At 38.7% G+C, this 107,606-nt stretch overlaps 4 protein-coding genes across 5 annotated transcripts; 1 reads left to right on the plus strand and 3 right to left on the minus strand.

Moving 5' to 3' along the window:
• Positions 1 to 5,539: 5,539 nt before the first annotated feature.
• On the minus strand, positions 5,540 to 19,414 carry LOC129456096 (uncharacterized). The gene is made up of 8 exons (XM_073858736.1): positions 19,222 to 19,414; positions 18,879 to 18,930; positions 18,674 to 18,792; positions 18,358 to 18,590; positions 17,742 to 17,901; positions 6,321 to 6,399; positions 5,642 to 5,718; positions 5,540 to 5,565 (listed from the first exon to the last, which is right to left on the minus strand). The coding sequence occupies exons 1-8, from the start codon at positions 19,382 to 19,384 to the stop codon at positions 5,540 to 5,542; spliced, it is 909 nt and encodes a 302-aa protein (XP_073714837.1). The 5' UTR covers positions 19,385 to 19,414.
• A 14,851-nt stretch (positions 19,415 to 34,265) lies between these two features.
• LOC129456033 (nuclear GTPase SLIP-GC-like) lies at positions 34,266 to 68,728 on the minus strand. 2 transcript variants are annotated; one of them, XM_055220833.2, is made up of 24 exons: positions 68,696 to 68,728; positions 53,086 to 53,294; positions 52,949 to 53,006; positions 52,468 to 52,670; positions 52,126 to 52,180; positions 47,625 to 47,695; positions 46,025 to 46,057; positions 45,885 to 45,944; positions 45,542 to 45,650; positions 45,233 to 45,461; positions 44,925 to 45,125; positions 44,077 to 44,271; positions 43,749 to 43,927; positions 43,619 to 43,658; positions 43,287 to 43,364; positions 40,941 to 41,028; positions 40,730 to 40,857; positions 40,484 to 40,645; positions 39,100 to 39,263; positions 38,747 to 38,861; positions 36,964 to 37,072; positions 35,905 to 36,038; positions 35,743 to 35,821; positions 34,266 to 34,730 (listed from the first exon to the last, which is right to left on the minus strand). In XM_055220833.2, exons 2-24 carry the CDS (start codon positions 53,285 to 53,287, stop codon positions 34,675 to 34,677), a joined length of 2,748 nt encoding a protein of 915 aa, XP_055076808.2. In that variant the 5' UTR covers positions 53,288 to 53,294; positions 68,696 to 68,728; the 3' UTR covers positions 34,266 to 34,674. The 2 variants fall into 2 exon arrangements, with proteins under 2 accessions (XP_055076808.2, XP_073714611.1); XM_073858510.1 differs by lacking the exon at positions 68,696 to 68,728 and adding an exon at positions 53,443 to 55,120.
• On the plus strand, positions 58,826 to 64,396 carry LOC129438965 (uncharacterized). The gene has a single exon (XM_055197863.2). It carries the CDS (start codon positions 58,852 to 58,854, stop codon positions 63,718 to 63,720), a length of 4,869 nt encoding a protein of 1,622 aa, XP_055053838.2. The 5' UTR covers positions 58,826 to 58,851; the 3' UTR covers positions 63,721 to 64,396.
• Positions 68,729 to 90,827: 22,099 nt separating the features above from the next.
• LOC129455964 (nuclear GTPase SLIP-GC-like) lies at positions 90,828 to 102,814 on the minus strand. Its single transcript, XM_073858737.1, has 11 exons — positions 102,499 to 102,814; positions 102,175 to 102,390; positions 101,869 to 102,063; positions 101,467 to 101,645; positions 100,075 to 100,114; positions 99,139 to 99,142; positions 98,528 to 98,695; positions 97,989 to 98,389; positions 97,753 to 97,910; positions 91,636 to 91,762; positions 90,828 to 90,986 (listed from the first exon to the last, which is right to left on the minus strand). Exons 1-11 carry the CDS (start codon positions 102,805 to 102,807, stop codon positions 90,828 to 90,830), a joined length of 1,956 nt encoding a protein of 651 aa, XP_073714838.1. The 5' UTR covers positions 102,808 to 102,814.
• Positions 102,815 to 107,606: the final 4,792 nt, after the last annotated feature.

Consider the following 107,606-nt stretch of genomic DNA (forward strand, 5'->3'; position numbering starts at 1 on the left):
CACTTAAGGTAGGATGAAACGTTTTTTTTTCTTGTTTGAAAGGGTCTGTTCTTTCATTTGGTATATTGTATGTTTATATATTTAAAGAAGAACATTTTCTGGAAGGCATTAAACTTTGGTGAAAATCATGAAAAACGCTGGCGCTGGCTGGCAACTTTTTTTAAAAACGCTGGCGGTGAAAGAGTTAAGCGTTGGCTGCTGACAGCACAAACTCATCTGCATCTTTGCATTCAAAACTATGACAGCATCTTTAGCACACAACTCTTGACATAGTTGACAAATTTTGCGTTATTCCTTCACCGTTTTGCGGGTCTAGGCCCAGAAAGCTGTTTTCAACCATGATAAGTAAATTCCTAAAACGGTTATTTTTTCTTATAACGTGTTGTTTTTCTTGTTTCATGTGTTACAATCTACAGCAGGGGTTCTCAAAGTCCGGACTCTGGTCCGAACCCGGACCCGAAGGGAATTTGATCCGGATCCGCGTCCACTTCATATTGCAAGTGCATTAATTTCTATGTGATTGATTAAATGTGTACATTTGCTACTCTAAAAATCAATATTAAACTTGTAATTAAATCATTTGTTTTTTTTCTTATTAGATTTAAGAGTATTCCTGGTCCAAAAGTAAAACGAGTTATTAAAAAATTTCTTCTGTGACGCTGTAGCCATCACACCCAGATATTATGCACAGCTATTTAATGTACTACAGCTTTTGATCAGTAACTCTTTACATTCATTTGAAAAAGCAACACTCGTCACACATAATGATCAAACATATTCTTTATTATTATGAAAATACCTGAAAAGGTTTGAAGAACAGCAATATTTAAGCAATATCGCTCGAGTAGGAGTGTGATATAGCTCTATATCATCACGGCTGTGATTAGGCCAGAGGCACGAGGCCGCAGGCCGAGTGCCGGAGGCAATCACAGCCGTGATGATATAGAGCTATATCACACGACTCTGAGAGCGATATTGCTTTTATACAACAGTTCGACGGCACACGTTTGAAAAACGAAAACTAGAAAACAACAACGGAGTTATTTTGAAAGCCTTTTTGTTTGGGAACTACTTCTTCCGCCACGGATTTGAGGGCGGCCAGAATGACAGGTAAAACTTTCGGCTGCTTTGAAGCTCATAACAACTCAATGGACGGAAAAGCCGTTACTTTATATTACCGTTTCTTGGTCACAAAGTGTAGTTTTAAGATTAGTTCAGTCGAGAATGTATATGTATTATATTTAAATCTGCAGTCGATTAGTAAAGATAGCGCCTGTTTGAACGTTTGCTTAGTGAGATTCGGTACGAATGAGAACCAAAGCATGAGCGGACATCAGTGTTCACTCGCCCCGCTGACCACCGCCCTCTCTGGGCTACATCTCTGAAGGAGATACCCTGGCTCTCATGTTGGCCTTGTTTGTTTATGATCGTCAAAATGAGATCAAATCAGCAGTATTTGGTGTCATGATCAAACTATTACTTGTTTTTTTTTAATTCATATTTAGTGTCTTTTGTGTTGTTATTGTTTTGGCGCGAGGTAAAAGTTAATAAAACTACTTGTATAACGTTACTATTGCTTTCTCATTTATTCTTAACGTGATACGAGCACTCAATTATTATTATTAAACTTTGTTCTTGTCAGTACTATATAAAACGTTTTTTATAAGTGTCAGAGAGATGTTTTTGCATGCTGCTTATAAATATATCAGTGGCGATCTCTCATAACATGTTTTAATAGTCACGTCATGATAAAGTAAATGATCAATGTCCACATTTAAAAGCTGCGGTGCTTACCTGCAGTTCCACGGTGTTTTCGCGTTCTGATAAGAAATATAGCTCCAGAAAAAAAACTAGTGTTTATATTCCTCTTTCCAAGTGTTAATCGTCCACAAGATGTGACAAGACATTTCTCCCATTAACTGTAACGTAACATCCAAGAGCGCTGATCTTTGACGGAATAATAACTTCTGATTGGGGATTCAGACTGATTTATGAGCTAGTAAACTAATGAGACACACACACGGAGAGTGATTCAAAACAGCGCGTCTGTGTTTTTCCATTCAGAGATGAGCCTGCTTAGGACCTCCATTCACTAGGTGGCGGAGTGATACGAAAGGTGAAGCGGTTACAGTGCCGATATCAGCACAATATCGCATAGGTCTTAGCCAATCAGATTCGAGAACCAGAAAGAACTGTTGTATAAAAATATATATCCAGGGCTTGACTTTTTGAGGAACTTGTCCTTCGGACAAATAAATTTATGTTTCACTTGTCCATGAACAAAAGTCACTTGTCCGGGTAAAGATTTATAATATAATTTATTTTTTGTGTTTTGCTAATAAGTGGCAGAGCCAGGGATTTTTCATAGGGGTGGCCAGGCAGGGGCCAGCAGTTACTCTGGGGTGGCACATAAAATCTCTATCATCCAACCTTAAAACACTATTAAGTATTATAAGTGTGTTAATCACAATGATGTAGAACATACAATTGCTACAATACTTTAATTTTAATTAAAATGAATTGAAATTAACATACAATTTATATTCATAATTCAACGTCATGTTTTTTTAAACTATTTAATCAAATAAAACTTTTGAAATTTACCTTGAAACCAGAATGTATATCTCCCATTGCTGATAAAACTATAGAGACCAGAAAATCACTTGAATTTTGTAGGCCACTGAAATGTATTTTACTAAGATTCATTTGGCTGCTTCTTAGTACCCTTTCTGAAGAAGGATGCTATATCTTCTGCCTTTCTCTTCATTTTTCTCACATTTCAATGATTGTCTGACATTAAAACACTAAAGCAAAACATTGCAACATTACCATGTTTTAAAAAACGTATTAGGGTAAATGTATCTAGATTATCTTATATGTATATAAAATCAATCTTAAACCTAGCATTTACGCTGTAATGTTTGTGTGGAATTTTTGAATATACAGTGACGAACTCTGTCAGATTCAAATTGGCTGTTGCGCTGCGCACATGTCACGGAGTGACCTTGAGGGCGGAACCAAAAATGGTGAAGAGAGGTTCCGCCCAGACCGTGATTTTCAAACACAACTATTCCTGGATTTCCATGACAAACAAAATGGGGCTTTATTAGAAGCAGGTGATATCATTTAGCGTGGCGATTCGCGATTGGGCGATGCAGTAAGGAAGAGACACATAAATAGGACATCCAAAAACACAGACAGGGCGGTTGATTTCCGGGGAAAACTCTTTTCCGCCAAAGGCGCAGCAACACGATCCTTTTTAAGAGTCCGTAGGCCCCGTTGATCCGGCGAACGCTTGGAGTGAGCGGAACGAGTGCGGGGCTGAAAATGATGAAAGGAAGGAGTAGTCGTTGTCTGGGAAGTGTTGCAATCATTACAAGTGAACTGGGTGCATGTGCATGGTTGGAAAGAAACACTGCGGGCGAGGCTGTGTGTGTGTTTTTGCGGAGATGGGGCAAACAGGCAGAGGCAACTGAGAGGATTCGTTAAATCGGACAAAGTATTTGGAGATTAACCTTCGAAACAGGTTTGAAGAAAACTACGTTTGAAGAATGGAATACTTACCTGTGTGTGTATGTTATATTGAAGGCTGAATAGAGAGACGATCTCTGGGCGGAAATACTACAGTATTGTTGGCTTTCTGAAGAGCCGTTGGAGGAGAAAGAGCGGCAAGGAGACAGGAAGACAAACGTTACGGAGACTGTGAGTACAGTGGTTTGTTTACTTTCATTGAGACAACAGAGAACGGAGACTAATTCCTTGTGTGGAGTGTTGTCATTGTTTAGTGGCCCCACCGTAGAGAACGAAGCGGGTGGGCGAGCCAGAGGATCGAGGGGCAACACATACCACTGCGTGGGGACTCGAAACACCAATACCATTGCCTGTGGCAGCGATCTCAATGTTTCCCTCAGGGTGGGTCTTGGCTTAGCGCGGAGTATTGGCCTTACTGGTCACTAAAGTGTGTGGATTGCAGTGGGTGAGTGTGCTTTTGACGTGTGTGTACCTGAAGTATTGCAGTGCTGTGCCGTGTCTCCTGTTGCCTGTACCCGCTTCTAGGTCAAGCAAATCACTGTGGGTGTTACGCGAGCTGCCGTGGCGGCGACCACCATCTTGTATCTATCCATCTACAACTCCCGCCCTTGTGTCCAGTTTTGAAGTAAGTTGAGTGAGTACAGCGACTGAGGTATTGTGGGAAAGACCATATTGTAAATAGGGGAGTGGTGAAACTGTTACCAGTGTTAATTTCTTGACGAAGACGATGACGAAAAATATTCGTCAACAAACCTTTTTCACGGACGAAAACTAAATAAAAACTAAATAAAATCATATATGATGACGGAGACTGTAACAAAATATAACTGACACTTAAGTCAACGAATAAAAATAAGACGAAAATGTAAGGGAGGGACGAATGGAGAAGAGATCCAATCAGAGCTACTCATTTTGTGGGACATTTGGGAAGAAATCCAATCAGAGCGAATCTTTGAGGGTAGGTTGATCTATGCAGCAGCAGGCAGCAGAGGCATTTTAAAAATCCGCGGCAAAGTTCGTTTTCACAACAGGTTGTTTACATTATATTTAGTTGTACAGTCTTAGTTACCCAGCTTTGGCTGATTTCAGTTGACTTCGCTCGTTAGCAACATGCTAACGTTCTGCGGTGCACCCGGTCCGAAGACATGTCTCATTAACAACAAAAATGTCAGAGCTAGCGTCTAATATGGTCACACTTCAAATATGACAAGACGACAGCCTGTAAAGACGACTCATCCAGAAATACATGCGAAGGTAAGCATACACGCTAAGGTTATTTTATCAGATAAACCACTGTGTTTTCGCTAAACTTGGTATAACATAGGAACGAAAGGAATACACATCTGAACTGTATTAATTGTATTGGTTTGTCTGAATTATTCGCGGCTGACCGCACAGACTCAGTGTTGCGGTTCCATCTACGCCCCTCTCCCGGGACGTCATCGGCCGTGCTCGGCCCAACGAGTAGCAGATGGAAGTTGGTAAAGACCGCCCTCCCTAGCCCTTAAACGAAGCCAAGGTGACGTATGGTTTTTCTTGTCCATGTTTGCAATACCTGGCTGTAAAATCTTAGAGTGTTACCCAAACCAAGCTAAAAACTATACTTACCTTGAAAGCCCTGTAAGCCCAGAACAGCACGCCCCAGCGAGATACAGAGTGTTACCTAAACCGAGCTAAAAGCTATACTTACCTTGAAAGCCCTGTGAGCCCAGAACAGTACGCCCCAGCGAGATAAAGAGTGTTACCTAAACCGAGCTAAAAGCTATACTTACCTTGAAAGCCCTGTAAGCCCAGAACAATACGCCCCAGCGAAATACAGAGTGTTGCCTGAACCGAGCTAAGAGCTATACTTCCCTTGGAAGTCCTGTAAGCCCAGAATAGTACGCCCCAGTGAGATACAGAGGGTTATCTGAATCGAGTTAAAAGTTATACTTACTTTACAACCCCGTAAGTCCAGCCCAGCGTGACCCAGCAACGGTCCGGGGCATACTGAAACGACACAAAAGTCCTACTCATTCTGTAAGCCCTGCAAACCTAGGACAGAACGCCCAGTACTGGTGAAGAGCATTATCAGCCCAAGTTACAAGCCTACGTTTATTTTGTCCTTTACCTGTGATTGTAGGGGCCTCCGTGTCGAGCTGTGAGGACCTCGGGTCCACGGACAGAGAGAGACGTCGTTCAAGTATCCTGTGGAAAGAGGAAAATGAAGGAACAAGTTACTCCCAAGTCAGGTCCAACAGTAATGGTAAATGGTAAATGGACTGCATTTATATAGTGCTTTTTACAGACCTATGGCCATCCAAAGTGCTTTACAAGTTTGCCTCACATTCACCCATTCACGCACACATTCATACACCGACGGCGGTGTCAGCCATGCAAGGCGCCATCCAGCTCGTCGGGAGCAGCTGGGGTTAGGTGTCTTGCTCAGGGACACCTCGACACTTGATGAGGTGGAGCTGGAGATTGAACCACCAACCTTCCGGTTTGTAGACAATACTTACCTAGCCACTTACTTGTGTTCTCAGGAGCCCCGCGCAGTGTGTGGTGTTCACCTCCAGCCTACGGGGAAGGAGACATCAACTAAGGGCCCTGTAGAGAGGAGTGGAGAGACAAGTTACACTCAACTCAGATCCAAGGAACATACCCCTTGCCAGGGTAAAGGTAGTCGCTCTCGGCCTTCCATCCATTTATTGTGTGTTTCATTTCTGCCTCCAGAAGAAGAGGAGGGGGCCACGTGTCAACAAAACACAAGGAGGAGGATCAAGGGTCCCCCAGGAGGAACTGCTTACCGGCTATAGGAACAAAGGAGCTCCGTTCCCCTCTCCCCCTGTGGGTGCTCTTGCCCCTGGTGCCTGGCACCTTCCTCTCCTGCAAGAGAAGAAACGAGAGAGAAGACTTAGATTTGTTATACAAGCAAATTATTTACATAAAGTTATTACCATGCTTGACAATTTTTGTAATAACCAGTTTTTCTAGACCTTTTAAAATGATGAGAATTCAGATTTTGACCTTTGAATGTAAACTTTGAGAACCCCTGATCTACAGGTTATTTAGTGCTCTAACACAACCTGAAGTTTGCTTTCTCAGAGTTTTTCAAAATAAAAGTAAATTGGGTTTAAATGTTAGGAGTTCCTGTCCTGACGAAACACTTGTTACTTTTGTCCCGCAGCTATACTCTTACATTATGTTGAACATTTAGATTTTTCTAATTTAATTAAATTTTCAGTGTTCATACTGTTGAAAAATATATATTTTCAAAATGTTTAAGTTTGTACTGTCGGGTTGCTTTTAAAACTGAAATTTAAAATAAAAATGTCATTTCATAATTTTTTGCAAAGATGAATGACAAAATATGTTTGCAGTTATATATTAACAAGGTTATAGTCATGTATATTTATTAAAAACAAGTGTAACACAAAAATAAATCTTGTTCTATTGTGCTACTTTTTCCCCACCTGTGTGTTACTTTCATCCCAGCTGACAGGGTCAAAAGTAACAATACGCTACTTATGTTTAAAGGGAAATTATACTAAAGTCGTTTTACATTTGCCACTTCAATTGTTTAAATGACATTGTGCTGCGTTGCGTTTTGAAGCATGGTAAATATATTTATGCTAAAGACATTTGTTGTTTTGTATATGCTAATAACTACACTTATTTTTTATTTGAATTAACAAAACTTGCTTAACTGAAAGCTTGAGTGGTAATCAATCAAACACATGTATTATTGAGAACGTAACTGTAAAAAAATGCTGTAATTATGCAGCTGGTTGCCAGTAACTTACTGTAGAAGATAAAGATTGAAAATGCTTCATGTTCATTTAACTTTGAACAAGCTGTTGCCAGTAAATAACAGAATTTTTTACAGTGTACCAACTTTTGCACTGTAAAAAATTGCTGTTAAAAAACAGCCAAATTTAACAGTATGATTCTGTTTTTTAACAAAAACAGAAGTATCACTGTAAAAAATTGCTGTTAAAAAACAGCCAAATTTAACAGTATGATTCTGTTTTTTAACAAAAACAGAAGTATACTGTTAAATTCTGCATTCTGTAAAAAAACAGTTTTCAGAATAATGTGAATTTACGGCCTCGAGAGTCCACCGTTTAAGACTGCGTCCCAAATCACACCCTACACCCTCATTTACTATTCCCTACATTAGTTTCCTAATGATCCACCTGAAATCAAGTCAATAAGTTCAGATACTGAAGCATTAATGATGGACACCTGCTGCTAATAAACAGAATCACTAAAGAAAAGATAAATAAAAAGATAAGACGTGAGCAGAAATACTTACAGACACAAAGACTTAGATGAACATCAACTGAAAATAACAGAACACATTAAATCTCTCCATATATCACCAGATGAGAATTAAACATTTACACAAACACCATCTTCACTTATAAACCACTTTGACTTTATTTCTGTTATACATTTACACAAGTTCTTACTGAGAACAAACAGGTGTTTACTAGACTTTACAAGCATTTTCTTTAAAGTCACCATTATGGTGATCACTGTTTCCATTAGTTGGGCTCTTGACTTGGTGTTCAGTCTGGTTGCTGTAATTGTGTCTTCATGATGCATGGTTATTATGGCAAAGAAAACCAAGAGATGATAGACTCTTGTGAGGTTGGATGTCTGATTATTGATCAGTAGTTTGTCTTACCAGCCTTATGAAGCTGAATCATAACAATTAGTAGTATGTAGGGTTATTCATGACTAAGTATTAACATGTTTGAATGAGAATCATTACAACAATTATTATTATTACAGTAATCTGATATCTTGATAGAGTTGCATACATATGGACTTTTGCAAACATGAAACCAATCCTCAGATGACACTCACAGACATCAAGAATCAGCCTATGATTCTCAACTAGGGTGACAAAAGAAAATGGGAAAACAGTTCATCGGCCTATGAGTTTTGTACTATGCTAATACCCAGCATGCATTGCAGCATGAAGCTTTTCATTTGATAGTCACCATTGTTGAGATTCATAGACTGATTCTTGATGTCTGTGTATGTATTTAGCTTCTGTTTTTTATTTCATTTATTCCCAATGTTTTTAAGATTTCTCTGGCTATATCAACCCTGTCACATTATTAGACTTCTATAAGGGATTGCCTACCATCTAATCACTTATGAGCTTCTGTATGAAGTCAATAAATTACTTTTAACTCATGACACTAGCACCATAATAATCATAAGTCAGTGACCAGAAATTATTTACACTTTTTTGCCATATTCAATGTCTTTCAAATCACATTGAAAAGCATGAATAAATATAACACCAAAAGGCAAGCCCAAGGATCAAGAGACCTACTAAAGCAACCGCTGATCACGAGAATGGTAACTATTATTTAGGGATTAGACTATTAAACTATAGACTAGAGCTGTCCAAACTCAAAACAACTTGCACTGACATATCTTAAAAAACATCAGTGTCCTTCGATTTGCCTGAAAATGCACAAGTAATGTTTTTAGTTAGGCATTTTTGTTAAAACTGGTTATATTTCCTAATTAAACTATTCCTTTAAGATAATCCCTGTTCAGGAAACCACACCTTATGATTTACTTCTGAGCTAATGTACATATAATATAAAATCATACTGGTTTGTAATAAGTGAAGATGGTAATGCTGTTTGTGGAGTTGTTTGATGATCTTCTTGTGAGATCTTAGAAAATCTGAGTAAGTCTTGAGTCTCATCTAAGTCTGTAAATTGAGTTTCTGCTTGTTTTCTCTTTAATTCGGTTTGTGTTCATCTTTCATTCAGTGATTGTGTTTGTTAACAGCAGCTGTTCATCATTAACTCAATCATCACTTCATTATCTCATTAACTTCAACATTGGCTCTGTTTCTTTTACTATTTGTAGTGTGGACACATTAAGCAGTGTTCTTTTGACACCAAGAATTTTGCAATGGGGTTTAAAGGGTTAAATGTGTAAGATATAAAAACACAGAATGCTAATGTTTTTTAACAGTCCGAAGGAGACCGTAAAAAAACAGTATCTTACTGGGAACCAAGCTGCCAGTTGATTACTGTTATTTAACAGAATGTGCTGTTAAAAAACAGAAAACCTAACAGTCAAATTTGCATACAGAAATATTGTTAATTTCACACAGACATTAGAGAAAAGTCCTTGTATTTTGTTTTTTTAAATCATGTTAACTTAAAAACTGTTCAGGGGATTTACACAAGATGATAATGTGAGAGATCTCTTAGTGTTTAATGTTTTGTTTTGTTATTATTTGACTCAGTTTTTGGGTTACCATTGTGCTGAAGAGTAGTGTGGTTGTTTAGGTCAAGGATGGGCAGTAAATCATTGATGTTATGCTGCCTGTTATTTTTTTTTGCAGTAACTGTGTAGTTTGCACGTGATGAACTACATGAGATTTGTGTGAAAGTTTAAATGTTTGGAGTTCAATTTTAAAAGTAATATTTGTTTTCAGTGGACTCAAATGAATTACGTTCACAATACTAACACCACCATATAAATATATATATTTATAAACTTGAATGGATCCTGCAATTGGTTTCCTAAATTAAGTGAGTTGCTTTCAGGGCATTATAACATTAACATACTGTTAAAATAGGAGAGCTGTAAATTAACGGAAGTAGAACTGTATTTTAACAGAGGCAGAACCGTAAATTAACATTATCTGGCAACCAAGCTGGCAGTCGATTACTGTTATTTAACGGCACAATTTAGAATACGGTAATTAAACCGTAAAATTACGGTTCACTGCTGGAACCCCAGCTGCCAGTACTTTACCGTAAAATTACGGCGAAATTTTTTACAGTGTGCTTTTGTTAAAAGACATCTACTGTTCTCTTAAAGCTGACTTTTAAAGCTTAAAGCCCTGATTATAAATACTCATATATATATACAGTAATACACAATAAATAGTATGTAGCCTATATACAATATAAGAGTGTGTCACGTTAAAAGAACATTACGATTAAGGAATGTTTAATTAAATGTTTAATTAAACTCGTGACATTCATCAGTCTGGTCAAACAGGTTTGTCATAAGACAAGAACTGAATTACAGCAGACTTCATTGATCACTCTGCTGAATGTGGGAGCTTGAGATGTCACGGTAAGCATTTACAATTAACTGTCTAATTGTGCATTAATTCCATTTACTTAACATTGTAACTAACTTTATGTTGTTTTGGTTACTATAATAAAGGCAATTGGCAATTTTATACGCAATTTTTATTGGATGGAAGTGCTAATCTAAACATCCTGAAAAACTTTTACTTTGTACATTCTTAGATCATTATACAGTATATCACATGATTACCATACAATACATAATTATCAATGTTTTATTTGGCAGTACTTCAAGTCTGTCTCAAGTAAAACAAAGCAATGGTCAAGTGTATTTAATAAATGGTTAAAAAAAATAATCTTGACTCTTTGTAATCTAGATTTTAATTATATTTGTGGACATCTGTCACTATGATCATGAATTCTGCGAGGATGCTGCGTTTTAAGTCGTGGAATTCAAATGGGCTTAAACAAGACAGAGAAAATAGAAAGAGTGAAGTAGAGAAACAAAACTGTGATGTTGTTTTCCTTCAAGAGACACATTCAAATGAAAGTGAAGTTATAAAGGTGCTGGATGGTTATAAATCATTCTACACCACACAAACATCAAGCAGTTCAGGAGTGGCTATCTTTATAAAGACAAACATTATTGAAGAAACTGGATGCACAGTAGAGAAGGATCCTGCTGGCTGCTACATTTTGGTTAAATGTACTCTAAATGGAAAACTATTCACTCTTATGAATGTTTACAATTGTCCATCTGATATAAAACCATTACTAAAACTCAGAAGTGTACTTCAGAAACATGCAGAAGGCATCTTGCTGATTGGAGGAGATTTTAATGTTCCTCTAAATCCATATCTGGACAGAACATCTACTACGGACAATAAAAGTCACACATATTTCAAAGCAGTTATGGAGGAATTAGTGACATCTTTTCATCTTGTTGATGTGTGGAGAAGACTTAATCCTGAAAAAAAATGCAATATTCTTATCAGAAAAAGGATGTTAAATCAAGACTGGACTATTTTTTTGTGACTGAGGAGTCAATGCAATACATAAGTAAGTGTGATATTCCTGAAGACAAAGACTGTTCTGATCATTATCCAGTTGTGCTTGAAATTGGCATGTTCGTGGAAACCAAGAATCCAAAATTTTGTCTGGAAATCAACAAAGAAAGCAACATGCTTATCTCAATGTTCCAGGAATCAGCAGTGGATAAATGGTTGAGCTGTAAAGAAATGTGTGGGGTAGCTATTGATTTTACTGTGAATCCCCACAGACCTCTGATGATCAGTGTTGGTGATGTTGAATGGGCAATTCAAACTTTGATAGTGAATGATGTGAAACGTCCAGATGGTTTACCAGTATCTTTCTATAAGAATTATTCATATGTTCTTATTCCATATTTGTGTACTTTTTATAACAACATACTTATGCAACCAACAAACATCCCAAAAGGTTTCAATGACAGGATTGAGGTAGCCAAGAACAACTGCATATTTAATGTTGACTATCTGATTTTGGCCACCATCATGGCCAGGTGGCTTTATGAGGACTTGCAGTCTCATTCAAAACACTGCACTGATGATGATGATGATGAACAACAAACAGATGGAATGAAAAGAGTATTGATTACCTTTAAAAAACATCCAAAAAATGTGAAAGTTGCGTGGTCCCTCTTAAAAAATATTTTAGAAAAGACAAACCCACCTTTGCCAGAAAAGTTTATGGTTAATGTTAATGGTTTATGGTTTATGGTTAATAAGATCCTGAAAAATTGCCCCAAAGATAAATACAAACTGCTCCAATGGGGTTGCCCTCTGACTCCAGTGCTGATAACTCTGTGTCTTAAGCATATTGCTAATGAAAATGTTCATTCAGGCATCCATATTTCTCGAGAGAATGTAATTGTTTTATTCTCTAAAATAAATGACATACATTTATTAAAAAACTTGACAGAAAAATATTTAGTTAAGTGTAAAATTCTGAAATAAATTAACATTTGTATAAGCATCTTTGGCATACATACATACATACATACATACATACATACATACATACATACATACAGAAGAGAAATATTTTCTTTGTAAACACAAAACAGAATTTGTAGGTTTTAATTTGTTTTATTTCACTGAGCAAAAGAAATGTTCAGATTTACACCATTAACTAATTTGCTAAGTTTTTAAATCATGGGACTTTAATTGTGAAATTATTTTAATAGTTTTAGGATTTTGTGCTCACTGTGACAATAATTTTGAATTATTTTGTGTTTTTTGAATGTGTTTTAAACTCCCAAAACATTTCTGAGGTTGAATTAAAAGGTATAGAATGCTTTTATCTAATCATTGTTTAAATATGTATTTACTCAATCACAGTACAAATGCACTGGCTTCACAGTGTTTGTGTCACTTTGTGTGCACAGGTGTTTTCTACACACATACATACACACACACACGTATTAATACTCGACTTGTACAATGGTTCTACTGTTTAATTCTAGGTTAATGTCAATCATTATATGTCTCTTTTGCATTCTAGTCTTTTTATATAGTAGTTTTTATGTAATAGTTTTGGCTGAATACATGTAAGTAACAATTCTTATAGTATTCTTATTATTCTTATATTTTTTAACTCTCAGCTCTGTTTACTGTGAGCAATAGTTATGTCACTCACATGGCTATAAAGTCTTTAAAAAAATGTTTGCATATATCTTGAATATCACTTTTGCATCTTACGTTTGTGTTTGCATTTAGATTAAATGAGTGAAATCAAAAAATTCAAACTACTTTCATTCTGATATCACCCTATCATATGAGTAAGCACATGAGTGTGTATAAGGTTTGTATCTGTTTCTTTATATTTTTTGAGAGCTTTTTGTAGCACAATTGCGGTGTAATTTTGGTAGTCCAGCACTCCTGGGAAATTAAATTATCATAAAAACAACATTTTGTGTTTATTATTTCTGTGTAATGTTAAAATAAGTCTGATGATCTTTTAATATTGACAAATATGTACACAAATAAAAAAAACCAGGAAGGGGAAAATTCTTTTTACAGCACTGTATACAGTGAGGAAAATTAGTATTTGAACACTCTGCTATTCTCCTACTTAGAAATCACAGAGGGGTCTGAAATTGTTATCGTACACTGTCAAAAATAAAGGTACAAAGCTGTCACTGGGGCAGTACCCTTTAAAAAGGTCCTAATACATGTATGTACCATTTAGGTACAAATATGTACCTTTAAAGGTACATTTTGGCAGTTCAAAGCACTAATATGCACTCTTCAACCACCGAGTCAGCTGTCTTATCAATTAAATATTGAAGTGTGAGCGCTCTTTTGCTGTTAACTGTCATATTAGCAGAAACTTTAAAAAGAGGGCGCTTGCTCTGACCTTGTTTGAGGATGAGAGGTGCACAAACACGCAGGAGAGAGTGAGTGACTGCAGTCCGGTTCTTCAAAGCAACTGTAAACTTCCCTCATTACAACTTAAGGTCCACCTCTCCCCTCATTCGATTGGACAATGGAAAGACGAGAATGACGTCGGGCGCTTCTCCGGTCTCAGCGCTCCTTCAAAAGCGTGTGTTGCGGCCAGCGACATAAACCGCAAGGCGCTCGGCGCGCATAAACAGCACGCAAACGCTCCCTGCCCATAGAATATCATTCAAAAAAGACGCCTGCAACTGCCATAAACACTTTTGGTGTTTTTAGCCCCTTTGTCTGCCTTTACAATGTCCACCACCACTCCATTTATTATCCTACATTAGATGCATCTGTTTGAGGTCGTTAGCTGCATAAAGACACCTGTCCACCCCATACAATCAGTAATCCAACTAACATGGCCAAGGTAAATTCCTAAAGTAGTCATTTTGTTCTTATAACGCGTTGTGTTTCTAGTTTCATGTGTTAAAGTACTAATCAATCTACAGGTTATTTAGTGCTGTAACACATCCTGAAGTTTGACCTCTCTGAGTTTTTCAAAATAAAAGTAAATGTGTGTTTAATGTGTTTAAATGTGAGGAGATCCTTTCGGGTCCAAAGTAACACTTAAATAATTCTCCCCAAACAAAAATATACATTGTGGTAATTACAACTTAAGGCACGTGGGGTAAAACAAAAATATATATTCACAGTAGTACATATTAAACTCTGCTCAGTCAATTTATCGTGTCAAATGAAAAATCTGAGTTGATTGAACATAGTTTGTAGCCAGAAAAGCGTATAGGCATGCATCTGAAAATAATTGGCTTTAGTGGTGGGTGCACGGAAGTTGATGATCAACATTTTCTACAATAAAGTTATGGTAAGTACTTAAATATTTACATTTAAATCATTTTTAAGTATTTGTTAAGTCATTTTCAAGTTAAACTGAGTGAAATCGGAATAATTACAGCATACAAACAAAAATCATATTGCCGAGCCAGAGGAACTTTAAGCAAGACAGATTTTCCGATTGTGTAATGTTTTAAAAGATTGTTTAACTTTATTGTGATTGTATTTATTGTTTTAGACACTAGGTACAATTTGTGTTATAAAGCTGATATGTTTTCTCCTCAGTGTAATGTTAACGCACCGAGCTAACAATGCTTCAATTAGTGAAAAAATGGCCAGGCCACTACAACTTTTACAGTGAGTATATTATATTTACATTTCTTATATAACATATTTGTGTGAAAACTGTTAGCTTTTTCGAGATTTATGAGTGGTTGTTTGATTGAGAGCCGCTGTGCCATATGGGGCCCACACACGTGCACACAAAGGCATGAAAGGGTGCTTGGGCTTGCGAACCTGCACATTTCTAGAGAGAAAGTACCGTGTTTTTAAAAAAAATGAATATTACAAGTGTAGGGACATCTGTGTTCGGCCTGGATGTCACTAAACGGGTGCATTGTTTACATATATTTGACTGCATGCAGCACTGCGCAGACAAATCAACCTATGACATCAAAGTTTCACGAGACTACATTGATCTCATGTGCCAATCGATCTGCGCCGTGCATGCTGCCGTCATCTTGCAGCAGGAAATCCACGAGGGGTAGATATGAAAAGGACGCACTCTCGTCTGGTGTTTATACACCTTGACTCAACAGCGCGAGTCTCAAATAAGTGCACGGACACCGCCCAAACAGACAAGATGTATTATTAATCAGCGCGTAGACTGTAAGTAATCGAGTATCCACACTATTCCTATGCCCCATGACGCTTTGCGCGAATTATGGGTGCGACTTCCGCCGCGTACTGTCACTGAACCAGAGCCGGCGATTTCCATGATGATTACGGTCATAATTTCATGTATGAACCAGTGTGAGGATGAAATTAAGAAGTGTCCTGATAAATCAAGATATATTCAATCGTTTCATGTTGTTCCTCGGGGGTGACGGGTCTTCAATGTGCAAATATAAAAGCACAGAGACATGCCGTATCTCTACAGTGGGACAGTCAGTCGACTGTTTAATACATGGAATATACAGAGACTTCTTGTTTTAAAATGTTTTAAAATGTCACAACTGTCCCTGGTGTGAGGTTTTTTAATACGGCAATTTTTAATCGACTTATCGAGTTTTTATGGCTACACATCAAGCTTCACGCGATCCGACAGCAGCCGTAACTTATGCTTCTCATTCAACACAATGTAAGTTATTTAAACAAACCATAATAAACATATTAAACTCCTATTACATGTTTTCAGTATTGTTTTCGTTTTATGAAAATATTATACAGTAAAAAAGACATGACCTTATGAAATTATTTGCTTAAAAAATCATTTAAAACATAACAAAAGTAACGGTATGCGTAAACACATCACAAACTATTATAAACATTAACTAATAAGCAGTTAATGTCGTAGGCTATATATTATATACTGTAATCTCATTTTTGTAATAATATATGGTAGCAGAATAAATAAATCAGCATATTTTTATCAGCATAATATGTTGTTTTTGAATAATTATTGTATTTATTGTTCACTGTCAGTTTCTATGAAAGGTTTTACTGGATGGATGTGTGGTGGATACAGTTAATAGATGCACGGGCCGGGCGCCACATAAACATTCAGTTCTTGTGCGTGTATTATAGTTAAAACAACCGTTTTGTAAAGATTTACTGCGTTTGTATCATCTATTATGTTAACCCCTAACTGCACAAATATGCCGTTCTTCCTGGATTTCATAATAAGCATTAAAATGCCAGTCAAAACGGCAGACTCGTATCCGTCATAGGACAACTATTAGCTCACCGGAAGTTTTACCCATCTGAGCTCAAGATGGCGTCGCCCGCATTTACGTCAGGAATAGTGTGGATAAAACCAACACAAAGTACAGCTTAATAAGTTTGCTTGAACAACACCCATCCTTTAGAAAACTAACCATAGTTTTAATATTGTTTGTGTTGGATAACCATATAACCACACATTTACCATAGTCTCACTACAGGAAACATAGATAAACCAAGATATTTTCAGTGATTGAGCCATCTCTACTATTTGGTTAAGCTTTGTTTTGCCAAAAAATTCACTAGATGTCAATTTGTCAATCAGCAGCACTTGTCACAACACAACTTCTTAACTTCTGCGAGAGCTGCCACCGGACAAAAATGTCATCGTCGGAGAAAACTTAAATAATGTGTTTGTTAAGGGCTTCTGCAGAAAAATGGTGGCACAAAATGGCGACTTCCATGTAAGGGGACCCTCTGTGTATGTAGATAAAAAGGTCTCGTTCTAAGGTAATAAACATAACGGTTCATTATGAAAGGTCTTTATACACCCCTGATAATAGTTTTGTATATTATTTTGCATTTCTGTCAAGAGATCATTCTAAAAATTACACACTGCACCTTTAAGTATATACATTTACATTTAAGATACATTTAAAAGATGCTTTTATCCAAAGCGACTTACAAAGATAAGGAAACAGTCAAGCAATTTGTCATAGGGAGGCAATAATACAAATATGTAAAAAATTGCAGCATTTTTTTCAAATCAACACATATTTTTATGTTACTTATACGTAAAAAAAATAAGTTAAACATTTTCAACTTGAATTTATAATAAACTTTTTTTTAATTATGTCAACTTTTTTTAGCCAAAACTTAAAGTAGGTTGAATTGACTTTTTTACAGTGTAGTGTTTCTGTAGTGTTACCTTTTATTATATCTGCTAAAGCAAGACGAGAGAAGGGTCTTTTTTCACCTCTCCCCTGCCAGTTGAACTCTTTGGCCAAATCATCTGTTAGGACGCGCTGCATTATATTCTTAGTCACATCCTTCGGCCCAAACCCTCCAAGCATTGACAAATATTTAATCTGTGAAGAAATTGAAATGAAAGTGTTATTTATTATTACTTCACATCTCTATCGAGTAATACTTTATTCAGATGCAGTGTTGCTTAGGCCAATTGTTTTCTACATTTTAATCGACCATTTTGAATTTTTACCCAAATGAAAATTATATGCTTTACTAGTATTATTTTGTTCTAAAATATGTATGATATTCAATGCAAGAGAAAACTGCTGACACTGCTTTCTATTAGGGAATGAGCTTGTCAACCACTATTGTGTTCTTTGGAAGAAGTTAAATCATACAATCTTGGACCAGCATGAAGTTATATGATGTAAATAATGACCATTATTATTTATTTTATATGTAGTAAGGACATTGTACAGTCAGCTGATACAATATAAACCTGTTTATGGTGATATAGGTCACCAGCACTTTATACTTCACTAGATACCTTTTCTTTAAATGTTGTGTGGACTCACATATTTTTTGCGCATTTTTGCCTTTTTCAGCTCTTGTTCAGTTCTCTCCACATCTTCAAATGTTTTAAGGGGTAGATTTAGGTTTAATGTAGTGTCTTTAGAGGGCGTGCTTGTGCTGCTGGGTGCTGGATCAGAAACCGGTTTCTCTTTTTTTACTAGTTTCTTTAACATGGTAGAGTTTTCCTGAACCTTGCTCTTGATTTCTCTCAGCATATGGAGGATTTCTTCCTTGTCTGTGACATAACAATTGAAATGACAAATAAGAGCAAATAAAATTACAATTCTTATTTCATTATGCTAAAATAAGTGGACTGACCATCAGCTGGCATTGTAGATGTAGATGTAGATGTGAATGGTACTGATGGTGGATGAAATAGATTTTTGTACATTTCTTGAGGATGTTCAAGTCTTGTTTTTTTTAGGATCCCAGTGATGCTAGGAAGAACCAATAAAATAATAATAATGTTAAAATGCTGAATAGGTAAGAAATTATTTATTTGATGTGTACATTTAAAGCATACCAGTGTGTTTGTTTAATTACATCTGTTGCCTTCTGAGCCTGTTCCAATGTGACTAATAACAGAAATACTTCATTATTTGAGCACTTAAAAACAATAAAATATATATATGATAAGATGATGAATTCAAATATTTTATGTAACATGTAATTTTAAATATACTTAAACATCAGTGATAGCAAAAAGTTGTATTATTTCTGTTAAATATTTTTTGAACATGAATATAGAAATAGCATAAAATTACATAATCAGATTTCCACCTCTCTCTATTCAGAAATATGATGTCACTCTGAATATATTATATACATTATTTGTAAGATTTAAATGTTAGAATTGTAACTGTTACCATGTTCTCCATTAAATTGAACGTTTAGCATCTCCCATGGTTTTCCTGCTGTTAAAGGCTGAATTCTGTTCATAAGAGCATCTGTACATTTATCTGGTGATTTGAATGGTGGCCAATAACATCGGGTCTTGTCTGGGGACAACCAGTTTGATGCTGCCACCATCACTTCATTTAAATCTTGCAAGATAACAACGGCATATTGCCTGCATGAAAAGAAATTAATTGCATTTAGTGAAAACTTTCATGAACTATGTAATATATTAAAGCAATATTGTTCAAATATGATATAGCTTTATATTATGATATAAAAAGGTAAAAAAAATTGTGTTTATTTACACCAAGTGCAAATAGCATCCCTTGTTAGCAACAATATTTACACTAGTTCCGCCCACCGATGTCTACAAAAGACGCACAAAACTCAATGTCTTCATTGGTGTCTGAAGTATAGTGATAAGTACTTGTAGAACACATCTTAAAATCTGCCTTTTATAGTGGAAGTAAGTGTATAATGAGTGTTTATTAAGTAAAATGAACCGCCCCAGTGATAGGGACCATTTATTCAGACAGCTGTGAGAGCCATAGCACACGACTATTGCACTTATACTATTGCACAATACAACAGTTCCACAGCACACGTGTGTAAAAAATCACTCTTTTGTGTGGATCTAATTCCTTCCGCCATGGATTCAAACCCCAGGAAGACATGAAACCCTTTCAGACGCTTGTTTTTAACTGAATAAACTCACAATTTGATTAAAAGAGCGTTTGTAAGTGTGTGACCGTCTTTTATAATTTATATGTGACCGTACAGCTCAAGGCTCCCGCCCAAATAGAGGCATTTTGGACATGCTATAACAAATAATCTGTGGGGTATTTTGAACTTAAACTTCATAGACCCATTCTAGTATGCACATGAGACTTATATTGTATTACATCTTGTAAAATGGCCATAATACAATGCATTTTACTACAGACACTGTGTTTTTTAAAAGAAAAGAAGTAGTACACTCTAAAAACCGTTGGGTTATTTGTTTTACCCAATAGGTGGGTTAAACATATTGGGTTGTTCTGTTGGGTTATTCCTAGCTTTTATTGGGTTACTTCCATAACAACCCAGAGAGTTGGGTTAAAATCGGGCTCACGTCACACATTTTGAATTTCAATGGTCAACAGGTGCTACTGCTGAGTGCGGACAGACACGAGAGGTACGTTTTAAAATATATATCTCTGTGTAATGTTTTATTTTGCTACAAAGTGTGTTTAAGCTGTAACACACAGTAAGTCACGTTTAAATAAGTGTACAAAAACGCTGTTTTCTAGTTTTTGTCCGTTACACCTGTTCCATTCATTAACTGTTACCGATGCCAACACGCGTTTTTAAGCCATCATAAACGTAGAGAGACATCGCAATTTATGTTAATACTAAACAGCACCAACAGCATGATCCCTTACGAAAATGAATAATTTCTTCTTTTAGTAGTATAACGTTAGTTTCATGACGTATTGATTGCCATATTGCTTTAACCATGGTTTCTGTAACAGACAATGTTTTTTGGTTTAAAGTGTAGTAAAAACCGTTTTTTAACTTTTGTAAGGGATTCAACCGGCTGTTTTTTGCTCCAAATATTTTTTTAGCCGGTCTGTGTTATAGACACAGAGCTGTAATATAAATGTCATTCTGAATGTAAATGTCTTAAGAAATGACTCTATGGCATTTTATTGTCGTCTTACTTCAGTATAATCCCTGATAGCGCTGTTTAATCATGCACGTCTGTTTACTGTAACCCCGGTAACGGTTGAATTTGCAATTCATCGCCATCTACTGTCAAAGTAGAGTATTTATTCAGCGTGCCAGACATGTTTGCTTTGAGATTTAATTAATTATTCTTTTCTTTAAATGTAGACATTCTTGGAGATGTTGCATTGAAAACCTTACAAAATGGCCAGCAAGATGATTCAGTATACAGTACCAAGAGGCAAAGCAAACATTTATTAATTTGCAACCTGTAAGTATCATTTGACACTTAGTTTTTTTATCCTGTTTATGTGTGCATATTTACATTGTGAAAATTCTGTCTTCAGGTCAGAAAACAAACATAATTCAGCATTTGGAGGAGGAGGTATGACGAAGACCTGTCCTGCTATGGGATGAATTCGACTAATCACAAGCCTTTGTTATCGTGGGGAGGCATGGCCCAGGAGCAAGACCAGCAGTTGACATGTGCTTTAATATTTTTTTTTTACATTTTATACAGAGTATTCCAAGCCTTTCACTACTGTTAAGTAGTTTCTGTAACACAATACATTTTGTACCATGTGATGTTTCCTGAACACACTGTCACCTGCTTGAAGGGACAGTTCCCCCAAAAATGAAAATTGTCCAAGTTTTCTTCCTCTCCTGTCGTTGCGGACCTGTACACATTTTTTTTGTTCTGATGACCACAAGGGAAGATATTTTGAGTAATGTTTGAAACCAAACAGATCATGAGCCCCATTGACTGTCATAGTAGGAAAAAAGAATACTATGAAAATGAATGGGGCTCATAATCGGTTTGATTTTCAAACATTCTTTGAAATATACCTTTGTGGTTATCAAAGTAAAGACTTATATACAGGTTTATAACAACATGATAGGGAGAAAATGATGACAAAATGTGTGAACTATGCTTTTAAGCAGTTTTTAGTTGGATAAGATTGAGTAGATTTGGTTTGTTCTTATGTTTTTGTTTATTTATGTATGTATATATTTATGTATGTGTGTATGTATTTATGCTTCTATACATGTATGTATTTATACATTTAAATGCAGGTGCAAATGACTAAATGTAAATAAAGCATTATAAATGTATTTGTAAGTTTTGTATTATTTATTTATAAAGCAAATAATAGTAATACTAATAATAATAATAATAATAATGGGGTTAAAACAGCATTGCAAAAATAACCCAACAAATTGGTTATTTCATAACCCAACTAATTGGGTAAAACTTTCTACCCAATGCATTGGGTTAAAATAACCCAACAATGGGTCGGTGCTATAGTAACCCACCATTGGGTTATTTATTGGGTTATTTTTAACCCAACTGTTTTTAGTGAGTACATTTTAATACAACATCAACTCACTTTTAATTTAACTACAAGCACAATAATAATTTGATGAAATAGTAACCTTGTCTGTGTTCTAGTAATGTCTGTGGGAAAATTTTTGCTATTGATTCAACTGTTAAGCTAACAGTGCTATGTAAAAGTAAAAAGCTACACCAGGAAGCTTTGTCTGCAGGGGCGTGACATGAAGAACAGGTGAAAGCTGGTGAAAAAGAATCTGCCAATCCCTATCCATATTAGATGATAGATAGATAGATAGATAGATAGATAGATAGATAGATAGATAGATAGATAGATAGATAGATAGATAGATAGATAGATAGATAGATAGATAGATAGATAGATAGATAGATAGATAGATAGATAGATAGATAGATAGATAGATAGATAGATAATTCACACAGACACATGGATGTTTGACACGTCTCCTTTAAGAAATGTTTTTCATGAGGGTAGGGCTTTTGACGCAAAGAGTGATTTGAAAAGTGTTGTTGTTCTGAAAAGTCAAAAGCTACAGCTTGAAAAAAGTTTCTCTAGTTTTGACTTTCCTAAAATGTAAGTGTAGATGTTGGTATTTTTCACAACATGGATATATGTAAAGATGAATGTAAATGATGCCCACACAATATACAATAGGCCTACTAGAAATTTGCACATAGATTTTTTTTTTATTGAAATATGTTTACTAATCAATATGTTTATACATTAATTCAGTAGATATATTTACTTCATCAAATCATCTCTCTGTTTATTGTCAGTATGTTAATCTTCAGGTAAAAAAAGGAAGTGTTTGCATATATTTTGGATATATTCTGTATTTGCATTTTACCTTTAAAAGCTTTGTGTTTGCTTTCAGGTTTAGATTACATGCATGAAAGTCAAGTCACAACACAAATGCTTTCAGTTTGACGCATCCATTCTTTAAATATTTTTTTTTTGGTTAATTTGTTTTTGTCTTATTTCGTATCATGACTTATTTTTAGCCTTCATGTTTTTCACAGTTCCATTTATTACCTTATATTGTTCATAGTTTCAATGGCTGTATTCAGTTGTAAGAAAGCCTTAAAGGTGCAATTTTTAAGATATTTGCAGTATAATGTCCAAAAACCACTAAGCCAGTGTTATATATTTTGTCCAGCTGATTACTATCAATATCTGTAATGTTTTCAACTACTTGTAAATCGTGAGAAAATTTCCATTCAAAACATTGACACGGGGCAGTGCAGTCTCCTGTCAATGACGTTAATATCCATGTGACCCTTTGTCACCGCCTTTACTGACGTAAACCACATGACCACACTGGTCGAGCTCGAAAAAATAAAATGCCGGCCAAGGAAGCGGCTGGAGCACAAATTTAGTGTAAATAAACGTATATTTTCACTTTTTACACATTTTAATTGGATTGCTAGCGAGAAATTAGTATTGTAGTTTTCAAATATGTGATTAGTTATAACGAAGGCACTCTCTGTTCATATTTCAAACACGCTGCCTTTGAAGTGCGTCGGAAAGCCTTTCTCTGAGCTGCCTTCAGGCCTCCGAGTCCGAAGTCATGTCCTCATGAGGCAGCGAGGCAACAAGTCCTCACAGCCTTGAGTTTTCGGACGCAGCCAGTGTCGTGGACAAATGCGGAACTATACGCTTGCTTATGGACTTATGGATAACTCTTTACCGTCTGCCGCTGGTTGTGCCAGCTCCTGTTAGCGTACGGGCCAACCAAACGACCCAAGAAGAGTTTGGAACAAAACGTCTCGGTTACGGATGTAACCCTCGTTCCCTGAAGGAGGGAACGGAGACGTCACGTCGTGACCGACGAATTGGGAGCTCGCTTAGAGAGACCAATCTGCTTCGAATACTACTAAAACGCCAATGAACTTGGCATTGAGATATTTGCATAATGCTGGCGCCGCCCCGCCAGGTGCGTATATAAGGTGCACGTGCAAATAGGGAAATCAGCTTCTGTTCGCTGAGAAAGCCGGAAGGTGACCGGCCTAAACAGCAGGTGGCAGCACCTGTGGCGACGGGACGTGACGTCTCCGTTCCCTCCTTCAGGGAACGAGGGTTACATCCGTAACCGAGACGTTCCCTTTCAGTCGGTCACTACGACGTCACGTCGTGACCGACGAATTGGGAAACCCTACTAAAACGCCACTAGGGGCTGACCTCTTCCAGTGTCTGCTTAAAGCCCTCCGGTTCCACTTAAGGATAGGAGAATTAGGTTTCAAGGCAGAAGGCCGGGCACTAGATGTTCCTTTAACCCCACAGTAGTGCCAGCGACTGGGAAGCGCCCTAACTGAGCGGTATAGGGACGCTGCGGAAGCCACCGCCCCGTTAAGGGCTAATGGTGGACGAAAGTCAACCGTAGTTGAGGTATAAATGACAGCCGTGGCTGTGTAAGCAAAGCAGTGCTCTGCTAAGGGAAACGTGGGCTGGTAGGATTAACCCCACGGAATAATACTCACAAAGGAACCCGTTGGGACACAATGTGGGGCCCTGGCCAAACACGTAGGTTCGTAAGAATACAACTAGTGAAAGGCTGACAGCCAATGCTCCGCAACAAAGGCTGTCAAGGCAGTGGAGAGAGCAAATCAAACCATTACGCATTTTTGCTCTGTTAGCCTTCCATACTGAAAACTCAATTTGGAGCCTCAGTCGGAGGCTGCAAGCCGACTTGCGAGTCTGCTCTCCGTGTCCTCCCTGGTGAGGACAGAACACGAGAGGATACAGGCTCGATACGAACATTGTAGAATCTAATGAACGTATTAGGTGTCGCCCAACCAGCAGCTCTACAGATGTCTGTTAGTGAGGAACCCCGAGCTAATGCCCAAGATGAGGCAACACTCCGAGTGGAGTGCGCTCTCAAATTAAGGGGCAAGGAATGCCCTGCAAATTATAAACCAGGGCGATAGTATCAACTATCCAATGAGACATCCTCTGCTTAGTGACAGCTTTCCCTTTCTGCTGGCCACCATAACAAACAAAGAGCTGGTCTGAGGTCCTGAAGCTTTGCGTGCGGACCACGTAGAATCGCAGTGCGCGTACGGGGCACAACAAAGCCTCGGTTGGGTTTGCCTGCTCCAAAGGCAACGCTTGCAAGCTCACCACCTTATCTCTGAAGGGAGTGGTGGGAACTTTGGGCACGTAGCCTGGTCTGGGTCTTCAGTGAGACAGCAGGACCAAACTAAAAGCACGAATCGTCAACAGAGAATGCATGTAAATCTCCTACTCTCTTCATGGAGGCCAATGCTAGCAGGGTCAGAGCTTTCATTGATAAAAACTTCAGACTCGCAAACTGCAAAGGCTAAATCGGAGACCTGAGGGCTTCAGCACCATGGACAGGTCTCAGGAAAAAAGAGGGAGGGCGCGAGGGTTTTAGCCTGCGAGCGCCTCTTTAAAATGTAATAATTAAATCATGCTGGCCAACTGATCTGCCGTAGATAAGTGAGTGATGAGCAGAAATAGCGGCGATATCAATTTTAATGGCGGAGGGACAGCCTACCATCTAACCCATGTTAAAGATATAAAGCATAATGTTAAAGGGCATTCTCTGGGTCCTCGCGTTGCGAAGAGCACCGGGTGACGAAAAGGTTTCATTAAGCGCGTAAGCCCGTCCTATGGACGGTGCTCGAACCGCGTCGATGGTGTTAGATACCGCTTGCGATAAATCACCTAAACCTTGCGCGCGCTCAACGACCGTACATGGATATCCACAGGTCGGGGCGCGAGTGCCAAATGTGCCCCTTCCTAAGAAAGAAAGTCCTTCCTCAGGGGAATCGGCCAGGGAGGGCTGTCGCGAGGAGCATTAACTATGAAACCAATTCTTGGTCGTCCAGTACGGACGATTAATAAAAGGCTCTCCTCGTCCTGCCTGACTTTGCACAGTGTCTGCGCAATAAAGCTCACTGGAAGGAATGCGTATTTACGCACCCCCCGCGGTCAGCTGTGTGCCAACACATCCACGCCGAGGCTGCCCTCGGTTAGTGAATAAAATAGGCGACAGTGGGTATCGTCCGGCGACGCAAACAGATCTATCTACGCACAACCGAGCTTCTTCCAAATTAGCTGGACCGTCTGGGGGTGGAGTCGCCATTCGCCGGGGGCGCAGCTTGGAAGCGCGTACCGCTGTATTGAGCGATCCCGGGATGTAAATGGCACGAAGGGACCTCAGATGCTTCTGACTCCAAAGGAGGAGATGACGAGCGAGATGCGACAGGTGACGAGAGCGCAAAACCGCCTTAACGGTAAATAACGCAACAGTCGCAAAGTTATCGGTGTCGACAAATACATCCTTCCCTCGCATCTCCATAGCGGAGCGTACAAGTCCCAGATATACAGCGCACCGCTCGCGGCAGTTGGGGTGCTATGCACACCCCAGACTGCAGGCCCGTCATACGTGGCTGAACATCCCGTGCTTAGGGCATCGCATGCTACAGAATGCCAGGAGACCCCTCAGAGGCATATCTTACTATCAGAAATGCTGGGTCTACTACGGGGAAATTTAAATGACACGCAGGTGTAGTGTTTACACAATGTATGCCGGTGCGCCACGCTCTCCTCGAGACTCGATCGTAAAGTCAACGCTGAAGCGGTCTCATATGACGCAGCTCGCAGTGTCACGGCTGCAGCATGCTGTCATATGTCCAGGAGCTTCTGAAATTGTATCAGAGGGACCGCGTACTTCCCTCGAATTAAACCGAGGCAAGTCAGAACTGACTAGTTGCGCGCTCTTGTAAAACACGCCAATTAGTTGATCGAGTCTAATTCCATACTGAGAAAAAGGATCCTCTGCACGGGGCAAAGTTGCTCTTTCCCAGTCGACCTGATGACTTAAACGAGCGAGATGCCGAAGCATTAACTCTCTGTGTTCGCGCACGTCTGCCAAGAACGGGCTATTATAAGTCAACGTAAATAAAGCAGAATGCGAACAACGCTCTCTCTCTGATATTTTAATGCCGTGACTAACACTTTCATGGAGACACGGAGAGAGAGAGACAGCTCGAATGGTGTACTTAATATTAATATGCCCACCCCACGACTCAGAGCGAAAAAACGGTCTAAGGCGAGGGGAGATGGACACAAAAAGTACACGTCTTACAGGTCTAAAGCTGCAACCGATCTGAATATTGAAATACGAGCCTCGGCGTTATCATCCAAAAAAGACCACCTCCGTAGAGCCGGGCGTAAATCAAATCGATCGTAACCCACCGCGTATTTCGGGTACTATGAGATAAAGGCTGGAAAAACCCTATCATCATATCATCATCTCGGTAAGAGGGACCGGCTCGATAATCCTTCGCCAGCAGGACATCGACTTATGCACGCAGTACATGTGCATCGGATACTTTCACTATAGTGAAACGAAAGCCCGAGAATTTCGGGGTTGTGCCGGTAATTGTATTTCGTAACCGAGGCGGATCGTGCGTAAAACCCAACGAAACGGGCTGGGAACTGAAGCCAAGCACCCAGGCACCGTACGAGGAGAATTAACGACACTACCAAAGTACCCGCGGTGAGGCAGCGAAGCGAGACAGGTGAGACTGCCGGTGCGTCTGCCGTGACAGCATAAGCATCACAGTATGTGTGTGTGTGACACTGACCTGAGCCCGCTGAGGGAAACGGTCGTCCGGTCTCCTCAGCTGAGGACGCAGACACCGAAGGGGTTGCTGGTGGTCCGGTCTCCTGAGTGGAGGGCTCGGACTCCTCAGAACACCCGCTGGCGATAGAGGAGAGGTAGGGTGAGCTGGTGTGTGCCCGCTCACGGCTCTCTCGATCCTCTGGAGACCTGGAGAGGGAAGAGGAATGCACTCTGTGTGTGGTTAGTGGGCACCGGCTAAACAGCCGGTGGAACATATGTAAACCAAGAATTTTCCACCCGACCCTCTATCGGGGGAAGGAGCGAATACCGTCTCCTGAAGAGTGATCCTCTGCCAATCCAGGTCGCCCGCTTACTGGCCACTTAAACTCCCGATCCACGGGAAGCGGCTAAGCGGGCGGGGCGAGCTGCTGACGACCGGTTCCCCCGCGCTGCCGAGATGGAGTCCGAGGAGGGGAACGGAGGTGGTCGCCGCAGGACGCCGACGGCGAGAGGCAGACTGAGGAACCGGCGTGGTGGTTTTTACCAAGGGCAGCTCTCCTTCGCCGGGGCGTGACCACAGAGATCGCCTCAGTCTGCGCAGCGGAGCTGTACGACTCCACGGCCTCGCCGAAGAGGCCGGTCTGTGAGACAGGAGCATTCAAGAAGTTGTTCTCGCCTGCGTCCGTCAGCCAGACACAGCCAAAGGTGGCGATCTTGAACCACTGTCGTGAACATCGCACGACTGAAGGTCGCGGCCTCCCTCGTAAATCCTTGGTGAACCCGTAGCAACGTTATTGCGTGCAGGGCTGAAGCCGCCTCTCCGCATGCCTGACGGACAGCGCCCGTAACCGGACGACTATCTACAAACACGGGAGGGAAGGGTTGGGTGGTCCCTCCAGGAACGCAGCTGCATCGCAACCCCGCGCTCCACTGAAGGGTCCCTGCCCTTAGCAGCTCCATTGGTGAGGGAGGTGAGGGGTGAAAGCTGAAGCTGAACGGCCGGATGGCCGCAAACCACGTCAGCTCTTCGTGCCGTCGGGAAGAAAGGCACAGGAGCAGAGGACCGAGAGGCCCGAGCAGCTCCGAAATACCAATCACGTGGGCGGTACGGTTCGGGCGGAGAGGGGTTAACCCCTCCAACTCTACCGTTACCGCCGCTCGAGCGGGCACGGCCGCCAACTCCGGAACGACTCCACTCCGGAGGAAATTTGGACACCCCTCTGATGCTGCAGAAGTGAACGGGACCAGAATGAGGTCCAATGGATTCGGCAGACATCGTAGAACACGACTCTGCCGTCTCCACCGGAACCTCAACCGGCTGAGGATGAAAGGCCGGTAGGTGGAGGACGCGCCCTCCGTCCTCCTCAGCGTAGTGATGCGAAGAGCGTAATGCGAGCGCTTGACAGCCGCACCATGGCGGTGTCAGCACTGCAAAGACGCGGACAGCATTCCCGTAGAAACGTCAGTCGTCTCCGCAATCCAAGAGGGTTATGCTCTCACAGAGAGAACAAAAACTCTCCACGAGCGCAGCCTCAGAGTGCTTGATGCCCAAGCATGAAGACAGCGCTCGTGACCGTAACTGGAACCCTTATACCTCTCACATCCAAGATCGCACGGACGAAAAGCAATCCTGAAAAGGACGCTGATCTCCGAATATACGAGAGAGTGGCTGTCTTTAAAAAGACACAGAGCTCTCACGTATCACTCTTTCAGGGAAATCACTCTTTAGGTGCTCAGCTGATGATGCGCACAGGGAAAGGCAACGCACACACTAAACTCAAAACAAAAAATATGCAGAGCAGTGGAATACTGCGAGCGTCCGCTGTGTTAGTACTGCTTGTCAATCAACTTCAGCAACCGTTCCCCGAAGAGCAGATAGTAGCTTCTCAGTCAGATAAAGCCGGCTTTCGAAGCGAAAAAAGCTGATTTCCCTATTTGCACGTGCGCCTTATATACGCACCTGGCGGGGCGGCGCCAGCATTATGCAAATATCTCAATGCCAAGTTCATTGGCGTTTTAGTAGTATTCGAAGCAGATTGGTCTCTCTAAGCGAGCTCCCAATTCGTCGGTCACGACGTGACGTCGTAGTGACCGACTGAAAGGGAACGAGAGAGGATCAATTTGTTGTTGCATTATCTGGATGGAGAGAGCTTCACGACAACATTTAACTAGACCGAGATTCTGATCCTGCTTGTGTTTTACGCGATGGGTGAGTTGTTTTGATTCGTAACCCTTCAAAAAACATATGCTATTATATTGATGACAACATTACTGTAATCAGCGTGTCTTCCCGCGGACGATATGCACATCAAAGGTATTGTGAGATTCTGATCCTGCTTGTGTTTTACGCGATGGGTTAGTTGTTTTGATTCGTAACCCTTTAAAAAAACGTATGCTTTTATATTGATCACAACATTAGTGTGTCGATTGTAATCAGCGCGTCTTCCCGCGGACGATATGCACATCAAAGGTATTGTACAGCAATATAAATGGTCATTTTAAGACACTTCACAATAAGATTTGTACTGTCAATACATTATGTTAAAAATCATTGTAGATTGTAAGTTGAAAACTTAATTCTGTGCTGTGTTAACCATCGAATTTGGACTAATACGGTAATATCTATGACTGAAAATTTCGTTTTGAACATCACATATAAACTTACATAATGAAATAAACGATGTCATCAAACGCAACATTTATAAGACTTGATTACCTTATTCATCAACGTGATTTCTCGTTCTTGTCTGATTGATGGCCATCAGCGGTTGAGTTAAAGACAACAAATCCCATAATTCCACGCTGCTTCAGAGCGTCAGTAAACAACATCATTGTTGTTGTTTGATCTGGCGCCATCCAGCTGCGCAAATAATACAAACTGCATCTTTAAGGCATGAATCATTTGAACAGTCTGTCAGGTCTAAAAGTATGGTGATATTTTGAACAGGTCTCGCATTGTTTAACAATAATTTCACATGAATTTAAGACATAAAACTGTGAAGTGCATAGCCTAGTAACTGGTGTTAAGTAGTGGCAAAAAGTTTTAGCTTGAATCTTCATAAGAAAAACTCAGAGGCAAAGGTTCCAGGTGCCAAACAAAGGTGCCAAACCCCTTTTTTATAGTTAAGTACAGCTGAACCCCTAATCTGAAAAGACGAACTCTGCTTCTTGGTCTGCTTTTATTCACAATAATCATATTGAGAAAAATCGTGGCATAGTGACAAGATTGCAATGAAGCCGGGCTCTTTTAATTACGAAACGAAAGTTAACTGAGGAAATGAAAGTTTACTAAGAAACCAAAAGATTGGCTGAGAAAACGAAAGTTAACTGAATGTCATCATGATCTTATATAGAGACAATAATCCAGTGTAATACTAATACAGTATATGATCAGAAATATACCTATAAAAACTACTAAAATGTTTGTAATAGGTGTTTTTTCCTGAACTCACATTTTGCATGAGTGCTGTAAAACATCTGATGCCTGCCATACCATGTTTCTAATGATATTTCTTGTTTATTTTGTAAAAAAAAAATGTGAGCAAGTAGATATTATCTAATCTATCTATTTAACATAATAAAATAGTATGATTGTTGTGCAATCTTAATATTCCAAGGAAACTAAAAGAAATATGATGAATTTGATTTTATCCCAAAATCTAAATAAAATGAATGCTGTAATGCAGGGCTATACTGTAAAACTTTTGGGTAGCACTTTATTTTACAGTACGTGTACTTACCTTGTACATATATGGTAAATAAGTTGTACTTACAGACAAATGTGTGGTACTTACTTTTAGGTATCTACATGGTAATTAACTGGTATCTTTTCTGTACTTACCAGTGGTACATTCTTGGTAGTTATTATGTAATTCTAGACCAGTGGTTCTCAAACTTTTTCAGCGTGCGGCCCCCCATTTGTATGGCGCATTTCTTCGCGCCCCCCCCCAAAGAAAATTTAGGACAAGAAACTGTTTTAAAACTCAACTTTTGATTAAACAAAACATATTAAATGAGACTAAGTAGTGCTGTTGGTTAGTAGTCTTATTTTTTTAGGTTTAATTGCACAGAATGCATGATAAATTAATTTATTTTATAAAATGTCATAAAACTGGGGCCCCCCTGGCACCATCTCGCGCCCCCCCTGGGGGCCCCGGCCCCCAGTTTGAGAACCACTGTTCTAGACAGTTACATACTTATAGTGTAGGTATACTGTAACTAATGAGAAACATTACTGTACTGTACTGTACTGTACTGTACTGTAAATGTACAATATAAGTATTTAGTATTTACAGGCAAGTTAGGGTAGATGACAGGTATTTATAGTGTACATATATAATAACTAATATCAAACACTACTGTACTTACAAATTGTACATACACAATAAGTGTGTACTAGTGAATGTACCCAGCCCTGATTCCATGCAGTTACCATGGACGTACTAGTGAATGTACCCAGTAATTATTCATATGATAGTCAATGGTTGGGTTTGCCTCACAGTGACATGTATATGATGCTATATCTTAAGTGGTAGGTCCTATGTAATAACTGTGTAGAAACCAAGACTTTATTTTACAGTCCTGTTTCCATGCAGTTACAATGGACGTACTGATGAATGTACCCAGTAGTTAATGCATACGGTTACTTAATGCTTGGTTTAAAGGACAAATACTAAGTACCAAAATGGCACATCAGTAATGTTTGTAGTACCATACATTTATCATGTATATACAATTTGTAAGTACAGTAGTGTTTGATATAAGTTATCATATATGTACACTATAAATTGCCACTATAAATAAGTCATTTACCCTAACTTGCCTGTAAATACTAAATACTTATATTGTACATTTATTTGTAAGTACAGTAATGTTTCTCGTTAGTTACAGTATACCTTCACTATAAGTATGTATCTGCTATTACCCAGTACTTATCTAGAGCTACATAATAACTACCAAGTATGTACCACTAGTAAGTACAGTAATGATACCAATTAATTACCATGTAGATACCTAAAAGTAAGTACCACACATTTGTCGGTAAGTACAACTTATTTACCATATATGTACAAGGTAAGTATGCGTGCTGTAAAATAAGGTGCTATCAACTTTTGTTTTGGAACAGCGCTGTCGGTTAGATGGTTCAGGTGTGTACACCCAAAACTGATAGATAGTTGTACGAAGTACAATCACATAAGCCCAATTCTAGTAACACTGCACTAGCTACAGTATCACATTCATATGACAATAGTCTGCATTAATCTGTCTTCATGTGTTTATTATAGAAAATGGTTTCAGATACATAGTTTCATGAGTTTAGTTCAATTCAGATTTTTACATGTTTGTTTATAGTTTAATCCCAATTTAATTTTGTGATTTGATTTATTCATAAACACATTTGAACTTATGCTCGTCTTAAAGAAATATTCCATTTTCCTAAAAGAAAAATCCAGATAATCTACTCACCACCATGTCCACCAAGAAATTATGTTTTTTGAGGAAAACACTGCAGGATTTTTCTCATTTTAATGGACTTTAATAGAGCCCAACATTTAATACTAAACTTAACACTTAACAGTTTTTTTCAACAGAGTTTCAAAGGACTATAAACGATCCCAAAGAGGCACAAGGGTCCCATCTAGCGAAACGACCGTCATTCTCGACAAGAAAAACAAAAAACATCCACGTCTAAACCACAACTTCTCGTCTAAATCCGGTCGTGATGCGCCAGCATGACCTCACGCAATACGTCATGACATCAAGAGGTCACAGAGGACGAACGCGAAACTACGCCCCAGTGTTTATGAGTGTGGAGAAAGTGGACCGCTCTGACGTTGTTGTATGTCAAATGATACTAATTAATGTCTTTGTGGCAGTTTATTGTTTACAATGGTCCGCAAATGTGCGTTTTATATATGTAACACATGACCTCTCTACGTCACTACGCATTTACGTTAGGTTGCGCTGGACCGGACCTAGACGAAAAGTTGTGGTTTAAAAGAGCATATTTTTTATTTTTCTTGTCAAAAATGACAATCGTTTCGCTAGATAAGACCCTTATGCCTCATTTGGGATCGTTTATAAACCTTTGAAACTCCGTTGAAAAAAACTGTTAAGTGTTGAGTTAAGTATTAAATGTTGGGCTCTATTAAAGTCCATTAAAATGAGAAAAATCCTGGAATGTTTTCCTCAAAAAACATAATTTCTTCTCGACTGAACAAAGAAAGACATCAACATTTTGGATGACATGGTGGTGAGTAAATTATCTGGATTTTTCTTTTAAGAAAATGGAACATTTCTTTAAGTTCATGATTAGAAACGAAAATGTGAACAAAACAATTATTATCATTAAAACATGAAATGACGGATAATATTTTGACGGATAATTTGCAAAATCACAGCTTTTAAAAGTATATTGTAAAACAACAGACCGACTGTACATTCATATGCATTTATCATGACTGTATGCCTTTATTCTGCAACTCAAATGGAAGCAAGAAATCCTAAACATCAGTGTTGCACACTGTACACATGGTTTTCACTAGTAAAGCTGAATAACAAACTACTGTATACTTATAACAAACCGTATCATTGCTGTGTTAAGAAAAAGCTAAAATGGAAAGCAGAATTTTTAATATGGACACATAATAAACTTCCACTGCTATACCTTTAAGTTAACAGGCTATCAATTAAATAAACACAAAATAAAAAAACTGAAACATGCAAAACAATAATGAGAAATAGTAAAAAAGTGCACAAAATCAGCATCAAACACCTCAGACAGACAGGTCCTGTGACAGTGTGTCCAACTCTTGAATCTCTCTGGAGACATCTAGAGAAAACACATAAAATAATGCTCTAGGTCAGTTTTAGATTAACTTAATAAATTCAGCTGGAACACATAGAAATATGTTTGATTATTATAGCAGTAAAAAAACTTGTGGGTTAAATTCCCAGGGCACACATACTGATAAAAATGTATATATTAAATGTTTAATATGGGCTCTTTAAAGACAATATTTAAATGTTTGCAATTGATGCTTTTATCCAAAATCACTTTTATGATTTTACATGTCTTTTGGTGTGTACAGGAAGTGTGTGTTAGTACATGTTAACGACCTGCAAAGTTATGAAATCTCTTTTTTTGTACTACAATGAACACAAGGATTGTAGGCAACAGTTTAGTTTTGGAGCTGGTTGACGTGGACTCAATGCACATTATAATATTTCCTCCCACTTTTTACTCACAGTCTGTAAGCCTATGGTTTCATATTTAAAATTTTCTTACTAATGATTCAAACGCGAATTTTGAGCAGTGTAAAGTAGCGCTTGTTGTTTGTCATTTTTACGATCACATATGCAGACATGGTTTTATGTTTAAGTATTCTTACCTTATCAATATGCTCAAGCCACGCTGGCAAAATTGATTGATTAGATTGGTCATCTGCATTTTTTCTACATCCGATTCAGACTTGTACTGATAAAGTATTAAACTCCTTTCAGTACTGCAATGGGAGCGGGTATTTCAATTTCCAAATATGGTAAGGAGGGCCACATTTCGGTCACACGCTTGAGATATTCGGCCAATCACAACGCAATGGACAGCTGGCGAATCAGAGCACACCTCGCTTTCTCAGAACGTTGAGCTTTGTACAAATGTATGCGTTTTAGAAAGGCGGGGCTTGGGTGCAACAATAGGATATATGGAAAATGTGTTTTTTGAACCATAAACCACGTGAACACATTGAATTACACCAAATACACCAAATAACGTTATTTTAGCAACATCATAAGGGCTCTTTAAATTAACAGAAAAATGTGATATTAATTAATTGATTTCTTACCCAACAGGGTGATTTTGGCTGAAAGCGAGAGCTCCAGTGATCTCTTGAGCTCAGATTCAAGGGTTTTCTTTATATGCAGCTGTGTGTGCAAACATTTATTTTAAATATTATGTACAAAAAATGTAGATATTAATTAAAACATTGAGTCTGGCAATAAAATACCTTCAAGTCATTGAACATCTGAAGTACTTTCACTTTAGCCTCATTAAACATTTGATGTTTTAACTGCTCGGTTGTTTCTGATATGATGTCCTCCATCATCTGTAAGGCTCCTTTACCTTTCACCTCTGCAGCTTCTGTAACACACAACATTTAATATTCATTCCATCTTCGTGAAAATGTAATTGTCTTGCACAAGTAATATTAAATGTGCACATTAGAAAATGACATGGGGGTAAAATATAGGGAAGATAATTTTTAACTAAAAATAATGAACAGGGGTGCGTTTCCCAAAAGTATCGCTAGCCAACGAACATCGTAAGTTACTAACATCGTTCAACGATTTGGTGTTTCCCAAAACCATCGTTCAAACGAACATTCGCAAACTGCATCGCTACAGTAACTTGTGTCGTTGGAACCACAGCTCTTCACCTGTCGTTAGAAGCATCATTCCTTGTTATTATCATATGTAGACTTACATTGATCATGCTTTTGAACAAAATAAGCAAAAAACATGTAGCACAGTCTATATCCATCATTCTAAATACATTACAATTTTATTTTACGTCTTTAAATTTGTAAACAGAATGAAAGGGCTGCATTTGAAAACTGCGTATGTGCACAGCCTATGAGCTTTAAGACCCTGGGGAATCCATGGGAGGAGTGACGTAAGAGGGAACTTGGGCGTGAATTAAATATCTTTAAAAATAAACAACAGATAACTAAATCACAGTCTTCCGATACAATATATGTTATTTACAGCAATAATCTGACATTAAATCGATTTGCACAGATTAATTAGCACTTTACCTCCCACGTGACATCATCAACTATGTTGTTAAACCAACATTGTTGCACATTCGTCGTTTGAACCAAGTTACTATGCTTTCGGGAAACAGTCTTGACAAGGTAGTTCGTTTCTCCAACGATGCATCGTACTATGGTCTTTCAGCAACCAGTTACGTCGTTGTTTGAGAAACGCACCCCTAATTGTTAATTTGTGCAACCATGTTCAGACAATTAAAAAACAGCTTGCTTCTGTGCATATTAACAATATCTTACTTTTGTAGCCAGGAGCCATTTTGCTGGAAATGGTTGCATAGATTGATGAGTAGATGTCCTTCTTTTTCTCAACAATATATCTGCTGAGTGATGCCTTCAGTTTGTTTTCCTATTCAGAGTGTTGAATTAGAGAGATAAACAAATTACATATAGTAATGTTTGCAAATATAAAATATTTCTGCTTTTTCGTTTCTGTGACAAACACTTGTATTGTGTTTAAAAAAAGGTTATCTCTAATTTTTTACATGTCAAGAGAGTGAGTGAGTCTAAACTCAACCTAAACCTAAACACAACCAAATATGTTATCATGGTAAAACAATTTTTTTTTTAAATTATCTCCTAACATTTTTCCTTGTGCTATTCACACTTCTACATCCCTTTTTACATTACCAGGTAATTGTTTCATTATTTATTTAAAGAGAAACCCACAACTTTTTTATAATTCCCATAAATAGTTTTTCCTGTGATCATCACATGGTCTTTATTTTTAATTAAGCTGAACTGTAATATTTGAAGAGTTTCGTTGCAAAACGAGATAAATCCGTTTTTTTTTTCAGAAATCTCGTTTTTTGGTTGTGCATTCCAATTAATATCAATTCAACTGCAATTGGTTTGTTTTGATTTAAACCTTTATAACTTAAAAAATACAGCTAATTAGCACCATAAAACAAAACAATAACATAATAATAAACATGTTTTGACAAAAATGTAAAAAAATGGATTTATCTCGTTTTGGAATGAAACTCTTCATTTATAAATCAGCATAAAGAGAGAGAAAATATATAAAATGTTTGACTCATTTCTAATATTTTTAAACAAGAAAGAGACAAAACACATCTTTCTTATATACTTTCCAAATCATTTATCATTCCTAAAGTTACATCATTTATGGCCAACCGTTTACTGTCATTTTTTCACTGAAAAATTTGTTCAGCAGTTTATGTATGAGTAACCCTATAAATCAAATTCAGCTTCAGTACATGATCTAAATGTTTAAGTAACCTAAATGCCTCAATAACTTTAAGTCAATAACATTACCCATTTTCTGTGTAACCCATTTTTGTAGTGTATTAGCTCTGTTTAAAGTTTTCTTTGTTGTAAAGCTTTGCTGCATTACCCTGTTTTGGATTTGGATCCTACCTCTCTCCTTTGTCTTATTATATTGAAATGTGACAGTAATAGTGCCCAAGTCTGTTCTAATGCATCTGGGCTGCTTTTTGAAACAAGTTGTTGCATGCTGTTTCCGCATGGCGTCAATATTTGACGACACTTGACCATGCGTCAATATGTTGACGCGGAGGGTATACCTTTCGCGTCATTTTTTGACGAACTGGTGACTTCAATACTATTAAGTCCGTTGCATTCTCTCTCCTATTTTCTTACCATTTCCGCGTCGGTTTAGGGTTAGATTTACATAATGACATCCCTACCCAAACCTAACTCTAACCCCAACGCCAGGTGACAACGGTTTACTTTCGTGTACCTAATAGTATTGAAGTCCCCAGTTCGTCAAAAAATGACGCGAAAGGTATACCCTCCGCGTCAACATATTGACGCATGGTCAAGTGTCGTCAAATATTGACGCCATGGGGTGAGACTGTGTTGGTTTCCTCTGTCACAGAGGTCACACATATCATTATCCAGGATTGGTCTTAAACTTTTATTTTCAAAATTAAGCTTTTGTCTCTTGAATATCAGTGTATTTAAGAGTAACATGCACAAGTACAGTAGATGTTGTTGATAAATAAATAAATTAAAAAAAACATTGGACATCTGAACTCACCTGTGTTTTAAAGATGTGTTGTTGCCATGGTGGTATTTGGGAGACATCATAGATGATGGTGAACTTATCAAGCTGAGCTTGTATTGATTTGTTCGTCTTGTTCGTGTCCTCAACTCTGGAACCATGAAATTAAAACAACAGCAGACTGGATTAAAAACAAAATAAATTTCAATCAAGTGCTGTTGATTCTTTTTTTCCAACATCTTTCTGTATCATGACCTTATTCAGCCATTCTGTTAAAATATGTAGTTTATTGAATATAGATTCTAATTAGAATTCTGCTGTACTTAGAAATGTTTATTGTCATAGTTCAAATTTAAAATAATAAAAGCAGATTTTAAATAGTAACTCACGGAAAAATCAAATTAAACTCCTCATCGATGTTGTCATACATGTGTTTTGTCAAACACTTGTTCAAATCTATAGGTTTGTCAAAGTGTTTTGGCCAGTAGAATCCTCCTTTCACACACAAAGCTTTATAAATTTTATGAAATCCTCTGTTATCGTTTGGTCGAACCTGAAAGAAAAAACACTTTCAAATCATACAGAATTTTCAACCAATTCTAGCTCTATTTTATTTCAATGATTTTTTTTTTTTTGAAATCCAGAATTTTATAAAGGAACAAAAAATACTGTAGATTTACAAATCTAACAAAAATAACAGGAAATACATGTAACTGTGAATATTCATGAAATTTCCAGTTTTAAAGAATTTTTTTACACTATATACATTCTCAAGAGTGTTCTTGATCTATTAAACCGTTGGAAAGGGTTTTTCTTCACCATTCCAGCTGTGTCATTTACTACACCAGTCGCTTGAAGACTACAGAGGCTATTAGCAAATAAATAAAAACAATTAAAAATTGGGCATAACTTTAAAGTTAATGATCTGTAAAATATGATTTAGTATTAATTTATTAAAGATTTTTTGGTCATAAAATTATATGTACACCCAATTAATAATGATACTTTTCTGCACTTTCAATGCAAATTATTTGTATTATAGCAGTCCTTTTCCATACCTGTATTTATAAGTAATTTCACAGTTTTATTCAAGAAAACATTTTTTGCTAAACATAAAAAATACACAAGATTTTATGTAAAATTAAAGGTATAAACTGTCAATTACAATATTAACTATAAAAAATATTAAAGTTTTATTTTGTAATTTCACAGATTTTTGCACTCTAAAGGGGATCGCACACCGGCCGCGCCGCTCAGCGCCGCGCAGCTCCGCGTCGCGCCTAGGAGAACTCGGAGGTATTGTAAACCGGAAGTGCACATTAAATAGCGCGAGCTTCGTCAGATAGCGTCTACTTCAAAATGCAAAATATACGTTAGCAGCCAATGTTACTTGTTAATGATTTGGGACACATATGATGTTATGTAACGTTAAACTATGTGAGTGGCGCTGTGTGGCGCGACAGGGATTTGAACAACTTCCTGAGTCACAGCTGGGCGGCGCGGACAGGCGCCACCTGGCGGCGCCGGTGTGCGTACACTCATAGAAAACAATGTGTTACATTTGTTTTAGAACGGCACGGCGCTGAGCGGCGCTGAGCTGCGCGGCCGGTGTGCGATCCCCTTAAAAAATGTTCTGTCCAATAGTGACCCAGCCCTGGGTTAAAAACAACCCAGCATTTTTTAGAGTGTGGGCACCCCAGCTACTGTATTATTTTTTACAGTGTGCAGTTAACAATCATTTAGAAACGTTCGAAACAACCTAATCCCACTTACTTTTGATATCATGTCATGTGTAGTCTGAACACATAATCTCACTGATTCTTCTTCACCCTTTGAGAGACATTGTTCCAGCTTCTTATAGTCAATACTACAGTCCAACTCCTTCAGTGCCTTCTCTAGGTTCTTCTGCAGATCATTGTGGATTTTTGCCCTTGTCTTATGAAAGCACAGTAATTACAATAGTGTAAATGATAGATTTTATGGGGAGTTTGTAAAAATGTTTGCAATTGTGATTCATACCATATTTTTATTTGCATCCTGCTGGATCAAATACAAAACCCTTTTGACTTCATTGATATAATCCCTAGTCAGTCTTTGGTTGCTGTTTTTGTTAAGACTCCTGAGGACATTCTGCAGCTTTGGGATCTCTATTGTATATTCAAATGTATTCAAGTATTTAATTGTTAAAGCGATTTCAGATTAATGACAACTCACATAAAAATCATGATACCTGTTTCTGTTGCATCCAGAACTGATTCATTAAGGAATGCCTTAGAACTTACAGTAAAAACATCAGTGATGAATCTCTTTTTTGAATCCTGAAAAATATTCATAATAACAATCATTATGCTATTAAACTATAATAAAATCTTAAAAATAAACAATGTTTTGTACAAGTGCCCATTTTATGGTATTTCAGTGAAAAGTGAAACTTTGTCATATGGAACCCAAACTTGGGGAAAAACTGTTACTCGCTTAAGGCCAGCATATTGGTCTTGAGAATTGAAGCAGCATGCATTGAATTATAGGCATGCATCAAGCAAATGTGTTATGTAGCAACGTAGATCTGTAGCATACAGCAGGGAAAATAAGTATTTGACACATCGGCATTTTTATCAGTAAAAGGATTTCTAGGTGGAGTATTGACACAAAATTTCCACCGGATGTAGCTATCAAACCAAATATTGAATTAATACAAAGAAATCAGAACATTTAAGTACAAAAGTTGAGTCATAATAAATAAAGTTAAAATGATACAGGGAATAAGCTTTGAACACATGAAGAGAACAAGGTGCAAAATGGCATAGAAAGCCAGGTGATCACCTGAAATTTGTCAGTATTGAGAGAGAAACCCTGCCCTCTATCAGTACTAATTGATATCAGCTGCTTGAGTCCTAACTGATGGCCTTTAAAGGCTTCTCATTACCCAGGAGGCACACAGGAAAGACTTTATGATGGGTAAAAGCAAATAACTCTCTTAAGATCTTCATAATCTTATTGTTGAACAGCATTTTGATGGGAATGGTTATATTCTGGATAAAAATCTGCTGCCATCTACCAGAAAGCTGAAAATGAAAAGAGGGTGGACATTTCAGCAATACAATGATCCCAAACACAAGGCCAAGGAAACAATTAAGTGGTTTCTGTCTCTCAAGTTGTTGAAGAAAATCTGAGAAAAAATGGAAAGAACTGAAGATAAAGTTCATAAAAGAGGCCCAAGGAACCTTCAACATTTAAAGATCATTTGTGTGGAAGAATGGGCCAGAAAAACTCCTGAGCAATGCAGACGACTGGTCTCTCCAAACAATAGGGGTATATAAGCTGTAATAACCAACAAATGCTTTTCTAAAAAGTATTAAATAAAGTGTGTTCAATACTTTTTCCCTGTGTCATTTCACTTTATTTATTATGACTCAACTTGTATACTTAAATGTTCTGATTTCTTTGTATGAAATATTTGGCTTGATGGCTACATCTGGTGGATTTTGTGTCAATAGCCCACTTAGAAATCCCCTTACTGATAAAAATGCTGATGTGTCAAATACTTATTTTCCCCGCTGTATTTAAGGTTTGAATAAAAGAAGAGTTGTTAAAGCGGTTCAGAGTCAACTCCTTCTTTTGAAAGACAATAACTTTATTTATTGTGCACTTTCAGCTGAACCACTTTATGGACAACTACATTACAATAAAGGTGATTTTAAAAAATCCATCTGAGGGGCACTTTAAACTGCTGAAACAAATCCGAAAACATCAATACATTTTTCGATCAAAATACATGGTGTAATTTTATATTTTATTTCAAGCATAAACCTATAAACAAAGTATTTTATGCATGCGTTTGCTTAATAATAAGTATATTCTAAATATGCATTTACAAGAAAACAAGTTAGAAATTACTAAGTAAGTATGTACAATGTGCTGCAGGCAATTCCACTGCAAAATCACAAAAATTAGTATGATTGTCACCAAAAAAATCTGCATGTCTGTAACATTTTGGGGTTTATAAAAACACTAAAAAGACATAAAATTGTACATTTATAGGTACAACTGGCTATCAATGTGGATGGTACCCTAATGTTGCATTCACACCAGCCGCGGAAGAGTGATTTACAGTTCCGAATAGGCATCCTGCGGCACAGTACGCACAAATGACGCGCAATGCGTGGAGGCAAGGATGGCGGCGTTCTGCGCGAATTGAGCGTTGCTGCGGGAAACACACGGGTTAAAAAATATGAACTTTGGCGGGGAATGGCGCCGCGTTAACCAATCAGGAGCTTGCTCTACTATTGACGTGAGTGGAGTCGCAGAAGCCCTTCCCATGACGCGTGAATGTCTCGAATGTCTAGAATTTCACGCCCGAATGAAGCGAGTAAACTCAAAATGTTCAAGCGTCCAACCACGCACGAATAGCACGTTTTTGCCACCTCTTCCGCGTCTGGTGTGAACGTGACATTAGGGTACAGTTTTTATACCTCTATAGTATTTTTATCATTTTGACCTATTGTGTTACTTTACAGTTAAATGTTTTGTTTCTCCTAGTACATTTTCTGACAGTGTATCTGTTTTAATGTCATACCTTGTTTTTAGCTTCAGTTAATTTTCCATGAAGTTTCTCCTTTGCATAGTTGTTTCTTAAAATTATGCATTTTTTCTTCTGAAAAATAATCACCATATGAGAGACTGCAGAAAATATTATCTAATATGACAAATAAATATAAGAGCAGTATTGACTTTGTCCTTTGCTGTTATGCTAAGTAGTTCAGTAACTTATATGGTGAAATTAAACAAATATTTAAAACATTTAGCCTGATATTAAATATCAGACATTTTAAATAACACGTTGGTAATTTCTTGAAAATAGAGTACTTTCTTCGGTAAATTTAACCTGATAATATAAAGAAAGCAAACCTTTGATCCAATTATTTGTTCACTGGTACCCCAATCATCTCTAAAAAATACACATAAAACAAATATATTACCTGTCCAATTATTTATTTGTTTTATTTTAAAGATATTTATATTGTAGAAATGTTCTAACTCATTATATTCATCTGGATTAATATCATCAGTTTTGGTACAGATGAAGTTTATACGCTTGCACTCTCCTCCTCCTTGTAAGTCTTGAATGCAGTGCTCTATTATCTCCCATGGGTCTTTATCTGAGACTGCTCGGTTGATGTTACTTACAATCCACATAGATGAGCAGTCTTTTAGTTTCTATAATTAAGTACAAGTATAAAAATAGAGTAAAATATACTTTTTATAAGCTGAAATTGCCTGTTGTTTAATAGTAGAGCACAGTATGTGTTTAATTAAAACAGACATTTACAAATAGTTAAAGAAAAGTGTTTAAAATAATTATTTACAGATTTCCAGAGGTCATCTCGGATCTTGTTGGAGTCTCCAGTCCCAGGGATATCAATAAGGACAATATGCTCCAAAAGTTCACGACAGTTTGGGATCTTGATTGTCACGCTCTTCACAAGTGGCCAGTACCAGCCACCAGGTTTTGCTTCATTATTTTTTATGTATTGAGCAACCTCGTGGCTAAAATTTAACAACTATTGGAAAAAGTCAGTATGGAAGATTGAAAATTGAAATTATATTATCCTCTAAAAAAAAAAGTTAAATAGGCTACTGTAGATCTAAAAGTGGGTCACTGCATAGGGGAACCATTTTTAGTGCTGAAGCACATATGCAGCACCTGTATAAAACCATATGATGCTATATCACCACTTATAATTCTTCATAGGTGCTGTGTAGCACTAAAAATGGTTCCACTACGAGCTTTTAGTGCTGATTAACAAAAAAAATTTAGCAGACGAGTCCAGGCCAGTTCCGGCCCGGAATCGTCTGCGGTCTGGGTTACATCTGTGTGGGTGTCTCCATTTTGTTTTTCTCTCTTCTCTTTCTCTTTACTATCCCTCCCCATGTTTATCCCGGACAAGCCCCCAATTTTGTTACATCCCCTCTATACCCCTTCACGGCTACTGGGGACGTACCAAATTTTGTATTCAAAATTACATTACAGAAACATTATTTACACTATAAAATGCAGTGTGAAGTTAAAACAACTTAAGTTTTGGTTTTAACTTATAAAAATCAAGTTGAAATAAATTTTTAAGTTAAAGAAACATAAAATATATATTGATTTGACAAAAATCCTGCTTATTTTTTTACAGTGATAAGTTTTACAAAAACATTCACTACTTACATTTTGATTTGAGATTGTCTTCTTCCTAATAGACAAAACCTGATCAATTTGAGTATATTTGTCATCTCTCTTAAGCTCTTCTGATGTTTTTCCTTTTGCATCGGCTCCATACAGCGCAGTGATTTTATCTTTAATAGTTTCTGTCATTTGATTTTCCCCATCCTCATTTTCATCTGATAAAGCAACCTCATTTTCCCATTCCTACAAAAACACACAGCATACAAGAAAGCACATGTTATACATCCATTATTTTAGTCTGTGTTGTTTAATTTATTGAGTCAAAGTCTTTGAGAAAAAAATTAGCAAACCTCTTCAGAAATGAATTCAATCTCTGCTATGTAGTTTGAGTCATTCAGGTTTGCTTCCACCTGAGTTATAACAGAGGTACATGCACCAAAACCACCAGCTGGCAGTAACATATTTACATCTAGTACTGCATTTAATAAGGAGCTTTTTCCTTCTCCTGTTCTTCCAAATATTCCTATAGTTTCCTTCCTTATGTTTTTATCCATCCTCTTTATCTTTGAAATGTCATCCCTGTATTCAGAGTGGACGTCATTGAACATAGCCTTCAAAATGAAATGCAAATGAAACGTAAAATAATTTCAAACACTTACAAAATGTCGATTTTTAATGTAGTCATGGTGTGGTCTGTGCTCTTTATGGCTTGAATTTTCATGTTAACTCTCTCAATGATCTGCTCTGCTTTCTTCTTTATGTCCATATCTGTGTTCCATGAATAAAATACAGTTCATAATAGCAAGTATGTAAAACAGTCTTTAGTATACTGTGGTAATTCAAAATGAATTTAAGTTCTTATCGTATCATGACACACACAAAAATTTGGCATTTTAAGGTATAAACCCTGTGAATCCTGAAAGCACTTAAAGGGATTTTCATTGTCTGAGAAACGCATTAATACTCACTGAACTCTTTTTGTCTGATTCAGAATAAACTTGCCTGTGATCAGTTGTGACGGAGCTCTGTCATCTGATGACTCATCACGTTTTCTTTTAATACCTGACAGAGAACTCAATAATCAATCATTGTCTTATATTATAAGCTGTACAGATGAAACACATATTTATGTGATTTAATACCATAACTCGTGACTGTGGTGTTGGTGGAAAAGCCTGGAAAAGCAAAACAGTACAGACTGATTTTAATAATTGTATGTTTATAAAAGGATTTAATCTTTTTCACATACAGTATGCCCCACACAATGTATGCACACTTTTATGTATATAGTCAGAAGAGAACTGAACTCCCTATGAACTGATTTTTGGTTTTAAGCATTTAGTAGTACTGCAATAGTTTTATGAAAAGCTACAACATGTGTAAATCACAATGTAAATGAAACTGACTATTGCAAATAACACAAAAATCATATCATCTGTACTCTAGTAAATATTCTTTGTTTTATACTTGAAACATCCCTTAAAGGGACATCACACTTTTTTGAAAATATACTCATTTTCCAGCTCCCCTAGAGTTAAACATTTGAATGAATGAATGAATGAATGAAGCTTTATTTGTCACATGGTCACAAGAACCAGTGAAATGAAACCATCAACCTGTCCATACATACAATACATAAAAACAATGGGGTAGACAGAACAGGTCGACAGAGCATTTAGAAGAAATACAGCATTACATGAGGAAGGGTAGGTTAAAAAAAAAAAAAAAAAAAAAAAAACCAGACTATGCTCCAAAAGGAGTACAGTTTGGGAACAAGGAAAAAAATTTTGATTCTTAGCGGTTTGGAATTCATTCAGCCGATCTCCGGGTCTTGCGCTAACGCTTTTAGAATAGCTTAGCACAATCCATTGAATCTGATTTGACCATTAGCATCGCGCTCAAAAATAACCAAAGAGTTTCAATATTTTTTCTATTTAAAACTTGACTCTATACCAAGACTGCAGGAGGAGCATGATTTTACGCAGTGCCCAAAAATAGTCCCTTGCTATTAAACATCCCTATTAAAAGTTACTAAGGGGACTATTTTTGGCTGCTTCGTAATGTCGTTGCGCCTTCTGCAGCCATGTTACAGCAGCAAAGTCCTTGATTATTACGCCAGAAAATCACAACTTTTAATTTTCTGTCGGTCTTAGTACACAATGAAACTACAGAAGAGTCAATTGTTAAATAGAAAAATTATCAAAACTCTTTGGTTATTTTTTAGCGTGATGCTAATGGTCTAATCAGATTCAATGCATGATGCTTACACTCTAAAAAATTTGCTGTAATTTTGCAGCTGGTTGCCAGTAACTTACTGTAGAAGATAAAGTCAAAAAATGTTTCATGTTCATTTAACTTTGAACAAAATGTTGCCAGTAAATAACATAAATGTAAAATCTACAGTAAGTTACTTGCAGCTAGTTACCAGTAATACCCATTAATACTGTAATTTCTACAGACATTTTTTACAGTGTAGCTATGCTAAAAGTAGCGCCATACCCGGAGATCAGTGTCCCTTTAAGGAAAATATAACATAACATATATTCTACATACATATTTAATCATTCTCATGTCCTGTGGTTTTGTTTATTCTTCTTTGATGCTTCGTGTAACATTGTAAAATGAGCTGTATAAATAAGCATATTTTGACTTTTAGTCTTAAACAATCTGAGCTCAAAAAGATTCTGGGCCTATTTTTCAATTTTTTTGATTATTATAAAATTTAACAATCAGATGGCATACCTGATAAACTGGGCCATGACTGTGGGATTGGAGACATTTGGTTTTCAAGAGATTGAAAAGATGTAGAGGGTCTAAAGAAATCAATATAATTACAGTTTTTACAACAATTAAATTTTGAATAGTATGAAATCTCAATGCTAAATAAAAATATGTAATTCACAAAAACAGTATACTTTATCAATTCAATTCAATTCAATTTCATTTATATAGCGCTTTCACAATTGTTAATCGTTTCAAAACAGCTTTACATTATAAGATGTAGGAAAAGCATAGAAAAGCGAGCGTAGTAATAATGTAACGTATACAGTAAAGTAGTAAGCTAAGCCAGAGGTGGCAGACTCTCCAGGGGATGAAAAAACCCCTAGGAGAAAAACCCTCCTGCACTGTAAGCCAGGCCCGGTACTAGGCTTGCTGGACTGGGGGGGCAGTCAGGATTTTTGGGTGGGCAGCCATTTCTCGACTAAAATGATTCATACACTAAAATTATGGATGTTTCAATCCAATATTATTTTGCATATGTCTTATAATAAAAGGCCATTTATATGTCATTTCAACACAGTCTCACCCCATGGCGTCAATATTTGACGACACTTGACCATGCGTCAATATGTTTTGACGAACTGGGGACTTCAATACTATTGGGTACGCGAAATTAAACAGTTGTCCCCTGGCGTTGGGGTTAGAGTTAGGTTTGGGTAGGGATGTCATTATGTAAATCTAACCCTAAACCGACGCGAAAATGGTAAGAAAATAGGAAAGAGAATGAAACGGACTTAATAGTATTGAAGTCCCCAGTTCGTCAAAAAATGGTATACACTCCGCGTCAACATATTGACGCATGGTCAAGTGTCGTCAAATATTGACGCCATGGGGTGAGACTGGGTTGGTCATTTTGCACGTTCAAATTTTAAAAGTAGATGCAATTAGATTAATGATTTATAATGTTATAATGATTACAATTAATGTAGTTTTACACATTAAGTCACAGTTAATGAAATCAGGCAAGCAGGTGATATGAATACAAAGCTGTACATATAGCTATATTTTATTAATGTTTACACTGCATTTAATCTATTATTTCACTTATAGATAAATTAAAGCCATTCTAATACCTACCCAACATATGCCTTTATTCTAAATAAACACTTGTTAGGAACTTTATTTCCACTTCTCAAACATTTTCTTCATTTAAAATAATGTATTTTCAATGTGATGTGATAAGCTGTGTTGTCATTAATTCCTGACCCTATCATTCTTCTGCAGCAACCTCAAATATCACAACAAAGCACAACGCTTTAAATAATATATTTTGAATCATGTAAGCAATTTGACATGCATGACAAATTCGTCAAAGGTTATCCTGTTTGCCTATAACAGCACCAGACAAAAGCACAAGCCTTAAAATTTGGGACGAGACTAAAGATAAATCACACTGCTTTGTTCATAACACAGCAAATCAGATATTATAATACAACGCAACATTATAAAATAACGTTTTACCTTACGATGACCTTACGGAGTGAAAGCTCCTCTTGAACTTAAAAGTCTGTAAATTTTTGCGTGTGAAGTTTTTCTCAAACGCGAGCTGAATGAGCTGATGAATGATGATGACAAAACCGCTAAAATTTGATTTTAAAACTGCACGCGATGCTCAGCTGTTACAATACTGTATATTTACTGCATAACCATCTTATATCATTTATATCTACTATATAGTATGCCACAACCAAACTGCATATTCTAATTTTAATAAACAGAACTACGTCTAAAAGAAACACATTAAATGATGCTGGAGACTTGCCATTGGCTGTTGTATTTGAATGAATAAATAATGAGGTGAGTCTAAGCAGTGCTTTAAGTGGCCCAAAAGAGGTGCCGGTACTCAATTTTTTTTTTTTTTTTGCTGACTCGACTCCTATATTGAAGGGGTTTTATTCAGCAGTCAACAGACGACCTTGTAAAAATAATAAATCCTTTTATAAGTTTGTGGATTTGCTTGAGCTAGAAATAGCTACTGAACATAAATAAAATGTGCAAAAGGATTTTGAAAAAAAAATCATTAGAAAGAGCTACTGTAGAAAGAGCTTTTAAATAAAATGTGCAAAAGGTAGATATGCAAGTAAAATTTTCAGCATGGTTAAATGCTAAAACTAGTTGTTCAGATAGGAAGAGCCTGAAAAAAAAAACTTTAAAATGACACCAAGACCATGTCATGGGTTCAAGAATAACAAAATACTGGCCATTTGAAACTCGAAAGTCATTTATTTTGTCCCATTGTTTTCCATTTTGCGGATGGTAAAACTACTGTGTACGTCGTTCAAATTCATTGAAATTTCGTTCACTTGTAGTTTAGCAATTAAACTAAATGTATATTACAATTTCAAGAATGCTTTTTTGCACATCGCCTGAGGAAATCCGATGTTGCCTCGAGGGGAACCAAACTGACAGCCGTGACAGCGGAGATCATCACGTACCTACAAGGCTTGCATCTGACCTGCAGCTATCATGCTGGCTTGGTGGGATGTCAGCGAGCGATCCTCTGATTCTGACCTTGTTCTTTTACTACTCAGAGTCTAAAACAAGGAAGGCATATTAAGTGTTCATTGTATTTTCATTTTAACCGAGCAGCTATGGTTGAGCGTTTCACACACAAACACACACCTCTCCAGAGCACGTTGACACTATGACTGGCCGACGCATGCGCTTTTAACTTGTAAACGCAAGGGTGTATGGGTAATGTAGTCTCTGCTCTCGGTGGGACGAATTAGGAAGCGTACATCATCAAGGGTGCTCTGAAAAGCCGCAGCGCAGCCAAAGGATTAAATTAAACCTCTGATTTTTAAACAGATGTGCAAATGAGCGTTCCGGTACGCTAAAAGCACGTTCTGGGTGCACGGAGAGGTGGTGGTACGCTCAAGAGCTATTTTTGGAAGTGGCGGTACTGAGTACCGGGGCGTTCCGGCCCACTTAAAGCACTGAGTCTAAGGATAAGGGGCTATTTTGGGCATGTTTTACTATAAAAAAGTTTTAATTTAATATGTGTTGGGTTATTACGTTTATGTTATACTAAATTGCATTGTTTCTGATATATATTTTAAAGATGCGGTTTTTTTTGTTACCGTCATAGAGAACAGTAGTAGTTTTCCTGTGACTTATATACTGCTGATAAAACATGCAATGCTTGAATAAGCTAAACAGACTATAGTGGGCGGGTGCTGTAAACGCTAGCGCTAGCCTAAAGAAGCTATTTTTTGTTTAATGAGACTCCGTTATTTTAAGGATGGCTGGACATTTTTGGGGGGGCAGAAGGAAAATCTGGGGGGGCAATGCCCCCCCGGCCCCCCCGTAGACCCGGCCCTGCTGTAAGCCCATACAGGTTTATTGAACTTAAAAAAAATTATGGAAACTCGTTGCCCTAAAAAAGTTGATTTTGCCTCGTTGAAATAACAATTAATTTTAAGTTTAATATACTTAATGTTTTCATTTCTTCCAATATACATTATTGCTGAGGGTGCAAAGTTACGAGCTTAATTTAACAACACTTCACAAAACGGAGCTATTGTTTGCTGTTATGGTATTTGCAGTTATCGGGTTCGTTATAACCATACTGATGCAGCGGCGGCGAAGCACGTCTAACACCCGGCATTAAAGCTCTAAACACTTAAATGAGTCTGCAATCTGAATTACCAAAACAATCAGAAATACATACATATTAATTTTCATGTATATTTTATATTAAAGTCTGTAAAAAAACGTACATGTGAAGTGAAAAAGGATTAAATGAGCAGTAGCCGTAATGCTGCGGTGGCGGATTAAAAACATTTGAATATAATTTTTCCCCATTCTAATTATTATTGCAGATCGAATATTTGACCATTCGTGCACATCCCTAATTTTAAAAGCAATCATGTTAAATGTCTGTTATTCTGGATGTTAATCTGAACGAATGTTTAGTCGGAGCTTGTGAAAACTGTACACAAATGCCCAGAGAAAATCCGTGGGTTTGGACACAAACATTACGGACGTGGGCGGGAGTGAAACTCACAGGTTGCGGAGATCCTGGTCAGAAATTCGGCGGACGCGGGTTTGAGAGAAATCTAGTCCACACCGCAGATATGTTACTTCAGACAAGCACGTGCAGGTCGCGGTTTCTGTTTGCGTCATCACATTATTTCGGCCGTATTTTTCGATAAAAGTCTTTCGGCCGAAAACCGAAAATCCACTTTTGGGCCATTTTCGGCCGAAAATTTCGGTGGCCGAATATTCGGTGCATCCCTAATATATATATATATATAAATACTATCGGGGTATGTGAACAGGTAAGCGAATTAAACTGGTTCCGCCGGTGGTCACTGGTCAGGCATCGGCTGGGCATCTCTCATATAATTTAGTATGAACCATTTATTATTTTATTTGAAACATTTTCAGTTTTATGCATAAATAAAATGAATAAAAGAATAAAATGTTGATTATAAATCAAAATGACTATTAGACTACTTACTGTTCAGATTGACCTCTAAGTGCTTCCTCTCTCTCTTTAGCCTTCTCATAGGTGCCTATAACAAGATATGCATTTATATAGAAGTACTTCTTTTTCAAAATTTGAGTAGATATAGAAGTCATGAATGTTTTAATTTCCCCCATTTAAATCTTGAAACCATGTTTACCAAGGTTTCCTTGAGATAAGTTTCTATTGTTATGATTAAATGCTTTCTCTTGTCAATGTGTGATGGACATCTGTCTTAAGAATTACCTTTGCAATGAAAAGATATCTATATTTATTGACTTGCCACTGAAACAATATACTGTGCATGATAAACAAGGTGTAATTTTTAATCTTTACCGTGTACTTCATGAAAGTCAATATTTAGCATCTCCCATGGGTTTTCTCCTCTGGCAGGTTCAAGTCTGTTCTTTACGGCTTCTGTGCACATCTTAGGTGACTTGAATGGAGGCCAGTAACATTGTGTCTTTTGTTCATTAAGCCAGTTTGTTGGTATTACAGTCAGCTCATCTGATTCTTTCAGGGTAATGACGGCATAAATACTGTGTGTGACACAGACAGAATATTTTATTTGGAAAGATTTCTAGATTTGCATCCGTACACATTTCATTATTACGAAAGCATATAATTATACATATAAAATGTGCTAAACAAGGCCATTGAAGAACATGCATAGAAGCTTTCTGCTGACTAAGAAATGTTTTTTTAAGAACTTTTGACAAAAAAAAATCAAGTATGTTTTTTTCAATGGCATTGCTTTAACATTTTGTAGCACATTTTTTCTTTATTTATTTTTTGTCAAATCAGTGTCAATGCTTACCCATCTGCCTGGGCTTTTTCAAGCTCCTTTTGTTGCTTTTTAGCCTCATCATAAGTGTCTGCAGAAAGATTTTATAATATTTTGTTACAGAAAACATGAAAGCTCTCTCTATATAACGTTTAAGCAGACATTGTTACCATATTCTGCATGAAAGCGAATATTTAACATCTCCCACGGTCGTCCGGCTGTTGAAGGCTCAATTCTGTTTCTAACAGCTTGCAGTAACTTCTCTGATGATTTGAATGGAGGCCAGTGACATTGTGTCTTGTCTGTGTTCAACCAATTTGATGCTGTTACCATCATTTCATCTGTATCAAGGAAGGTTACGACGGCATACATGGTTGACCTAGTGGAAAATGTAGAGAGCTTTATGATCTAATGACAAAGTCTAATGATCTAATGACAGTGTGCACACTAAAAGGACAATAATAACATAGAAGTGAAACCTTTCAAACTGCTCTATACAGTAGAGTATAAATGATTACAATAATTACATTTTGCATGTAGGTGGTGACAAAGGATGGTAACAAAGAACTTGACACTCTTCATCACTTTTTTCTCTTATCGGGCGGTTTTCTTCTGCTTTATCCCAATCCTCAACCTCAAACTCACTGTCCTGGTCCAGTCCATTTTCTCTAGGTAATATCAAAATGTCATATTCTTCATCAGGACTGTTTTGTACAGTAGCACGTACTTCATTCAGGTTCTCAGGTAGAATGCAAGCAATCACACTTTGTTTAAAAACATACAATGCATGCTTTTCTACATCCTTTAAGAGCCTTGAGGCGTAGCATTTTAGTGCTAAAGTTATGAGTACTGGAGTCAAAGGACAGCCTTGACGTGGCACATTGGCATGTGCTCCTTTAACAAGGCTTTTAGCCACAAAGAAGTATTGAGACAAGTTTGGGTTTGATTTTGTATTCTTCTGCAACTCTTTCTCCAGACAAGACAGTATTGTTTGTGCTGTGAGTGTTTTGGGAGTGATCAGGACTGTATTTGACTCTTTTGGTATCCGTCCCCTTGAATGAGACTCGAGGAAGTCCTCTAGACGTCTTGCTAGAATCGTTGCAATGATGAGATAGTCAACATTGAAAAAGTGTTGACTGTTGTCATGTGGACTTCTCACAGATTTATAAACGTGAGTCTCAGAGAGGTTAAATGTACCATTTAAGATACGGTTATAGAGCACCTTTATGTGTGGAATTACATTTTGAATTTTCTCTTTATAGGAAGAAACTGGAATGCCATCTGGTCTTGGTGTATCTGACACTTGAAGAGAATTTACAGCGGAGACGATGTCGACCTCACTGAGGCTTTCTTCATGACTAAGCAGTTGAGAGAGTGATGTTATCTGGAGATCCTTCTGTAAAGTGTCTATGAAAACATTGTTGATCTCCAAGAACAAAGGCTGATGATCAGGTCGCTCTGTGTTTCTGATGTCACAACTTCTGACACGCCACATACATTCTTCTGGAATAAAGAAGTAATCCAGTCTTGATTTAATAAAGAAGTTATCCGGTCTTGATGAACCGTCACCTCTACAGAATGTATAATTCTGCTCCACAGGGTTTTTTCTTCTCCAGATGTCCACCAGCTGAAGAGACTTCATAAAGTTTTCCACAAAGGGAAGCAGTTTTTTATGAGTTTGGTTTTTTAACACCTTGTTGGTTTTGCATTTCTTGTCAATAAAGGGATTGAAAACAGTGTTGAAATCTCCACCGATCACCAGCAACCCTGTGGTCATTGACTGCAGGTAGCTTGAAAGTTTATCAAGGGTTTTAGTGTCAGTTTGGTGGTTATAAATGTTAACCAGTGTGTACAGCTGATCTTGCAGCCTACATTTCAACACAACATAACCTCCACAACTATCCTTTTCAACACTGATGTATTCAAAGTCTAGAGTTTTCCTAACAAGTATTGCTGTTCCTCTTTCAGATGAGTTATGCTTTGTAAAAAAACAATTCCACTCATTTTTAAAGCATTCAACAATTTGATCATCTCCTTCCCCAATGTGCGTCTCTTGTAAGAAAACAACATCAGCATCCTGCAGTTCTGTCAATTTCTGATATCTTCGTTCTTTTAATCCATTAACATTCCAAGTGATGAAATGTATGCTTCCTTTACCCATTGTCTCTTCTGCTCTCATAGACTGTAGATCCATATCTACATTAGTTCTGTCAAAACAAAGATGGAGGGAGGATAGGAACTGAACTTAGATTTTATAGATTTTATATCTGATATAATAAGTGATAGAACATTTCCATCTAAAACAAGCTGGAGCTTTTTAAATGATCTTATTGTTGTATTTAACACCTGCACCAAATGTACTATAAAAAAACTAGCATTCAATAGAACCTAGTTTTCCCTTTTTTGTCAGTCATTAGACAAGGGGGTAAGTCTGTTGGTTTGGGGGAAGCTTGTCTTCCCTGTCCACTGTGCACCTCTTTAGGTGTGCAAGGCCAACTTTACCCCCATAGCTGGATGACCACTCTGCCAAGCCACGAACCATACCATCTGGGGCAATGAAGTAGATTGCTCCCTTAGTTCCATTACCACAGACTAATGAAGCAGGTGGCTAATCAAGAAGATCACACTCTTCTTATGCACACTCTCATAAGGCCACTCACAAGAGCACAAGAACATCCTACGTCTATACAACTCCAGGATTGGTTTGACACTAAAGACAGTGTTCCCTTTGAGGAGAGGGCATACCAGTACAAGGTCCTTCTTTTCGGACTGAAACAAAGACCAACCCAGGCATGGTGCCTCAGACCACCCTTCCAGGATGGGCTTCTACAGCCGGTTGGTTGAATTTTCCCTTGATGGCGAGACCACACATGATGGCCAAGTAAAGATGGGCGGTAGGTGGGCATTTCTGTAGGCAATTAAATAGAGTGCCCTGTTCCGTGTTCCGACAGCTCTCACTAAATCCATGGCTGCATCACAGCCAAAATAGCGCATTTCAAAATGATATTACTTAAGGCCGGCGTACACGGTGCGATTTTTGTTGTCATAGGAGCTCGCATGCCATTTTTTTTTCTCGGGAGCAAATCGTTCATGCTCGTATGGTCGCGGCTCGCACCGTGTGAGAGAAATTACGAGCCGAGCAGGTTACAAGCACCTTATGACCTCCCGATAATTTTTAAACATGTCAAAAAAGTTTGGGAGCTGTCGGTATAAATTTGTAGTGTTGGTGCGGGTGAACGAGACGATCTGGCAATTCACTTGAAGTTGACCAATCAGAATGTACAAAACACAGAAGAAGAAAGACAAATGTGGCAATGCTACCTCAACTACAACTCTATAGCTGGCTATTTTTCGCGCACACACACACACACACACACACACTCCGGTGACCGACATCATGACAAATATGACAGGTCCTTTCACTGACAACCTCTTGATCAGCTTATTTGCCTGAAAAGCCTGTCATACGTGTTTTTGTGATGTTCGGTCACAGCTTTGGATGTGTGCGCAAACAGGAGAGAGTGTAGATTAGGCTATAAGGGCTACCACAATGCATAAAACGAGGGCTACTTTTTGATATTAAAACTTTTTTGTTTTACTTTGTAATACTGTTGATTTTTCTTTACTTGTTAATATGTTTTATCATTATTTACAATCTAAACATTATGGGGTGGTTTCCCGGACAGGGATTAGTTTAAACCAGGACTAGTCCTAAATTTAAGTGAAATTTAACAAATTTTAACAAATATACCTAAAACATTACTTGTGCGCATTTTGAGGCAAAACAAAGGGCACTGATATATTTTAAGATATGTCAGTGCAAGTTGTTTTCAGTTTTGACAGCTCTTACATTTATTTTAGTCTAGGACCAGTCTAATTTATGTATAGGAAACTGTACCAAAATAAGCCAACTAAAATATGTAATAAATAAATATAAAAATTATTAGACCACTGGTTTAAACAGTACAGGATGGACAAAGAATGTCGCAATTTTTGTGTAATCCAAGCTGTGCCAAAGTCGCTGTAGTACAGTTTATAAATGAATGGATATTAAAAGGGCTGTCGCGACAGAGAATAAAAAGCAACAGAATGTCCATGTTTAATAGGCTATAAGATATGCATTTATTGTTTTACACTTTATACACGTATAATAAATGCAAAATAAATTGTCAACGAACAGGAGACTACATTAAACATGATGATCATACGCGGAGACGACGTTTTCCACTATTATGCCATGTCTAACATTACTCCTTTTTTCCCCTCTGGAGGGCGCTGTTTGTCATAGGTTGAGCTAAACTACTTTTTGATAAAACTTTATTTGTTATACTTTCAAGCACGCAAAGCGCAGCAGCCATTTTTGTTCTGTGCAGCAGTGAGAGCACATGCTCCTCCAATCTGCTTCTATTCGTTGTGTAATGTCCTGGAGAAGCTTTGCTTGTAAGTTTATCGTTCATATTTGCTATTTTATATACTTTGCATTGGGATCTTGTTAATATTTATATATATTGAAAGCGTGTTAACAGTTTCACATGCATTAAGAGTACATCCAAAGGATTACCATGTGATCCCATAACAACTACTGTAACTTGGTAATGTTAATGTAAATTGCAGAACGTGTTTGTGAATTTTGTTTGTTTATATGTAAAGTAAGCATTTTGTATTTATTTTGCAGTTTCACAAAAAGAATGTAACAGAGTTTGAAAAGGATAACTTGATTGCACTTAACAAAGTCAAGTAAAGAGAAAATTTACTTAATCATCTGAGTCATCATTGAACCCTCATCAACTCTTTACAATGTTTGGCTATCTGTATATGCATGCTCAATACACACGCATGCAGAGGACAGAATAGTGAAAAAGCACCATCACAACGGGCAGAACACAGCACTCACAAGAAAACAGCTATCCAGTTAGTTCATCCATCGCGACTGGCTCAAGATGGATGTTAAAGAGAAAGCTGAGGAGCAACAGCGGATTGCATCAAACGTCTCACTCAATCAGCTGGAAACCAGGTCATTAATATCTACCTCTTCTAAGAGCTCAAGAGTGTCCACTGCAAGTATGACAGCAACCAGAGCACGAGCTAAAGCGGAAGCAGTAAGAGCACGTACAACATTCGTCCAAAGAGAGGCAGAAGTACTGCTGGAAAAGGCTAAACTGGAATCTGAACTGCTATCTCTACAGCATAAAAAGGAGGTTGCTGCAGCAACAAAAGAAGCTGAGATTCTGGAAGCGGCTGCATTAGAGATTGAGTCAGGAGAAATGAATATGGCGATGGATGTCAACACATTTCCACAGGAGACTGTTGAAAAGCGCACAAAGGACTATGTGGACAACCTTTCTGGATCAAGTTTTCATTGTCTCCCTCTTGTCAAAGCAGAGCTGGATTCCCATGATAACAAACAGTTCATGATACCGCCTGCACTGCCCACGTCTGCCACAAGCCATGTCACACAAGATGCTGACAGGCTGAACCGCATTTCTACTCCTAAACTATACCAAGGAAGTCAGCCCAGAATGCCCAGCACACAGCTATCATTTGCTCAGCACACTCCTGTTAACCTGCCATACACATCGCTCTCTCATAACCAAGCATATGGACAAGTTCCAGTTTCAGAGAAATCAAACAAACCTCAGACTTCCTATCTTAGCAGTACAATGCAACAGCCATTCTCTTCAGACCATGCAGGTATGAGTGAAATAGCCAGATACCTAGTACGTCGTGAGCTCGTGAACTCTGGGCTTAGTAAGTTTGATGATTGCCCGGAAAATTACTTAGCCTGGAAGTTGTCATTTATTAATGCTCTAGAAGGACTGTCACTCACTCCTAGAGAGGAGCTCGATCTTCTGATAAGATGGCTGGGACCACAGTCCTCAGAACAAGTTAAATGAGTGAGAGCTGTTCATGTCGCTGATCCGGCAGCCGGCTGTAGAATGGCATGGTCCCGTCTAGAAGTAAGCTTTGGGAGTGCAGAAATAATTGAGAAAACGCTCTTTGATAAACTAGACTGTTTCCCTAAAATCAGCAGCAAAGAACCGCAAAAGTTAAGAGAACTTGCGGATCTGCTCAAAGAAGTGGAGTCAGCAAAGCTTGGAGGCTACTTACCCGGGCTCTCTTTCTTGGACACAGCGAGGGGCGTGGCACCTATTGTCAACAAACTTCCTCTCAACCTCCAAGAGAAGTGGATGTCCCAAGGGTCCCAATACAAGCTTCAGTTCCAGGTAACATTTCCTCCATTCACGTTTTTCACAGAGTTTGTATGCAGGGAAGCCTACATGCGTAATGACCCAAGTTTCACATTCCACTTATCTTCGAATGTCCCTGCAAAGCCAGAAATCCCAGTGAAAAGAGGTGGATCACTGAAAAGCTTCATCTCTACTCACAAAACTGAGATTGCACAAACAGCCATCTCTACTGATTCACCGAACATTAAGCCAGACATCAACAGACAATGCCCCATTCACAGAAAACCCCATCCCTTCAAAAGGTGCAGAGCCTTCAGAGCTAAGAGCATTGAGGAAAGGAAAATGTTTTTAAAGGAGCATAATATATGTTACAGATGTTGTTCTTCAAATGATCATGTGGCCAAAGACTGTGATGTTGGCATACAGTGTACAGAGTGTGGCAGTAATAAACATGTCGCAGCTCTTCATCCTGGACCACCCCCATGGATGCTAAAGGTACCCAATACAGAGCATGGCGGGGAGAAGGAAAGTGCAAACCCTTCCATTAACTCTAAATGCACAGAGGTCTGTGGGGATGCTAATAGCTCACGATCTTGTTCAAAAATCTGTCTCATCAGAGTTCACCCCAAGGGAGAGCCAGACAAATCAGTGAATATCTATGCTATTCTCGACGATCAAAGTAATCGTTCACTTGCCAGGTCTGAGTTCTTCGACCTCTTTAATCTCAAAAGCACAGAATTTCCCTACACTCTGCGTACATGCGCTGGAGTCACAGAAATGACTGGGAGGCGAGCTATGGACTTCATCGCACATCCCCTAGATGGCAGTCTTTCAGTCCAACTCCCTACGCTCATTGAGTGCAACTACATGCCCGAAGATAGGTCAGAAATACCCACTCCTGAAGCAGCAAAACAACACCTACATCTCAAATCTATTGCTCATCTCATCCCTCCCCTAGATCCAAATGCTCAAATACTTCTCCTTCTCGGACGTGATATTCTCCAAGTCCACAAGGTGAGAGAGCAACGCAATGGGCCACAAAATGCTCCATATGCTCAAAGACTGGACCTAGGCTGGGTTGTGGTTGGCGAAGTGTGTCTAGGCGCTGCTCACAAGCCCTCAACTGTGAGTGTTTACCACACAAACATCCTAAAAGACGGGCGTCCATCCTGCTTTAGCCCATGTCCCAACGAATTCTACATCAAGGAGCAATTAAATGCACAGTCAAGTGTTAAAGTCTCTTCCCTTTCCCAGTTTGCTCCCAGCCCATTAACCACCTCAGTCTTCGAAATAACAAATGATGATGATAAGATTGCCCCTTCAATTGAAGATAGGCAGTTCATTCAGTTAATGGACAGGGAGATGTTCATGGATGACACTAATAGCTGGGTAGCGCCCCTTCCATTTCGTTTTCCTAGACAACGCCTTCCAAACAACAGAGAGCAAGCTCTGAGTCGTTTCAACTCTCTCCGTCGCACACAACACAAGAAACCAGAGATGAGAGAGGACTTTATAGAGTTTATGAAGAGGATTTTTGATAACAATCATGCTGAGCTAGCACCTTCTGTAAACCCAGGGGAGGAGTGCTGGTACTTACCCTCTTTTGCTGTGTATCACCCACGCAAGCCTGGTCAAATTCGCGTAGAGTTTGACTCCAGTGCGCAGTTCCATGGCGTATCATTGAACGATGTGCTGCTAACAGGCCCAGATCTCAACAACAGCCTACTGGGAGTCCTGTTGCGATTCAGGCATGAGCCAATAGCCATCACTGCAGACATCGAACAAATGTTCCACAGTTTCGTTGTCAGAGAGGATCATAGGAATTTCCTCCGCTTTCTGTGGTTCAAGAACAATGATATGTCTGAAAGCATGGAAGAATATCGCATGAAAGTTCATGTCTTTGGCAATAGCCCTTCCCCAGCTGTTGCCATTTATGGTCTTAGACGTGCTGCCTTGCACGGTGAAATGGAGTTTGGTACAGACGTGAGACATTTTATCGAAAGAGACTTTTACGTTGACGATGGACTTAAGTCACTTTCTTCCATCAGCGAAGCAATCAGTTTGCTTAAGGCCACCAAAGATATGCTCGCTATCTCTAACCTAAGACTCCACAAAATAGCATCCAACAGCCTTGCGGTGATGCACGCATTCCCTCCAGCCGACTATGCTAAAGACTTGAAACATCTGAATCTAGACACTGATTCACCCCCTTTGCAGCGCAGTCTTGGCTTAAGTTGGGATCTCCAGAGTGATACGTTCACATTCCATGTCAACCTCAGTGACAAGCCATTCACACGCAGAGGAGTCCTGGCGACTGTGAATAGCTTGTTTGACCCTCTCGGCATGGTTGCGCCAATCACCATTCAAGGAAAACTGCTACTCCGTGATCTTTCAAACATGAAGTCAGACTGGGATGCTCCTCTTGCAGCTGAAAGGGAATCAGAATGGAACCTCTGGAAAGGCTCATTACAAGACTTAGAGCAGCTCAAAATTCCTAGAACTTATACTCCATCGTCCATTTCTCACTCTGTGAAAAAGGAGATTCACGTGTTCTCAGATGCATCTGTTAAGACCATATCTGCTGTCGCATACTTGAAAGTAACAGATCATGATGGAATGTCCCATGTCGGGTTTGTCATGGGAAAGGCTAAGCTAGCCCCCCAAACAGTACTTACAGTTCCCAGACTCGAACTGTGTGCGGCCGTCCTTGCAGTCGAAATAGCAGAAAAAATTATCCAAGAACTAGGCATCAAACCTGACACCCTGCTGTTCTACACTGACAGTAAAGTCGTTCTGGGGTACATCTGCAATGAGACCCGACGATTTTATGTGTACGTCAGCAACAGAGTGCAAAGAATCAGAAAATTTACCCACCCAGAGCAGTGGCGGTACGTTCCTACCTCACAAAACCCTGCCGATGTTGCTACTAGACCTGTACTTGCATGTCGTCTAACTGAAACAAACTGGTTCACTGGTCCACCATTTTTGCAACATTCAGCATCTACTCCTGTGAAAGAGGCGCCCTATAGTCTCATTGATCCAGAAACAGATACGGAGGTGCGAACGCATGCCACAACCTGTTTAAACTCTAATCCTGGTCTCGGTTCAGACCGCTTCAAAAGATTTTCTTCTTGGAAGTCTTTAAGAAGAGCCATAGCTTCAATTGTTCACATTGCTCTGTCGTTCAAAGACAATGGAAAGACATGCCGCGGCTGGCACCATTGTGAGAGTTCATGCACACCCGAGTTACTAACTCAAGCTGAAAATGTCATCATCAGATGCGTACAAAAAGAGGCTTACAAAGCAGAAATTGCTTGTCTGGAGAATGGAAAGGCCATTCCTAAACAAAGTTCCCTCAAGAAGTTGAACCCAGTCCTAGAAGATGGATTTCTAAGAATTGGGGGCAGACTAGAACAGTCCGCACTTCCCAGCGGTGAGAAACACCCTCTCATCATTCCTGGCCATGATTACATAGCAACCCTCCTTACAAATCATTACCATGAGAAAGTAAATCATCAAGGTCGAATATTCACAGAAGGAGCAATCCGTACTGGAGGATTCTGGATAGTCGGAGCAAAAAGACGCATCAATGCCATTCTTCACAAGTGCATCACTTGCCGTAAACAAAGAGGTAAAACAGCTGAACAAAAAATGGCAGACCTCCCACATGACCGCATTAGCATGGAGCCACCCTTTACTAATGTCGGCTTAGACGTGTTCGGCCCTTGGAACGTATCAGCACGCCGCACCCGTGGAGGTCATGCCTTAAGTAAAAGATGGGCGGTAATTTTCACATGTTTATCTGTGCGTGCCATCCATATTGAACTGATAGAGTCAATGGACGCGTCATGCTTCATTAATGCACTTCGCCGGTTCTTCGCCATTCGAGGCCCGGCAAAGATCATCCGATCTGATTGTGGAACTAATTTCACAGGAGCATGCAAAGAGCTGAACATGCTCGTGGTCTCTACCAAAGATTCAAGCGTGACAAATTACCTCAGTGAAGAAGGTTGCAAGTGGATCTTTAACCCACCTCATTCATCCCACATGGGAGGAGCATGGGAGAGGATGATTGGACTTTCAAGACGGATTTTAGACTCCATGCTCTCTCAAATCAGCTCCTCACATCTGACTCACGAAATGCTGTCAACTCTAATGGCTGAAGTGTGTGCTATTGTCAATGCAAGACCTCTCGTATCCATTTCTACCGATCCTGAGTCGCCACTTCTCCTCACCCCAGCAATGATCCTCTCCCAAAAGGTGTGTACTCAATCTGCACCCCCAGGACCATTTGAAGGCCCTGATCTGTATCGAAAACAGTGGAAAAGGGTGCAGTATCTTGCCAGCATATTTTGGGAAAGGTGGAGACGAGAATACCTTGCATCTCTTCAGCCCCGTAAGAAATGGCATGTCAACAAACCTAACATCAAGGAAGGGGACCTGGTCCTTCTGAAAGATAATCAGGTTAAAAGGAATGAATGGCCAATGGCTTTGGTCACCAAAGCTATCGTTGACTCGGATGGCAAGGTCAGGAAACTGGAACTAAAGGTCACTAAGAGTGGTACTGCTAAAACTTTCTTACGACCTATTACAGAGGTTATTTTGCTTATGTCTTAAATTATCTTGTGAATACAGTAATTGAGAGTGGTATTATACTTAATACCAGACGGGGAGTATTATGCCATGTCTAACATTACTCCTTTTTTCCCCTCTGGAGGGCGCTGTTTGTCATAGGTTGAGCTAAACTACTTTTTGATAAAACTTTATTTGTTATACTTTCAAGCACGCAAAGCGCAGCAGCCATTTTTGTTCTGTGCAGCAGTGAGAGCACATGCTCCTCCAATCTGCTTCTATTCGTTGTGTAATGTCCTGGAGAAGCTTTGCTTGTAAGTTTATCGTTCATATTTGCTATTTTATATACTTTGCGTTGGGATCTTGTTAATATTTATATATATTGAAAGCGTGTTAACAGTTTCACATGCATTAAGAGTACATCCAAAGGATTACCATGTGATCCCATAACAACTACTGTAACTTGGTAATGTTAATGTAAATTGCAGAACGTGTTTGTGAATTTTGTTTGTTTATATGTAAAGTAAGCATTTTGTATTTATTTTGCAGTTTCACAAAAAGAATGTAACAGAGTTTGAGAAGGATAACTTGATTGCACTTAACAAAGTCAAGTAAAGAGAAAATTTACTTAATCATCTGAGTCATCATTGAACCCTCATCAACTCTTTACAATGTTTGGCTATCTGTATATGCATGCTCAATACACACGCATGCAGAGGACAGAATATCCACATTATTGGAAGTTCTGCTTTAACAAGTGAGCTTAAAAGTTTTTGTTCAGTATTTTTTACCCACATATATATATTTTTACATATTTTCGACCAAAGGAACACATGATATAGCCCAATGTAAGTTGTTATGGTAGCCTTAACTTGTTCTGAAATGATGAGAATATTTAAATGACTAAAATGTAGGCTTTCTCTGAAACTTTATTTAAATAATGATTAATTTGTTGTCATACTTGTATTGCTATGTATTAATTTACATAGGCATACTGAGAAAATGCCATATATTAATATGCAATGCCTTCTGTATGGCATATATTTTGTACAGTTACAGGAGCACAAATGCTGCGGGCTCACTTTTACTTCAAGACACCGCATTGACCGAGGGTCCGTACATTTGCACTTAACAAGCCTAGACAATGTGCTTTATATTATATTAAATGATTTTTGTTTTACAATAATTTAATCATAAAGGGAAAGACGTGTTACGTTAGCTTACCTTGCGTTTTACCTCATTGCTCCTCATTCTGCATTTACAAATAAATAAATAGGTCCACTGAATGTGTTTTTTAAACGGTCATATTTATAAAAAAGCAACAATATATGTAACATTAATAATAGCAATATAGATATTTACTTGGCACTACAATCATGATATATTAAGATAGTAAAACCGCATATGCGCTAGCACGAAAAATCACTGCCAGAGAAATATAGCACTAGACTTATATAGCAATTTCGGAATGCATAAACAGAAATACAAAATAACAGAAATTCCAGGCTGTTTTCTGCACTTAAGCCAATATCTTTGCCGTATTCTTCTTGTTTTATTTTTTTGTACATTTTGCCACTCACAGGTGCGAAAATGCTTACGTCAAAATTCGTCAAGTCATACAGAAAATCTTGTCGTGTGTGACTGCATCCGAATTATTTTCGCATAAACTTACTTGTGTCGTGTGCGAGAGCTCACGACGTTCCGACCGTAAGAATTCGCACCGTGTACGCCCAGCTTTAATCGGCAAATCGGCTTTGAAAATGGCCGATGTCAATGATCGGCAAAATGCTTAATATCGATGCGATAATCGGCCAGATCGATAATCGGTTGACCCCTACAATATATCAAATGAAAGAACAGACCAGGGATGTGCAGCGGAGTCAGTATTTGTATCTATATCTGTATTTGTAACAATCTCAAAATTATTTGTATCTGTAATTGTATTCTAATGGAACCGGAAGTGGGTGGGTCTTAAACTGGAAGTTTGTCAAATTACATAAAAATGACATTTTAAAATGCATTTTTGCTTTTTATTATAATTATAACTTTAATAACTGTAAATATCTATCAAAATCTATTCTGTTAAAAACAATAACACTTAATGTTAATCAAAAAGAGAAATAATTTGATTCTCGTTACTTATACGCATGGAAAACAAACTTCTCATTTTCAAAGGCCCATAAAGCTTGTGCCTATGTGCCATGCATCACTGTATTGTAGCGTTAAAATAACAAAATTGAAAGCACAAACAATACTGTACATCACCTTTAAGCATTTATTGTGTCTGTCAGGACAGTTACATATGTGACCCATGCTGCCTAAATGAGTGAGAGGTTTCCTACATTAATTCCTCGTCTAGCGATCCCAATACTCTTGTAATTCTAACATTTAAATGATCTTTATTCAGAATTCATGAAACCATAATAAGAATTACAACAAACGTGCAGAGCTCATTATTATCTATGTCCATAGAGTGTTTGCGCAAACATAACAAAATGTTTTAAACATGCAAACAAAAAATAATGTGTGTGTTTGTTATCATGTTTTTATATTAATATGTTATTTTCATTGCCATTAAAGTGCAATTACTGAACATAAACAGGAGCTTAATAAAAATGATAATTTTAGAATTTCATATGGAACTTACCTGTTTGTGCAAATCAACTCTTCATTTATTATAATATATAATACATGTTTCTTTAAAATCAAACTTTATTCTTTTATTTTTATTCCTTCATTCTTTAGGAAGGATTTAAATAAAATACAATCCCGTTTTGATTTGAATGTATTTTCTACACATTAATGAGGTGTCTGGATTTGTGTTTAAATGCAAGACGTCCTTACAGTATGCTGTTCAGTTTGTTTAGTTGTGGGGAAATGATATGGAAATAAGCAGATGTGAACGTGCTGTTTGTATGGTTTAACTTACACTAGGTTTTGTCCAGTGCTTTAAGTGGGCCCGAATGCGCCGGTACTCAGTACCGCCACTTCTAAATATAGCTCTTGAGCGTACCACCACCTCTCCCTGAGCCCAGAACGTGCTTTTAGCATACCGGAACGCTCATTTGCACATCTGTTTAAATCAGAGGTTTTAATCCTTTGTGCTGCTGCTTTTCAGAGCTAGCGCTCTTCACAATGTACACCATAGCTGCTCGGTTAAAATGAAAATACAATGAACACTTAATATGCCCTCATTGTTTATACTCTGAGTAGTAAAAGAACAAGGTCAGAATCAGAGGACTTGCTGGCTGACATCCCACCAAGCCAGAATGATAGCTGCAGGTCAGACGCAAGCTTTTTCAATACCCTTTTTGTAGGTACTGTACGTGATAATCTCCGCTGTCGCGGCTGTCAGTTTGGTTCCCCTCGACGCAACTTCAGATTTCCTCAGGCGATAAAAACATTCTTGAAATTGTAATATACATTTAGTTTCATTGCTGAACTACAAGTGAATGAAATTTCAATGAATTTGAACGACGTGCACAGTAGTTTACCACCTGCAAAATGGAAAACAATGGGACAAAATAAAGTGATGACTTTCTAGTTTCAAATGGCCAGTATTTTGTTATTCTTGAACCCATAGACATGGTCTTGGTGTCATTTTAAAGTTTTTGTTTTTAAGCTCTTTCTATCTGAACAACTAGTTTTAGCATTTGACCATGCTGAAAATTTTACTTACATATCTACCTTTTGCACATTTTATATGTTCAGTAGCTATTTCTAGCTCAAGCATATCCATAAACTTATATAACGATTTATTAATTTTTAACAAGGTCGTCTGTTGACTGCTGAATATAAAACCCCTTCTATATAGAAGTCCAGTCATCAAAAGAAAAATAGAGTACCGGCACTTCTTTTGGGCCACTTAAAGCACTGGCTTTGTCATCGCTTGCACAAGAGTGCATATGGCAAAAGAACTCGGACAGTGTGTGAAATGACCAGTAATAATGTTCAAATAGACAATACTGTGACACTTACTTCAGGTTGGATCTTGAATTCCTGTACGCTGAGATGTCAGCTCATTCATTGAACAAAGCATGCATCACATTATGAAACTATTCTTTTTGACCTCTTGGAGTGAAAACATAGACCGAACTTGAAGCAACGCATGATCTGCCTCCGATATCTCGCACAACGCACACGCGCCCTCAACTGCTTCTCTTATCATCTACGCGCGGTCGCGCACTAAAAGGTGATGCAGCCTGTCTTGCGAAACTTTCGAACACGCCCTATAAAGTTTAAAAAAATATTTATATTCATTAATTAGTACCATTTGAAAGTAGCGCAGTAACGCCGCCAAATGTAGCGAAGTAAAAGTACAGTTTTTTTCACTAGAAATGTACTTGAGTAAGAGTAAAAAGTACCCATCCTTAAATTTACTCTAAAAGTACAACTTACCCAAAAAAATTACTCAAGTAAATGTAACGAAGTAAATGTAATTCATTACTACCCACCTCTGAATAGCACTACTTACAGTATATACTAATTGCAGTTGGCACAAATGACATTTGAAGAGTTTCATTGCAAAACGAGATAACCACCGTTTTTTTTATTGTTCAGAAATCTCGTTTTTTGGTTGTGCATTCCAATTAATTTCAATTCAACTGCAGTTGGTTTGTTTTGATTTAAACCTTCATAACTTAAAAAATACAGCTAAGTAGCACCATAAAACAAAATAATAACATGATAACATATTAATAAACATTTTTTGACAAAAATGTTAAAAAATGGATTTATCTCGTTTTGCAACAAAACTCTTCTTTTGATACTTATTTTTATTTGCACAATGTTGCTTTAAATGTCTTTTTGCAATCGTCTTTGTGGTTGTCCTATATTTGCACTTGCCAGTTTAAATACACAATACCATTTTTGTTTATTTATAGTCAATTATACGTAACATATAGTCATATTAAAGTCCCCCGTAATCAAGTAAAGATTTAATACAAATCACATTCAGCGTATATATATTTTAAGGTTTAGGGTTTTGGCTTGACAGGAATATCATTATAATAAGAGTTACCTTAATCTTTGCAGGAAAGGACGCTGCTGTTGATTCTGCTGTCAAGTTTCTTGTTTTCACATGCCACACCAAGTTTTATATGCAAAGGCGTGGCTTTGCCATCGTAGCAGTAAAAGTTAAAGCTCCACCTTTTGATCTGAATTGTATAAATAGTTTTTGGTTTTGATATTTGAAGGTATTTACTTGCAAGACATGTCTCGGATGCATGAAGGAAGGCTAAATGAATCTACATTAAGTTACTATAGAGATTTACTCTTTGCAGCTAGCCTGATCCAGAGCAGGCTAACAACCAGGCTAAGATTAATTCAATTCAAAGAACTTTATTAATCTCAGGGGGAAATTCCTTTCATGTTTCAATCATAGAAAATAATGAAATTAAAGATAAAATGAAATAAATAAATACATTTGAATATATGCCCATCAATGATATAATCAATAAAAATGAATAGATAAGACTTTAAAAATTAACGAACTATACCAATATAAAAAGGGTAATTTACTTCAATAGTGAATTGTCCCTGCACTTACAAAGAGGAGTTATACAGCCTTATGGCTACAGGTATGAAGGATCTTCTAAAACCCTCAGAACACTTAGCAGTGATCAGTCTCTGACTAAATGTACTTCTCTGGTTGGCCAGCACCCTATTGAGAAGGATTGTCCAGAATTGAATTTAGTTTTGAAAGTATTCTTCACAACATGAACACAACATCCAGCTCCATACCAAGTACAGAGCCAGCCCATCTAATAAATTTGTCCAGTTTAGACTAATGTGTTTTAGTCACTTCACTGGCCTGCATTAAAATACTAAATATACTGTCATCCATCGAAGTATACATACGGTTATTTTAGTGTTATTATGAAGACTGGTGTCAAGGGTTTGACCCTTGACACCCTTGACACCAGTCTTCATAGTAACTCTAAAGAACCATTTTGTCAAAGAACCATTTCTTTATTTTTTACCTTTTTATAATCTAAATAACCTTTTTTGAAACAGAAAGGTTCTTTGGATGTTCAAGGTTCTTTGTAGAACCATTTAGACTAAAAAGGTTATTTTATGGAATCAAGAAGCAGCTTCATATCTTTCTTTTACAGTGTGGACTGTAAATCAATGTACAGTTTCATTTTATTTGAACGAAGAATAGAGTGAAGTTTTATTGTATCAAATTTATTTGCCCATGTTTTCCTGTCCAACAGGAATAGTGACAATTTGAGAATTTGGGCCCATTGGTAAATGCATGCTGATCTCTGACTCGCGAAGTACAACAGAGAAGCAATACATTCAACGTGACTTTATCTGTTTACCACATAAGAATTAATAAACCAAACAAATAAACTGTACAACCAGTATGCACTGTGATCAAAATTAAAATTGCTGACTGGTTTCTCTTCAAAGAGGAAGCATTACGAGATGTGCCTGCTTATTTGTGGTCAAAGCAGATGTATGATGTGGGTTTGATCAAAGGGGCAGAGCCTGTCATTATTCATCTTAAATCATTACTGCCCATGTAAGGCACAGAACCCACTATCACAGGAAGCTATTGATAAATTCATGTGTTACATTTTTGGAAAGAGGCATAATTGAGTATGTTTACATGCAGAGAATAAACGGATAACTATCAAAAATCTGCTTAATATAAAAAACAGTTTTCATGCGTTTGGTCGGGGCATGGGTGCCATAACCCCTTCTTGAGGAAGAAGGTCCCTCTTTGGGGAATCCGCCAGAGAGGGGCTGTCGCGAGGAGCATGAGTTTGGGAAACCAGTTCCTGGTGGGCCAAGAAGGAGCAACCAGTAAAGAGTGCCAACCACCTTGGCGATTGAAATACGCAACGGTCGCAATGTTGTCAGTGAGAACTAATACATCTTTTTTCAGCAATTGATGTGCCAGTGCTGTTGGGGTGCTGTCCACACCCCTGAAACTGCTAGCCCATCATACATGGCCCCCCACACCGTGTTGGAGGCATCTGTGTGTACTACAGCATGTCTGGAGACCTGTCGCAAGGGCACATCACCCCGAAGAAACGGCGGGTCTATCCACGAAGTGAAAGTGATGCAGGTGTAATAGTTACACGGTGTATGCGGTGCGTCACGCTCTCCTCAGGGCTCGGTCACGAAGCCAACGCTGAAGCAGTCTCATATGGAGCAGCCTGAGCGGTATCACAGCAGAGGCTGCTGCCATATGCCACAGGAGCCTCTGAAATTGTTTCAGAGGGACAGCTGATTAGCCTTTGAGAGTATTGAAACATGTTAGAATTGACTGTACACGCACTTTGGTTAGGCGGGCTGTTAGTTTGACCGGATCCAGTTCCATGCTGAGAAAAGAGATCCTCTGCACAGGGCAAAATTTGCTCTTCTCCCAGTTGACCCGAAGACCCAAACGAGCTTCAGACGCACTTGCATCAGACTTCAGAGCTCTTCATATATAGAAATATCAGTGCGAGTTTTGCATCTGCATATCATCTCAAACAACTAACTGTGAAATTAATTGTACTTTTTGACTTTTGCCAAAATAACTTGGTTGGTTCCACATTATTCTAACAAGTTTTTTTAGCATTGAATTAATATGTACACTCCGTTTAAAATACATCAAATACATAATTTAGGCTACTGACTGAATTAGGTGAACCCAACTAAACTGAATCATAAATAACTTGCTAGCACTTTTGTAAGAACATTGTTGGAAATGTAGTTTTATTTGGTGCTTGCAAAGAACAAACAAGAATACACTGTAAAAAAAATCCGTAGAAATTGCAGCTGAGTTGCCGGTAATTTACCGTAGATTTAAATTTATGTTATTTACTGGCAATATTTTGTTCAAAGTTAAATGAACATTTAACATTTACAAGTCTTTGTCTTTATAGAGTAAAACTAAAAAACAGCATCAAGCAAAACATTCTGGGAAACAAAATCTGAAGCAAAAAACAGAAAAAGGTTGATGATGATTTCGGGTTCCCAGAATGCTTTGCATGAGGCTGTTATTGTATAGTTTTATTCTGTAAAGATAAAGACTTGTTAATATTTAAAATTTATTTAACTTTGAACAAACTCTTGCCAGTAAATAACATAAATGTAAATCTACGGTAAATTACCGGCAACCCAGCTGCAATAACATTGAAATTTTTACAGACTTTTTTTACAGTGTATGCAAAAATAGATATGCAGATTTGGGTGTTCTGACTTCATGCTGTGCAGTGTAGTTTATTAGTTTATGAAAAAAATATAAGGAGAGATTTCACCTTGCATTGCCATAGGCTTAAATTTGTAAAGTCACAACTATTTGCTTTCAGTTTACCATCATTTATTGTATGAGTTTGTACAAGCTTTACATCTCTGTTTGCATTTGATGAGAGCAGCATTTGTATAAAGGTTTTTTGTTTAACCCTGTTTGACTTTCCTGAAAGCAAACTTAGCCTTAAGGAAAGGGAAAGGTCTTAAAATGTAAGGTACAAGCTTTTGTTTTCTTCTTAACACAGACAATCTAACTACATCTGATGGTCTAATCATTTAAGTTTTATGAAGTATACCATCCTCTATGAAAATGAAGAGTTACTTGTGTGTCTTTTTTCAACAATTATACATCCATAAAATAATATTTAATTATATTGTATAAAATTTAGGGCTGTCAAAATAAACGCGTTAATAACGCGTTAACGCAAATTCATTTTAACGGCACTAATTTTATTAACGCGCGATTAAGGCAACACGCAATTTCTGTTTGACCCACAGCTGGACGAACTGAGACGCAGCAAGCGACCCGCGCTGTCCAGACGAGTCGAAGCCCCTCACAAAAACAAGAACACCAAGCTCTCGTCCAGCGAATCCAATGCTCTAAATGGTAATTAAACATCTAAAATGCACGTTTTCTGCACGTGCAGTTTTCTTAATCTGCACGTTTTCTGTGAGGTGTACCGTCCCAAATCCATATAAAGCAAAGATGCGTCTTGTTTCACTTTTTAGTTTCGTTTTAAAAAGCATTCAGAAACTACAGAAAATAGACCGCAGGACTTTCTTGATGTTAAAATAATTATTAAGAGAGATAAAGTTCGGGATCTGATTGATGTTAAAAGAGTTATTAAGAGTGACAAGACTCAAAAGCGATGTCTGACGTAGACATCTGAAGCGCATGCACACAAACGCACGAGTGCGTGACACGTCGTGCTATTTATACGCATCTTCAGGAGACTGGGCTCGATATATATAGACATCTAACACAAAATTACAGATTTAAAAATATCTGTTTTGACAAGAATTCACGCAGGTATGACCTATAATCTGTTATATCTGAAGTGAATGTTTGGTTAACTGTTAAGGAAAAGTATCTGTTGTGTCATTTATATTAAACCCTTGCATTATCCTACAGTCTTAAAGTGGTCTGTCTCAATGTCAAATTAAACAAGAAAAGAAAAACGTATATTGATATTGTTTTTGCTCTGTATTAACAGGTATAGTTCTGTCATGCTTTGTCAGATTCCAACAATTGGTCCAAGTTTTTTAATAGAGAATGTTAAAATACAAATGACACATTTTTGAAAATTTGCTCATCCCAACTCAATTTGCCAGCACAGGTCACAAATGATGCAGCAGCAAACAGAAATGGAGAAAGAACAAGGTCTTCTAAAGGCAAAAACATTTATAAAACTATGGCTGATGGTTCTTTTGAAAATGTAAACAGGCTGTTGTAGACATACATTTGCATATAGCATATATATTATCCAAATCCATGCTGATTAGAGCATTAAAATCTTAAAAAGTGTTACATTTAGGTAAATTTAGAACAGATAACAATGTGCGATTAATTTGCGATTAATCGCGAGTTAACTCATGAAATCATGCGATTAACTGCGATTAAATATTTTAAATATCTATTGACAGCCCTAATAAAATTACATTACTAAGCCTATACTAATGCTGTGATAAATGTAAAATAATTACCTAAAAATACCCAAACAAATCTGTACAGTTTAGATGCGTAATAGTACAATTTACCCAGGTGTTATTTCATGTGGTCTTTGTGTTTTTTGGTGGGGCAACATTGCAGCATTTGTTTAATTTGTCAGGGAGTAAATAATCAGGAGCATCAGGACAGTAGGGTATTGGTAAGATCTCAAACAGGTAACATGAACTGGAAACAGGATCAAATACATATAACATGAAACAAAGCTAACGCTCTCACAATGGAACACTGAAACACAAGGGCAAGAATACATATCCTGTTTCTCTGTCTTTTTCTCTACCCAGGTTCCTGCTGCCAACCGCTCCGCCCTGGCTTCCTGATCATCCGGCTCTGCTCGGGTTTCCAAGCCCGTCATCCCACCTCCTGGATCCACCTCAGGTCCTCCACCCACCTGAACTTTTGTATTTTTCGTGTGAAGTGTCTTGAAGACACTCCTTGGGGGGGGGGTTCGGTCACAGTCCTGTTTTGTGTTCCCCTGTCTGTGACTTTTAGTTTGAAGTTCTGTATTGTCATCCATGTCTGTAGTTCTTTGTATTTTTTTTTGTTTATTGGTCCTTGTGTTTATTGTTTCCCAGGTGTGTCTAGTTTCCTTGTTACTCTCATGTATATATTTCCCTTGTGTTTCAGTGTTCCTTTGTGAGAGCGTTAGCTTTGTTTCATGTTACCTGCTCATTCCTTTTCAATAATTATTATAAATCAGAAGCAGATTTTAAAATGACCTGTTTCAGACTTCCCTACAAATCATCATCAAATGGAAAGCCCCACTCATATCCAGTGATGATTTGCCCTAATAAAATTCATTTTTGAAAGAAATAGGTATAATCTCATATAATGGGGCAGTTATTTTATGATAGACTACTTCAAAAACAAGATCATTTCAGTGCTGGATTTGCAACAAGTTTGATTCAGAGAGATGGTTCAATACCAACACTTTGTGCTCAAACTTCATAGCCAGAACAAGTATCACACTTCATATGTTGTAAATCTTTCAGATTAATTGCCTTTCTGAATATGCATGTTAGCATGCTCTACAACTAATGTTGCTAAAGCTGCCATTGTTTCTTGGTACTGATGCTGTCCTCATGTTCTATAGGAGTTATCTTAAATATAGGAGTTTCTTAGTTAAAACTGCACATGAAGGTCCTTTGAAGTCGTTCACTTAAATGCAACGAGCTTGTGATCATGATTTCAAAAGTGGGAATCATAAAATTTTCAATAGCACGTGAAGGCAGTATGAGAGCAAAGCTTTGTTGTTAAATTTATCCTGCAATGCTCACCATCTGTGTAATTGATTAGCAAGATGTATTATGCACAGTAGCATTGGATGACTTGAGTACATTTTCTGTCAAGATAAGAGGCTTGTACTAAAAGTGGAATGTCTATTTGCCAAGGGCAGCACATCAAAGCAAAGTAGTAACGTACTGTAAGGGATGTTGGTTATGATAGATTGCACTTACAATTGATTTGCTACTGATAATTTCTGACATAATTTGTTGTGTAAAGTGTGGTATGTACAACAAAACGTGAGTTCCTGCAACTCATGTCTCTTTTGGAAAGGGGGAAGCTGTAACAAAGGGCTGCTTTTAGAGAGAGAGAGAGAGAAGAATCCATGTGCAGGAGGTTTTATTATAAAATTGGCAGGCAATCCACAACGGGCAGGCAAACAAATCCAAAACAGGGTAATCCACAAGCGTAATCCAGGTCACAGGCAAAGGTCATAACCATAACATGAATTCAAGAAAACAGGCAACACAAGACAAAACCATTACAGAAACCCCCCTCTAAAGGGCAACTCCTGTAGCCCACAAAACATAACACAAGACAAAAACATCATAACATAGAGTCCACGGGTGGTTTGGTGGTCAGGTCAGAACCGAGGCAGACCCGGACCGTGGAGCACAGACGGTCCTGGGTAGTGAGGTTCAGACGGGCCTGGGTCGTGTGGCAAGGACGGACCATGATCACGGGGCAGATGTGGACCTGGATCGTGGGGCAGACATGGACCTGAATTGTGGGGTAGACGTGGACCTGGATCATGGGGCAGACGTCGAAGATTGGACACCTCGGCTTCATCCTTGGTGTCCTCTGCCTCCTCCATGCGTCCGGATACTACCCCCCCCAAAAAAAAATTACTAAGAGGAGCTTCAGCCATCGTGGGAACAGGCACAGGAGACATTGGAAACAAGGGTAGCGCTGTTGGTGCTCTGGACCTGGAGTCAGAGATAGCAGAGAGAGAGGCTGGCATAGCAAAGTTATCAGACAATATATACATAAATACAATTAATTCCATGAGTACATGAATGTCCATCTTGGCCAGGCAAAAAGTTCATAGAGTTCATGATCGGCCATGTTGAAATAGGCAGAGAGATCAGGGTTAGCCATCTTGAACAAGGCAAGGAGTTCACCTAACAATAACTTTGGGATTTGGCAATCGAAACCACAGTCCTGAGCTATCTAATAACAATAGGGGTTTTGGCAATCGAAACCACAGTCCTGAGCTAACAATAACTTTGGGTTTTGGCAATTGAAACCTGAGCTAGCTAATAACTATTGCACTAAATGTGAAGGTCTACGTGTACGTGTTCTTACAATGAACAAAAAACGACAAACTTTAATGTTTATGGAAACTCACCCCATAAGAAACAGAAAAGTGTTCTTGCAGATCTCGTTCCCTCCAATGAAATAAGTCGTTCGGGCACACCTCTCTTTGTCTGTGTCTTCTTTGTGGATGTTATTATTTCCGAAGTTCGCACTGTGATATCAATGATATCAGATTGAGCCTGTCAGATTGAGTGCTGCTTAGTAGCCCCGCTGTTCCCTTGGGGGGCGGGTCCATAACTAAAGTATCAAAAGCCGCTGTATGTAAATAAACACAGACAATGACGCTAGGGATGTCCCGATCAGGTTTTTTTGCCCTCGAGTCCGAGTCCGAGTCATTTGATTTTGAGTATCTGCCGATACCGAGTCCCGATCCGATACTTCTATAATACATAAAAAAAGAATAAAGAAGAGCAAAAAAAAAAAACAGAACCAGGATGTTCCTTATGTCATGCCGCACGCATTGCTGTTTCTGTGTGAAGTCAAAAGAGTCTAACTCTGTGCCAGCGCATAACTACAGATGTGTTAAAAAATAATGAGAATTTATATAGTATATGTACAGGGGTTTAATTGGGATTTGTTTTGTGGGGATGCTCTGTTGGGAGGGAGGGTTCAAGGGGTAAAATGTTTAATCCTGATGACAGCAAAGCCACTGGTGTGTTTCAATGACATTTTGGACCTCTGATAGGATTTGATAAGTTTCAGTTTTAAAGCTGTGCCACATGTTGACCCAAACTTTTAAACCTGAACTTTAAATTATGCAAATCTATGAGTCTGACACCCTATATGCATTTGTTGCACATGTCATTATGCACAATTGATCAAACTTTGAAGGAAGTTATAAAAATCAACCTCCTTGACTAATTCTAGGCATAAGATAGGCTACCCAAAAAGACTCAATTAACAAGAAAAACAACATACTGATTCAGCAATATATCTTATAAATTAGCCATAGAGATTCCCTAAGCTGGTCAGCAGTTAGTTATAAAATACCTATAGTTAGGTCGTAATTAATCTGTATAATCAAAATACATTATTTTATTAAACTATACAATCAGTTGTATCCAGTTATCTGGTTAACATATTGTAATGAGATGAGTGACATGGCTAGACATACTTTAATACTTTGTTTCTAGACTTCTATTAAGTTTTCTCGACGTGGGCACCATTCTTACCTCTCTCTCTATCTCTCATCTCTACAGTATCCTGCGCGAATGCGCGTTCTTGAGGTTCTGAGTGAGACGCGGAGCTGCGTCTGAGCACATGGTCGATCAACGCGTCGTTTAAATGAGCGGTAAAAACACGGTTTTGTCGTGGTTTCCTTGCACGCACGAGTGTGAAGCTTATGAATGAAAGCACGTCAATAGGCTTGTTCGACTTCATGCGGCCCCGCAACAATCGACAGCCGGGTGACGTCAAACTACCGCGAGAGTGATCCGCGAAATCAAACGGAGAAGTTTGCTTTTAAATCGCTCTCGCGGAACTTTGACGTCATCCGGCTGCCGGTTCTTGTGGCGCTGCATGAAGTCGAAAAACCCTATTCTCTTCTCACCAGTTCACACGCACCAGCGCAGCGCGTACAGTGACGCGGAGCAGAGCGAGACTTTAATGGATTTTAAACCCTGCATATGTATCCGAGTCCTGATCGGGAGGTAACGTCCGATTCCGATCGAGTCTGAAACCACGTGATCGGGGCCGATTTCCGATCACGTGATCGGATCGGGACATCCCTAAATGATGCCCCAGATGCACGCTAGAATCTCAGGAAAAATAACCCGTTTTCAACAGCAAAATGTAGCTCTGTATATGATATTACCCTTCAATGTAACCAATCGCTCGCTCGTTCCTCCATCAGCCAAAGACTTCATTGATAAAATTGATGGACAAAACATGTAGCCAATTATATAACGTATTCAACAATGTCTGTGTGACTTTTTGTGTATGTGTTTGTCTTTATGTTGTGATGAAAGACCTGACGTCAAAGTACAGCAAGAGCGAGTAGAATTAAACTACTCCATAAGATTTCTTAAAGAGCTCTCGCGGTACTTTGACGTCATCCGACTGCGGCGCCGCATAAAGTCAGTGACACGGAACTACAGTCACGTGACTTCACGCTCAAGCCGAAAGAGAAGACAATGCTGAATAAAGTTGTAATTCTTGCTATTTTTGGACCAAACTGTATTCTTGATGCTTTAACGCATTCTTACTGACCCACTGATGTCACATGGACTACTTTGATGATGTTTTTATTACCTTTCTGGACATGGAAACCGTACATAGATTTTCAATGGACACATAAAGCTCTCTGACTAAATCTAACATTAAAACATCTTAAACTGTGTTCCAAAGATGAACGGAGGTCTTTTGAGTTTAGAACGACATAAGGTTAAGTCATTACTTACATTATTTTCATTTTTGGGCGAACTATCCTTATTTAGTAGTCACGCTGTTCCCTTTGCGGGTGGGGGCGAAAACCAAGCTGCTTATTCAGTATGTAAATATACACAGACAATGAAGGCCCCCCCTGCACGCTAGAATCTCCAGAAAAACAAGCCTATTTCAACCGCAAAATGTACGCTTTTAAATATACAAAAACTGCTATCTCAAACATAGAGAGGCTTCTTCGTGATCTCGAAGAACAGATTCTGCAATAAAACGAAAATCACAAATTTTGAAAATATACAATTTGTTGCTCATTATCTTGAAACTTGTGCTGCCGACTTGTGTCCCTACTTTCCGTGACTGGTCACATATTTGTTGTGTAAAGTGTGGTATGTACAACAAAACGTGAGTTCCTGCAACTCATGTCTCTTCTGGAAAGGGGGAAGCTGTAACAAAGGGCTGCTTTCACAAAGCAAGAGAGAGACAAATCCATGTGCAGGAGGTTTAATTATAAAATTGGCTGGCAATCCACAATAGGCAGGCAAACAAATCCAAAACAGGGTAATCCACAAGCGTAATCCAGGTCACAGGCAAAGGTCATAACCATAACATGAATTCAAGAAAACAGGCAACACAAGACAAAACCATTACAGAAACCCCCTCTAAAGGGCAACTCCTGTAACCCACAAAACATAACACAAGACAAAAACATCATAACATAGAGTCCACGGGTGGTTTGGTGGTCAGATCAGAACCGAGGCAGACCCGGACCGTGGAGCACAGACGGTCCTGGGTAGTGAGGTTCAGACGGGCCTGGGTCATGTGGCAAGGATGGACCATGATCACGGGGAAGATGTGGACCTGGATCATGGGGCAGACATGGACCTGAATTGTGGGGCAGACGTGGACCTGGATCATGGGGCAGATGTCGAAGATTGGACACCTCGGCTGCCTCCTCCATGCGTCCGGATACTACCCCCCCAAAAAAAAATACTAAGAGGAGCTTCAGCCATCGTGGGAACAGGCACAGGAGACATTGGAATCAAGGGTGGCGCTGTTGGTGCTCTGGACCTGGAGTCAGAGATAGCAGAGATAGAGGCTTGCATAGCAAAGTTATCAGACAATATATACATAAATACAATTAATTCCATGAGTACATGAATGTCCATCTTGGGCCAGGCAAAGAGTTCATAGAGTTCATGATCGGCCATCTTGAAATAGGCAGAGAGTTCAGGGTTGGCCATCTTAAACAAGGCAAGGAGTTCAGAGTCTGCCATTTTAGGCAGGGCAAACAGTCTATGGAGCTTGGGAGTGACTATATTTGCTGACCTACAGGACACAGGAAATTCAGGAGTGACCATCTCTGACTCTACAGGAAACTCAGGAAACCTAGAAACAGGCCATGACAGGTCATGATATGGTCATGACAGGAAATTCAGAAAACTTAGGCTCAGCAGACATGGTCAGGACAAGAAGCTCAGGGGACTCAGATTCGGACCTTCCAACAGAAACAAGAAATGCAGGTGACTCTGGTGAACCAGGTGACTCAGGTGAAACAGGTGAACCAGGCGACTCAGGTGAAACAGGTGAACCAGGCGACTCAGGTGAACCAGGCGACTCAGGTAAAACAGGTGAAGCAGGCGACTCAGGTGAAACAGGTGAACCAGGTGAAACAGGTGAACCAGGCGACTCAGGTGAAACAGATGAACCTGGCGACTCAGGTGAAACAGATGAACCAGGCGACTCGGGTGAAACAGGTGAACCAGGCGACTCAGGTGAAACAGGTGAACCAGGCGACTCAGGTGAAACAGGTGAAACAGGTGAACCAGGTGAAACAGGTGAACCAGGCGACTCAGGTAAAACAGGTGAACCAGGCGACTCAGGTGAAACAGGTGAACCAGGCGACTCAGGTAAAACAGGTGAACCAGGCGACTCAGGTAAAACAGGTGAACCAGGCGACTCAGGTGAAACAGGTGAACCAGGCGACTCAGGTGAAACAGGTGAACCAGGCGACTCAGGTAAGCCAGGTGATTCAGGTAAGCCAGGCGATTCAGTAGTGACAGAACGTGTTTGAGGCTCAGGTTCGAACCTTCTAATCATGGTAGCAAGTGCAGGAGACACAGGTTCGAACCTTCTAGCCATGATAGGAGGTGTATCAGATGATTCAGATTCATGGGCTTGAAAATCTTCACATGAAATAGAAGAGCAGAAAACAGACCACACACACCACAGGGCCATGACAAATACAGGAAGCACAGAATTTAAAAGACACCTCTGTTGTCATAGGGACCATGGACAATGAAACAGAACACTCAGGAATGCAGCTATTACACAAACAATACTTCCCAATGTGATGTTGAGATTAAACCGGTTTTATAGTGACAAACAGGAAGTGAATGGTGAAGTGTGACATAACATGGTTTCAAAATAAAAGACCAGAGACATAACTTCAAAATAAAAGACCTAAACAACAGAACACAAGACAAAACCATTACAGCAGCTGACAATAGGTATTTACAGTAATAAAAGTAATTTCCACTTTTTTGTGGACAATAAACTTGAAATTGAATTGAAATTGAAATTTACAGTAATAAAAGTAATAAGGTGGCATCAGTAAGTGATTAATACAGTTTACACTATATTGCTGAATACAACAAAATGCACAAAAAACACAGAGCACACATCAAAATCAAAACAAGAACCAACAAAGAACTGGACTGAATGAACAACCCAGTATCACAAATCTACGTACCTATAGTCAGGTAAGTGACTATATGTACATAATTTCGTGATACAGGGTTGGAATGATGGGTGAACAATATCTTTATAAAACATCAAATCTTACTATTCCACAGAAAAAACTTGTACTATTGTCATTTGAAATTGAATTATTTTTTCCTTGTTATACTTTTCTCCCAGTCTTACCATTTTATTTAGGTGACCTCTTATACATGATGATTCTGTAAACAGACTTTAAAGACTCTAAAAACGTAAACACTTGCATACAATTAAATTGTTAAAATCATACTATATTTACTACACAAAAATCATTTAAAATCCTTTTATTTACAGAGTAATTACTAAACATAACCCAGTTGCTTAGGAAACCTAACTTATTTCAGAATTATGAAGTCCACAGAGCTATACCTCTCTTTCATGCATTCTAAATGTATGTCCATTTCTTTAGATAATCTAACAATGACATTCTCTCTAGAAATATGGATGGAGGCTGTTTGGTCGTTTTTCACCATTTCCCTAGCAACATGTTTCAGATACAATGTCATCAGCACCGAGGTCAGAGGACAACCCCAGAAGAGTGATTTTTGGTTACCACTCTGTTTCAGCATCTCGTGAAGAGCAGTGATGTTAAATTTATCCAATAAAGGTGGCTCTGTCCTTTGTTTAATTTGCTCTTTTACAAGTAAATGTTGTAAGAAAGACCACTTGATGTTCATTTGTACCTTTTTGAAGGTAAACAATACTGTTGTTTTATTATTGCCAACAGTGTAGTCTGTTGAATGAGACTGCAAGTGCTCATAAAGCCACCTGGCCATGATGATGGCTAAAATCAGATAGTCAATGTTAAATTTATAACAGGTCTCAGAAACTTTAGTCCTCTCATTGAAACCTTCTGGGATGTTTGCTGGTTTTTCAATTATATTTTGATAAAAGGTACACAAATATGAGTATCTCTTATAGAAAGAGAGTGGTAAACCATCTGGACGTTCAGTGTGATTCGATACCAAAGACTGAATTGCTTGTTCAACTTCACTGACACTGATCATCAAAGATGTTTGGAAATTTACAGGCAAATCTAGGTTTGGCCAGTATTTACGTTTACTGCTCAACCAATTATCAATTACTGATTGCTGGAATCTTAAGACATCCTTTGTGTCCTCCTCTTTAATGATTTTTGGAAATAATTCTAGTTTCTTGCTTTCATCACCAGACAAAGTGACTTCAAACACAACTGGATAATGATCAGAGCAGCTTTTGTATCGAGATATTTCACACGTTTCAATATACCTCATCGACTCCTCTGGAACAAAAATATAGTCTAATCTTGACTCAACATGTTTTTGCTGGTAAGAATATTGTCTGTCTGTTGGGTGAAATCTTCTCCACACATCAACAAGATTGAAAGATGTCATTAATTCCTTCACAATTGGTCTTAGCAGTGAATGGGTTTTATTCCTCTTTGTAGATGTTCTGTCCAGATATGGATTCAGAGCAACATTAAAATCTCCTCCAATCAGCAAGATGCCCTCTGCATGCTTCTCAAGTACACTTCTGAGTGTCATTAAGGGTTTTATATTAGTATGACAATTATAAACACTCATAAGAGTGAATAGTTGTCCATTCAGGGTACATTTAACCAAAATGTAGCAGCCAGCATGATCTCTCTCTATTGTGCAGCTGGTTTCTTCATATATTTCCTTTTTTATTAAAATAGCCACTCCTGTACGCGTTGATGTTTGTGTGGTATATAATGATTTGTAATCTTTCAGTTTCTCGAAAATTTTACCAGTACCTAAATGTGTCTCTTGAAGAAAAACCACATCGCAGTTTTGTTTCTGTATTTCAGTCTTCACTTTCAGTATCTTCGATTTGAGCCCATTTGAATTCCATGACATAAAACGCAGCCTCCTTGCAGAACTCATGATAATGGAGTGGTTCATGTCACAGAAATCCACGAATTAAATGGAAATCTAGAATTTGTAATAAAATATTATTTTGATGTAAATATTCTTAACTTTTGTTGTATTTTGTCAAGGTAGTTAAACACAACTTTAAAGTCATAGTTGTTATTTGCACTTATTAACCAGCTCATTGGAATGCTTGATGCTAATTGGCCAGCTGCTGGATTTGCAGGTTAGTTATTCCCATTTAACAACTTCTCAAAAGTCGCTTACAAACATCTTTTTAATGACTAAATCTAAATGTAATCAGGTAACCCGGATGCTGCAAATCATCTTGACAGTTTAATATTACACAAAAATTAAATACGAATCTTTTAATAATATATATGACATTATATTTAAAAATGATTAAACCAAATAGTGTGTTCATGGCATTTGATCGTCTTGTCTTGTATTAAAACTGAAAGTAACAAGTTTTCCTTGCGTGTAGGCCAGTGTTTCCCAACCCTGGTCCCCGGGCACCCCCTCCCAGAAAGTTTTAGATGTCTCCTTATTTAACACACCTGATTTAACTCATCAGCTTGTTAGGGACACATGTTTACCATGTTGGAAGGAGGCTGATGAGTCGAATCAGGTGTTTTAAATAAGGAGACATCTAAAACTTTCTAGGAGGGGGTGCCCGAGGGCCAGGATTGGGAAACACTGGTGTAGGCCATGTAATAAGCGAGATAATGTACACTATAAAAAAGTCTGTAGAAATTACAGTATTACTGGGTATTACTAGCAACTAGCTGCCTGTACTGTAGATTTTACATTTTACATGTTATTTACTGGCAACAGTTTGTTCAAAGTTAGATGAACATGAAACATTTTTACTCTTTATCTTCTACAGTAAGTTACTGGCAACCAGCTGCATAATTACGGCAATTTTTTACATACAGGCTGCTGGTTTCTTTACACACTAAACAACAACAAATGCAGAATTCATGCAAATCATCTTTTACCAAATTATAAAATTTAAGGAATCAATTAGGTTTTGAATAGAATAAAGTATCATTTTATTTTATGATAAGTTCTGACCTGTATTTATTTTAGATATACTGACTTATATCCATGAATTTCATTTCTAATATAAAATGTTATAAGAAATTGATTAAATATATTATTACATCTTATATAATATAATAAATTATATGATTGAGGCATTTTAAACATTTTGAAGCTGAAAGATCTGTAAAATACATAATTTAATTTCCCCATTTGAAAGAAAACCTGTGCCCACAGTCATTCTGTTGAGTTTTAATGCAAGTGGTATTAGTAGTAATAAGTTACATTTAACACTATTTTATTTTTTAAACAGTACACCTTTTTAACTGAAATTGTGTATATGTAGGTAATAATAATAAACATACATACATTTGTTGAATTCTTTGGCTGTGTGTAGCTGAATGCTTGTCTGCTCTTATGGATGATTGTCATGCAGAGTTTTTAAAATAAAGTAGGAGGATGGGCTAAAGAGGGTTTGACTTTGCTTTACAAATATAATGTACAGTTACGTACCATCACTCTAATGTACCTATTGTATAAGGAAGCACTAGAGTTTGCATCTGTTTTTGCATTTCCTCAGAGCAGCATCTCTTTAAGGCTTTTTTATAAGGTTCACGGGTCTTTTGATTCAGTGTTATTATTTATTTTGAAACTGCATGACTTTTTCTCATTGTTTTCCATTAATTAGTGTCATTTGCTATATTTGAAACTTAAATTTTATAGACAAAGTTGTATAAAACAAATCATTGTCTACAGTACCATGTCACAAAATTTGTACATACATTAATTATACATAATGTACATTCATCAAATACTTTCACTTCAAATATGCTTAATCCTGGCATCAGGCCATTCAAAAATACTGTTTTGTTGGCAGAATCAATTATGACTCTAAATAAAAATGCTCATTTACAAGAAAATATGTCAAACGTACTTTTTGCATCTGGTTTTGCATATGAGCTCTTTATACAGTATTTAGAAATACCTCTGCATACTATAATCTAAAACAACTAACTGTGACATTCATTGTAACTTTTTAATGTTAGCAAAATAACTATTTGCATGACCTCTTTGGTTTCACATGATTCTACATGTTTATAGCATTTAATTAATATGTACACTTTGTTTAACTAAAATATATCAAATATTTTATGTAGGCAACTAATGGAATTGGTTGAACCCAACTAAACCAAATCAAAAATAACTAGATAGCACTTTTGTAAGAACATTGTTGGGAATGTAGTTTTATTTGGTACATCCAAAGAACAAACAAGAATATCCAAAAAATTAAGATGCAGCACTCTAAATTTTGCTGGGTTGTTTTTAACCCGATGCTGGGTAAATATTGGACAGAACACATGTATAAACCATTGTTTCAACGCAAGGGCTGCTTAACTCATAATTGGGTTAACAACAACCAAATGTTTATTTAAAACCCAAAATGTGTTATGTCTAATAGCCAGCTAATTTACTAGCTGAATGTACAGTGATGTGGGTGTTCTGGCTGATGCAGTGCAGTGTTATTTTTCAGTTTCACAGTATGAAATAAAAATGTAAGGAGATCCTTCACAGGGTGCATGCTTGCATTGTGTTTACAGTAGGCTTATATTACATAGTTGAAAGTCAAAACAATCTGCTTTCAGTTTACCATCACTATTATGTACCTATTGTATAAGGAAGCAGAGTTTGTATAAGCTTTGCATCTCTGTTTTGCATTTGTTCTGAGCAACAGCTGTTCTTTGTTTAATCCTGTTTGACTTTCCGGATTACACACTTAGCCTTAAGGAAAAGGTCACGCTTTCATTTTCTTATTAGCAGACATGATCTAACTTCAACTGATGGTCTCATCAATTAAGTTTTAAAAAGTATACCATCATCAGTGAAAATGAAGGGTTATGTGTGTCCTTAAAAAAATAAATATACATAAAAGCATATGTAATTACATTGTAGTATACTACATTACTAAGCCTAGGCTGTTATACATTTAGGGGCAGTTTCCCAAACAGGAATTACCACAGTCCAAGATTAAAATGCATGTTTAAGCTGCCTTAATTTAAATACACATATCAGAGCCATAGTTTTGTACTTGAAAAAAAACTGTATTGTTTTTTGTAAGGTTTGTTTAAATGTTATAAAATAACTAAGCTTAGTCCTGGATTAATCTAAACCCTGTCTGGGAAACTGCCCTTTAAAATATCTGTACAGTTTAAATGCATAATAGAATAAGTTAAGTCTATAAAAGAGAAGTAAAGGATGTGCTATTTCATGTGGTCTTTGTTTTTTGGTGGGGCAACAATGCAGCATGTTTAATTGGTCAGAAAGTGGATAATCCAGAAGCTTCAGTTCTATTCAATTCAATTTTATTAATAGTTTTTATAAATTAAAATTTGACGTATGTATGTCACAACTAAGAGAATGGCTTGTTTAAAAAGCTCAACAGAATAAAAATAATTGCAATGTTTTAAAATTAGACTTAACATTAGAATTTACAGCGTAATATTCAAATACAGTAAATACTGTAAAAAAAACTCAAAATCAAAATATTGTTTTATACAATAAGAAGTAAGTAATCTGTCTGTCTGTCTGTCTGTCTGTCTGTATATGCAGTGTACCTAAAAACAAACCTAAAGTTCAGGGGTCTCATTTATAAAATTGTGCGTAGGATCCTTACTAAAAGTCTACGTAGGCACAAAAGCCAAAAATGGCATAAGCCAAAAATATTATGACTTATAAAACAAAGCAATGTTCCCTTTATAAATCACAGATCAACTGCAAGTGTGCGTACATGAAACATCCTTATATCCCACCCTTTAATCCCATTCTCCTGTCAAGTTTTTTTTAATAGATTTGCGTGAGAATTGGCATACACACGTTACCAGACCTGTTTTGTGCGTACACATGCTTTATAAATGAGGCCCCTGATGTTTTGTCAAAACAAAATCAATAAAACTTAATAAACAAAAAACTAATAAAGAAAACATTATTATGATTAGTGCTGGGCAAAGATTAATCATGATTAATTGTATACAAAATAAAAGTATTTTTGCATAATATATGAGTGTTTGCTGTGTGTAATTATTATCTATATATAAATACACACACATTCATATACAGTGGGGAAAATAAGTACTTGACACATCAGCACTCCCATCAGCAAGAGGATTTCCAAGTGTGCTATTGACACAAAATTTCCACCAGATGTAGCCATCAAGCCAAATATTGAATTCATCCAAAGAAATCAGAACATTTAAGTATACAAGTTGAGTCATAATAAATAAAGTGAAATGACACAGGGAATAAGTATTGAACATATGAAGAGAACAAAATGCAAAATGGCATAGAAAGCCAGGAGATCACCTGAAATCTGTCAGTATTGAGAGAGAAACCCTCCCCCCTAAAAATGTTTGTGTCAATAGCTAGAAATCCCCCTACTGACAAAAATGCTAATGTGTCAAACACCTACTTTCCCCGCTGTATGTATTTAAAAAACATGTACATGTGTATAAATATTTATTTATATTTTTACAATTCTATATAAACAACAAATGGATATATAAATGAAAAAAATGTTCTGAAATGTATACATGTATGTCTGCTTGTTTAAAGCTCCACTGTGTACTATTTTTAGTTAATTCTTAGCAAAAACCCATGTTTTCTTTCAAAAGTATGTGCTCATTCATGTGTAATTACGCCCACCCCACTAATCAAAGTATTCTCGTAAGTGTAGAATCTGCTATTTAAAATACATACCGCCGTAGCGCTCTCTGGCTGAATCCATGTTGTGCCTCCATCTTTGAAATACATTCGCCGACGAGGGACATTCCTGAAATTCAAGCTCCGCCTTTCGCGCTTTCAGACTACACTCAAGCTGGCCGCGAGCTGAAGCCTACGGAGGTTTCATGTGTAGGCGGTATATGTCATCAAGACAGACTTATTTCAGAATATTAACAATTATAAAGCTGACATTTATTCTTAGTTAATTGTAAATTGATGTAATATGCTTATGACTTGCGAATGTAATGCTCAGTTAATTTAAATAAACCAGGCTTGATGACGTATGCAGCCTGCGACCTGCGTAGACTGAATCCTTCGGCCGCACGCCGTGATAAACCTGCGATCTAATGCTTTGATTTGAAAGCCTGTTGAAGACATATTCTCGAGGACATTAAAACAAGTCGCCAAGGAAGCAAAACGGGAATTTTAAACGACAACGGGACGGGAAAACATCAAGACCAAAGTCATATTGGAGTTAGTTTTCCAAGATGAGCCTCAACGGGCAATGAAGTTGCACTTTCTATTTTCACCACAGGTAATTCAGCATATTCGTTTACATCTATACAGTCTATGTTGTAAACTTGAAGTTTTATAGTTCTTTGGCTAACTATAGCATATTATGCAGTTAGTGTAAACACGCATGTGGTTCGAACAGCCACACGCCGTCTCTCCGCCCATTTATGTAATCTGAGGTGCTGAGATAAATGTTTTTCATCTTTTCTGACCTCTAACGTAGCACAAACACACGGTGACAGCGCTATTTTTAGCCTTTCATTGATAAAACGCCGCTGATCTGCGCGTCTTTCGTTTCATTTTACAAGCGTGTGAAAGTTGAGCGATCTTATTTCACCAATATCAGAGAAAGCTCTTACATATACACGGACATGTAACGTTTACTTAAAACATAAGCATTGGACTCTGACATATTAGTTTCGCGTCCATTTAAACCTGTCATTACTCCAGCTCATGAGTAAATGACAGGAGAGGAACTGGTCCACAGACCATCTCCTCAGTAATCTGAAGAGAAGCGGTCGAAAATGGACAAAAAGAGACGGATTTAAACACCAAGTGTAAACGTAATGTCTCTCTCTCGTCCACTTGTGATCTGATCGACGAAAACACATCTTAATACCAAGTTTAACAGCCCCTGTGATATTTTTCCTCGCGTGAATGAAAAAGGAGTGTCTAAGCTACGTTTATGATTGCTTTTTGTAACTTATGTGATTTTAAGCAGACATATCATGACAATCAGACTTTTTACATGTTTAACATAAATCTGTGTGCTTTGACGGATCACAGGCAAATGACAATGCAAATTGTTCATTTTTTTTCATTGCTTTTGCTTTAGCTACTGGAAGCCATGTTAACCTTGGCATGACAGGGCCACCGTACTAGTTAACACGCGTTCCGAATGGGGGGTGCTATAAACTAATAATCAGTTGGTTGTCATATAGAGTTTTACCGCTAGATGGGAGTAGATCCTACACAGTGGGGCTTTAACTCTTTCACCGCCAGCGTTTTTTAAAAAAGTTGCCTGCCAGCGCCAGCGTTTTTCATGATTTTCACAAAAGTTCAATGCCTTCCAGAAAATGTTTTTCTTCAAATATATAAACATACAAAAAAAAAAAATAACGTTTCATTCTACCTGCCTGTAATCAGCTTTTGAATATGGGTAGGTTTCTGTAAAAACACCACATTATGAGCAAAAAGCAGAGATAATTCCTTTTTTGTGACGGACTTTTCATAGAGATCCCATTCAGAGCGATCTTTAAAACAGACACGGACATGAAGCAGCTTGCCATAGGGCAATACTTCCGGGTTTAAAAAGTTGCGGAAGGGTGGATAATAGCGGTATTGCGGAAAGACGGAAATACTCATGGCGGGGAAGCGTTTTCTCTTGATTGACGAGATATCTCGTCAATGGCGGGGAAAGAGTTAAATATACATAATTACACACACATATATTATGCAAAAAAGCACTTTTACTTTGTATGTGATTGATCCCGATCCCTCCCCAGCAGTAATTATAATCCTTTACTAAAAAATAAAGTTTTACCAAAAATGTGATTTTTCTTTTACCTAAACCATTTTTTTCTGGTTTGTGAATTGTGCTTTGTATTGCTTGATGATGCTCCTAGTCAGAAAGTTGCTCTGTCAGTCTCTCAAGTTCCTCAATCTCTCTGGAAACATCTAAAAACATTTTTGCGATAAGTATACAATATGCAAAATATTACTCATGAACAAATTAGTTTATGTTTTACATTTTTTCTTACCCAACAGTGCGATATTGCTGGTTTGTGACAGTGCAAGTTTCATTGATCTCTTTAGTCCAATTTCAAGAGCATTTTTTATATACAGCTACACAAAGAAACAAGATTCTGCTTAGTTTTAGTCATTTACATCTAAATACATGCTTGTCGTGTTGAATGTAAAACCAGTACCTTTAGGTTATTGAACATTTTAAGAAATTCATTTTTTGCCATGTTAAACATGTCATCTTTTTTTGAAATAACCGAACCCATTAAAATATTTTGCCTTCTCTTCATGGATCCTTCTCCTTTCTCAGCTGCGGCTACTAAAATAAGCAACATTCAGGATTAAATTTCTTTCCCAAATTTCTTTCATTTTCATTTTACTTAAAAATATATGGCAGCAAAATAATGTGTATGTATACACTATATACAGTACAATAAAACTGAGTGGAATGCCAATAAAGGCTTGATAAGTAACATATTTGATTACACTCTATAGAAAACATCTCTTTGGTAATGTTGTGTGTTTGCCTTACATATATAGCGAGAAGCCATCTGATTCTGAATGGTTGTTTGAATTGATGAGTAAATATTTTTCTTCATTTCTACAATGTCTCTCCTAAGTAATGCCTTCAGTTTATTTTCCTTTTCAATAGTTAAAGAACACAGAAATGAATGAAATATGAAAATCAAATTAACATGTAAAGAAGCACAGTCAAGATTTACAAGCGCTGGGGGCTTAAACCAGTATGAGTAAGATCTTTAAAAACATATGATCTCATTTTCCACAAGTTTGAATTAGCAATTAAGTTTGCATAAACTAATGTTAACAAACACAACCTTATTGTAAAGTGTTACAAAAAACTGTAACACTTTAGTATGGGAAACATATTCATTACTAACTGCACAACTTTTAGTTTACTTTCTTTTAATAATACTTAAGGTATTTGATATAGGTATAGTTGATTTAGGTGTAGGTATTGGGTATAGGATTAAGGGATGTCGAATATGGTCATGCAGAAAAACACAATATGTGCTTTATGTGGTGGTTTCCCATACAGGTTCAAGACTAAAATGCATGCTTGAGTTGCCTTCATTTAAAAGCAGCTTGCAATGATATATCTTAACATACTGTATATATCAGTGCCATTGTTTTGTCTCAAAATGCACACCAGTAATGTTTATCCTATGGTATGTTTGTAAAAAATCTCATTAAATATCTTACTTTAGCTAAGTCCTAGTTAAAAGTAAAAATTGGTCCTCATAGTGTTCCCGACAGGTATAGTGAGCTCACCTCTGCTTTGATGAAGTTCTGAATGTGATGTAACATGGGAGATCTGGAGTAAGGACTGGACTCATTCTGGATTATAGTGAATTTATTAAGGTGTTCCTGCACTGATGTTCCTGTTTTACCACAGATACTGAAGCCAAGAAAAAACATATTCATAAAAAAGGTTTATTGCAGTAATCATTCACCACGTTTACATGCACACCAATGCGATTATTTCCAATAATGCGAGTAAGGTCTTAATCGCAGTAAGATGTTTACATGACTGGAGCTAACCTCTTCACTCCGGTTTACATGCAGTTTTTATTTTCGGATTATTCACACAAAGTCCAATGCAGAGCACAAATGCTGAACTCACATATATGGTCTTAATTTACTTACGTTAAATGACAAACACGTTGTTATAGATGTATTTCTGTCAGGGTTTTGAGACACTCAAGACACGAACCCAAAAGCAGACGTTGACAACAAAGGATTTATTAACAAACAGGGGAAAACAGAAAAACAAGGCAAAACAAGGCAGGGAAAACACAACCCTACACTGACACTAACCTTAACAAAAACTAACAATAAACTTTCCAAAACTTTAAACAGGTCAAGACTAGGATTCATAAACTTACTCATAAACTTAAACTTAAAGCAAATCACATACACCTGGAAAATAATCACAAGTAAGGGATCAGGGAAAAAGTGACGAGACCCGGGAAATGCATGGTCAGAATAAACCAATACTAAAACCACGCATCTCCCACATAGAACATATGTACTGTCAGAACCCTGCCATGCTAAACTAGATCTAAATACAAACAAGGATCTGGCAGGATTCTGACAGTACGCCCCCCTCAAAAGGCGACTACTAGACACCCTCAAGGGGGAACACTAAACACGGTACATGACAGATTGACAAACCGACAAGACCCAAGAAAACACTACAATTAACAACAAAGGTAGACAAGCAGTCGGCGTCTCTGGACGCGCTGGCGGCTGCGTCGGCGTCTCTGGACGCGCTGGCGGCTGCGTCGGCGTCTCTGGACGCGCTGGCGGCTGCGTCGGCGTCTCTGGACGCGCTGGCGGCTGCGTCGGCGTCTCTGGACGCGCTGCCGGCTGCGTCGGCGTCTCTGGACGCGCTGCCGGCTGCGTCGGCGTCTCTGGACGCGCTGCCGGCTGCGTCGGCGTCTCTGGACGCGCTGGCGTCGGCGTCTCTGGACGCGCTGGCGTCGGCGTCTCTGGACGCGCTGGCGTCGGCGTCTCTGGACGCGCTGGCGTCGGCGTCTCTGGACGCGCTGGCGTCGGCGTCTCTGGACGCGCTGGCGTCGGCGTCTCTGGACGCGCTGGCGGCTGCGTCTCTGGACGCGCTGGCGGCTGCATCGGCGTCTCTGGACGCGCTGGCGGCTGCGTCGGCGTCTCTGGACGCGCTGGCGGCTGCGTCGGCGTCTCTGGACGCGCTGGCGTCGGCGTCTCTGGACGCGCTGGCGTCGGCGTCTCTGGACGCGCTGGCGTCGGCGTCTCTGGACGCGCTGGCGGCTGCGTCTCTGGACGCGCTGGCGGCTGCGTCTCTGGACGCGCTGGCGGCTGCGTCGGCGTCTCTGGACGCGCTGGCGGCTGCGTCGGCGTCTCTGGACGCGCTGCCGGCTGCGTCTCTGGACGCGCTGCCGGCTGCGACGGCGTCTCTGGACGCGCTGCCGGCTGCGACGGCGTCTCTGGACGCGCTGCCGGCTGCGTCGGCGTCTCTGGACGCGCTGCCGGCTGCGTCGGCGTCTCTGGACGTGCTGCCGGCTGCGTCGGCGTCTCTGGACGCGCTGGCGGCTGCGTCTCTGGACGCGCTGGCGGCTGCGTCTCTGGACGCGCTGACGGCTGCGTCTCTGGACGCGCTGGCGGCTGCGTCGGCGTCTCTGGACGCGCTGGCGGCTGCGTCGGCGTCTCTGGACGCGCTGGCGGCTGCGTCGGCGTCTCTGGACGCGCTGGCGGCTGCGTCGGCGTCTCTGGACGCGCTGGCGGCTGCGTCGGCGTCTCTGGACGCGCTGGCGCGCTGGCGGCTGAAGTAGCTGGGCTGGCAGGACAGGAAGCTGAGGCTGGACAGACGAAGGATGTGGTGGAGACGCCACCACTTCTTTCCTCCTCTTCTTCTTCTTGTTCCTGGGTGCAGAAGGTGCAGGGGAGAAAACAGGAGTAGGCGTGGATGAGGTAGATGTGAGAGAGGCCCCCAGGGTCGGAGAGGCGGGAATCAAACTCAGTCTTATTGACCCCGCGATGAGACCCCTAAGGACCGATGGCTGCGGTCCGACTGCCGACTCATCATCCCGGGGTCGTTGCTGTGGATCAAGACGATCCACCATCTCCCAAAACGGCAGAGAGATGAGAGCCGCTCCTTCTGAGATGGGAGGAGGATTATTAAGACCGGCCAGGAGGTACCTGTTGACCATCCGGTCAGAAAAGCAAGCCCTTCTGTCCAACACCTTCTGGGCATAGTCCTGCAGACTACGCCCCCTCTGGGGAGGAAACATCCCAAATCCAGAACGTGAATCTGCGATGAGCCCATTCCACCACTCTGGATCCTCGGCCATAGTCCGCTGGGTTCTGTTTTGGCACGTTCGTTCTGTCAGGGTTTTGAGACACTCAAGACACGAACCCAAAAGCAGACGTTGACAACAAAGGATTTATTAACAAACAGGGGAAAACAGAAAAACAAAACCCACGAGGGGGGGCAAAACAAGGCTGGGAAAACACAACCCTACACTGACACTAACCTTAACAAAAACTAACAATAAACTTTCCAAAACTTTAAACAGGTCAAGACTAGGATTCATAAACTTACTCACAGATAACCAACAGGGTATTTGACAAGACGAACGTGCACAGAACAGCAAACACAAGGACAATAAATAGGGACAAAGCAAATCACATACACCTGGAAAATAATCACAAGTAAGGGATCGGGGAAAAAGTGACGAGACCCGGGAAATGCGTGGTCAGAATAAACCAATACTAAACCCACGCATCTCCCACATAGAACATATGTACTGTCAGAACCCTGCCATGCTAAACTAGATCTAAATGCAAACAAGGATCTGGCAGGATTCTGACATATTTCATTATCCGGTGCTGTGATGAAGATATAAATATGACAGTACCTGTAAAGGGCATTCACATTAAAACGATATAAAAATATAGTTTTAAAAATCGTTTTATATTAAAGATAATAGCAGAGTTCACACAACAACTATAACGATAGCGATTTTGACACATGATGAACGATAAACCATTGACAGCCAATCAAATCTATTTGAACTTGAAGTGCACGCGCACTTAAAATGCAGTAGAAAGCTCATTCATTGCTGAGGTCTATAACTTAAAATTACCTCAGGTGTCCAGCGCTGATGCAGTTGCTGTGAAATTTTCTATCACACTGACTACGCCAAAAGGTAAGATTTTATTAAACTATTCATTGTTTAGTTACGCGATACGCAGCGCGTTGAGGACATCTGCTGGTTTCCCGCTGTGTAAATGCAACAAGGACAGCATATGTACACATTCAGTGACATGTAAACAATTGCAAAAAAGTTTTTATTACAAGAAATATCCAATATTAGGTAATGCCGCGCTCGTTGAGCGAATTAGCATGAAGTTATCATTATGATGTGGTCACTAATAGATTTATCGTTATAATTATAGTTAATGTCCATTAAAGGTTTTATACACTGCTGTCGTGTTATTTGAGCTGTTTCTGAATGAAGGCAGACTGCTGACAGCGAGTCGTGTTGGCAGAGTTCACGTAAAACTTCCTAATGTCAAGTTTAAAACAAATTTGTGTTAAAGGTGCATGACTAAAACACACGTGCACTTAATTAGTGCGGTATAAATGCGATTAAAGCGTTTACATGGACGCATACTGCGATTATAAATGGCGTACGCCACCTCTTTTAATGCGATTATAATTACTGCGATTATGAGCTTAATCACATTATTTTTATCGAATTATCGCGTTTACATGAGGTAAGGTATAATCACAGTATTGACAAAATCCCATTATAATTGCATTATTGGTGTGCATGTAAACGTGGTCATTGTGACATAAAGTGGCACAAAAATTCTTGAAAGAGAAGCTAACATGCAAGTGGACACCAACAGATGTGTGTTTCCCCGAACAGGGCTTATGCTAGTCTCAGACTAAAATGCATGTTTGAGCTGCCTTAATTTAAAAACACCTTGTACTGCCATATCTTAAAATATATCAGTGCCATTGATTGGTCACAAGATGCACATCATTATTGTTTTTTGTAAGGTTTGTTTATAAAAACTACTTAAATGTCCTAATATAACTGAGTCGTAGACCTGGACTAATCTAAACCCTGTCCGGGAAACCGTCCCATTATATCATAAGTAGTATTCTGCTTTCAAGGAAAGACTCCTCTAAGTCCACCGTCAGACTCACTAAAACACAGACTGAATTAGACCTACTTGTGCCAACACACTTGTGCACTGAGAAAGACAAACACATGGGAAATATGAAATATCGACAGAGCATCTATTCAATATTGTAAATAAAACTTAATCTGTAATTAGGCAGTGAACATCAGGTGCTGCAAAATGTCAATACATTTGACAAACTCTCCTAATATATAGCCTTTTCATTCCCACAGGGTCAGCTCGTGGCATAGGTGAGATAGGCGGTTGTCTAACGGCGCATTCACACGGGGCGTAAGCGTTAACGCTTAACGGAAGGCTTGTCTGAAGCGTGGCCAACAGCCAATCACAGTGGCCGCTACACATGCTCCGTTCTTCCATAAACGTAATTGGCTGGCTCTGCCTAGGTTATTTGCATAAGGCGATGTGATTGGCTGACGCACGCGTTGCCGCTTGAAAAGTTGAGAAATGTTCAACTTCTGCCGCGAGCAACGGCACTGACACGGCGCCGACGGATCCACAATTCAGTTCGGTAACGCATGACGTCACCCATTAGAAGTGAATGGGAAGCGTTAACGCTGACGCCCTGTGTGAATGCGCCGTAAGGGATTAAAATGATTGAAGGGGCCTGGCAATCAACATTAGAACACCGCCTTCAGGCCGAATTATGTAAGGACACTAAACCTCTGCCAAAAGAGTTCTGTATATGTTCAGCTATCTAAATGTAAAACGTCCATGAATGTACCCCCCCCACCAAAAAAAAAAAAAAAAAACAATATGGCACCAACTGTCACGCCAGTATACAGCTTGTACGCATTTACTATAATTGTAAAATTAAATCATCCAATTCAACGTTAAAAAAATAATTCTCATTCAATTCGTGTATATTAAAGGAATAGTCTACTCATTTTCAATATTAAAATATGTTATTACCTTAACTAAGAATTGCTGATACATCCCTCCACCACCCGTGCGCGCGCACGCAAGCGCCGGAGCGCGCCGCGACGCCCCGACAGCAGTTAGCTTAGCCCCATTCATTCAATGGTACCATTTAGAGATAAAGTTATAAGTGACCAAACACATCAACGTTTTCCTATTTAAGACGAGTAGTTATACGAGCAAGTTTGGTGGTACAAAATGAAACGTAGCGCTTTTCTAAGCGTATTTGGAAGAGGAACTATGGTTTGCGGCGTGGTGGCACTTTTGGGAGTACTTCGACTCGGCGCAGTAACACCCTCCCTCTCCCATTATTAGGGGGAGAAGGGGAGCGGACTTTTCAGGCCGGTCGAAGTACTCACAAAAGTGCTATTATGCCATAAAATATAGTTCCTCTTTTAAATACGCTTAGAAAAGCGCTACGTTTAATTTTGTACCACCAAACTTGCTCGTATAACTACTCGTCTTAAATAGGAAAAACGTTGATGTGTTTGGTCACTTCTAACTTTATCTCTAAATGGTACCATTGAATGAATGGGGCTAAGCTAAATGCTATCGAAGCTTCGCAGCGCGCTCCAGCGCTTACGTGCACGCACACAGATGATAGAGGGATGTATCAACAATTCTTAGTTAAGGTAATAACATATTTTAATATTGAAAATGAGTAGACTATTCCTTTAAATGTATGCATACAAATCATGGTATATGATGCAGTATTTTGATTTTGATTATATTTCACTTCTGAACTGAAAGTGGGAGCTAGATATTGCAAAAATTACTTACGGAAAAATCCTACTGAAATATGGATTTATGGATCCATGCAGGTGATCAGCCAATTTCTTGTTTAGGTCCAGGACTACATCCCAATTTTTCGACCAATAGCATCCTCCATTGTTACATAAAGCTTGAAGAACTTTATGAAATCCTCTTTTATCCTTATTCTGAGTATAAAACACAAGAAGTCATTAAAAAGCTAGAAAGTGGCAAATAATTTTTCACATCATTTAAATCAGACTTACAGGTGACACGACTGCCTCTGTGTCAGCAACACAAAACCTGACAGATTCCCTCACTCCTGCCGACAGACACTTCTTTAGATCATTATAACAGGAGTCAAAATAGTTGTCCAATTCTTTTTGAGCCTTCGTGAGGTTTTTCTCATATTCCTTGTGGACTTTTTCCTTTACCTCAACACAAAACACATTCATGCAACAGCAGTGAACTACATGGCAGCATTCTGAAGTCACATATTGTACATGTAACATCAACATTATTACTCCTACCATTTCCTTGTCTGTATCAAGTTGAACACTTTGGATCAAGGACAAAACTCCCTTTGCTTCATTGACATAATCTCTTATCAGATCTCGGTTGATGCTCAAGTTAAGATTTTTCAGAGCTTCCTGTAGTTTTGGGATTTCTAAAAATAGCATTTCCAAACCACAAGGCTTTAACAATATTTTACAACACAAGTGTACTTCTAATTCATGTATGATTTTAAAATGTGATCTACAGTATGATCATCATTAATAATGTAGGCAAGATAATGACACTTTACCTGTTACGTTAGGTTCCAGATTTAAATCTGGATCAAAAAATGCACTGGAACTTACAGTGAAAACTTGAAGAAAACCATTGTCTGGGCTCATTTTTTTCTTGAAAATGAGAAATAAAAATAATAAGAACATAATAAGAATGTCAGCAGAAACACATAAAGCAATGAGAACTATGAAAATATACCTGTATTTCAGAATATTCAAACTTTTCTTTGACCCTCGTCTTGGCAAGTTCATTTCTATGAAGTGTGCATTTTTTTTTCTGTTCCTAAAGAATAAATTAAAACAACAAAATATAGATTACACTCTTAAAGGGGGCATTTCAAGATTTTTTTTTAAATGTCAAATATGTGAAGTTTTAGCATAAAATACCATATAAATAAATTAGCATATTAAAATTGCCACTTTGTAAATGTGATGTGTCCTTTTAAATGCAAATGACCTGATATCTGCACTAAATGTCAGTGCCATGGTTGGATAGTGCAGATTAAGGGGCAGTATTATTATAATAAGATCACCTTTTTTAATGTGAACTAAGGTTCTTCAGATAATAAAAATGTATTAAAGCTGCGGTCTGCAAGATATCTTTGATCATATTTACTGAAACTGATACTATGCTCCAATAGAACAACATAAATTAGACTGTTTAAGAAAAAACTCAGCGCTTATAGCTCCACCTAGAGCCTGTTATTTGGTTTACAAAAATACATCGCTCCCGGTTCATCTGGTCCAATCAGCAAGGGCTGTGTAAAATCTGCCTGTCAATCACAGTTCCTGCACGCGCCACTGATCCGCCTCCCCCCTCGTGCGCGTTATATCACCACATGCATCCGCCTGAACTTCACAGGTGTGTTGGATTGAACGCAGCGTGATGGCGGAGAGAACATTCACTAACAAACTTCAGATTCCTCAGAGCTAGGAAAATAACCAATGAAAAGAAGGAAACGGCCATTTAAAAAATTTGGACCGCCATTTGAAAGGTGGAGAAATCTACGAGATTTTAAAGGGTTCAAGCTGGATGCAGAGCTGGCAAAATTACTTCTTGACAGGTAATTGCGCTTTATCATTGATTGTATTTGTGAGTGTTATGTTAGTAAACTAAGTATGCTTGCTAAGTATATGTCACAAAAATACTGGTGCACACGCGCTGACGAGGACAAGCTCGAAGGGAGGTTGCTCAGTGGTAGTGTGCGGGGGCATGAAAATCGTAAACATTCAAAATCATCTCAAATCCTTCAGAGTTGCCGACCGCAGCTTTAAAGAAATGTTTTTCAAAAAACCTTTAACTAAATGGTTCTTTCTGGAACAAAAAAAATTTCTTCTATGGCATAGCTGTAAAGCACTTTTATTTTTAAGAGTGTACCTTATAATAAATTATAAAAAAATGTCTATGGCACAATTCAGTTGCTTTAATAAACTGTAAAACATATGTTTTTCAATTCTGATATACAGTAAAAGTAAAAGAAAAAAGTCTGGAAACATCCTGATTCACATGCAGTTATACACTTTTCTTGTTTAACTCATGAAATAATAAATAAATTATCCATACCTTGTCTCCTAAGCTTTGAAATTGAGTAAGCCGTGCAGATCTAAAACAAAAAAATTAAGTCTGTTTATATATGAAGAGTTTGGTTCCAAAACGCAATAAACGCCATTTTTGAAAAAAAATGAGTTACTGCCAAAATCAGTATTATATCAGGTCAGTATTTAAAAGTAAATAATTAATTTTACGCAAAATCCAATATCCGCCGTGTTATTCTGTCATCTTTTTTCCCTTTTTTCCCAAAATGCGATAAACGCCACTCCTCCTTTTTTACAGAATGCAATAAATCCGTTCCACATATTACAGCGGACCAGTCACGCAATGCAAACAAACATGGCGGCGTGCTGAGTACACGGAGTCCTAGTTTTCCTCATCTACTTTGTACTTCGTGATCAACAAACAAAACAAAATAATACTTTAATGGCATTGATAAACCTGTGGTTGTTTTCTGTGACAGGAAAGATTGTCATCAACATCTAATCATTTACACGAAGCACTCGGGAGACTGGTGCTTATCTCCCGACAGCATCAAGTTTCTCATGCTAACACATTGACCCCAGAGGATCTAATGAATAACTTTACATTATTTTACTCAAAGTCAACGAAAATCGAGCAGGACCAAAACATTTTACAGCTGATCGCTGTGAAAAATGCTAAGCAACGGCGTCAAGTATAACCGCAGCAATATGACAGTGATCTTAATATGACAGTAAGTAAGTGTTTTGATTAATGACATTAATGTTAATTTTTTATCAGTGTATATCACTGTTCAACTAAATTAATATAAAATGGCAAAGATGAATGCACATTGATACATTGATTGAATAGATTTATAGCATTTTGAAAAAAAACCGTCATGGATTTATTGCATTTTGTGGAAAAAATAATTCGTTTTTATAATAAATCTTTGAAAATCAAGTTATGGATTTGAATTTTTTATGTTTTTATAACCTAAAGATGCTATGTGAAAGTTTGTAACAGAAAATAGTTGTTTTCGTCTTGTCACTTTCTTGGTATAGAAAACACGTTTTTACCGAAATTTGTCAAAATGGATTTATTGCGTTTTGGAACCAAACTCTTCATATGTTTTTATATGCTTTTAGACAAACCATGTAAAGACTTAACTGTTTGAAAGCATGAAGTAATTACTGTCTCAGGAAAACTTTCACACATGCTATTATGATGCTCAAGTTATAAGTGATAAAATCTGTGATAGGGGTCTTTAAACAAGAAAAAGTTTAAGGTCTTATCTCTGACCTCATCTTTCTTAGAGCACAATGACCAGCAAGATTGGTAGTCCAAGTATTTTAAAGTATATATTTAATTTTACAGTGAGTCAGTTATACTGACTGAACAGTTGTGGCCTATTTACAATAACAAAACAAATTAAATTCTTACCTAATATAGGCAACTGTATTAATATAATCACTTTTGGTACAGATGAAGTTTATGCTTTTGCACTCTCCTCCCGGTCCCAATTCTTCAATGCAGTGTTTTAATATTGCCCAGGGGTCTTTATCAGTGATGGCTCGAGTGATGTCACTTACAATCCACACAAAAGAACACTCTTTCAGTTTCTACAGGATTTTAAATGAAAGTTAAGAAAAAGATTCTCATGACACAAGTTCTGGTGCCTTCTCTAGGCACCTTTCAGTTCACTTAGAAATGTAATAACCTTCATTCAATGACCACATTATAAGGGAAATATATGAAAAATGTTGTTAAAGATATATGCATCAAATGGTTCTGTTAGTATTGAATCTGATATCCTTACTATCTGATGAACTTGAGAATACTTACAGATTTCCAGAGGTCATCTCTGATTTTATTGCAGTCTCCAGTACCTGGTATATCAACAAGGACAATGTGCTGCAAGAGTTCACAACAATCTGGAACCTTGAAGGTCACGCTCTTCACAAGTGGCCAATACCAGTCACCGGGATTTGCCTCACTATGCAGAATGTAACATGCAACTTCGTTGCCAAATTCAGTAACCTGTTACACAAATAATGTTGATTTAAACACGTCTTTACTGAAAAGCATATCCAGACATAATTTTAACTTAATTGCAATATTACTGTATATAAAACTCGCATCATAACTTACATCATCGGTTGAAATCATTTTCTTACTCATGGACAAAAAAGCTTCAATCTTGACAGATGTGCTATGATTCTTGAGCTCTTCTGGTGTTTTCTTATCTGCATTTTCTCCATATAATGAATTGATCTTTTCAACAGCAATTTGAATCATGTCCTCATTCTTGTCCTCACTGTCATCCGATAAAACTTTAAAAAGATCTTGAAGCTCTTTCTCCCACTCCTGTAAAAGCATAAAACACATTTCATGTTATGCCGACTTTATTTATTTAACTCCGGTGTTTTTTCCATTTACTCATTCAACACATAAGATGAATACTGAGAGTAAAACCTCTTTGGAGAAGAATTCAATCTCTGCTTTGTAGTTGGAGTCACTCAGATTTGCCTCCAACTTAGTTATAACAGCTGTACATGCACCAAAACAGCCAGATGGCAACAAATCCTTTTTTCCCAGAACTGCGCTTAACAGAGAGCTCTTTCCTTCTCCTGATTTCCCAAAAATTCCTATAGTTGCTTTTTTCCCAGTGACCCCATTCATTTGCCTTATTTTTAAAATGATATCTTTGTGCATCATGGTGTCTTGGTCTAAGTTGTCATTGATGCTTTTCATGATTTCCTTTGCCATCTCCATCTTCTCCATATCTGTGCACAACGAAAAGGAAGAGAATGACAATGGGAATGTTACGGAAAGTACAGTCTTGTTCGGAATGATAGCAGTGCAATGTGACTGGCCAGAATGATCAAGGTTTATAGTGTATTTTTTGTTGCTACGTGGCAAACAAGTTGCCAGTGGGTTCAGTGGATTCTCAGAAAACAAACAAGACCCAGCATTCATGATATGCACGCTCTTAAGGCTGTGCAGTTGGGGTATTGGTTGAGGGGGGTGTGTTCGAAAAAATAGCAGTGTCTACCTTTGACTGTACAAACTCAAAACTATTTTGTACAAACATTTTTTTTTCTGGGATTTAGCAATCCTGTGAATCACTAAACTAATATTTAGTTGTATGAGCACAGTTTTTTAAAACTGCTTGACATGTGTGTGGCATGGAGTCAACCAACTTGTGGCACCTCTCAGCTGTTATTCCACTCCATGATTCTTTAACAACATTCCACAATTCCTTCACATTTCTTGGTTTTGCTTCAGAAACAGCATTTTTGATATCACCCCACAAGTTCTCAATTGGATTAAGGTCTGGAGATTGGGCTGGCCACTCCATAACATTAATTTTGTTGGTTTGGAACCAAGACTTTGCCCGTTTACTAGTGTGTTTTGGGTCATTGTCTTGTTGAAACAACCATTTCAAGGGCATGTCCTCTTCAGCATAGGGCAACACGACCTCTTCAAGTATTTTAACATATGCAAACTGATCCATGATCCCTGGTATGCGATAAATAGGCCCAACACCATAGTAGGAGAAACATGCCCATTTCATGATGCTTGCACCTCCATGCTTCACTGTCTTCACTGTGTACTGTGGCTTGAATTCAGAGTTTGGGGGTCGTCTCACAAACTGCCTGTGGCCCTTGGAACCAAAAAGAACAATTTTACTCTCATCAGTCCACAAAATGTTCCTCCATTTCTCTTTAGGCCAGTTGATGTGTTCTTTGGCAAATTGTAACCTCTTCTGCACATGCCCTTTTTTTAACAGAGGGACTTCTTGAAAAGAGATTAGCTTCACACAGACGTCTTCTAACTGTCACAGTACTTACAGGTAACTCCAGACTGTCTTTGATCATCCTGGAGGTGATCATTGGCTGAGCCTTTGCCATTCTGGTTATTCTTCTATCCATTTTGATGGTTGTCTTCCGTTTTCTTCCACGTCTCTCTGGTTTTGCTCTCCATTTTAAGGCATTGGAGATCATTTTAGCTGAACAGCCTATCATTTTTTGCACCTCTTTATAGGTTTTCCCCTCTCCAATCAACCTTTAATCAAAGTACGCTGTTCTTCTGAACAATGTCTTGAACAACCCATTTTCCTCAGCTTTCAAATGCATGTTCAACAAGTGTTGGCTTCATCCTTAAATAGGGGCCACCTGATTCACACCTGTTTCTGCACAAAATTGATGACCTCAGTGATTGAATGCCACACTGCTTTTTTTTGAACACACCCCTTTCAACTAATTCAACTAATTGCCCAATTGCACAGCCTTAAGAGCGTGCATATCATGAATGCTGGGTCTGTCACGGTAGGATAAGTCCATCGTGACTTTCTGTGTTGTGTCTGTCTGTATGATTGAGGTGTGTGTGTGAGTGTCTGATCGCTAATGATCTGAGTGAGTGCAGGTGTGCGTGATTGCTTTGCTCCAGCTGGTGGTAGTTACCACACGGCATATATACTCACTCATTCTCTCCTCTCACTGCCAGATGATTGTACTACGTTGTCACCCGTGTTATCGTGTCGTGTGTTTCCTGTGGTCTCGTCTTCGCTGTGGAGTTCTACCTGTCTGTGTATCCGGTTTCATCCGTCAGTCTGAATACCCTCACGAGCACTTGGATCCGTCACCGCAGCCTTTGTCTGTCCAACTTAACATAATACCATCTGTGCCATCTGTCATATCATCTGAGTCATCTGTTCAATAAACCTGTTTTCATTTATCTTGCATTTGCTTCCTGATTTTCCAAACCAGTCGTCACAGAATCATCTGGCCAACATGGAAGCAGCAGGTAAAGGTTCCCCGGCTCGGTTTGAAGAGTTTATCTCCGCTGCCATACATCGTTTCACCACCCAGGACAGTCGGATTGAGGAACTGAGCCGGGGAATGAAGGATATGACAGACAAAGTGTCCGAGCTCACCCAGGCGATCCAACAGCTGACGCTACCCACTGCGCCACCCGCACCGTCTGTTCCTTCTACACTACCCGCGAGCGCGTCCCGTCAGGAACCCAGACTTTCCACGCCCGAGAAATATGCAGGTGATCCTGAATGTTGTAGACCATTTCTATCGCAATGCTCTCTCCATTTCTTTCTTCAGCCCCAGACTTACATCACGGAGGAGAGTAAAGTGGGATTTGTGTTATCCCTCCTGACGGGAAAGGCGGCGCGTTGGGGAACAGCGGTGTGGGAGAATCACGACCCGTGTACCCTGAGTTTCGAGGCGTTGTCTGCCATGATGAGAAGGGTGTTCGATAGATCTGCAGTTGGAAGAGATGCGGCTAGGAAGTTGGCAGATCTGCGTCAGGGTACACGGTCCGTTTCAGACTACGCCATTGATTTTCGCACTCTAGCGGCGGACACAAATTGGAACGAGGAAGCGCAGTGGGATATTTTCCTGCATGGGTTAACCGGCCGCATCCAGCGCGAACTTCAACATGGGGAGATTCCCATTTCTCTCAACGGTCTCATTGACGCGGCGATCCGAGTGGATATCCGGCTGAGGAGTATTCCCGTTCATGACGATGATGGTTGTTCTCAAGCTGTTTCTCAGGGAAGACCGTCGTCGAGGGAGATTGCGGCCGGTTTTTCCACGTCCGATCCGGAGCCCATGCAGGTGGGTCGAGCTCGGCTTTCCCGGGAGGAGAGGATTCGTCGTCGATCATTGGGGCTTTGCTTGTACTGCGGAGAGGCCGGGCACCTCCTCCATCGGTGTCCGGTAAAAGGCAACGCCCGGGAGTAGTGCTGGGGTTACTTTCGGGCGGGATCTCTACAGCAAAGACCCCTTTAACATCTACCCTCCTCCCGGCGAAGCTGCGGTGGCGCAACACACATCTCACCTGTGACGCACTACTGGACTCGGGAGCCGAGGGGAATTTAATCGATCACCACTTTGCACGTAAGCTCCAGGTTCCGTTGACAGTTCTCTCCAAACCCATTTCACCCTTCGCACTCAATGGTAGTGAATTATCTGTCATCACTCACATCACGGACCCGGTCACCCTGTGTATTTCTGGCAATCATTCTGAGACTTTGCAGTTTTATGTCACTATTTCCCCTCTGGCTCCCATTGTACTTGGACATCCTTGGCTGCTCAAACACAACCCATCCGTCAACTGGAGATTAGGAACTATCACTGGTTGGAGTGAAGCTTGTCATAAGTCTTGTCTTGTCTCTGCTTGTGTATCTGTCTCTGCGTCTGTGTTTCAGGAGGAGACGGTGGACTTAACTAACGTGCCCGTGGAGTATCAGGACCTGAAGGGAGTGTTCAGTAAGTCTCGGGCCGATTCTCTACCTCCTCATCGTCCCTATGACTGTGCCATAGAGTTATTGCCAGGTACGTCTCCGCCTAAGGGCAAACTTTACTCTCTATCTGTTCCTGAGATGAAGGCCATGGAGAAATACATTTCTGATTCTTTAGCAACCGGGTTCATCCGCCCTTCCTCATCTCCAGCGGGGGCGGGGTTCTTTTTTGTTAGTAAGAAGGATGGATCTTTGCGACCTTGTATTGATTACCGAGGGTTGAATAACATTACGGTAAAGAATACTTATCCTTTGCCGTTAATGTCTTCAGCTTTCGAGAGGTTGCAAGGAGCATCCGTTTTCACAAAATTGGATTTACGCAATGCTTATAATTTGGTTCGCATAAGGGAGGGGGACGAATGGAAAACTGCTTTTAACACCCCTCGTGGCCATTTTGAGTACTGCGTGATGCCTTTCGGTCTATCTAACTCGCCGGCAGTTTTCCAAGCACTCGTTAATGACGTGTTGCGAGACATGGTAGACCAATTTCTGTATGTTTACCTGGATGACATACTGATTTTTTCTTCGTCTCTCCAGGAACATGTGCAACACGTACGACGAGTGCTTCTTAGGTTGCTAGAGAATGGGCTTTTTGTCAAGGCGGAGAAATGCGAATTTCATGCACAGTCTGTTTCTTTCCTAGGGCACATCATTTCGATTGAGGGCGTCCGTATGGATCCGGAGAAGGTTAAGGCTGTGGTTGATTGGCCATCCCCAGAGTCTCGCAAGGCCCTGCAGAGATTTCTGGGGTTCGCCAATTTTTACCGGCGTTTTATTCGCAATTTCAGCCAACTAGCCGCACCTCTGACTGCCTTGACCTCCGCTAGTACTGCGTTCAGGTGGTCGGAGGCAGCCCAGACTGCTTTTACCAAACTGAAAGGCTGCTTTGTTTCAGCCCCAATTCTTGTGGCCCCTGATCGTAAGCGTCAGTTCATAGTGGAGGTCGACGCATCAGATGTGGGGGTAGGAGCCGTGTTATCCCAACGCACGTCCTCAGACGGAAAGGTGCATCCCTGCGCGTTTTATTCCCATCGTTTATCGCCTGCCGAACGTAATTATGACATTGGTAATCGGGAATTGTTGGCTGTTAAACTAGCACTGGAAGAATGGCGTCATTGGCTTGAGGGGTCGGGTGTGCCTTTCATAGTTTACACTGATCACAAGAATCTTGAATACATCAAATCTGCCAAACGTTTGAACTCTAGGCAGGCTCGGTGGGCTTTATTTTTCGGTCGTTTCGATTTCACTTTGTCCTACCGTCCAG

The sequence above is a fragment of the Misgurnus anguillicaudatus genome, chromosome 20, assembly GCF_027580225.2.
Source record: "Misgurnus anguillicaudatus chromosome 20, ASM2758022v2, whole genome shotgun sequence".
Lineage (NCBI taxonomy): Eukaryota > Metazoa > Chordata > Actinopteri > Cypriniformes > Cobitidae > Misgurnus > Misgurnus anguillicaudatus.

Coding starts and splice junctions, on each gene's coding strand:
- LOC129456096 (XM_073858736.1), bottom strand. CDS start 19,384: ATGGTGGCAGCATCAAACTGGTTGTCCCCAGACAAGACCCGATGTTAT. Junction 6,400..17,741: donor TTTAGCAGATATAATAAAAG/GTAACACTACAG, acceptor CTTCTCTTGCAG/GAGAGGAAGGTGCCAGGCAC. Junction 5,719..6,320: donor CTCCTTTGTTCCTATAGCCG/GTAAGCAGTTCC, acceptor CTCTTTCCACAG/GATACTTGAACGACGTCTCT.
- LOC129456033 (XM_073858510.1), bottom strand. CDS start 55,109: ATGGATCTACAGTCTATGAGAGCAGAAGAGACAATGGGTAAAGGAAGC. Junction 43,659..43,748: donor AATCCAGATGAATATAATGA/GTTAGAACATTT, acceptor TGTATTTTTTAG/AGATGATTGGGGTACCAGTG. Junction 34,731..35,742: donor AGCCAAAATCACCCTGTTGG/GTAAGAAATCAA, acceptor TGTTTTCTCTAG/ATGTCTCCAGAGAGATTCAA.
- LOC129438965 (XM_055197863.2), top strand. CDS start 58,852: ATGGCATGGTCCCGTCTAGAAGTAAGCTTTGGGAGTGCAGAAATAATT.
- LOC129455964 (XM_073858737.1), bottom strand. CDS start 102,807: ATGGAGAAGATGGAGATGGCAAAGGAAATCATGAAAAGCATCAATGAC. Junction 102,391..102,498: donor TTGAATTCTTCTCCAAAGAG/GTTTTACTCTCA, acceptor ATGCTTTTACAG/GAGTGGGAGAAAGAGCTTCA. Junction 102,064..102,174: donor AAATGATTTCAACCGATGAT/GTAAGTTATGAT, acceptor TTTGTGTAACAG/GTTACTGAATTTGGCAACGA.